The sequence below is a fragment of the Saccopteryx leptura genome, chromosome 7, assembly GCF_036850995.1.
Source record: "Saccopteryx leptura isolate mSacLep1 chromosome 7, mSacLep1_pri_phased_curated, whole genome shotgun sequence".
NCBI classification, from domain to species: domain Eukaryota; kingdom Metazoa; phylum Chordata; class Mammalia; order Chiroptera; family Emballonuridae; genus Saccopteryx; species Saccopteryx leptura.
In genome coordinates, this window is record NC_089509.1 from 8,560,074 (window position 1) to 8,683,005 (window position 122,932).

General features: G+C 42.9%; 2 protein-coding genes across 4 annotated transcripts; both read right to left on the bottom strand.

The window, feature by feature from the left end:
• Window positions 1-18,791: 18,791 nt before the first annotated feature.
• On the bottom strand, window positions 18,792-21,280 carry TMEM177 (transmembrane protein 177). Its single transcript, XM_066346292.1, is given in 4 exon segments — window positions 18,792-19,185; window positions 19,187-19,395; window positions 19,397-19,748; window positions 21,223-21,280. Coding segments are annotated over 3 exon segments (933 nt in total). The 5' UTR covers window positions 19,727-19,748; window positions 21,223-21,280.
• Window positions 21,281-24,318: 3,038 nt separating this feature from the next.
• CFAP221 (cilia and flagella associated protein 221) lies at window positions 24,319-121,385 on the bottom strand. 3 transcript variants are annotated; one of them, XM_066346666.1, is made up of 24 exons: window positions 121,247-121,385; window positions 119,356-119,541; window positions 116,671-116,771; window positions 108,094-108,180; window positions 107,834-107,932; window positions 105,342-105,442; window positions 85,152-85,255; window positions 65,331-65,490; window positions 61,178-61,298; window positions 60,983-61,094; window positions 60,682-60,790; window positions 58,876-58,963; window positions 54,516-54,605; window positions 53,127-53,225; window positions 50,070-50,175; window positions 48,889-49,022; window positions 46,996-47,076; window positions 46,259-46,366; window positions 46,035-46,169; window positions 37,909-38,067; window positions 36,454-36,545; window positions 32,150-32,269; window positions 31,318-31,413; window positions 24,319-24,521 (listed from the first exon to the last, which is right to left on the bottom strand). In XM_066346666.1, exons 2-24 carry the CDS (start codon window positions 119,492-119,494, stop codon window positions 24,413-24,415), a joined length of 2,550 nt encoding a protein of 849 aa, XP_066202763.1. In that variant the 5' UTR covers window positions 119,495-119,541; window positions 121,247-121,385; the 3' UTR covers window positions 24,319-24,412. The 3 variants fall into 3 exon arrangements, with proteins under 3 accessions (XP_066202763.1, XP_066202765.1, XP_066202764.1); XM_066346668.1 differs by having other exon boundaries at window positions 32,177-32,269; window positions 121,223-121,385; XM_066346667.1 differs by having other exon boundaries at window positions 121,275-121,364.
• Window positions 121,386-122,932: the final 1,547 nt, after the last annotated feature.

The window sequence follows — 122,932 nt, forward strand, 5'->3', positions numbered from 1 at the left end:
AACAAATGCTTAAAGGTCAATTGTAAATAATAAAAAAAGGGAGAGTCATATCCGGGAACTCCTGCAAGTTTATTTTTATCATGCTTTTTTGCTTAAAATTTCTTTTGAATATTAATGTACTGAGTTATTCAGCAGCAGAGAGACTTTGGAATCCTACAGGAGATGCCAAACCTGTTTTTCCTGCAAACTTCTACCCTCTTTTATTTGATCCAGCTACTAATGCTGTTTTTGTCTTTTTCCAATCAGTTCCAGATATATGGCAAAAGTTTATATAGGCAGATGTGGGTCCTCAAACCCCTCAGTGAGATCTTCTGAGCATGGATTTTAAGATCTATAATGACCAAGAGAAGAACAGAAAAGGCAAATAGAGCCCAAAAGAGATCAGGCAAAATACCAGCTCTTGGCATACGCCCTTAAAGGCTCCAACGCCCTGAAGGGGCTTCATAGGACTCCATCAGGGCCCTGCTTCTCAAGAGTGGAAAAAAAGGTAATTGAAGTAAGGCCTGCCAGGCTTCTCGGCCCCCACCAGGGACATGCCTTTGCTATGGGAAAAAGGGACACTGGAAGGTAAGCTGCCTCCTTGCTCCTCTAAGGGAGGGTTCAATCTCTTCCAGCCCTGCTCCAGCCACCTGTGACCTAGCCTTGCCCAGCCTGCTGGGATTTGCCACTGAAGGCTAAAGGTGCCCAGGGCCATAAGTCCCATCTTGCGACACCGTGGATGAGCCTAGGGTATTTCTTCCAAGTAGCTGTTAAACTGATCTTGTTTCTTATGAACATGAGGGAACTTACTATACCTTGTCTAAGTATTCGGGTTTTATTTATCCCTCAAAGATCTCTGTTGTGGGTATTGTTAGTCTTATTTTCTGCTGCTTTGTTTAATATATAGTGTCTCCTTTATTCCTCTTGTCTTAATGTATCATGCCTATTTTAGGCTGGGACTTGCTCCTAATTTAGACAAATTTACCTCTGCCACACAGCATAGTGTATCCCAAGGTTCTCTTCACCATGCCACGGTTGCAGTGCCCCAGGGGAAGCCCCCCCCCCCCCGGGTTCATCTCTTCAGTTTAGAGAAAACAAAAGCTCTGTCTCCATACCTGCTACAGATGGCTTTTCTAGTCTACCTGAATCATTGCCAGCTAGAAGCAGTGGTCATTGGGACCTGGACTCTAGCTGCAAAGTGTGGAAGTGTGACCACAACTCCAGTGCCTTGTGGACTTTTCCTGAATATGTGTGACTCCTACTCCTTGGGACAGTTCTCAGACTGAAGTGGGGATTAGGTTACATTTGCAAATAACATGAAGTGGTGATGGTGTCAACATGGACTTAGTGAAATTACATAACATGTTAAGGACATTTAAGATGGTAAGGATTTTATTTTAGATCCTGTTGTATTAGTTAAGACTGTTTAATAATCTAATTGGCTTTAATTACTTCATTGTATTAGAACACTTGTTATAGTATTTGTTAGCATTAGCTGTTTTAATTTTGTTGTTTATTTTATATTTTTCCAGTCTGCCTCAAAATCAGAACATGGGAATTCAAATGGGTATGAAGATGTTACTCAAAACCAGTGGGGTTTTTAGGAAATTTTAATAACTTCATTAAAACCCTTGTTACTAAAAGTTTATTAGCAACCAATTGGAAAAAGATTTTGCCAATGGGAAAGGGATAATTAGAAAAGCCAGTTAATTTTATATAAATTACAAAAGGTCTGTACAGTTTATAAGAAATAATCAGTAATATTTGTTTCTTTAATGAACTGCATTGCTATTAATGCTGTCTGTTAAATATCTGTTACATGTTATAAGCTAATATTCCTACTCAACAGCCTCATGCTCCACCATTAAATTAAGTCAATGATTTGACTTAGGATATAAAACCAGTGGGGAATGTGGTAAGATACAAAAAGCTGCAAAATTAATATTGATATTTTAGGAAGAAAGGTCAGGCTTTCTGTCCCATCCTTTCCTTGGAGGAGAGGAGGGAGAAGAATGTAGAAGCTTCCTGACTTACAAGGACAATGGGTCATTTAGTTTTAACTATAGAATAAGGATTGTCTGAGGAACTTCTTTTCTCTTACAATAAGAGACAGAATTTACATACCACCCGACATTGATTTTGGCTCTTCCTCCATTCCTGGAATCCTGAGAGTAACATACCTCTAGGCAAAGGAGGGGAGATAGACACTGAAAGATTTGTAAATGTCTTTGATTGTGTTACCTTAAAAGTTTTAATGTTTCTATGGATTCCCTAAACAAATGTTATAAGCTTGTGCCATAATGTCATGCTCCCCCCAGCCTGTATGTGATCAAAGGTATATAACCAGCCTCTGAGATGTATTTGGCATGCACGATTTGGGACTGCAATGCCCTGTGTTAGCCATACGCAGCCAGCATATTTAATAAATCTCTTCCTTTAATAAAACCCTTCAAAATTCATCTGGACTTGGTGTCTCTACGTAAACCTGTGGAAGTGAGGTACGAGTACTTTACAACAGAAGAAGTGAGCCATAGAACAAATGGGGGTAGGAAACAAGTTATGAAGCAAAGGAAGGTTCCTTGGAGCTTAGAAAGAGAAAGGTAAAGGTAATGAGCCTGGTGGGGGAAGAACAGGGGAACAGGAAAGGCAAAGGTGTGCTCCCAAGAGGGAGAGCCACACTGGGTCCTCTATCTTGAGGGTATTTTTTTGGAGGTCTCAGGGGAGAATCCCAATAGAATATCATCCACTTTCCAAGTGTGTCTTCAGGCTCATGGTCTCTTCTAATTGGTTGGTGCCAGGGCAGGGGGTCACTGGTCAATGTAGCTGGTCCTAAGGTCAGGCATGGAGTTGCTATATGGTTTTGCTGATTCTCTGGTCCTGGAGCTGAAACACACTGAGGCCTAGATGTTATTCCTAGGGGATAATGCTTAAGGGCTATTCTCTGGCCCTTGTCTCTGTTCCCCCTTTACAGAGGTCTAACCCACATGACTAGCAACATGTCAGGAGAGGAAAGGTCAGGGGAGGATCCAAGCCACATGATCAGAGAGATGCTGGGGGAGGAAAGGGGGTGAGGTCCTAGTTTTGCCCATTGTTAGGCACCTAGGGCTTTCTATCTTGGTGACCTTCTGTCCCTGGCCCAGCCTCCTTGCCATGCTCATGCCTGTCTAACTGCTTACCACAAAAGGACTTGCCTGGCATGAGCATTCTCCCAAGGTGGACAAGTCATGGTGGAAATGTCCAGGAGAACCAGAGACAGCACCCAGCACAGGTAAATGAAAGACTTAGTGATGGATTGCCTGGCAAGCCTGCAGGCTTCCACCACATTTAGCTCTCTCTCGTCCCACCCTCCTTCTATGGCCTGGGCGCACTGGCCTCCTGTCCCCATCTCCTGTTTCACTTCTACCCCTGGTTCCTCCCCACCTTGAAGTCCAGTCACCAGATCCAGGGAGCCAACAATCAGCTTCCTTTCTCCTTGCTGTTCAACCAGAATTTCTTGAGACCTCATGCAGTGGGGAATGAAATAGACAAAGCAGGAGGAGAAAGAAACCTGGCAATCACCCAGAACAGCAGTTCAGCATGAGGACAGAGGAAGAGGAGGGAGCTTCACAGATGGGAGAGGAAGGTTTCCTGGAAGCAAAGCCTGACGGAGCCAAACAAAGAAGGCTGTGGGTGGTTTGGGAATGTGCAAATATTGGGAGGTGAAGAAGAAGAGCCTGTAGTTCCATACAGCTGGATGCTAAAGTGAAGCTTGTGGGATGACATGTAGCAGAGGCAGAGGCATACCCTGACCTCTCAGTTCTGTAAGGGCGTTGGGTCCATGTTCTGTGGCAGCATCACTCAAAGGCATATTGGGTGTGACCTGCACCTCTGAGGGCTGTGTCTTTGGGTCCCCTGGGAAGGGCAGGGTACACCTGAGTTGTCTCTACGCCTGCGGGTGGTCAGTGCTGACCTGTGACTGCCATAGGCAGCCATGAGAAATGATCTTCAGGCGGGTTCCCTCCCACGATGGTAAGACAACGGATTCCAATGACAGAGGGAAGTTAAACAAAGGTTTCATGGTGAAGGCAGTCCTTCCTTCACAAGACCCTTATAACCAACATTAATTTTAGATTGCAATAAAGAATAAAAAGTATTTATTTGAGCAAAAAGGAGCTGCAGCCCGGGAGACACCGATTCAGGTAGCAACCTAGTTGTGTTCCCCCAAGACAAAGAGGAGGCCACCTTTACAAAGTTCCCACCCAGGTTCACAATTAGGTCTGTTTGAAGTGAGTAAGGTACCAAATTGAGCATTTCTGATTGGATGGAGCAGGTCTCAGTCCTGTGGTAGGAAGATGAAACGAGGGTGTCCCTGCAGTGGCTGACCAGTTGGCTTAAACAAGTCATGCGGGGGGGGGGGGGGGGGTCAAGCTTAAACAAGCACAGGAAGCCAAGAGTTTAGTCCGAGGTTCTCCCAAGTAGACAGAGTGTGTGAGGAGGCCCCGTGGGCAAAAGGCCACAAGGCTCTTATTATTCATAAAATGTGTGTCTTTAGTTGACCATGGAGAGTCCATCACAGCAGATAAATTCTTTCTCAGGGTTCACATCAGAGGAATCTTCTCAGGTCCACACCCTACATAATCTGGCCCCTTCCCTCACCTCTCTTGTCTCCAGCTTCTCCCCATTTCCTCTCCTGCTCTAGTCTCTAACCCCAGGCATGGCTCCTGCCCCACAGCCTTTGCCTTTGTCCTTAGCCTGGAATGCTCTTTCCCCAGATTTCCACTTGGCTCACTCCCTCCCTTTGCTCAAGTCTTTGCTCCAAGGTCACCTTCTCAGCATAGGCCTTCCTTGGCCACCCAACTCAGGAAAGCACCTGTGTTCCCACCCAGCACAGCTAACCCTTTGTCCCTCTGCAGCCCTTATGGAAATCTTATTTTCTCTGTAACTACTTATTCCTTGTTTACTGTCAAGAATATAAAGGCAGGGGTTTTCATCCATTGCTGTTTCCAGAGTCTAGAACAGAGCCTGATACATAGCAGGTGCTCAATAATTGTGTGCTGATGAATAAAGGGTGGAGGTAGCGGTATGGTAGATATATGTCAAGATGACCCCCTACCCCCAATGTGGTGGTTACCACGAGGTCAGTGATCATATCAGTCCAGTCTTCTTGGGATTTGCAGGTTCTCAACAGGGACCTTAACAACTCTTCGCCCAGGCACACCCTCCCAGGACATGGACCCTTGGGTCAGATTTATTCTCTGAGCACCAATCTCTGCCCATGGGCTCAAACAGCTGGGATTGCTGGCCACTGCCCCATCAGGCTATCCATTTCTCGAGTGTGCATTTAAGTGCACACTACAGAATTGTCACATCAAGCCACTTTGTATCTATATATAACTTCACACACACTAACAGGGCCCTGAGCAAAAGGCATAGTCTGCCTATCATATCTGTACACAATAGATTAGTTCCCACCCAGAGGGCATAGCCTTATTCACTTGCCTTAATGGCTTTTAATATTATATCCTAACTTATTTCTATATATCTTCCATATTGTTTATGTTTCTATATATTTCATTACTATAACATTATATTACTGTAACACGTCCTCTCAGGGCACTGCCTCCTGGCCTCTCTGCTCTTGCCCTGCCCTCCCCTCTCACCTACAGCACCCGGTGCTCAGCCAGGAGGCCGAGTTGCAGGAAGGAAGGCCCCACTCTGCTTGCAAGACATTCATAGCTCAGTTGGGAGAGACTGACAAGGTACCAGACAAAATGCAGTATGAAAAGTGCAGGCTGAGCATGCCTGGCTGCCATGGGAACTGAGGGGGGCTAAGAACCACGAGAGTGAACACAGCTCCTTACATCTGTGCATCACTTTCAGCTTTTCAAAGAAATGGGTGTGAAGGGCAGGAGTCAGTGTGCTGGGGGACCTGTTTTGTTCTCCTTCCAGGACCATCACCTCAGTTGAACTCTTTAAATGGAGGAAAAAAGAAGAAAAACATAGACACTCTCCCCACCCATAAACAATGCATATTTAGCAGCTCTGTGTCACACATCATTTCTTGGTGTTTGTTTTTCAGCAAGGCTTTGCAGCATCAACTGACAATGACTGTAAAGGCCTGGGAATTAAGAATCTGCTTGATTGTTTTTAGTGAGCAGAATTCTCACCTCCTGTTAATGCGCCCCTCCACAACCCACTACTAGTTCAGTGCCCACATTGCAGGAATTGTCCCAGCAGAGTGAGTTTAATCTTTGTGGTGGTATGGCTCTTAAGTGTGGTATTGCAGCAGGAGGGGGTAGATAATTAGGTGGTCACAAGTGACTCCAAATATGTGCCTGAATACCACAAAGATTTTGCTTTCACCACATGTCCATTCATAGGGTGGCAGGTCTCTGCCCAGGTCATTCCCACTTGGGGAACCAGCATCCTGAGGCCCACTGGGGAAAAGGAAGATGGAGACACCCTGGCTCTCGAAGGCTTTCATGTAGATATGACCCCACCATTTATCCCCTAGCTAGAGTAGGTCACGTGGCCATGCCTACCCTCAAAAAGGGGTAGGGAGTAGTTGGGGACAAAGAACATTGCCCACTTATAGCATGGACTCCATCCCTTAGTCAATTAGAGTCACAAGGCTCTTCAGGCCCCCTTTGGATAACCAACTGTCCCCACATCTCTGATTTAACTACTTAAGAGAGAATGTGATAAGGCCAGGGAATTAATATCACTTTATTTGGGCTGGATTTCCAAATGCTGCCTGGAACATTGTGTGTGTGTGTGTGTGTGTGTGTGTGTGTGTGTGTGTGTGTGTGTGTGTTGTATGGTGTGCATTTGTGTGTGTGTGTTCTTCAAGGCTCCCACTGGTGTACAGAGATCACGTGGATGGGCCACGTGGTTCCTGGAAGAGACCTTTGTTTCAGGGGTGCCTGAGGCCTTCTCCCTCAGAAGGGGCTGCATGGATTTGAGAGGCTCAACTTCTCAGGTGTTTAAAGGACATTGAACTAAGTGCTGTCTTATCCAAAAGCAGTGATTCTCAAACTTTGGGTTCACATGAATCACCTTAGGTACAAGCTTGTGAACAGTGCAGCGTCCTGTGTCTGGCCTATGTGCGGTCTGATTCAGTAGTTCTCAGGTGGGCCTGGTAGTTCAAAAACCTCCTTTTCTGAAAGCTGATCAAATTTCCCTCCCCATCTTTCTCTCCTTAGAGGAAGGTTTATGAAGAACCCAACTTTTAGAAGAGAGACCTCAGGCCAGCATCATATCCCTATATGACAAATTAGTGACTCAGTGACCGAAATGCTCCAACTGGGGTTCCTGGGGTCCCACGTGCTGCTACTTCAAATCTGTTCAACTAGAATGACCCAGCAGGGAAGTGGGCTCCCGGGGTCTCTAGGAGGCTTTGTCATTTCACAAAAGGGTGCTGCTGTCTCAGCTGTGGAAACCCTACCTAGGTGATCCCTACTTCCCCAGTGAGGCAGCGGTCTTGCTAGTAGAAACAGCACTGGCTTTGCTTTAGGACTCCAGGAGTCTCAAATAGTTGTGTGTTCACGGGCAAGTTACTTAACCTCTTTGAGCTGTTACTTCCCATGTGGACCAGGGAACTAATACCTGCTTTTAATGGTTTTTTGGTCATTAAACCAGATAATGTGAGGAAACAGCCTGGCACAGAGCAGCTGCTCCCTGCACGGGAGCCACTAAACCATGAAGGAAGTTCCCTGTGGGACCTTGCAGGACAGGCCCAGGGTGACACTCCCTGCAAGGGCCTGGGGAAATATGAAAGCTCTGCCCACCCTACTAAGCACCAAAAGCCACCTCTTGCTGAGGACCAGCTCAGCATCATCCCAGTTAGGGGGACATGGGCTTAGCCTTGTTATGAGGGGTCACAAGCCTGTGGCTACACCACCACAGTGACTTCTTAGGCCACACAGCATTCCACTTTTGGGGCCTCGTTGGTTGTTGTTAGGCTTTTAGCTTCTGCCCTTCCCCTGGGCATCAGATACACCTTCCTCAGGTTAATGTAACTTCTGAATAATTTAGCAAATCTCCCTTGCTCAATTGAAGATCTTATCATGAGGCAAAACAGAATTGATTCATATGTACGCAAGCACTTTCCCAACAGCTGTCCCTGGCTTCTGCAACAGATGGCTGCTGATATTCATTTGCCCGGCAAGGAGAGCCTTAGGTGTGGGATCCATAATGGAGCACACGGGAGTTAGGCAGTGAAGAGCACTCTGGGTCTGCAGTGAGGAGGCTGGCCAGGGCCAGGCCAGGGCGGCTGTGGCCCAGCTTCTGAGGGGCCCCGAAGAGCCTGTGTCTCTGTAGCCCTGATGTCTGCACATGCTTCCTCTGCAAGGGCTTCGTCCAGACCTCAAGGCTGGGACAACTTCTGCCCCAGGGACTAGCACAGGATGATCAGTGTGCCGTCAGGCCAGTGTGGTCCTGGAGACTGCTGCTGGAGGGCATCTCCCAGCGGCTGCTGGGAGCGATGTCAGAAGATGCTGGCAGCCCCTTTTAAGGTACCTTTTCCAGAAGGGACGAGACAGATTCAGAGGCCTTGCTGCAGCAGTGGGATAAATATGCGCCAGGCTGACCATTGCAGGCCAACGCCTCTGGGGTCTCCCCCCAGTCACGTTCCTTCACTCCCAGTGCAGCTCACTCCTGGATTCCACACCCACTTCCTGAACACAGACTTTGTCACGTGCTGGGAATAAGAGGGTGTGGACAGCCCTATCGCTGCCCTTAGAAAAGTCCCAAGCTGGGGGAGGAGTCAGACACGTGACTAAGACTCTGCCAGGAAGATGGAGAATGCTGTGGAGGGCAGTACTGCCAGCCCTGGCTTACATCACGCTCAGCTGAGCCATTTCCAAAGGCACTGGTGTACCGTGCTGAATCAACACTTCTTCAAGTGGCCGCTCTGTGCAGACACTGTTCAAAGTGCTTTACAAATATCAACTTACTAAATTCTTTAAAAATCACCCCGGAATGTGCATTGTCGTCATTCCCATTCACAGATGGGGAAACTGAGTAACAGTGAGGGTAAGTAACGTGCCCAGGGTAGTGAGTTGCAGAGCCGATCTTAACCCAGGTGTGCGGTGCTGAGACCAAAGGTAGCCTGGACTGGCAGACTGGCCCCCAGCCAGCAGCACCCTGGTGGACCCAGTCTCCTGGAGCCTGATTCTCTTCTTTCAGGTCTCAGCAAATTGACAAAAGATACGTTTTTCAGGCCCGCAGGACTGCTCACAACACGGAACCAGCAGGGGGCTCCCGTGTTTAGCTCTGAGACCAGTTCAGGGGAATTAAGCTCAGGAAAGTGAGGTAGTCCACCTGTTGGGAAAAGGGCTAGGACCTTCATCTTTTCACATTTGGAGGACATTAGGGAAAATTCAACACTGACATTGACTTAAGGTTTTGGAAAATGGAGCCAGCGGGCAGACAGTGTCCACCTGACTGCTGTGTGAAAGCAAGCAGAGCTACAGCCAGGCTGTGAAGTGTCCTTGCTTGACTAGCCGGTCAGTGTCAAGGTGCTAGGCTCTGGATGGTCTTGTTTGATGACATCAATAAAATCTGTAACATAGTCAGAGGGTCTGATTATGAAGTAGTGACACTGCTGTACGTGTGTTGTGTGGATGCCTGTCCCCCTCCCTCTTTCCACATGGGCTCTGGCTCTGGTCTGTTCGTTAGGCCGGGAAGCAGCTGAGAGCCCTCCAGTTCTTCACCATGTCGGCAGTGCTTGCAACCATCCTGTGCAAGAGGTGGGGTGAGCGGGTGGGTAGAGGTGGTGAGAACAGGAGTCTGGGTCCGTCAATATGGTTTACCCTGACTTGTAGCAGGGAGCAGGGCCCTTTGGGGAACAAAGGCAGGGATTAGACTGGAAGAACTCCAGATCAGAAGCTTTGAGTCCGAGTGGTTCAGGCAGTGCTCCTAGGCCTGCTAGAGTTCAGCAGGGCTGAGTTATAGGGTACCAGGAGGAGAGGAATGGGAGAGGCACACATGAAGAAGGAGCGGGCAGCATCTACCCCACAGACACCAGTCCTCACCTCTGAATAACCTGTGGATGCCTTAAAGACCATTTTCCTATTCTTCTTACCCATGTTGCCTCAGTCAGGGAGCACTGTGGTGGGTTGAAAGGCTTCAACCATCATCATCATCATCATCAATAAGAACAACACTGTTTTTCCAAGAAGTCATAATCAATAAGGGAGGAGGGATGTTCCAGGAGACAGAAAGAATGAGACTAAGTATCTGTGAGCTCTGCAGCAGGGAGAGACGGCAGGGGGTGCACCCCAGATGCCCAGCTACCAAGCCTGAACCCAGGAGACATTCCTGACCGTTGGCCGCGGACATTCCTCACCCACACCTGAGACCTAGTCCACTACCAAATTTCACCAATATTTTCTCTTAGATGCAGCCTTTCCATCTCCACTGCCACTGCCAAGTTCAGGTCACCATCTTTTCCTGTGTTACTACAATGGCCCCCTCCTCCACCAAATTGGTCACTCTGCCCTCTCTCAACCAATTGTTCGCACTGGAGTCACTTTCTAAAACTCAAGCACAACCATGGCTTCGCTTGCTGTAAGTCTCAAAGGCCCCCCTGCAGTTACAGCACACCCTGACTCTCTCACGGGGCCTGCACACTCTGGTCCCTCAGGCCCCAGACTCATCTCGCCCACACATTCCTTGCGCTCTGTGCCAGCATGCTGCGTTTTATTCTTTGATAACTGCATGAGTTATTAATTTATTGCCTCTCAACTGTAGATCCATCCTTCATTGCCTGCTGTGAGAAAATGGAGACAGACACTAGACACTTCTCCCCCGTTGGCACAATGTTGAATTTGGTAGTAGATGGTGCTGGGGGGACCCTAGGGCAGGACCGGGTTTTTCTCCTCCTGGTTCCAATGTGCTCCTCTTGCCAGGCTCTCGAACGGCAGTTTCTCCAACAGCGGGCTCCTCCAGGCTGTTGGGGGGCTGGGAGTCGGCATGCTGCAGCTGCCCTCATATCCCTTTAGTGCAGCGGTTCTCAACCTGTGGGTCGCAACCCTGGCGGGGGTCGAACGACCAAAACACAGGGGTCACCTAAAGCCATGGTAAATACATATTTTATTTAAAAATGTATTGTATAATAAATATGTATTTTCCGATGGCTTTAGGCGACCCCTGTGTTTTGGTCGTTCGACCCCCGCCGGGGTCGCGACCCACAGGTTGAGAACCGCTGCTTCAGTGGCTTCACACCCGAGTGCAATGGTGAGGCCCCTCCCCATGGACCCCAGCATCCCCTCAGATGGCTTTATATTGAGCTCCACAGTGGGGTACCTGCTGTGGATGTCCTCCCTGTTACTGAAGGGGTAGACCCCCAGCAAGTCCTGGGTCTCAGCCAGGGTAGGCCAGGGGCTGCCCTCATGTACTCCTAGAGTTTTCTCGATGTCTTACAAGCTAATCCCTCATCACTCCAATCCCGTTATAACAGTAATAAAGACTTCTTAGAAAATAATAATTCTCCATATTGAACTTTCCTTGTTCAAATTACTGTGTGGTTTTAGTCTCTTGGTTGGACCCTGACATAAAACCACACAAACTAATTTCTGGCTTTTGTACAGGCTATGCACACAGCCTGTTTCAACTGGCTAACACAGTATAGTGTCTAAGAGTGTGAATATTAGAGCAAACTACCTTTTTTCAGATCACAGACCCAGCAATGGTGGTGTGAACCACTTAATCTCCCTATGCCTTGATATTCCCTTCTGTAAAATAGGGATAATATAATTATTGTGGGGATTACATAATTGAATATATGTAAAGGGTATGGCGCATCACTGTTCTATATCTTTAATATTATTAGCATTAGCTTCTTTCAACTCACACTTAGGGGTTTCAGCACCAGGGTCCCTTCTTCTGGGAAGCTGTCCTACCCACCTCCCATCCCAGGTCAGCAGGTGCCCCTCCCCTGTGCTCCCACACCCCTTCACTGCACTGATTCCACTGTGTGGTCACTGCAGGTTTACCTGTCAGTCTCTTCTGCAGGACTGCAAGCTCCGTGAGAGCAGGGTGTCCTCAGAACCTCACTGCACTTGAGGGAGGGAGTGACCTGTCAGTTCAAGTACTCTGAGAAGTAGACACCAAGACAGGATTAGCCGTGTAGGAAATGTACTGGGGGAAATGCCTGAGCACAAAGGGGGAGGGAACAGGAGAAGGTAGGAAGAGCCTTCATACTGCCTGTGCAGGTCTGACACCTGTGCAGGAGAGAAGGAAGGAAGGAGGGGAGGGTAGGAAAGGTCTCAGATTTCAGAGCCGTTCTAAGAAAGACCTGCCCAGGACACTGGGGTGTCCTTGAGCCTTAGTCACTCACTGGAGGACTCCTCTAGTTCCCTGGTTGGGCCTGCATAGGTACTGCCACAGTGACCAGTCCTTGCTGAAAGCAGCCTGAGGGAAGCAAGGCCTCAGTGGAAATGTGGTGCTGAATCTAGAGAAACAACTGTTGGGGCTGTCAGTCAGGTCTGGTCCCACAGCAGACCTGTGCAGCACATTTTCATGACAGACATGGTGACTAACAGAAGGCTGGTCACATGCAAGGATACAAGGCCAAAACCAGTGATGCCAGAACCTGTCACCTTGATGTAGAGATAGGGAGTGGGTCCATGGCCCTCCCGGAGTAAGCCTTTGTACTTATATATAAATACAATCAAAATTTCACTATAACAAAATTACTTTTAATTTTAATGTGTGAATTTCCTTCAGGTCTTATCATGCTTACATTATTGCAATCATCGTGCAAGTAGTAATTCATATTTCTTAAAGATATATTTATAACTAATATTTCCATATTTCTACTATAATCTCCATCATTATACTTTTTAGTGACTGAACAATATTCAACAAATGGATGTAGCACAATTTCCTAAGTCATTACTGTTCAATATTTCCATTATTCCTATTTTTTTGTATTACAGCTCTTATATAGAAACATCTTTGGGCATATGTATACTATTTAGTTTCTGTTGGATTATAATTCTAGGATAAACTACAAGGTTTGAAGTTACTAGATCAAAAATGCAATTTTACGATTGTATCAAGTTTTGGCAAATTACTTTCTAAAAACATTATGTCAATTAACAATGTGTATTATTTGTGTATTGCTGCATAAGAAAATACTAACATACTCTAAGTGGTGTAATATAACCCACACTTATTGTTCCACTGTTCCTATGGATCAGGGATCCAGATGTGCCTTAGCTGTGCCCCTGCTTCAGGGTCTGTCACAGGCTGAGATGAAGGTGTCACAGCATCTGGGGCACCATCTGAAGACCCAACTGGGGCAGGGTTCTCCTTCACGTTCCCATGGTTGTTGGGGGCTGCCAGACTGATGACCTCAGTTTTAGCCGGCTGTTGGCCAGAGGTTGCCCTTCATTCCTTTCCAGGCAGGCCTCTTCAATATGGCAACTTGCTCATTCAAAGCAAGCATCCGAGAAGGTAACATCCTGCTAGCAAGACAAAAGTCACATCTTTTGTAACTTAATTACAGAAGCAACATCTTTTTAATGTTGCTGTAGTCTATTTTTTTTTAAAAAACAAAGGGGAGCAAAGGAAAGATGACACTAGACCAAGAATACAGAACAGGGATTGGTGGGGGCCCTCGTGGAAGCTGCTTACTGTAAACATCAACAAGTGCGTATGCTTGTGCGAATTTTACCACAATCTTACTAACACCAAACGCTCTCGTATTTAAAAATTACCAGTACAGTAGGTGTAAAAGAGTATCTCCTATCTTAATGCCCTCTTCTCCAGTCTGGTCTCTCTCCCTATGGCCACCTAATCCTTTGCATTCAGTTGCTGCCAAGTAATTTCTCAAAAGGTGTCAGCTAATAGTAACCTAAAGAACAGTCCTGAGATTTGAAAAGCTGTAAGCGCAGAGTTGTACTAGGCAGCAGTGAGTTCCCTGAGAGGTTCAAGTCTCAAGGAATAGCTGGTATTTGGGTAGCAACTCCAAGACCTGAACACTCTGGTACTTGTACCACTTAAAAATAATAAAATGTAGGAAACTAATCTTCTTTTAAAGCTTACTACATACCCTCACTGGGCTTCATGTTTTACAAACTTTATTTCATTTTTATTGTGAAAACAACGCTGTTAAGATACATACTAATATACCAATTTTATAGATAGAAAACTGAAGATCAAAGATGTGAAATCACTTGTTTAAGGTTATTCTGCTAAAGTGACAGGACCAGAATTTGAACCCACAGCTGGCTGCCCAGAATGTGCTCTTTCTCTGCCTCCTAACACGCCCTTGTCCTCAGCTGGGCCTCTGAGAGTTCCATAACACTGCCCTTCCACCCCACTCTCACCTCAACACTAAACATATCTATCTGGTGGCCCCTTTCTCTTCAATTTAGCTGAAAGGGTCTGCCCTGGAAACTCCAGAGGCTCTGCTCAGTGACCAAACTTCTTCCTGATAAAAGAGGTGAGACTGGAAGGTCACCTCTAACCAGCCTGGAGAGAAAGAGTGGGGAGTCCACAGTGTATGGAAGGTCACCTCTAACCAGCCTGGAGAGAAAGAGCGGGGAGTCCACAGTGTATGGAAGGTCACCTCTACCAGCCTGGAGAGAAAGAGTGGGGAGTCCACAGTGTATGGAAGGTCACCTCTAACCAGCCTGGAGAGAAAGAGTGGGGAGTCCACAGTGTATGGAAGGTCACCTCTAACCAGCCTGGAGAGAAAGAGTGGGGAGTCCACAGTGTATCATGAAACCCTCTGGACAAACAGGACAGTATAAATGTAGTTTCAAGAATGGGAGCTGGAGCCAGATGACTAGCTTCAAATCCTGGTTCTGCCACTTCCAAAGCTTTATGATTTGGGGCAAATTTCTTCACCTTTCTGTGCTGTCTGCTTGCCTGTAAAATTGAAATAATCTTACCAACTACATGTTCCAATTTGGTGATTAAACTTTTAAACATGCCTTTAAGAACCCAGCACAGTGTCTAGGACACAATAAAAAGCCCCATTAACATTACAATGTGGGCAGGAGGTCGCCCTCACTGGGTGAGGACTCACATCCATCTGGAACCCTGCTTGTGATCTAGCTCAGTGTTTTTCAACCAGTGTGCCGCGCACACTAGTGTGCCGTGAGACATGGTCAGGTGAGCCATGGGGAAATTAAACATGGGTCCCCAAACTACAGCCGGCGTGCCGGATACGGCCGGCAGAGGCTATTTATCTGGCCGCCGCCTGCCACCTCCATCCTAACATAAACATTCCCCTCACAATCCCTCCAGCTATCAGCGACAGGAAGAGTGAAGGCACAGGGAACGCTCACTGACCAATCACCTTCTAGGATTCATCCCGACCACTAGCGATGAACCAATAGTAGGCCGCCTCTCATCCACACCCAGGAAGGTCCCCGCTCGGGCTGCAGCACACTTGTCATTGTGTGGCCGCAGTGAGTAGTTGAAGCTGCTACTCCTCCCCATGGTCCCGATTTCTAATCCTGGTCAGGACTGGAGGTAAATGTTGCCACCACTAGATGAAGCCTCAGCCTCAGCTGGTTATGTCTATCCTGATGGAGTATATAGATATTTGACCTTTTTCTTTTTAAAAGAGGCCCCCGCAGAGGGTGATATACAATGCATCACAATGCATCACAATGTTATCTAACTTTAAAGCTAAAGTTTGCTGATCTTCCTTTGGACAGTTTTTGGTTATCTGTTGCCAAGGAGTTTCCCCATTCTGGCCAACAAAGCTATTTGACATTGCTCCCATTTTCGACCATATATCTATGTGAGCTGAGCTTCTCAAGCTTGACTGCGATAAAAACTAAAAACAGAGAGAGACTGAGAACTGTTGAGGAAGAGCTTCGTGTGTGTCTTTCTACCATTCCCGCCAGGATATCCATTTTGTGTTCATCGAAACAGGCCCAGGTTTCACACTAAGTGAGTATAAATACATTTAGAAACTATATTATTAACTATATGTATAATATGTACTGTGTTAGAGTGTCATTTTGTGTCATTTTGGTAGGTGGTGTGCCCCAGGATTTTGTAAATGTAAAAAATGTGCCACGGCTCAAAAAAGGTGGGGATTGCAGTCCATGTGCATGCGCACAACACTAGCATGGCTGCACGGGCCCAGCACTGTGGACACTGGCTGGAGGGGACAGAAGCAATACAGTAGGATTAGCGCTGGGCAGAGCCGATGCCAGCACCAGGACTTGGGGACTACCCTCCCTGTATTCTGGCTATGTTCGGATGTGGTGGGGTTGTATCTGTGTATTGGGGTAGCTCTGAGAACCATGAACATGTGGGCAGCATGACTCAATAGAACAACATTGCCTAGGGATCCAGGGCAAAGTGCTGATGACTGAGGCACACAGCAGGCATCTGAGAAGGAAGACGCGAGGCAATGCTCACAGGGTAACTTCTTGTCACTTGGCCCATCTGCAAAGCCCTAGACCATGTTTTTTCATCTTTCTAGGATCAACCCCCAAACTGTGCAGGACCCAATACATCACACAATTTTGGAGGTCCCTGAAGCCTCTTGGGGTCCCTGGTTCCCTGAGTAGTCATCTGTGTAGGAAGTGACCCAAAAGTGTCCTGGTTTCCCCACTGAAATCAGTAATCATGGGAGATCAGGGTCAGGTCCTATCCTTGGAAAGTCCCAAGTTGGGAAGACAGGGCTGGGATCACATACCATTTTTACATCAAGCCAGCCTTACTGTAATGGCTCAGACTCTGAGGTGCCAGGACTGTCTGTTGTAGCCAAGAGCCTCATTCTTGTATTAAAAAATATTGAGAACCTCAGTCCAGAGCTGTAAACAAGACACACAACCCTGCCCTTGCAGATAGTACATTTTGGCAGGAAATGTTAAGCCACTAACTCCACAACAGCTTATTTAATTACAGTAGCAGTGAGGGTTAGGGAGAGGCATAAGGTGTGCCACATGGCATGAATGGGGATGGTGACTGCAGTCAGGTCCCTGAGTCATCCTCTAGGGGAGAGCGAGCACCTCAGGTGAAGAACAGCTGTGGTAAAGGCCGGCGTGGGGAAGGAAGGGAGGCACCTAAGGAACCACAATTCTGACGAGGTTACCAATCACAGAGCTGGGGCAATGGGATGCAGGGAAGGCCAGTAGGCCTCGGCTCAGAGATGAAACTTTAGCCAGAGAGCAAGGAAGTGCCAGGGGAGGGCTGCAGTGGCTGGGTTTCTGATGCTCATGCTGCTTAGGCTTGAGCCAGGATGGGTGGTGTGTGGAATGCAGTAAGGAGCAGGGACAGCTCGCAGGGTGGAGGCTGTGAGCCAAGGTTTGGAGGTGGGACTGGAACAACCCTGGAGTGCAGACAATATTTGATATAAAGTAGAGGAAGCCTAGTAAGCAGCCATTTTAGGGACCCCTCCCCCATGCACAACGGGGCTCCCTTATCTTACCATTTGGGCAGGAATGCCTGATGACACCATCCTGGCTCTCGCAGAATTGACAGTAGCTGGGTTGTGGGTCAGGAGTGGTGAGAAAGTGGAGTGCACCAATTCCAGACTCCAAACAACACATCTCCAGCCAAGACAGTCCCACGTGGTGGCAGCAGCTGCTGGTGACATGCTGAGTGTCCGCTGAATGTGGTATTTCCGAGTGGGGACTTGTTCACCCATTCACTAACTCATCCATTCTTCTATGCACATATTGAGCCTATGCCCAACACTGTACCAGGGACCTGAGAGATAGGTACAGTCTGCCTAGGCCTGATATGGGAGCTGCAGACTGGAACAGAATGGAGCCAGAGTACATACCAGACCACAGAATAGGAACCAGTAGGAAGGCATGCTTCCCCATCACTCACTCTCCATTCAGTCCCCTGCAGGAACTGCCTGTCCCCAGCACTGCTCATTCCTTTCCTAGTTACACTGGCAACCAGGCCTGAATTCTTTAGCTCTTCCAGGGAAAACATAATTGCCAACAAAAACAATACAGGAAGCCTAGCTTGCTGATCACAACTCTCCTTATCATCCCCACCATATGTGACACTGGGTTGGTCCACTGTCCATCCCCATCCTCCTCTCATTACTGGGCTGTAAGCCAAGGTCATCCCTTCTCCATTGTCCCTTAAGCCCCCCTCACTCCCTCTCCTCTGCAAGCCCTGCCCATGTTCTACACCGCATCAGTGGGCTCTGTCCCTGCAAGGCCAGTTTAGCCAAGGCTTTTTCCTTCCCTGTCCTTTGGCCAGAGCTCCAACCAGGTCTCCCTTGCCACAGGTCTTGCCAGGTTCCAGCAACACCTCTCCCCTTCAGGCCCAGGGGCTCTCCTGCCCAGCTCTCTGAGCATGCCAGCTATATTGGGTACACCACCCTTAAAGCCCTATTGCAAGCTCCTATTTCCAGCCTCACAGGCACACAATAGCTTATGTTGGCTACTGAAAGCTTTTAATCGCTACTGAATTAGAAGGAAATTGGGATCTGACCAACAGGTAAAATACAGGGTTGTTCTTCACTATAGGAAAATGTTCACATGGTGCTTGCACCTATGATGGTGAGATGTGTTCACAGCCCACTGGTAACTGAAGATGAACAAGGAGGCACATCCTGTTTATTTATGGCACACTTCTTCTGTCAGGAGACCCCACAATTCTGCTATTTTACATGACTCCATTTTACAGTAGAGGAAACCAAGGCTCAGATTCAGAGAGGGAAGTGCCCAAGGTTGCCGAGATCATTAAAGATGGGTTGGGGTAGAATCTAGGCTGTTTTGACTTAAAACCCCTGATTTTTCTGTTGTTAGGCTGTGGGAGGCACCAAGAGAGCCCCCAAGATCAATGCTAGGGCAGGGTCTGCACGTGCTAAAACTGTCTGTGAGATGAGCCCTTCAGGAGTGGCCTGGGTTGACTGTGGCCCTCCACATCTGCAGCATGGAGTCCCGGTGGGTTGTGAAGGGTAAATGTTTGATGCAGAACCAATGTCTGGGAACAATGTTCCTGCTGGGTGTATACTGCTTCTCTCCAGGCCTGCCCAAGAGACTGCGTAGGGCCAGGTTGCCAGACAGAACCTTCTCATAGAATTCCATTCCACCGTGAGTATAGGCTACAGACAGGAAGGCTGCGTGGTGGTTCAGCCAGACTTCCAGGGCATGAGTGAGAGAATCTGTGGAGAAGGTGTAAGCCACAAAGCCCATCACTGCTGCCACCAGGTTGAAGGCAGCCCATAATTTCATGGGGCCTCCATAGAGCCCCAGGGCACGCGTGGCACCCATGCTCAGTGCAGATTCCTGCCAGGCAAGCTGGGGTCGGCAGGGCCTGCAGAGCAGCCGCACCGCTCTCCAGATACACTGCCTCCCTGGCCAAGGTGGACTTCCGGGCGTCATGGAGCACGGCCAGGGCATCTCTCAGCCGGGTACCTCCTGGGCTCTTCCAGTCCATTCTTTGCCTATGTACAACCACAGGGTGGTAAGTGTTGGTCACTGGAGCACCCAAGGAAGCTGGCGGGGATGCCCACCATTGCCCCAGCAGGGAGTCTCAGAAAGCCAGCACTCACAGGCTGGAAGGTGAAGGTGGTGAAGGCCTTGTAGCAATGGCTTGACGAGATTCCCAGGTCCTGCAACACCTCTTGGAAGAATCTCTGCAGCTCTGGGGAGAGGGGAGCTGGCAGGCCCTGAGGCCAGTACTGATATAGCCATTGAAACACAGGCTCTGGGAAAAGGTAGTGCAAGATCTGGGCTCCAAACAGGCCTGCACAGGAACCCACCAACGGGCCTGTCCTGTGTCTCTGCACAAACGCTGTGGCCCACCACAGGGGGCCTGCCATGTATGCTGCCGCCACTATACACCTGGGCCAAGAAAAAGAGAAGTCAGCCAACAGTTAGTTCCCTCCGTCTGCCTTCAGGACTGGACACCCTCCCAGGGCCACATCCTTGTGACAATGGCCCACTACTAGGGTGGCTGTGATGAAGAATGAATGAACACAAATAAAACAAATAGTATCTGACACAGTAGTGGACACCCCTTGTGATAATATCTGTGATTACTATTTTTATTCCCACAATACTAAGTATCCCACTGCCTTACTCCGCTTGTTCATTCCCTAGTAAGGCGCTATGGACTGCTAACTTACAGGTGAAGCGTGTGTTCAACTTACTGAGTACAACTCTATGCTAGACAGTCCTGACAGCTTTACATTTATTGTCTCACAACCAAATGCTCACAACTCCATGACCTAACTACTGCTATTGCCCCCTATTTAAAGCAGTGAAAACTGAGGCAGAGACAAGCTAAGTAAATTGGTCAAACTTCCAAACTATTAAAGTGGCATTTAACAGCTGAACTGGGTCCACCCAAATGTGTATGCTTAAGTCTTAACCCCTAGGAAGTCAGAATGTGATGGTATTTAGAGATGGGGCCTCTCAAGAGGTAATGAAGTTAAATGAGGTCATTAGTACAGGCTCTATTCCAATATGATGTCCTTATGAAAACAGGACACAGACACAACCACTGGAAAGATCATGAGAAAAAGTGATCATCTACAAGCCAATGAGAAACCAACATCTTGATCTTAAACTTTCAGCCTCCGGAATGCTGAGAAAAATCAATTTCTGCCACCCAGTAATGCCATGGCAGCCCTAGCAGACCAATACAAGCACAGTATTTAAACAGAGAGAGGTTATCAGGCGTTCACAGAAAACTTCACTTTAGAAAAAAACTTTAATACTAAATTGCAAACATACACAAAAGTATACAAAATAGTACATGAACGTCAATCATCAGATCACGGCCAATCTCGCTTCATCTCTACTCCCAACCACATGCCCCCGCCAACTGGTTTTCTTGGAAATACATCCCGAGCATCCCCTTATTTCATCCCTAAACATTTCAGAAAAATTCACAATTACTTAACTTTGGTTGAAGCTGTCTTCCTGCCTGTGAAAAGTGTATAATTAACAAATAAGCTGCTGCAAATAAGAACGTGGGGTATTTATTTTTGATAAAAAACCCTAGAGAGTAACAAAATTTGGCCCCTTTCCAAAGAGGAAACTGAGGGTAGGAACGAAAGGGTCCTTTGTTAGGGGCCCAGTGCCCCCCAGGGCCACCAGCGCCAAACCCGCGCTCCAGGTGGGCCTCGAGGGCAGCGCCTCGCATTACTCAGGCAGCTGTGAGAAGAGGACCTCCCCTGACCCCCGGCTTCCATCCGGGCCCCCTAGGCTACGCCTGGGACTCGAAAACACTACCCCCAAGGAACCTGGAGAGGAGGCTCAGTCCCTAGTTGCCCTCACCAGCCCAACCTTCCCCAAACACTCTCCTCCTCACGGTAGCTCACGCCCTCACGCCGCCGCAACGAGTGCGCAGGGCGTGCCCAGGTGCACAGCATCCCCCGGCCAGGCCCTGGGGGCGTGTCTAGGGCATGTCCAGGCGCACAGCACCCAGGCCAGGCCCTGGGGCCGTGCCTAGGGCGTGTCCAGGCGCACAGCTTCCAGGCCAGGCCCTGGGGGCGTGTCTAGGGCGTGTCCAGGCGCACAGCACCCAGGCCAGGCCCTGGGGCCGTGCCTAGGGCGTGTCCAGGCGCACAGCTTCCAGGCCAGGCCCTGGGGGCGTGTCTAGGGCGTGTCTAGGCGTACAGCTCCCAGGCCAGGCCCTGGGGGCGTGCCTAGGGCGTGTCTAGGCGTACAGCTCCCAGGCCAGGCCCTGGGGGCGTGTCTAGGGCGTGTCTAGGCGCACAGCACCCCGGCCAGGCCCTGGGGGCGTGCCTAGGGCGTGTCTAGGCGCACAGCACTGCAGACATTTGGGAGGCCCCTTCTTGATTCAGCTCCTTAAGTGGGTCTGCAACCTACAAAGTGCTGGCAGTGGCTTAGTCGCTCGGTTTAACGCTGGAGAAAACGGCGTTTCCGCGTGGGTAGGAGGCGGCTGATAGCAGAGCGATCATGGGAATCCATGTGCGCCTTACTGCCAGGTCCGTGACCTTTCCTGTGTGGAAGCGCTCACCGCCGAGGGGCGCTCTGGGCTTTATATAAATTACCACGTGCAGTGCCCCGCCCCCCAGTTCCTCTCAAGTGATTTACGCTGTACAGTCAGGCCATAGAGCATCGTCACAGCTGTCACTTCACCTTCCCAGGTCAGGGATGCGCTTGCCTCTGCACCAAACCCAGCTTGCCACCTATTTTTGTAAATAAAGGTTTTTTGGAATAGAGCCAGGACTATGTCTTTACAAGTTGTCTATGGCTGCTTTCCCGAGAAGAGCAGAGTTGAGTAGTGAGGGCAGAGAAAGCCTGGCCCAGGAAACCTAATTTTTACTACCAGTCCATTCCAGAAAAAGTCTATGGACCCTTACAGCAGATTAGTCCTATTTTATAGACGAAGAAACAGGCATTTGGCCTGGCCTGTGGTGGCGCAGTGAATAAATAGAGCTTTGACCTGGAACACTGAGGTCACTAGTTTGAAACCCTGGGCTTGCTAGGTCAAGGCATATATATATGAGAAACAATCAAGGAACATAAAGTGATGCGCAACCACAAGTTGATGCTTCTATCTCTCCCTTCCTGTCTGTCACTTTCTCTAAAGCAAAAACAAACACCAATGAGGATGTGGGGGAACCCAAGATGGGATACAATCACAAGTTACATTTCTTTTTTTGAAAACTTTTTAATTGAATTTATGGGGGTCTTTAATTAACTCTTAATGTGATGATTTGTCAGCATCTTTCCCTGATCTTTCAGCCCTGGGAAAATTTCCCAGCAATCTGCATGTGTGCACATGTGATGTGTGTTGTCTCCCAAGTCGGCATGGGCATGAGGGGCTGCTCCTCCTGTCTGCTCCTGACCAGCAAACTGCAGAGACCCCGATGCTGGGGCGGCCAAGGCTCAGGGTCCCGAGTGATCATCAGGACCTGCCTCATGGGCACTGTATGGCACCCTGGGCTGGTTGGAATTATCTTGGGAAGAAAATTAACCCCTGAAAGGCAAGTATGTCATTTTTTTAAGGTGGATGGGAGATACAAATATTGAACTTTGAGTAGTAAAAGTAATGTGACTTCATTTTATCCCTTAAGCCAGCAATTTTCAACCAATGTGTGATACCTGACTATTTAGTCAGAGGCACTGACCTCTTTTCCCTTACATTTTCAAATAAAAAAATGACAACAGCCAGCACAACCATAGCCATCATGTCAATGAATCAAAATTATACCTATTTTTTTTGTCAGGTCAGAAAAAAATATAGCTTTGGGTGTGCCAGATGGTCTTGGTCTTGGTTTTGGTTTCATAATGGAAAAAGAACTCCCAGAAAAATGTTGGAATCAATGAATTAATGAAGAGCCCTTTCAAAATTGTATACACAGTCTGATAGCTGCTATTTAAATATATGCATGAAAATAATGGAGGAAATACATCCAAATATATTTGGATAATATTAGGTTGTTATAATATAGCCCAAATGCCATCACCCTTACCAGCTCATGCAAATGAATGAAGCCATATTAACAAACACAGCCAAAGGTCTGGTTTTTACTAACTCCTGGCCCCTTGGCAATAATCTACCCCAGGTAGTTCTGAGAGTTCCCAGAGGGGTCGTTTTTCCCATTGCTCCCAAAGCAGTCTGCAAGCTCTAGTTGTCCCTCCATTTCTAATCCCCTCTTGCTAGTGTCTGCCATCACATAGCTACTGGGAGAGCCTGTGTCCTCGCCAGGGCTGATCTTTATGGGAATGGCCGCCAAAGCCAGAGTCAGTGATGATTAGGGGGAAGAGGGGGTTGGTTCTGTGCAGAGGTGGGAAAGAACTCCTTCCCCAAACGCATGCTCCCCCCCCCCCTCCACAGGGTACCACCCCTCCAAAAGACTCCCAGCTCCTGGCCTTTAGCCTTTCATCACAGAGGCCTTGCTTGGAAAGTCTCATCATGAACTCTTGAAACAAAAACTCTTTTTTTCTTTTTTCTTTTGTATTTTTCAGAAGTGAGAAGCGGGGAGGCAGAGAGAGAGACTCCCGCATGTTCCTGACTGGTATGTCCACTAGGGGGCAATGCTTTGCCCATCTGGAGCATTGCTCTGTTGCAACCAGAGCTGTTCTAGCGCCTGAGGTGGAAGCCATGGAACAATCCTCAGGGCCCAGGCCAACTTTGCTCCAATGGAATCTTGACTGCAGGAGGGAAGAGACAAATAGAGAGAAAGGAGAGGGGGAAGGGTGGAAAAGCAGATGGGTGCTTCTCCTCTGTGCCCTGGCCAGGAGTTGAATCTGGGACTTCTACATGCCGGGTTGACACTCTATCACTGAGCCAACAGGCTAGGGCTAAAACAAGGACTATTGAAACAAGAAGCTTTAAACATTGCCATCCTACTAATAACATTTTATTTTTAGAAAGAAAAATTACAACTTAAAAATATATACATCATCCACATTTCAATTTTTTTTTTTTTACTAGAAACTTTATTCCAAATGGCTGGAATATAAGTGGACACAAAGGACCACAGTGACTTGCAGAAAGCAAACGAGAAGAACTGACCTAGTGACTTTTATTCCAGAATCACATAGGAGTTGAGAGCTTTGGCCCTCAAATTCTTCATCTCCTCCAGCACCTTTTCTCCTGCCTTTTCCATGGGCTGTGCTGGGTCTCTCACCTCCCTAGAGATCAAAGAACCAGACAAGGATACATCAGGGTGCTTCATACAACAATCAAGTTACTACTAATGCCTCCAGTGAAGGGTTAAGGAGTTGTTTTATGTATATATAATAATGATATATATTATGTAATATATATTACATATTAGGATACACATTATGCATATGTAATACATATGTATTCTATATATAGTTCATGTTATATATATATATGTATATATATATATATATGTAATATTAGTGAAAATTTAGTTGCCAGCAAAAACTTGGCTAAATGATTCAAATCTGGCTTCCAATCTCAGCTGCACCGATTTCTTAGCATGGTCAATTTACCTAAATTCTCAGTCTCCTTTCCCAGATGTGGAAATGGTGGTAATTCCCATATCCCAGTACTATTGTGAAGGTGAAATGAGACATTATTCTAGCATGATGTCTTTCAAATGCTCAGTTGACTATAGCTGATTTTTCATGTTTGTGTGTGTCTCTGACTCTGACGAAGGCTCCAGAAGAGGGAGGGTTAAGCACCTGATGAGTACAGTGGCTGACGTGGAGCCCAGACCTTTGCTGGGTATGGGGAGGGAGTACTGGGTAGAGCTTTCTCAATATTTAGAAGGAAATGATGAATGCCTTTGGTTCAAAGGACAGTGGTATAAAGATTGTGAGCTCAGTCATATGATCAACCTAGATAGAAGTAGTGAAATCTAGTGATTCTGAAACATTTTCTAAAGTGGGCAAAATGGAAAGTTCTTTAAATGCTGGGTAGTTTTGAAAAGGCAGAAAAACTGAAAGTCGAAAATTAAAATGTTTACACATATACTTAAAAAATTAATTAGCATCATTATATGAAATCATTAAAAATATATAGGTTGTGTCTTTTTAAAAAAGATATTAATTATTGAGTGCTATTGTGAAACTCTAAGGAGTGTTGAATGATGTATCAGCAACCAGAGTTAGTCTCTCATTTCTTGGAGGTTTTATGTAATTCCCTTAGTGGGTCTCGAGAGGGCTGAGACCACCACCAGGGCAGCAAAGGGTCTTTCGGGTTAATCACAGCCATCGTGGGAGAGCAGAAGTGTCTCTCTTTGTATCCATGAAAACATTATTTGCCAGAAACCAAATAGATAGCAGTCTTCCAGGGGAAATTAAACACCAGCGACGTGTTTCTCTTATTCTGTCCTGGTCTGTCCAAGCTCTGGTTGTGTGTATGCCTGGCAGTGAGGACTGTCAGCTTCTGGCTGAGGTGAAGGAGGTGAGAAAGAGGAACAAGAAAGGGCAGAAAAGAAAACTGAGCATCGGATAATACTTGATAAGAGCTGGAGAGAATTTCTGAACCAAGAACTTCTGAAAATCTTCTTTGGGATATCTATCAACCTGTTGAAATACTAATCAGCTAATAAAATGATAATTATGTTGAAAATTTTGGCATATGGAAAAAATGTACATAAAATAATTTAAAGGGTAAAATATGTGAATTCTAAATGCATGGCTATGTTTACTAAATGGCTGAAATATATGTGTATTTTGAAAAAATTAAAAACTAATTTGGCATGCAAAAAAATGTTTAGAGTTTATTGTTAGTTCACTTGGTTTGATAAAGTAGCTGAAACAGATTTAAAAAGGACAAAAAAGAAAAAGCACTGGCTGGGTGACTCCATGGATAAAGTGTCATCCAGGCCCACCTAGGTCTCGGGTTTGATCCTCGGTCAGGGCAAGTACGAGAAGCAATCAGAGAGTGCACAACTAAATGGAACAACTTAGGTGAAACAATGAGTGGATGTTTCTCTCTCTCTCTTTCTCCCTTCCTCTCTCTCTCTCTCAAATCAATGGAAACTTTAAAAAACACTTTTATTTAATACTCCTAGTCAACTGTCTGAAACCCGAAACAGAAGGCACCGCAGAGAGCACCTCCTTGTTGAGGTGGAAGAGGTTTTATGTGCTATGTAGTATAACATGATAGTTATTGCTAATTAACTGATCAAAACAGGTGCTCACTGAAATGCTATTTAAAATTTTTGCTTCCTAAATTTCTTTTATCACACACTGCCAAACTATTTTCTGATGAGTGCTGGTTGCAGTAGGCCTCTGAAACTATCACAAACACACCCAGGGGACCCCAGACTACTCTAAGACATGTGGGCATTCCTTTCAAAAAAGGCAGGGCCTCCCAAAACAGCCCAAACTTAGTTAGAAGACAAACTGAAAACTGACAACACATATAAGTAAGGGTAGTTATCCTTAATATATGAGGGATTCTTACAAATATATAAGAAAAAAATAAAAATTTCTTATAAAATGGGCGAAACAAGGCCCTCAGAACAATACAATAGTTTCTAAGCATCAGAAAATCTTAGTATCACTTGAAAAGAAAAATAAGTTAAAATTAAAACAAGAAGATGGACATTTGAATGTGGGCAGTCTTGGTCTCTGTTGGTAGGAGGTAGGTTAATGCATTTTCTGGATGGCAATGAAACAATATATATTAAAACTTTATGGCCCTGGCAGGTTGGCTCAATGGTAGAGCATCGGTCTGGTGTGTGGATGTCCCAGGTTTGCTTCCTCATAAGGGCGTACAGGAGAAGCTTTTTTTTCTGCTTCTCTCTCTCTCCCTCTTCCCCTCCAGCAGCCATGGCTCGATTGATTGATTTGAGCACACTGGCCCCAAGTGCTGAGGATGGCTCTCTGGAGCCTCTGCTTCAGGCACTAAAAATAACCCGGTTGTGAGCATGGCCCCAGATGGGCAGAGCATTGGCCCTATATAGAGGTTGCTGGGTGGATCCTGGTCAGGGTGCATGTGGGAGTCTGTTTCTCTATCTCCCTTCCTCTAACTTGGAAAAAGAAGGAAAAAAAAAAAACCTTTACAGTACACATTGATCTAGCACATACATTTCTAAGGACTTATCTTAAGAAAACAGTCTGATAAGTTTGCAAGAAATTATGGCACAAGGATGTTTATTGAAGCATACTGGTAACAGCAAAACATTGAAAGGAACTTACATGACCATCAGAAGAGGGTTGCCTAACTGAATTACGGTACACTTCCCAGTGAAATATAATGATGCATATCTGTATTTGTAAATATATGTTTATGATAAATTGCTAAATAAAAGTGTAAAAGACAAAATAATATGAACAATATGATTGAATTTTGTTAAAACACATATCTGTACACTTAATTAAATAAGTATTTGGAGGACCATATGTCAAAATGTATAAGTTACTGTCTCCGGGTTGTAGAATTGTTGTTTTCATTCTATTCTTCATATTTTTCTGTATTTTTCTGTATTTTTATTTTTTATTTATTATTTTATTTTGTGGCAGAGACAGAGAGAGTCAGAGAGAGGCACAGATAGGGACAGACAGACAGAAAGGGAGAGAGATGAGAAACATCAATTCTTCATTGCGGCTCCTTAGTTGTTCATTGATTGATTTCTCATATGTGCCTTGACTGGGGGGCTACAGCAGACCGAGTGACCCCTTGCTCAAGCCAGCGACCTTGGGCTCAAGCTGGTGAGCCTTGCTCAAACCAGATGAGCCCTCGCTCAAGCTGGCGACCTCGGGGTTTTGAACCTGGGTCCTCCACATCCCAGTCCGACACTCTATCCACTGTGCCACTGCCTGGTCAGGCTGTATTTTTATTTTTTAATAATAAAAAGCATTTATAAAATAAAAAGAAAATTTAAAATAAAAGGAATATGTAAAAATTTAAACTTATAAACCATATGAACTGTGTGTAGTCATTTCTAGCATATGTGGTTACTGTATCTTTCCATGTATAAGATACACCATTTTTTGAAAAATGTGGGGTCTAAAAATTGGGTGTGTCTTATATAGTGGTTATACATTTTTTTACTTTCATTTTCCACTTTTTCACACTTGTTTTTGTGCTCATTGTTATAGATTTTTTACTTGCATTTCTCACTTGTCTTTTGCTCATTGTTTCGAACTTGTTACTGGTATATTACAGTAGGTTATGTTTTGCCATGTTCTGCCCAGAAATGGCTCAGAAAAGATTTTTGTACAGTGCTGGATTAAAGTTAAAAGTGACCCAGTTTGCAAAAGTGAATGGAAATCGTGCTGCTGACATAAGTTTGGTCCTCCTCATAATGAGAAATCAATCCGAGACTGGCTACAGGAAGTAGAAACCCTACTGAAAACACCGTGGCAGAAGAAGACCATGAGAGGCAGGTCAGCAAAATGGCCTGATTTAGAGGGGGAATTGAAGATATGGATGAAGAGCAGAGGGCAATTGGAATTCCTGTGTCCACGAAGATGGTTCAGCATGAGGCAAGAAGAACTGCTGATGAAAAAGAAGTTACTGATTTCTTTTTTTTTTTTTTTAATTAATTAATTAATTAATTTTTATTTTTTTTCTGAAGCTGGAAACGGGGAGAGACAGTCAGACAGACTCCCGCATGTGCCCGACCGGGATCCACCTGGCACGCCCACCAGGGGGCGACGCTCTGCCCCTCCGGGGTGTCGCTCTGCTGCGACCAGAGCCACTCTAGCGCCTGGGGCAGAGGCCAAGGAGCCATCCCCAGCGCCTGGGCCATCTTTGCTCCAATGGAGCCTTGGCTGTGGGAGGGGAAGAGAGAGACAGAGAGGAAGGAGGGGGGGGGTGGAGAAGCAAATGGGCGCCTCTCCTATGTGCCCTGGCCGGGAATCGAACCCGGCCCCCCCGCACGCCAGGCCGACGCTCTACCGCTGAGCCAACCGGCCAGGGCCAGAAGTTACTGATTTCAAAGGAGGACACAATTGGTGCTTCAGGTTCATGAAATGGAATGGACTAAGCATGCGTACATGCACCAGACTTGCCCAAAAGATGCCTGAAAGCTATGAGCAAAAGGTCCTTGAATTTCATCATTTTGTCATTCAATGTTGGAAGACACATCAGTTTGAGAAGGGACAGATTGCAAATATGGATGAAGTCTCCCTGCAATTTGATGTCCCAAGTAACAGAACTGTTGATAAGAAGGGGGTGAAAACTGTAACTGTGAAGACAAGTGGACATGAAAAGAGCCATTATAAAGTTGTTCTAGCTTGTTGTGCCAACGGAACCAAGCTGTCTTTTATGTTGATTTTCAAACACAAAACAATGCCAAAAGAAGGCATTCCTCAAGGAATGATTGTCCACGTTCATGACAAGGGTTGGACAAATCAGATTGGGATGAAGATCTGGTTTGAGAAAGTCTGGAGAAGGAGACCAGGTGGGCTCTTATACAAACCTGCCCTATTGGTGCTTGATCAGTTCAGGGCACACAAAACAAAAAACACAAAAAAGATTGCTGCAAAGCAGAAAACAAAACTTGCTGTCATACCTGGAGGCTTGACATCCCAGCTCCAAACTCTTGATGTCAGCATTAACAAACCCTTCAAAGCTGCCATGAGAGATGAATGGAACCAATGGATGAAGTCTGGGGACAATTTGACACCAGCAGGAAGAGTGAAGAAACCAACTATAGGAGAAGTTTATACCTGGGTGAAAAGATCCTGGGATAATATCAAGATTGAGATCACTGTCAAGTCATTTAAGAAATGTGGCATTTCAAATGTCATAGATGGAACTGAGGACGAGGCAATATATGAAGACAGTGATTCGTCATTAGACACAGATGAAGACAAGCTAATGGATGGCAGTATTGATAGTGATAAGGAGTGTATGAATTTTATGATGAATAAAATTTGAGTTCAATAACTTTATGTAATACATTTTTTTTTTCAAATATTGGGACCCAAAATAAAGGTGCGTCTTATACATGGAGAAATATGGTATATATACAAGTATTTATCAGCACCAGTTTCTTTCAAGGTGATGATGATGTTTGCTTAGCTAGTTGGCCCCAGATATAGATGCAAAGGGAGAAATTCACATTTTCTGAGCATCTAGGTCACATCAAGCAACTAGTTAGAAGTCTTTGCATTTGTGTCTCATTTAATCTTTACAACTGCCTGTGAACAGAGTCTATATTCTTCATGCTACAAATGAGGAAACTGAAGCCAGGTTACAGAAGATAAGTAACCTGGCTGGAGATATCACATGCAATCAGTGGTGTAGCTGGGATTCAGCCACAGAAATCATTTGGCTCCAGAGCCTGGGTTCTTTATACTGAATGAAACTCATTTAGCTATCAGTAAGAAAAAATACATCTCTGAAATTAAGTGATGAGCAACTGGAAAAATTGAATTCAGCTTTTTCTTCTTTTTTTCTTTTCTTTTTCTGTTTTATTAAGTGAGAAGTGGGGAGGCAGAGAGACAGACTCCCGCCTGTGCCCCAACTGGGATCCACCTGGTAAGCCCCCTATGGGGCGATGCTCTGCCCATCTGAGGCCGTTGCCCCGTTGTTCAGCAACCGAGCTATTTTAGCACCTGTGGCAAGGCTATGGAGCTGCCCTTAGTACCCAGGGCCAACTTGCTCCAACCAAGCCATGGCTGCAGGAGGGGAAGAGAGAGATAGAGAGAAGCGAGAGGAGGAAGGGTGGAGAAGCAGATGGACACTTCTCCTGTGTGCCCTCACTGGGAATTGAACCTAGGACATCTGCATGCCAGGTCAACGCTCTACCACTGAGCCCATCAGCCAGGGCCTGGATTCAGTTTTTTAAAGGCTTACTTGGCCAACAATGTTTAAGGGAATACAACCATGACTAAACCCAAATACACATCTAAATATTGAAAGCACTGGAAACCTCTCTATCTCTCTTGAAACCTGAGACACTTAGATTCAGACAATGTGACTTTCTGGGCTTTGTGGTGGACCAATTTTACCCAAGGCTACCTCTTATTAGGCATGAAAGAGTCCCCTTACTTCTCCTTTTTGGTGTCTTTCTGGTCCAACATAGTAAATTCCACTTCAATCATTTCTGGAGTCAACATAACTTCCATATTTTGTTCACAAAGCTCGCTGAAAAAAATAAAAGGTTTAGCTGGAACAGTTTTTTCATCCCAGAATAAAATAGAGAACTATTGTGATCATTTAAGAGCTATGTAATTCTTGTGGCCTTCAATGTCAGTTCTGCCTAATTGTGTTAAGTCCGTGTTAAGAAAAGCATAAGGCTGATAAATTGCTTTCCACCAATGAACAACAGTAGGAGTGGTTATTTATAACTGGAGAATAAAAAGCAATTTTTAAAAAAAGGGTTACAGAATTCATATTCTTTTTCAGGTGCACATGGAACATTTATCAATATTGACCATATCCGGGCTGGTAAAAAAAGCCTGAATGATTTCAAAGGATTGAAATCACTCAAAGTACATTCTCTGGCCAGTGGAATTCAAATAGAAATCAACTGCAAAGAAGATAACTAAATAAATCCACAACTGTGCCTTGGTTTGGGGCCTATATTTCTTTATGCCTCTCCAAGTTCTACCTATCCATCAAGGATTGACCCAAGTCCATATGACCACTGAAACCTTCTAAACCTACTTAGCACCGCCTCTGTTCTCCCCTCCCTTGCTCTCCTGGAGTACCTGAAGACCAGCAAATTTGAAGCCGTATATTTCCTACCATGCACTTAGCATCTCATCTGCTTGGGGTAAGGCTAGGTGTAGCCTTATCTCATTTGGGTTGCAAGGTCAGGCACTATGTGCTCTTTTGAAATTTCTCAGAGCATCCACATTTTTTTTAAAAAATAGACTACCTTAGAGACCAAAGGTGAAAACTGTACCGTTCAACTGTTTCCAGTCTGTCTTCTTCTGGTAATGCATTGTGAACGGCAGGGACATTTAGAGGAAGCATAACTGAATTGAGAGGATCACAGCTGTGGAAAAATCACACACGCAGCCAAAGATAAATGATCATGTTAGCAGGCTTGGGGGTCTTTGTATAATTTTCTAGAGCCCTTTTATTTTGCCCCAGCTGAGACCTTGCCCTTCTGTCTTCCTGTACTCCTGAAAGCCCACTCAGGGTTCCCTAGAGGCAAAGGCAAGGGGTGGGTAGGTACCAGTCAATCTCCAGGGTTTAGAAACATATAATTTTTGTATAAGAAAGAAGGGACTGTAAGAAAAATTGGAACATTCTGCTTAGCATTATAGAGAAACAAAGGACGGTTAAGTGAGAAGACAAAGCAGGTTACCCACAAGGTGGGAGGGAGACGGGAGGGAGCAGCACTTCCCTGAGCACGCCTTCCTGTGGTTCTGGGGTTTGAGAAAGGAAAGAGAAAAGCCCAAACAAGGCAAACTGAAACATTTCACATGAATTCCATAATCACAGTAGAAGGAAAGAAAGAGGAAGAAAGGGAGGAAGAGAAAGAAAAAGGAAAAAATAAAGAAGGAAGGAAGGAAGGAAGGTCAAGTGCTATATATAAATATAGTACCTGACTGTATATTTCCAGCTTTAAATGAGATCAGGGTAGGGAGAAACTACAAATAAATCTGGACCCTAGTATGCTTGCTTACTAAAGTGGTTATAGGCACAGTAATTCTGAAACTGTTTTAGATGCACCATAAAATTGAGTGAGTAAATGTGTTAGGAGCCAGGGTTCTCCAACGGAAAGAAGGAACATAAAAATATGGAATGGGGGAAAGCGAGCAGTAATTCTTTAGGTATGGATTGAAATGATAAGCATTGGTGTGAATGAACGATTTCTGAAATAAACACTGTATATGCATGTGTTCATATGTTTATGTTCACGTATATATGTATATGTGCATATACTATGTGTGTGCATGCATGCATATGTATATCTATATATATTTATATGTATTTCTCTACATACACACCCTGGTTTATCTGCTGAGGCCAAGAAACAACCCCACCCATTTTGGTCTTTACTATCATTCCTCACTAAAAGGAATCCGGGCTCCACCATCCAGTCATCTGTTGACTGACTTCTGACAAAGAATCAGGTTCTACTGGACAACCCCATCATGGCCTCACAGGTGCACTTGGAGGGACCCTGCCCAGAAGAGGGAGGGAAACCCAGGCTGCTTGCCAGAAACGGCTGGCCTGGAAAAGGCGGAATGGCAGCAGCGAAGTGCTTTTCATGAGGCAAAACTTTTTCAATTTTAAAGTTCTCAGACCATGTTCCTCTTACTTCTTCCTTTTAAGTGTGGTTCTTCTGAAACTGAAGTAGTGGCAACAACAGATGGTGGTTGGGTGTTCTGTTTTGCTTTGTTTTAACACCTTACTTGGCAGAGGATAACTCTGAGAATGTTAAATCAGTCCCAAAATTCTTCTGGCAATTTCATGTATCTATAAAACCCCACAGTCTGGAAACAACTTCTTCAGTTGCTGTCAACTTTCAGATTTTTTGAAAATCCCAGAGACTAAACAAATTCTCTCTAAATTTATTAAAGAGTAAAGAAGCCAACTGAGCTGTATTATTATGAATACAAAAATGACTTGGAAGAAATAAACACTAAATAACTATATCACATGGTTATAGCAAACAGATAACTCTTTTTTTTAAAAAAGATTTTATTTATTCATTATAGAGAGGGGGGAGAGAGAGAGATAGAAGGGGGGAGGAGCAGGAAGCATCAACTCCCATATGTGCCTCGACCAGGCAAGCCTAGGGTTTTGAACCGGCAACCTCAGCGTTTCCAGGTTGACGCTTTATCCACTGCGCCACCACAGGTCAGGCCAAACATAACTCTTAGGGGGAAAAGACACAAAGGAAACATCTCATAAATAATAGGTAATTTATTCAGGCAAAATGATTGCAAAGTTGAAGTATCATTAATGGATTTATAGGAACTTAAAAAGAATGCCACCTTTTAGAAATAAAAACATGATCTAGAGTCTTACATCATAAAAGCCTACAATAAGGAAGTATAGAATCCTCTTGATTTTATAATCTGTTGTACAATTATGGTTTATTTTGAAACAAATTGGTCCAACAGAACACTGAGACACAGAAGCTGAAAGTGACAACTTGTGGTGGGGAATTTTCTTTAATTCATGTAGAATTCATGTTTAATTCAAGCCCAAGGAATTGCTTTCTGACTGCTTTTTGAAAGAACAACTTTGGGAAATTTTTCCAAAGGCATCGCTTTAGAGGGAAAAAGGGATTTTCTCCCTTTAATTCTGGAGACCTGTGCGGGAGTAGGGGCGGACAGCTGGTGGCCATAGACAGGCTCCACCTCTCACCATTCCCCATTTTGCTTAGTCAGTGACAGTACCCTACACCCAGCTATGTTTACAGATTACATAAGTCAATTTGGAAGTGTCCTTACCCTACAGCAAAAGGAGGCAGTGTGGCAAGGTCGTGGCAGACCATCGCCATCTGGTGGCAGCAGAGTGATTGCCAGGTTTAGTGGGCAGGTAAGAAGAGCAGAAAATGATTAAAGCAGCTGCTAGATGCTTCACATCATCGTGTTACTCTAATCCTAGCAACAGCGGGGTGAGGACGCCATTACCTTTCCTGTCTCACAGGTGGGAAAATTGTTGCAGAAAGGGCTTCAGTAATAAGCTACTTGCCCAAGGACACTGAGCTGGGACACAGCTAACAAGGAATGGTGGCAGGTTTCTCAGACGCTAAGCCATCTTTCTCTACCCTGTCACTGTCTTGCTCTGGTTCTGGAGACTTCAGGCTTTAGAGATATGCTAAAATGAGGAACAAAGATGTTTAGTTTATTCTGAGATGGCAGTGGGGTGGATGAGGTGTGAATAAACTCATAGAAAAGAAACTAATATTTTTAAGCTCCTACCATGTCCTAAATCCTATGCTTGGTCTCCTGTTAATCTCCAGGCAAAGGAGAGCAGTAGAGAAGAACTAGTGAGTAACCCAAAAGGGACAGCACATAGAAAAGCCTCCGGGAGCAAGGCTGAGTTTTACTTAATTCAGGAAAAGCTTTTCTGCTGGCAAAGAAGGAAGAAGTAAACGATGTGTTCTGGAGTCACAAACTGGATTTCAACTATCTCTTCAAATGCTGGGGAGGGGCTGGTGGAGAGTACTATGCACGGGGCTATGCATATTGGGTAAGCTCTCCTCCTCCTCCTAAATAAAAATGTCAAGACTGAGAAGGGTCTTCTCGGGTTCAATCCCCTTGTCTTCTGGGCGGGAGGACTAGGTTCAGAGGTGGCTGAGGTGCACAGCTCCTCGAGGTGGTGTGGCATTCTGCTGAGGGGGAGGAGCTTGAGTTTTCTGCCAGGGGATCCACGACACACTGGCGGGAGCTGGGAGGACAGGTCACCTGTTGATCTTGGTTGGTGGAAGAGCTTTGGTTTCCTGACCACCCCTGGCACCATGACAGGGCTCTTACCTTGGGGCAGGCTTCATTCTGAATCAAGGATTTGAACATAGGTGATAATAATGATTTTGGGACACTAGTCCAATTTGCTCACCAGTAACTTATTAACTGTGTATATAAGGACAAGCAACTAAAGAAGCAAATTCAAGGATTCAGAAGTGAGTGATTGACTAGGCAGAGTCATAAAGGAAAGACCCCAGGTTCCTTGTTTGATACCTTAGGGCTTTGAAGAAGTGTGGTATAAGCAGATTAGAAGGTGTGGTTACTCTAAATTTCTTCTTTCTTTGGTTCAATAGCATTCTCATCTACCCATTCTGTTTCTGGAGCTGAGCCACTGGCCAAATCTGGATTTGAACTATGTCTCCCTGTGGTGACCAGGGGACCTCAGTGTGGGTGTCTCTCAGGCTGGGGCATGAGAGACAGGTGGACCCTTTGGAATTGGACATGGAGGGTGTTGAAGGCTCACCTTGGCAATCTTAAAATGTTAAAAATGGACCATGAATGTTTCAGCTGAATTATATGGACTGTTGTCCACTTTTATTGCGATATGGCCAACTAGCCTCCTGTGACAATAATTGTTTTTAAAGTGTATCTTGAGATCAAGTCAAAATATGAAGAGCCATTATACATCACCATGTTTCCATGACTAGCAAACTTTCCCCACGCACTAACAGCGTGCTCTGACACCTGACTGGCATTCCACGTTTGGGAATCACAGTTTCTGTGAGACAGACAACTGAGCTGAGCTTACCTCTGTGTCGTCTCTGTCTTGGAGGTCTTGGGCAGAGATGAAAGATCCAGTGACTTGAACCTCTTCCAGTGCATCACTCCGCGTATAATGTCCTGGAATGAAGGTCAGTACAGAGCAATGACATGTAAAGGGACTGTTTGGTAAGGAGAAGTCAAGGACGGGCTTCCATTTCAGCCAATTGACCATTCACTCTGTTTACAAGTTTAGCTCCAAAATTCATAATTTCATTCAGTCTGACTGAATTTTTTATGAAACTAAAAGACAACTGCTCTAGCAAAAGGCATTAAGCAATGCAACACAGAATTAAAATAGGGCCAAAGGAGTGTTTTCCTTCCCCTCGATTCAGGAGGCACATAAACACCGGGCCCTGGTGAGAGAGGCAGACTCAACCTCACAGTCTGTTTGGTTATTGTGAATATGGTCAAAGAGGCTGGTGATTCATCAGATGGCATCCGGGCAGGCGCAGCGCCTGCAAGTGTGTGAGGATCAGAGGAGGGACCTGTCAGAAGGGCACCAGCTGAGCTGAGTGTGGGATGGAAGTATGCCCAGACTGCAGGAAATGGGTCTGGAGCAGCCGGCTGGGCATGAAGGGCCTATGGTCCAAGCTGATGAGCTTGGAGCTTCTCCCCCTGGGCAGCAGGACCACAGAGCGTCTTCAAACTGGAAAACAACATGATTAGATGGGTGTGTGTCTAAGGCAGATCTCTGGAGAGGGCTGATTGCAGAGTGGTGGCCCTGGGGGAGTGGAGGGATATTCGCATGCTATCTGAGGCAGACTGGTGCAATCCAGTCAAGGTTAGAGATGGGGATGGGGAGGAGGCAGGGATCAAGGATCACATGGCAATTGCACAAATCATAGAACAAAAAGGTAGGCAGGAAGGGGAGCAGTCTGAGGTGTGGTTGGCAGCAGTAGGGCATAGATGATGATGAGTTAGGAATTTACTGAATTTGAAGGTTCTGAGTGCAACTCCCAAAAGATGTCTCTGGATGTTCAGGTCAGGTTGATTATCCAGGGAAAGAAAGAATTCTTTGAAGCCTCTTCCTTACTGTGCACTTATCATATCACCACCTTGTCTATTCTGGTGTTTCCACACAGAGAAAGAGAAGGCCAACTGTGGGGTTATGCCTGCCATGTGACCATTTTTACGTGGTTGGAATAGGAATAAAATGAATATGAGGCATAATCCTCAAGGGAAAAAGAGAGTGAGAATGTCAAAAAAGTGCAGCTGGCAGCCTGAGAGGTGGGTGTGGACAGGACAAGGTGGCATGGAGTCTCACCTGTGCTGCTGGGGCTGATGGCACGACAGTGTGCACAGCCCCCGGGGTTACCGTTCCTGTTCTGCAGCCGCAGCCGCAAACCTTTTGTCTTATTTCCATCTGTGACCCCCCATTCTTGTTCCCTGCCCTTCCCTGTAGCCCAGTCAGCTCTGCCAGTGAGCATGGTGATGGCATTACCGTGGGATGGAGAAACTGCTTCTGGGTGAGAGGAATGCTGGACCCACTGTGGGACTCCTTAGTGAACTTGTACTTGGGGTGAGAGCACAGGTGGTAATCTATCAGAGTTTCTGCATAGGTCAGAGGATGCTTCACAGCAAATAGTCCCGGGTTGGGGTACTGCAGAAGAGAGAGAGAGAAAAGGTTCCCATTTGTTTACTAGTTTCTAAGTCAGGCAGAGGACAGGAGTCCATTAATGCTTCCAGCCTCCCACTGACATGGCACTCTGACTGCATGTCCCTGCCCCTGAGGAAGGGAAGCAGGAGAGCAGAGGTACCTGCAAATTGGCAGTGTCTTAAATGTCACAGTCATTCACAAATGTCACTTTTCTGGCTTGAGGGTTTCATTACATGCCACATGAATTTGCTAAGCTCACATGGAAACAAGCAGAGTTGAAATCACAGCTTAAAACAGCTTAAAGTATTTGTTTCTTAATTGATGAATTAGAGGGATTTATTAAATAAGCAAACTGGTTTGAAAAAGCAAGTAAGCTTGCAGGTTTAAAAAAAAGTAGTCTTTTAAAAAACTACTTTAAAAAGAAGACAAAGAGGGTGACATTTGCTGTATTAGGAAATGTCAACATTCAACATTGTTTGGGTGATGTTTTTAATTGAGGAAGGCTCCATTTGGACGTTGTATCTGGTTTTAAGGAAGATCCTGTTTGTTATTAGTTTTCCAGCAGAACTAATGGAGGCACAGAGCAATTATACCAAAATATGAGCATAGAGGACCTTTTAATGATCTTTCCAGGACATGTCCAACAAAAATTCCATTCTTGTCCCAAACAACAACAGAGCTTTTGCCCTTTCAGTTGTTTAATGTCAGATGTTTAAGAACTACTAGGCTGAGATTTTGTTCTATTTATTTGTTTGTATAATTTTTTAAAAAAACAAACAAAAGAACAATACAATTCCACATGACTTGTATAGAAACCCAATCTCATTGCCAAGAAACAAATGTCTCCCACAGCTTAAGAGAAATGTGGCAAGACCAGGGAGGCCCAGAGGCCAGGGGTGAGCGAGCACAGTGTGGTGCTGGCGTTAACCCAGGACAGGACGACTGTAGGAGTTGGGCAGAGAAGTTGACTGACCCTCAGGGCCAGGGAGACAGTCTGGGAGAGGGCCCTTGCCTGAGCTCATGACTCAGAGGAAGGAGGAGCACCAGGAGGCGGAGATGTCCACTGAGGGGTTCCGCAGTGGCCACAGTAATGCAGAAACAAGCCAACACTCCCAGAAGCCATTAAGGGAAGGGTTAGGGTACATATACATTTTTTTTTCTTTTTTTACAACAGCAGGTTCTCTTCCAGTTCCTCATAGCACTGTATGGGGTGGTGGCAGAGACAGAAGAGAATGTCAACATTGGTTTTCAGCCCCTGGGGGCTGGAGGGTTGGAAGGGAGCAAGGTGAAAGGTGGGGGCCCTGGTGAGGCAAAGCAGGGGAGGCCTGAGACTACAGAGAAAGGGGGGTGAAAAGGAAGGAGTGTCAGGAGGTGGTGGGTGGAAAAGCGGGAGACATTTCCTGTTCCAGTGCATGTCACCTTAAATAGTTCTGAGTGCAGGACAGTTGTGGAAGGAGAACGAAAGGACAGAAGACAGAGCAAGCGCTCCCACCCTGGGCTGACCAGGTCCTCTGAACATAATTACAGAGCTGTGCAGACGTAGAGTGAGGAGAACCTTGGCCATCCCCGGCCAGGAAGTGGGGCAGCAGGCAGGACTGAAGAATGGGGAGAGGACATCAGCTCTACTTCATGGGTAAGGGGAGTGACTGGAGTGTAAGGATCTGAAAATAGCTGGCTCTCATTGCCAGAGTCACCTCTGTGCTGAGAAGGGACCGCAAAAGGAACTGGGGGAGGAGGGACAGAGATCCCAGCTGACCAGGAGGCAGTGTGATAGAGGAGAGGGCTGGCCATACCATGTGGTGGTGGTGGAAAGCGCCAGGGAGTGGACATTAGCCGTGTGGCCTTTGGGAGTGTCTTCACTACTGGTTCCCTGAGGGCATGGGGAATTGCTGTGTGGCCAGCTCTCTGGATCTGCCTTAGGCCAAATGTAATGAGTGACATATTTTCAAAATGGTAATATCATTGTCTCTAATAGCTGTTCATACTTCAGATTCCCCTGAGTGGCCACTGGAGTAAGTGATCTGAGTGGTTGCCCAATTTTAATTTTAATTTTCTGCAAAGTAATGGATGCATACAATGGCAACTCACCCCAGCTGGAAGGGTTTGCGAGGAGAAGGAACTGTTTCTGGGGCCCTTCCGGTCTCCAGACCCACATCACAGATGATTTTCTTTCCGTTATTTCTGGTCCCCACCCCCACCCCCACCCCCACCCTACTGATGGTCAGTATTCTAACTCAAAACATGACTCTAATTCTTCAATTTCTTGGTTATCAACCTCAGACAGCATCTGTTGACTCATTACTATGCAAGATATAAGGATTTGCTCATGTACACAAATGCTCCTTCCCAACATCTTCCTTTGAATTTAGAAAATTACAATGTTATTTTTAGTTTAGTTGAGTGTTGGTTATCTTTGCAACTTTCTTGTTTCCTTTTCTTTAGTTATTTTAACTTCCCCTCTGGTGAAATTAAAACATTGCCCTCGGATAAATCCCTGTCCCTTTCCTCCTCTCCTCCACAGTATTATTAAGGTTGTTTACATTCAGGCTTCGGAGCAACACCCCAGGCTTTCGTGCTTTGTTCATCGGTTATCTCTCAAAGTTGAAAACTAGCAAATAGCATTTATTTTGTCTCAACTGTGTAAATATGTTTTTCTGCCAAGGCCAAGCAGAGCCTTGGACTAGTTCTTTTGTGAAGGTTCAGTGCCATGACCTCTGATGGAGATGAGTTCTGGTGTCAAGGCCAAGTGGATTCTGTTTGTATTTGCCATCAACTCCTAAAAATCACAACAAATTTTAGTTGGGTTTTCTGTAAGGTCAGTGGATAATGGGGAAAGCTCAGGCCCATGAACTTTGGCTAGGACCACCCACAAGCGCGCCAAAAGAAACTTCCCAGGAGTCCTTTGGAGAAAAGCAACCGTCTGCTAGCCGGTGAGATTTCACCACATCATATTAGCTTGACCACCCTAGGGACCCTTTAAATATCTCCCACATGGGTCACCACTTGCGACTTCCTTGCCTCCATCTTTCCTTGGGGCCAGGGAACCTCATTGGGCGGGATGTGCACTCTGTACTCAATAAAGCCTTTTACTATTCTACACTTCGAGGCTCCGGCCCCCTTCCTTCTTGGTGGGGAAAAATACCTTACCTTTTCTATGTATTGATTTTTAGTTGACACTCCCCCTCCCCGGAGTTTATAATGGCTTTTTTCTTTTTTTTTTTTTTTTGCTTGAATGTCGTGCCTTTATAAAATCCTGGGTGTTTCTATCCCCCCAGCAGCACTGGGAGGGCATAGCCTCTTCCTTTCCCCTGGCTCCGCCCTCCCAGACAGAGCCCCACCTCCCAGACAGAGTTTAGGCCAACTCGCAGAAATCATCCCAGAATTGCATTATAATGCTTTACTGGTTATAAGTGGTATTACTTTTCTTTTCTTTTCCTTTTCTTTTCTTTGGGTTTGAAATTCTTTCTTTTATAGCTACACTGGTATATAATTGATATACAATAAACTTCACATATAAAAGGTATAGTATATAATTTCATCTGTTTCATCATATTACATCTGAAAAACCATCACTCCTATACAAATAATGAACATCACCATCACCCTCAAATCTTTCCATCCCTCCTTCCTGCCCCTGCTGACCCATTCACTAAATTCATTCTCAGTAAGCCACTAATCTGCTTTCTGTCTTTATATGTAGATTACTTTAGATGTTCTATTTTTGTTTTATAGAAATGGAATCATACAGTGCATACATTTTTTGTCTCATTTCTTTTAACCAGCATAATTATTCTGAGAACCATTCATGTTGTTATGTTTATCAAGAGTTACTGAAGAGTATTCCACTGTATAATAAATAATAGCCAATTTGCTTGTCCATTAACCTGTTGATGGACACTTTTTTTCAGTTTAGAGAATATATACAGCCGCTATAGATATTCCTGCACAAGTCTTATGCTTCCATCTATGTTGGGTAAATACCTAGGAGCAGAAAGCTGGATCAATGGTAGGCGTATATTTACTATTAACTTTTTAAGGAACTGCCAAGCTGTTTCCAAACTAGTTGTACCACTTTACATTCTCACTAGCAGTCTTTTAAATTTTAAATAGTCTAACAGAGATACTGCATTGATTTTAATTTGCACTTTGCTGATGATGCATATTTTGAGCATGTTTTCATGTGCATACTTGCCATCTGTGTATCTTCTTTAGTGAATGAAGTATTTTGCCCATTTTAAAGTTGGGTTGTTTGTTTTCTGACAGTTAAGTTTTTTGTTTGTTTTTGACAGAGATAGAGAGAGGGACAAACAAACATGAAAGGAGATGAGAAGCATCAGTTTTTCGTTGCAGCTCCTTAGTTGTTCATTGATTGGTTTCTTATATGTGCCTTGATGGGGGGGGGGAGACTACAGCAATGTGAGTGACCCCTTGTTCAGGCCAGCAACCTTGGACTTCAAGCCAGTGACCTTGGGTTTCAAGCCAGCAACCTTTGGGCTCAAACCAGTGACCCTGCACTCAAGCTGGTGAGCTGGTGCTCAAGCCAGATGAGTCCGCACTCAAGTCAGTGACCTCAGGGTTTTGAACCCGGGTTCTCTGAGTCCGATGCTCTATCCACAGTGCCACCATCTGGTCAGGCTCTGACAGTTAAGTTTTAAGAATTCTTTTTTTCTGCGTACAAGTCTTTTATTAGATATGTGATTTCCAAATATTTTCTAAGTCTGCTTTACCTTTTCATTTTCTTAAAAGTATCTTTAGAAAATAAGAAATTCTTAATTTGGAGAAAGTTCAATTAATCATTTTTTTCCATTTATGGATTATAGTTTTGATGTTATATCTAAGAAATCTTTGTTTAACCCAAGGTCACAAAGATGTTCTCCTATGTATTTCATAAAAGCTTTCTTTCTTTTTATTTTAATTTTTAAAATTTATTGATTGATTTTAGAGAGAAAGAGAGAGAGAGAGAGAGAGGAGAAAGAGAGAGAGGAACATCAGTTTGTTGTTCCACTTAGCTGTACATTCATTGGTTGCTTCTTGTCTGTGCCCTGACAGGAGACTGAACCTGCAACCTTGGTGTGTCGGGACAATGCTCCAACCAACTGAGCTACCTGGCCAGACAGCATAGAAGTTTTCTAGTTTTAGATGTTATTTGTAGTTCTATGTTTGTTAATGATGGGAGGTACAGATTAAAGTCCTTTATTTTTATTTTTGGTAAAAGAATATCTAAATTCTCCAGCACTATTTCTTGATAAACTACGTTTCCTTCCTCCAATGAATTGTCTTTGACCTTTGTCAACAATCAACTGATTACAATTGTATGACTGTATCTGTTTCTGGATTCTCTATTCTGTTTCAATGGTCTGTTTGTCTATTTTATGTGAATACTGTACTTCCTTGATCACTGTAGCTTTACAATAAGCTTTGAAGTCAGGTCATGTAAGTCCTTCAACTTTGTTCTTCAAAGTTGTTTTGTATATATTTGCATTCCGTATCAATTTTACAATAAGTCTGTTGAATTATACTGAAAAAGGAAAAAGGCCTGCTGGTTTTTGATTGGGAATTGTTGAATTTTTAGATCAGTTTGAAAAGAACTGGCATCTTAATGTTATATCTCTGAATCTACTGCACAGTGTATTTACCTCTTATTTAAGTCTTGGATTTCTCTCATCAATGTTCCTTAATTTTCAGGTTATCCGTCTTATATACTTTTGTCAGATTTATCCCTAAGTGTTTTTTCTTTTTTGATGCTGTTATGTGGGACAGCTTTTTAAAATATTAATTTTGGATAGTTTGTTGCTAGTATACATGGTGGGGCAAAAGTAGGTTTACTGTTGTGAGGACATGAAACACTATGTTTATTCTTGTATTATTATTAATTTCCATATGAACCACTGTACACCAACTTTTGCCCCAGCATGTACAGTAATATAACTGAATGTTATATATTGATCCTGTAGTCTTAGCAAGTTCACTTACTAATTTTAGTAAATTTTTGGGTAGGTTCTATTATATTTCCTATGAAGGCAGTAATTTTGTTTGTGAAGAAAGACAGTTTTCCTTTTTCTTTTTAAATCAGCGTGCCTTTAATTTCATTTTCCTGCCTAGTTGCACTACTGTTATTACAATCTTGAATAGTCAGTAAGAGCAGATGTTCTTGCCTTATTCCTGATCTTAGGGGGAAAATATTTAATTACTTACCATTCAGTATGATTTTAGCAAAAATTTTTTGTTTTTTTTTTGTATTTTTCTGAAGTTGGAAACGGGGAGGCAGTCAGACAGACTCCCGCATGCGCCCGACCGGGATCCACCCGGCATGCCCATCAGGGGGCGATGCTCTGCCCATCCTGGGCATTGCTCTGTTGCATCCAGAACCATTCTAGCACCTGAGGCAGAGGCCATGGAGCCATCCTCAGCGCCCGGGCCAACTTTGCTCCAATGGAGTCTTGGCTGCGGGAGGGGAAGAGAGAGACAGAGAGGAAGGAGAGGGGGAAGGGTGGAGAAGCAGATGGGTGCTTCTCCTGTGTGCCCTGGCCGGGAATCAAACCCGGGACTCCTGCACGCCAGGCCGACGCTCTACCACTGAGCCAACCGGCCAGGGCCAGCAACAAGTCTTAACAGATGCCCTTTATCAAGTTGAGAAAATTCCCTTCTGTTCTTCATTTGCAGAGTGTTTATCAGGAATGATGTCAGATAATTTTTTCTGTACCTACTGAGATAATCATATTGTGGTTTTTTTTTAGTCTGTTAATATGGTGAAGTATATTGAGTTTTGAATGTTAAACTAATCTTGTATTCCTGGAATATACCTCTATTTGCTCATGATACATCCCTTTTATATAATGATGAATTTGATTTGGTTTGACTATATTTTGCATTTATATTTATGAAGGATGCTCTAACCTCTTCTTTTCCTGTAAAGTCTCTGTCTGGCTTTGATATCCAAGTAACACTGACTTCTAGAATGAGTTGGGAGGTAATACCTTCTCTTCCACTTTTCTGGAAGACTGTCTGTAGACTTGGCATTGTTTCTGTCTAAAATGTTTGGCAGAATTCCCCAGTGAAGGCATCTGGGCCTGGAGCTTTCTTTGTGGGAAGGTTTTTAATCACAAATTCAACTTCTTTAATATGTAAAGAACTAGTAGAAATTATCTATCTCTTCTTGAATAAGATTTAAATATTTTATACATTTTAAGAAATGTGTTCATTTAACTTGGTAACTTACTGGCATGAAGTTTTTCATGATATTAACTTATCTTTTTAATGTTCTGTAGAATCTGTGGTGATGCCACCTCTCTCGGTCACTTATGTCTTTTACCCTTTTATTTTCTTGATCAGTTAGGTTTATCCATTTTATTCATCTTCTCAGAGAACCAGTTTTTCTCTATTTTTCTGTTTTTTATTTCATTGATTTTCAATCTGATCTTTATTATTTCTCTTCTCTTAGTTTGAGTTTTATCTGCTCTTCTTTTTTGAGTTTCTGAAAGGGGTGGCTGAGGACAGTAATTTGAGACCTACATTATTTTCTTTTTTTTTTTTTTTTCCTTTCCTAAGTGAGAGGAGGGGAGTTAGTGAGATGACTCCCACATGAGCCCCAACTGGGATCCTCCCAGCAACCCCCGTCCAGGGCTGATGTTTGAATCAGCTGAGCTATCCTCAGCTTTCATTTTTTATTGTTTTTTTAATTTCTCTTTTTTAAACATTGTGCGTGTGTGTACATGTATTATATAATATATATTATATAATATATAATTAGAAAAGATCACAAAGCTATTTCATAAAAATAAATGCTGGAATTATTAAAAGACAGAAACATTGATATTCTCTAAGCAAGCTATTTCAAAGATGCAATATTGTATAAAACTTGAAAGTCCAAAGAGGTAAAAATATTCACAGTTAATGTATCTGTTTTCTTATAAAGTAATTGATAAGATAAAGGAACATGGAACACAAAACTTCTGTCAATTGTCACTTACAAAAATGTAAAGTGGGTCATAATCCAGAGACTTGGCTAAGGCCTCAGGTGGTTTCATGCTCAAGACTGAGGTCTGGCCAGGGAACTGCAGGGTGATGTCCTGCTTTGGCAGGGCTGTAATGGCAGTGGCTTCATCCTGTGCAAGGACCAAGAGCTGTGCATTAGTCTTGATGCCAGAACAAGAGGGGACAGGAGAGGGCACTTCCTAAGTTGGGTATGTGTTACCTCCGCTCCTTGCTTCAGGGCCTGAGCAAGATTTTGAGGTCTGTAACTTGTTGAAGACCTCTGAACAAAGAATGGCTGATACCCCTTAATTTTGTACAGTTGAGGAACCTGGGGGTGAAAGAGGATGACTGAATAAAAACTCGAGACCATTTAGTGGGACCTGCTCTCAACAACAGCACTTCTGAGACACGTCTGCTGGTGCACCCCTTGTAGCCATCAGATGTGGCTGCTGTTGGTTTGACTAGCACCAGGGAGAACAGTGCTGGCCCTGAGCCCTGGTCTGCAGCCAGTACATGGGAACTTTCATGGTTACTCTCCGGCACCCTATGGCTGAACTGCAGAATATATCAAGTACTGGTTTGTCAATTTAAAATATTTATATATTTTTTCAAAACCAGAAGTGGTTATAGATACTCAAGGAGGACTAATGGTTTTACTACATGTGTGGCTTTTCTTAAAGTTTCTAACATATGTAGTTCAGGTAGCTTTGTGCATGCATAGTATATGATATTTTCATAGAAAAAGTAAGGATTCTGGTTCCTGTAAGCCACATTAGGAAAACAGGATCTGTTATATCTCACACATGCCATAAAATAATAGCAGAAAAATATACACAGTGTGCTACACAATATAACCCATCATAGAACAAACTAATAACATAATGCAATTCAAATTCAAGAATATTTTGTTTCCTTCACAAGAAACCTAATTAACTAACACCATATGACAGGTCTGACCTGCAGACGGAAGAAGGAATGACTATGCTTGACTTGAACTTCTGAAGATTTAATTGGAACTGGTCCAAGGCCATCAGGAGCCTAAAATGTGAAAATTCAAGAAATTGAAACATGAGCAACAGTGAGCAGAAGCATCTATGCTTCTTTTCCTATACATTTTGAACATTAAATGAACAGTTCTAGTCTTAAAGTAGTCCTTCCCGCAACCACAGTTGCTGTGGGCTGTGCGGGTCCTCCTGGTCTTATAGTGTATGTGATTGTTGTTTTTCATTTTTTGCTGTTGTGTATGCTACATGTGTCACCCAGAATCCCCTTTAAGCTCGAAGGTTTTAGTCCCCCAGCTGCTAGGAGTCCTGTTCACACAAACAATTCTCAGACATCGCCCTCCTCAGGAGATGCCTTGGCGGAAGGGGGCTGTGGCAGTCAAGGCCACGTTGTGCCCTTCTGAAGGCAGCCCCCCTCCCATGACAGGCTGAGGCAGGTGTAAGTGCCGGGTCCTCTCACCCTGTCATGAGGATGAATTCAGCTGAGGTCTTTGTCAAAGAAGGTCAGCCACCCTGCTTCTCTGTCCACTCCTGCTCCTGCCACCTCCCTTCCACAGCTGCTAAGCCCCAAATCACCACCTAGTAAACTTCCTGCAGGCCAGTGTGCCTCAGATACCTACAGAACCCGGAAGAACACCTGCCACATTATGGGCCCTCAATAAACGCTGTATTCTGACTAATCTAAGACACCATTTGAACTAGTATGATGCAATGTTAATATGCCAACACTTATGACCCTTCCCAATTTCAAAGATGCTAAATATTTAAAAAAGTGATCTTAGAATTGATAAAATATAGCATTCATGTTATAAATTAGAAAATTCTTTAAAGGCAAGAATGTTGAGAAGCCTGCTTTCCATCACCCTGAGCCACAGAGAAGGCTCTGCAGAACTAGCAGAAGCACCAAGTGAAAAGCGTACGCTTTGAACTATCAGAACAGAGTGACACAAGCTCCTCAGTGCAGTGGCGATCCCTTCCACCAACTAATTACTCCATGTCAGACTTTTCCTGTGGCTGGGAAATCACAGATTTAGGAACTAAGTATTCTAATCTTTTAAGTCACTTAATTATCTAATGCAGACAAAGCATGGGTTTCTAAAGTCAGTCCTGTAATTCTTGAGTAGATCAACCTGCAATGCTTAACATATATTAGGATGTGAATGGCAAGTTTATTCTTTGAAACTAATAAAACATTCTGCATATGCATTTTCAATCTCAAACACATGTTTTATTGTCAACTCCATGAGCATGGACAGCATTTCTTTACTGGCCATGTGCCCTGGTCTCAGTTCTCTCCTCATCTCTAAGAGGATTGTAGCACATATGGAAGAATTGGTACAACTGGAGCACTTAAGACACTGTCCCCATTAGACAAGAGGGATGAACTATCACACCTCTTGTAGCAGCGAAGAGAGGGAGAGAGAGGGAATTGTGGGTCTCGTGGGTTGACTATTGGGTTCTGGGCCATCCTTCTCTGGCCTTGCCACTTGCTCACACAGCAGAAGGGCTCAGCTGGACAAGGCCTGGCCCTCACCCCCTCGCCAGATCCTCGGGCTCTCCTCTGCTCCTTTGCTCTTGGGCTCGTCCCCAGGCTGTCAAGCCAGGCTCATGCTCTTGCCATTCCAGGCTGGAAAGGACCCAGCCCAGGCTGTCAGGAAGCTCTGCACAGGTATGTCAGATGCCAGGCAGGTGGCTGTAGATGATCCCTGGTTTCCTATTGGTCACAATTCTCTGGTGACATGGGAGCTTCTCAGGAGGCACAGGGACCGAGACTGAGATCGGGCCTGCTGTGGTGTCTGCCTGACCACCATCTAATCATGCCCGCCCCATCCCAGCCTGGAGCACCCACCAGCTCGTCGGAGCCCTGGGCAGGACTGTGGGACGGGAAGGCGAAGGGCAGCACTTGCTTGGGCGACACAGAGATCTGGCTGGAGTGATCATCTTGACTGATCCACTGCAGAAAGTATTTGGAAGCATTCTTGTCTATGAGGGAAAAACAAAACAGCATGTTCTGGGGCTCCTTAAGGTATTTTTATATGAAACCACCATCTTCAGGTGCACATTCGTGTCACACATCATTAGTAGATACCTGCCACGTGCCATTTCAAAAACAGTATGTATGTATCTATGTATGTAGTCCCATTTTTAGTGTCTCCTTTGTTCTTTACCTCAACCCCTTTTCCAATTAAAAAAATTATTTTATTTTATTTTTACTTCCAAAATGTTGCTCCTTGGTGGTGGTGGGGGGGCAAGGGGTGGGGGTAGGGAAGCCTGAACAAGTTCAGGGTCTTGGGCTCAGGAAGGGAGGAAGACTCTGGAAAGCTCAGGATCTGCCTGTGGAACTGTGTATCAGCCAAAAATTGGAAATATGTATTTTGGGAAAACATGGTGACATGGCTTTTGGGCTTCCAGAAGCTACTAATATAAGACAAAAAGCTTTATGTATAAATGCTAGATTGAGATAAAACCAGATCCAGCTAATCAATCAACAAGTGTAAGTGCCTACTACCCTAGTCTCTGGTGACCTCACATGGTCAAAAGGACTTGACCATGTGATTAAGTTAAGGATCTTGATTGAGATGGGGAGACGGTGCTGGGTTATCTAGGTGGGCCCAAAGTAATCACAGGATCCATAAAAGAGGGAAGCAGGAGGGTCAGAATCAGAGAAGGAAACATGGTCACAGAAGCAAGAGGTCAGAGGGATGGGAGGAATTGGCCACGAGCCAAGGGATGCAAGCAGCCTCCAGAAGCTGGAAGAGGCCAGGAACACATTCTCCCCTGGAGCCTCTAGAAGGAACCAGCCCTGCTGACATCTTTATTTTAGGTTTCTGACCACCAGAATTATGAGATAATAAATCTGTGTTGTTTTAAGCCACAAAGTGTGGTGATATGTTATAGCAGCCCTAGAAAACCAATACATGTGATTTATGAAAATGTTGTATTTCTACACAGCTAAGTTCATTACAAAGAAACCTCGTGCTCAGCCCACTCCTGGTTGAAGCATCGCTGTGCTTCCTGGCTGTACCTCACCTTGTGTTACCGATTGTCTGCCGTAACTGAGCCTTCTTGTTATGGTCTCTCTGTCCATGTCACGAATAGCGTCCAGCATGTTAAGTAATCGTCGATGAATCATGATCTAGAATTAGAAAGAATAATGATTTCAAATGATTAATTGGCACATGCTCATTTTGTCTTTTAACTTAATTAATTTTTCCCAACCACAGCTAAGGGGTGAGGCCACTACTCTAGGTCAGAATTCCCAAGGAGAGTGGCTGCTTCAAGGTCAGGGTGATGTTGACTTTCCTGAATAAAAAAAAAAAAAAAGACCAGGTTGTCATCTGGCCTTGTCTCACCCAATTTATGACAACCAGTTTTTGCATATTTCCAGAGTAAAAAAATGACTATTTCTACATTCTTTACAGTATAACTGACCAGTAATGCCCCCACCCTGCTGCTGTCGGAGTTGGTGACAGACTGAATGGACAGCTCTGTGGAAACAGGGCTGTGGACTATGGGCAGGGTGACTGTATGCCACGGAGCTCTGCTTTCAGAGCAGCTGCTACCAAACGTGAGCACCACCTGGGTGGAGAGCTGCAGCGACAGGGACCCCTGCTCCACAGGTAGCCCTCCTGCCATCATGTAAAAGACCTTTCATCTAGCAGGTGTTATGAAGTGGCTACTCTGTGGCCGATTCTGTGCAAGGTTCTGGAGATACAGTGGGAACAAACAGATGTCAGCCTGGACAGGAGTGATGGTCCAAGTGTGTGTATGTGGGGGAAGGGGTGTGTGTAGAGTAAATAGTAGCAAACACTTAAACAAATAAACCAAGTAATCACCACGAAGGAGATAAAAGAGAGTAAATGCAGGAGGGCAGGGCTGAGGGGCTAGGAAGGGCGTGCTCTGGCCATTTATGTGAGGATAATTAGGGAAGGCCTCTCTGAGGGGGTGAGGGTTGATCTGGGGCTTGAATGACGAAGGGACAATGATCTTGGGAAGGGAGTTCTGAGCAGCAGGCACAAAGATCCTGATTCAGAAACAAAGGAGACATGTTGAAGGGGCTGAGAGAAATTGAGTATGGCCTTGTCACCTCGGTAAAATTATAATTGGGTTCTACTTGCAGCAGGAAGACTTTGGAGGGTCTCACCACGAAGAGATGGCCTCTCTCAGCTGTGGGACACTACTCTGGCTGCTGCCTGGAGACGGGAGGCAGGGGGCTCTGCCTCTGGGGTCCAGGCGGGAGATGACTGGGCTGTGACTGAGCGGGGGGACGGCTGGAAGTCGTCAGACTGGGAACATATCTGCACTGAACTGACAGTGCTTGCTGGGGAGTGTGGCAAAAGGAATGAGCCATCGCTCAGAACCAAACACATAACTGCTGACAATAGTGTTTTCACCCTAGCAGATTTGTTCCAAAAGGGCTGAGGGGTCCCACCAGTGGGAAGCCAGCCAGCCTGTCTCTTGTGATTGTCTGTCCACCCACTGGCCACAGCTGTGCTCCCCTCCTTCCACCCCTTATTTTCCCCATGCTGAGAACCCTGTGGCCACCTCTGTTCTGCACCCTTACAGAGCGCACCCAAACAAAGCCTCGGTGGTGACCCTAGTCTCAAGGGCCTTGAAGGCGGGGCTCTGTTGCTCTCCTCCTACACTGTCATCAATCCAGTCAGAGAGCACTGTTTGAAAGATACCTGTACCAGAAACTTAGAGTCCTCTGTGTACATTTACTCATTTACTCTTCAGACCAACTCTACAAGACAAGCCTTATTGTTGTCCTCAGTTGTAGATGAGGAAACCAAGGCATGGACATTCTGTAACTTGTCCCAGATTAGAAAGCCATAAGAAGTGGCACCAAGCACGAAGGGCAGGCACCCGGCTCCAGGGACCAAGTCTTTATTTACCACTGCTCTCTTGGCCTGAGGAGTGGCTTTGTCTCCTGCCCCCTTCCAGGCAGCCACAGTTTAGAGGCAAGAGATCTATCTGCCGGCAGGGTGAGATGCAAGAGGCACCACACAGATTGCTAAGTGCTACAGCTCACAGGGACTCTTTCTCAGAGGAAGCGTAGACTTGAGTTGGCCCAAAGGACAGTTGTGAACAGGTGGAAGGGAGGGAGAATGGCACGTCAGGGGGAGGAAGGGGGAGGCGCAGAAACACAGCTCAGTGTCAGGGAACAAGCTGATGTTGGAAGAAGATGAGGGCTGGAACACAGAACAAGGGACAGCTGGAGAGGTGTGGCTGCAGCCTGACCAAGGAGCCACCTTATACCCGTTACTGGCATTAGAGGCTAAGAAATCTTCATTTTATTCTTGTCCCAAGAAGCCGCTGAGGGCGAGCAGTGATAGATGACAGAGCAGGGTGAGCTGGCTGCCATGAAGGGGAAGCCGTAGCCAGAATGAAAGAGACAAGCTCCCACAGCAATGCTCAGTTATTCTCTCTAGAAAGTGCTGATCAACATCCTACTAGTCCAGAGTTACCGCATGACCCAGAAACACTCCTCTTAGGTATAGACTCCCAAGAGAATTGAAAACATATGTCCACAAAGTCATACACAAACGTTCACAGCACCATTATTTATAGTAGCCAAAAAGTGAGAACAGCCCCAACGGTCCAGCTGGCAAAAGATAAACAAAATGTGGACTCTCTGTGTCATAGGACAGAATTCCCCCATAAAGAGGAATGAAGTACTGATTTGTGCTGCCACATGGAGGAACCTTGAAAACACCTTAAGGGAAAAAAGCCAGTCACAAAAGGTCATGTATTATATAATTCCATTTTTATGAAATGCCCAGGGTAGGAGATCCATAGAGACAGAGAGCAGATCAGTGGTTGCCAGGCCCTGGGGGGACGGAGAGTGACTGCTGATGGGAACCAGTTCCTTTTTGTGGTGATAAAAGTGTTCTAAAATTACATAGTGGCGATAGCTGTATAACTGTGAATACACTAAAATGTACTGAATCGCACACTTTACAAGAGTAAATTTTATGGTATGTGAATTATATCTCAATAAAGCTGTTATAAAAAAAACCTGACTGTTTGATTTCCTTGTGCTGCTAACTAAACAAATTAAGTTTTCAATCTGGTGGTAAGTCTTACCTTACGTGCTGCTTGCTGAAACCGTCTTTGTGCCCTGAACCTGCTGACCCAAGGAGTATTAGTAAGTGGATCAAATTTGGGATGAAATTCCTTGATTTTCTGTGAACACAAAATATAGGCCCAGCTTAGATTTGAATTTTAACCCTTGGTATAAACATTTAATAAAAACATTTTAGAGTCTGATCTCTAATCTAGTTATTATTTATTTGTCCTGATGCATAATAAGCATTTATTAAACACTTTGAGTATGAACAGCATCATAGGAGTTATTTCTTGGGTTGAGGGCCAAAGTGGAAGCTTTGGGCTTTAAAAATTTAAAGTCCAGGAGGCTGAATCCAACACACGCGGCCCTGAGGAATAAGAATAATGTAGTACAGAACTCAGCCGCAGTGGTGGGGCGGGCACCCCATCAGAATGGGGAGGAGCAGACCTGCGATGCCCGTGGAGGCGGGGACTGCTGTGCTCAGCCTGCGCCCAGGACCAGCATGGTGTCTGCATGTCTGGGCACCTGTGTGTGCTGATGGGTAAGTAAATGCAGAGGAAAAAGTGCCAGGCAGTGGACTGAGGCCTGCCAAAGCCTCTGGCTATAGCTTCTTGAACATAGAAGTAATATGAAAAAAAAAGGCATCAGAAACAAATTAGTCTCACGTGGGCACATGCAGCTGGAGAGGGCAGGTGGTAACACATGAAGGTTGACCTGGGTATGGCCTTGTGGAAGAGCTATACTGGTAAGACTTGGTGGCCAGATTAAATGTGAGGGGAAAGAAAAGAGGTTAAAATAATTCAGATGTAGCAAACTCAGAAAAGGAAAGTGAGAACAATGGAGGCAGTGAGATTAGGAAGAGTTTTTCATTGTTCAAATTAAAAATTGGGGTTCAATCAGAAACTATCACATGATAGCGGAGACTCAGGCCTTTGTTCCTATTCTGCATCTGAGGAGACTAAGGCCCAAAGGCCCAAAGGGCTTTTCCCGGGTCTCAGATCTGGGCAGAGCTGGGACGAGAACACTAGTTTCTGACTTCCTGTCTGTACCCTTTATAGCAATGGGAGAGTCAATGAACAGAGACCCAAGGACCTGCCCTGAGGACCTCCAGACAGGGGCCTGGAGAGCAAAGGAAAACAGAAAAGGAGACCAAGAAGGAGAAAGTAGAGGAGTGGGAAGGAGAAACCAAATTATGTAATGCTATTAACTTCAAGAAAAACATGAATTAGGAGTTTTGATGCTTTCTTTGTGAATATGTACTAAAAAGCACTCTGAAGTCATAAGCATACTAAAAATTGTTAAATATCTCTTGCAAAAAGGGTTTCTTTAAAATTGTTTAGCATTTTAAAAGCAAGCACATAAAGAGCTGCCAATAGTTACATTCCAAATAAGGGAAAGTTACTCACTTCTTCTAGATTGTGAACAACCCGTTTGTGGATAACTTCTGTCTTCAGTCGCTGAAATTCCTCATCCAAAACTGGGTCTCCTCTATCTAGCTGGGTTTTGTAGTCATCAAAAATATTAAAATTGAACACAAATGCACACAACCTCATTTCTCTTTAAAACAGCTAGAAACCCAATATACAGTGGTCAAATCTACCCAAGAAGTTCTTGTTGGAAGGGGTGGTGACATAATTAGGTTAAAATGATCATTATAATTATACTTACTGTTTAAACATAGGGAGTTTTTATATAAGCACAAACCCAATACATTCTTTTTGTAACTAGAGGAGAGTGTCTGGAAATTATTTCTAAGACATTTAAAAGTCACAGAAAGAATTTTAGGGAACTGTGTAACCATGGGAGTATAGAGATTTGATTTAAAAGAAATTTAATGTCCCAGTGAAGTGTTAAGCTCTTCAGAGCTGATTATCCAAATAGCAGGTTTTAATTAAGACAAACTCCGCCTTTCCTGCGTGGTGGAGGTTGATGGAGTCGGCCTCTTGCCTGGAGCAAGTGCCCCCAGGCTGCTCCCCTTCCCCTCCCTGCTTCCACAGTGGCCCCTGAGCTCTCTTTCCTACTCTCAGGAGCCATGGGCACTGTCAGGGGAGGCTGGCTGGGCTTGGATTGGTGTCTGCACGTGCTGGCCTCCATGGAGAAGAGGACTTCGCCTCTCTGGTTTTTAACTTCCAAAACTAGCGTGGCTCATAGGTACACTGTTCATAATCTTTTTTGTGTGTGGCAGAGACAGAGAGAGTCAGAGAGAGGGACAGATAGGGACAGACAGACAGGAAGGGAGAAAGATGAGAAGCATCAATTCTTCGTTGCGGTTCCTTAGTTGTTCATTGATTGATTTCTCATATGTGCCTTGACCAGGGGGCTACAGCAGACCGAGTGACCCCTTGCTTGAGCCAGCGACCTTGGGTGCAAGCTGGTGAGCCTTGCTCAAATCCAATGAGCCCGCGCTCAAGCTGGCGACCTTGTGGTCTCAAACTTGGGTCCTCCGCATCCCAGTCCAATACTCTATCCACTGCGCCACTGCCTGGTCAGGCTGTTCATAATCATTTTTAAAGACTGAACTAGAAGAAACCTCTTCTGATCACCACATTTCCACCCTATTCAGATGTAAGAGAGTTATGGTACTGTCTTCCACATTATTCAGAGGTAAGAGAGAAAAGTACTGTCTTCCACATTCTCACCCATTCAGATGTAAGAGAGTTATAGCACTGTCTCCAGGGTGGTGAGCTGTTGAGTTCTGATTTGTACATACCAGGAAGTTGAATTTGAGATTGTGGATCTTAGGGTTCAAAATATAGATTTTGTGGAGAAAGACCCAGATCCCCACAACCACTAAGAGTAAAATAAAACAGGTAGCTTAAAGAATGGCAAATAGGTTCTTAGCTAGAAAAAATGAGGAATATTTCTTATGTCTTGGTTAGGACTCTGCTTATTTATGGCAAACATTTCAGAATTTAGTATGATTGCTCTCCCCACAGGCTCATCATGCAGCTATTGTACTGATTCCCTCTACATTCTTCAGCCCTCCCCCTCCTTCTTTTTGCCATAAGCCTTGGGTTTCCAGGTGTTCTTTGCCACTGGGTCGCCTGCCAGGATTCAGTTGCCAGATGAAATCCGGCCACACAGAACAGGGTCCTGCAACACTTGCTCCTCCACTGCCTTGGGGTCTCAGGGTGGCCTGCTCTTCCTTCTGCTTGTTCTGGTGATCGATGGTGAGGATGTGACAGGTCCTTTCCTGCTCCTCTCCATATCTTTTGCAAGTCTCTCTCCAGACCCTGTCCCCACAGTCTCTGCAGCTGGCCTTTCTTCCGGGATCAGTAGCTCCCTCTCTGTGTGTAAACCTGACTATACCCACAGTCCATCCTTTCTCTGCTTCTCCAGTCCCTTCTCCTGTTCAAAGACAATCTTTCCCCCTGTGATGGCCCTTTGCCCTCAGCCTCTAGATACGCTCAAGTTCTTCCAATTAAAACACCCCTTCCTTGAACACTCCCTCTCGCTCAGGGTTCACTTGCTCCTGCTCATCTCAACTTCTCCAGAAACTACTCGCTTCTACACATTCCTTGAGAATTATAGTGTGGCTTTTTCCCTCCTCAGGTTTACTGGAGTTGCTATCCCTTGAGGCACACAGGGACCTCCACATGGCCATGTCCACTGCATACTCTGCAGGCCTTATTACTCTGGAATGCTCTCTCCACTTGACTGATGACTGCACATCTGCTCTCTCTGTTCTCCAGGCTCCTTGATTTCCCAACCATTTCTCCTCCATCTCCTTAGTCTCCACTGCTCTCTCCTTACATCATGAAATTTTCTAGAATTCCTGCCTTGACCATCTTTCTCAAAATACTTTCTCCAGGTCACCACATTTGTTACATGATCTCCGTTTCCACTCTATGTGGATCACTCCCTAGCTTCTGTCTCCAGCTCAGACTCGCTCCTTCAGCGACTAGCTGGATGCCCTCCATTCATCCCAGATGTAACATGTCCCAAATTAAACTTTCCATCTTTGACTAAGCCATATTTTCCTCCATATTTGAGATCTTATTTAAAACCACACAGGCACACGCAAGCTGGAAACCTAGGAACCGTTCTCCCTTTCCTTAGTCCCCATTTCCAATTTATCTACAGGTTCTACCTTCATTGCTGCCCCGGCACACTGTGTATCACGTGTGGCCTTTCTATATTGTGATCTTGAGGGCAGGTACTATGGCTCATTTTCTGGCACAGAATCTACATACAATGGGCATTCAGTCAATACATGTGTCAAGTGAATCAACAGTTGGGTTTGTTCAAATGCGGTGATTCCAGCCTTAGCTCTCACACTGACTGGGTGTGGCATGTCTGTATCCTTTCATCTTTAAACAGAAAATATTCCATTGTATGGTTCACAGAAAACACTTGGTATTTTGTTTTTAAAATAGTGTGCAAAGGATCTGAACAACACACTAAATTTAAAAGCTAATCTAATATGTCCCTTTCCTAAACGCTGAGATTTATCAATGTAGTGATTTTACATCCTTTTAAAAAAATAAAAAAAGAACTACTTTATTTAAATATCTGATTTGGACTCCAAATCTAGGAAGAAAATGTGTTCTCTAGGGGAATTATATTCATACCTGACAAGATACATGGTTTTGCCCATCCCTCCTACCCAACACTGCCCCTGTGGGCAGCACTGAGTGTGGGGAGCTCATACTCCAAAGCTTAAATATATGTGTATGACTGAGTTGTGTCCTTCCAAACCTTATTGGTTCAAATCCTAACTCTAGTCAGGAGATACGATATTTAAGGAGGTAAACAAGTTACAATGAGATTAGCAGAATGGGCCCACATCCAACGTGATTGATGTTCTTAGAAGAGAAGGAAATTTGGACGCACAAGAAGAACAGTGTGAAGGTACAGGGGAAAAATGGTCATCTACAAGCCAAGGAGAGAGGCCTCGGGTGGAACCAATCTTGCCAACATTAATCTTGGTGTTCCAGCCTCCAGAGCTGTGAAAAATAAATTTCTGTTCTTTAAGCCACCCAGTTTGTTGTATTTTGTATGACTGCCCTAGCTGACTACACAAAGTGATGATTCTGCAAGTTCTACCAATAAAGTCTAAACCCCTGTGACACGAAGCCCCAGCTATGTCCTATCACTTTTGGCTGCTGTGCGTCCTGTGCTTTAGCCATTATGGACTTGCCCTTACTGTTCTCTGCACCTGCCCAGCACATACCAATGTCTAACATCCATGGTGAGCCCAGGGGTGTTGCACAGTCCCATGGCTGCCTTCCCTGTACCTAAGGTGAGGCTCTGGTGACTCAGATGTGTCCTCCTCCCCCACCCAGTTTTCTCCTCTCTGCTCAGCTGTTTTGGATGTCTCTCACTTGGAACTTCTGTTTGGATCTGGCTCTGGCTCTGGGTCTGGCATGGCTCCTGGTTATTGTCTTTGGGTTTCTCTCACCTTCATGCTCTGCAGATCACAGATCACTGCACACCTGGAATTCCAGTCCAAACTGGAAGCGTTCCCTCCTCAATTGAATGCCTTTGTCATCTTTATGACTTTACAAAATTATACTGTGTCTCAAAGAAGATTTCCAATGAGATGAGTTCTCTCTCTTCTCTGGCATTTGGATCCCCCTAATACTTTGGAGAGGTCTCTTGTGACATTTACAGCCAGTCTTGATTTATAGTTAACAATTAACTTGCCATCAGTCTCCTTCCCTCCAACTTAATACTGTTTTCTTTCCCTTGAAATGGCATCTTGCCTACAGCAGGAATTCAAACAGCTAGTGAAATAAATGATATCCAGTTAGCAGTGATTCTAACCTTGTATTTGGTGTTTACTCTTTGCCACTCTTCAGTAATGTCTTTTCTAAATTTAAAAGACATACTATCTTTACCAAGGTGCACCTGCCTGCGGAGAAAAAAAAAACAACTTCCAGAACCCATCAGAATACAGTAGGCAATTTTAGAATGGAGTGTCTTAGCTATAGTCTCTGACTGAAAGGGATGCTAGGATATTAAAGGAGACACCATGGAAAAGAGAAGTTGTAAACTTCAGCATAATTAAGATGAATAAAATATTCCATAAAATTAAGCTTATCTTTTAGTGATACATGCTGAAATATTTATGAATTAAATAAATCTGGGCCTTGGCTGGTTGGCTCAGTGAATAGAGCATAGGCCCAGCATAGAGATGTCCCAGGTTTAATCCCTGGTCAGGGCACACACGAGAAGTGACCATCTGCTTCTCTTTCTCTCCCTCTCTCCCTTCTCTCTCTCTTCTCCTCCCTCAGCCAGTGACTTGATTGGTTCAAGTGTTGGCCTGGGTGCTGAGGATAGCTTGGTTGATTTGAGCATCGACCCCAGGCAGGGGTTACGGGGTGAATCCCTGTCTGGGTGCAGGCGAGAGTCTGTCTCACTATCTCTTCTCCTCTTACTTAAAATGATATCTGGATGTTCGATATCATTAGTCATCAAAGAAATGTAAATCAAACTATAATGATATACCACTTCACACCCACTAGGATGATGACAATGATGATAATGATGACAATGGTAAGAATAACAAAGAAAAATAACAGGTATTTCCAAGGATGTAAAGAAATTGGAACACTTAAACATTTCTGATTGAAATATAAAATGATTCAGCCATTGTGGAAAACTTTGGCAGCTCTGCAAAAAGTTACACACAGCATTACCACATGACCAAGCAATCCACTCTTCGGTATATGCCCATAAAAACAAAAAAGATATGTTCATACAAAAACCTGTACATTAATGTTCATAATAGTATTATTTACAATCACACACACAAAAAAGAAAAACACCCAGATGTTCATCAGTTGATGAATAGATAAACAAAATGTAGTATGTCTGTACAGTGGGATATGGGATATTATTCAGCCATAAAAGGGATGAAGTCCTGATAGATGTTATGACATGGATGAACCTTGAAAACATGTTAAATGAAAGAAGCCAGTTACAAAAGGCCATAGATTGTATGATTCCATTTGCATGCAATGTCCAGAACAGGAGAGTCTATAGAAAGTAGACCGGCGGTTGCCAGGGCCTGGGCGAGAGAGGAATGGAAATGACTGCTTAATGGGTGTGGGGTTTCTTTCTGGAGTGATAGAATTGTTCTGGGATTGATTAATGGTGATAGCTACACAACACTGTGAATACATTTAAAACCTCTGCATTGTACATTTTAAAATTATTAAAATGGTGAATTTTATGTTTTGTGAATTTTATCACATTTTAAAAAACTCTGGTGTATACTGTATCTCATGAAGCCTGGCACATGTTCAAAATAAGTAGTAGCTGTGGTTTTAAAATGGAAGGGGGTGTCTAGAGAACTGTTTTAGATAAAGGAGACTAGAGAGACATGAAAACTAAATACAAATTGTATGGTCTTTGATTGGACCCTGGACTCCTCTCCAAAAACAAAACCCACAACTAAAGGACAGTAACAGGACAACTAGGCACATTTGTGCACGGGCTGATGATTACAGTATTATTGTATCAGCATTAATTTTCTCAAAAGTTATGACATTTCATTGTTTCATATAGAAAAGCCATTACCAAAAATAAAGCACTGTCACCTGATAGAAATAATTGCTCAGTATTTACCACTTAAGGTGATTTTCAGTCTCTTCACAAGTCTCCTGTCTGACTTTCTGTTCAAACAGTGCTTCCTTCATCTGTCTTGTTTTTGAAATCTCATTTCCTTGGTCCAAAACTGAGGGTGGGAGCAAACAATGATTACACCAGTAATCAAATAAAAGTCATTTGCCGAGAGAAACACGCCGTTCTAATGGCAAAACTTAGCCATCTGAGTTCTGTAGGTATTGTGCATAAATAGTAAATGCCACAAGCAGTAATCCTTTCATATTCTGCCCAGGTGCTGATTTACGGTGGATTAGCTAGTTACCTTCTCTTAATTCTTTAATCTTTAATTTTCCTGGTTCTTGGTTTAAAACAGTTGCCACAGCAAATGGATTTGATAAATCCACTGGAAATCGTAAGTTCTGATACTCAATTTCCTGGGGCCAAATAAGAAGGAAAAAATTCACTATTTTGTTTCTCTCTCACTCCTCCCATTATGGTCAGCATGATGTCCATTTACCTTAATCTTCGGAGGTGTTAACTTTGCTGGCAGTTGGTGAAACTTTATCCGTGTCATTGACTTTTCTGGAGGAATCTCTACCTTCTTAGAAAGAGTGTTTAATCTTTCAAATTCTTCTAATCTATAGTTTAAAACAGACATTAAATTAGTATATAATCCAACAACTCAGGATCCCTATTTTCACCATGCTTCTGATAATACCATGATGTATAGTCCATTAATTTGTAATTGAAAATCAACCGGTGTGCTGAAACATTGGTTTACTAAAAAAAATGCAATGCCAGCATACCAAAGGATAGCAATTTACATCAAAATAGCTTACCAATGGCTGTTTTTCCTTACATTCTCAAAGAACATAACAAGTGGAAAACATGACATGCTGAAAATTGCTCTCATGGTCTATCATAATTTATTTCTAGACTATTGGTTTTCAATAGCTAAATTTACTATATTTAAAAAATCTTACATTGATTTATCTTCCTAGTAAAAGAATGATTATGCCCACTGTCTGTAATAAGATCTTCAAAAGGTGATTCAGACCAAGGTTTGAGATCTTTTTTGTAACTGCAAACTGCCTTTGGACATATGTAGGCACAGATAGTGCTGCTAATAGGCCTACAAAAGCTATTCGAGTCATTTATTATGACATGTAGTAGAACTACATTATGTTCATAAATGCTACCTAGGAAGTATTTCTTTAAGTAAGAATACCTGAACACTTGTGTTTTACAGGATACATGTTTCCATGATATTACAGATATTGATATAAGAATATGCTGATGTTCATTCATTCTGACAGCCAATATGCACTTGCTGAGCACTTAGTGCACAGGACCCACCACTCAACATGAGCAACATGCCAATCTCAAATGTAACATCATCTAAGTAAGAGTATCCTGAAAGGTCCCTGGCATGGGAGAACCTGTCCTCTGGTGAGACGCACACTGATGGATGTGCTGTGACTGGTGTGCAGGGATGAGGTGCTTGGTTAGGGAGGGAGCAGTGGCTCAGCACCCACATTTCAACAGAGCTCTGACATCACTTCTGCTGTAAAATTGAGAAACAACAACGCGAGGGTGCTATAAAACAATCTCCTTAAGAAATCTAATTGCTAGTGTTAACAATAAAAATGGAGTGGTCTAAGACAGTGATAAACTAAAGACTGACACATGATATTTGGCTGTGCCAAGTTCAGGACATGAGTAAATCCATCATAGACCCTATTCTGAAACAGAAAAATCAACCTATGAGACTTTTTGAGAACACTGGAGCCAGAATCATAATTTTTTCCTTCAGGGTAAAATTTCTATGTTATAGGACTATTTGCAGTTTGGGGAGATGTGCAGGTCTTGAGACATAGTCCTTTGAAATGTCAAGACTGTGCTAAATAAGACATTAAATTAGTTGGGAAACCAAAACAATAGTTCTGACATAGTATATGTCAGCGCTCGTATAGTGTTCCTCCCTTCCAGTGCTTTCATGTAGTTAAGAACATATCTGTAGAAAGACATATAAGCAAAAATCCTGCTCAAGTAATATCTTTTGGAAGAAAATCATGACATACATATGCAATAATAAATCAGGAAGTTACACTTAATATGTGTTATAATGTAAATGTGTAATGCATATCCGGGCATGATAAGAAGAGAAAAATAAAAGCTATTTCTTTATCACTTTCAAAATATTCATAAGGATTTTTCAAGATTAATATATATAGCATTACAAATTTACCTTTTAACTTTCATAAAAATTATACATATTAGTATAAAACTTATCATATTAACTAGATACATTGGGATATAAAAATAGAAGCTCACATTCAAATGAAAGTAGAGTTTCAGAAAGTATTTGTTATGAAGAAAAACAACCCCATTTCATATCTTCTTCTTTTTTTTTTTTTTTTGAGAAGATGAGAGATAGTGAGACAGATTCCCTCATGTGCTCTGACTGGGATCCATTGGACAACACCCCGTCTGGGGCCAATGCTCATATCAACAGAGCTGTCCTCAGCGCTCAGGTCAATGCTTGAACCAATCAAGCCACTGGCTGTGAGAGGAGAAGTGGAAGAGAAGGGGAAGAGGGAGGGGAAGAGAAGCAGATGGTTCTGTGTGCCCTGACTAAAAATTGAACCTGGGACGTCGACACACTGGGCCAACGCTTGATTACTGAGCCAAATGGCCAGGGCCCATATCTTTTTCTTTTTAAAGATTTTATTTTAATTAATTAATTTTTAGCAAGAAAGAGACAGAGATAGAGACAGAGACAGACTGGAAGGGAGAGAGATGAGAGGCATTAACTCTTAGTTGGGGTTACTTTAGTTGTTCATTGATTGCTTTCTCATATCAAGCCAGTGACCTTGGGCTTCAAGCCAGCAACCTTTGGGCTCAAGCCAGAGACCATGGGGTCATGTCTATGATCCCACGCTCAAGCCTGCAACCCCATGCTGAAGCTGGTGAACCCACGATTAAGACAGATGAGTCTACACTCAAGCTGGAGACCTCAGGGTTTTGAACCTGGGACCTCAGCATCCTAGGTTGACTTTCTATCCACTGCACCACCACCTGGTTAGGCATTGAAGATTTTATTTATTGATTTTAAAGAGAGGATAGAGAAAGAAAGGAGAGGAGAGGAACAGGAAGCATCAACTCATAGTAATTGCTCTTATATGTGCCTTGACCAGGCAAGCGACCAGTGACCTCAACATTCCAAGTTGACGTTTTATCTACTGTGCCACCACAGGTCAGGCCAAGTTCACATCTTTACTCTGACTTGAGCACTGATGGTGTTTTAAAAAATCCTCTCATGTGGCACATTTCCCTTTCTGCCTATGCCAAAGTCACTTGATATACATGACTTATTTCAACTCCTCTGTTGTAGATGTCTTCAGTGTACCATTTCTCATGAGGCTTTGCAATGGAGACTTCCCAGAGCAGGCACTCAATTAATTATAATATTATATTGAAACTTTGAAAAGAATCATATTATTCTGGCCCTGTGATTTAAATTTTTGAGTAAACAATAATACATACATAAGGTCAACAATTCTAACAGCACACCAGTAGTCTCAGAGAAAGTTTGTATCCCCTGAAAATACCTTCTCATCAGTCAACGCTTCCCCTCTTGGCAGAAGCAATTACTGCTACAAACATAGAAATATTCTATGTGCTACCATTATATTTTATTTTATTTTACTTTATTTTTTATTTTTTAATTAAGTGAGAGCAGGGGAGCCACAGAGACAGACTCCTGCATGTGCCCTGACTGGGATCCACCTGGAAAGCCCCCTGTGGGGTGATGCTTTGCCCATCTGGCATGCTCCATTGCTCAGCAGCTGAGCTAGTTTTTTGCCTGAGGTGGAGGCCATGGAGCCATCCTCAGCACCTGGGGCTAACTCGCTCGAGCCAATTGAGCCATGGTTGTGGGAGAGAGAAAGACAGAGAGAGAAAGAGAGGAGGCAAAGGAGTGGAGAAGCAGATGGGCACTTCTCCTGTGTGTCCTGACCAGCAATTAAACCTGGGACATCCACACACCAGGCAGATGCCCGACCACTGAGCCAACCGGCCAGAGCCATCTACTATATATATGTAATTTTTTTTTTTTTTTAGAGAGACAGAGAGAGAGTCAGAAAGAGGGATAGACAGGGTCAGACAGACAGAAATGGAGAGATAAGAAGCATCAATCATTAGTTTTTTGTTGCGCGTTGCAACACCTTAGTTGTTCATTGATTGCTTTCTCATATGTGCCTTGACGCAGGCCTTCAGCAGACCGAGTAACCCCTTGCTGGAGCCAGTGACCTTGGGTCCAAGCTGGTGAGCTTTTGCTCAAACCAGATGAGCCCGCGCTCAAGCTGGTGACCTCAGGGTCTCGAACTTGGGTCCTCTGCATCCCAGTCCGACGCTCTATCCACTGCACCACCGCCTGGTCAGGCCTATTATATTTTAAAGTGTATTTTAAGTAAGTTTTTTTTTTGTTTTAGATTTTATTTATTCATTTTTATTAGAGAGAGAGAGGAGAGAGAAAGAGAGAGAGAGAGAGAGGGAGAGAAGCGAGAGAACAATTTGGTTACAAGAAAGAAAAATAGAATAGAAGGAGGACTTGGCTTTTTTAAAACAAAGTTTTAAGAATAAACAAAGACATTCCAAAGCCACAGTACTTTAAAGCCATGCTGGGGTAGCATGTCCCCGTGAAGACGCATTCATAGGGCTGAGAGTTGAACTGGGAGACCCACAGCTGCATTTTCATCTGTGCCATCCCATACTGCAGGGGTGTGAACTCTACTGTCACGTTCATTTTCCCATTTGCTGGGATTATTCCTGAGAGGGGAGAAATGAGAAAAATAATGATACCTTTTCTTTGCAAAGTCCCATCAAAGAATCTTATACACCCCCCCACCACATGCACATGTGTGCATTCTTTCCATATAAGCACAAGTATTTCTATCATTTTTATATAGTTTTTTTTTTTTCCTAAAATACACATGAATCAACTTCTGGTGTTTACATTGATTTTATCTACCAATTACTACATTAATCCTTTATAATAATTATTTGATTGTGACAGTTATATAAACATAGACATATCAATCAGAAATCACGTTAAATTCCCAGAACTGTCATCTTTAAACTAATTACCAGAGGTCAATGTTAGTGCTGTGAACAACAATGAAAAGCTAAGAGAGCACATAACAGTTTTTTTCCAGATAATTCTGTTCCCTACATTTTGGTATAATTTGATTCTTTCCTTTAAAATCTTCAGGATGGACAACTGTCCTCTTCAAAGGCAAATATCCCACCATGTCTTATTCCTCCCTTGAATCTCTGTTGTTTTCTATCTGGGACATAGTATGTGCTCAGTAAAAGTAGACAGAAAAAGTAAAAGGGAGAACGGGAGAGAGGAAGGAGGAGGGAGGACCAATGTGCTAAGTTTGAGAGCGGTTAATGTTCTGACCTCCACAGAAGGTTCTCTAGATGATTCCTTATGCCCCTGGGCATTTGTCCTTTCCTGTCCCTGCAGAGGTCTTGCACATCCTCTCATAAATTCCCAGCATACCCCCTTCCCATATAACCCTCCTCTGAACCCTGGACCATCCTTGCTCTCTATGCTTCACCACAGGGCTGCTCACTCTGCCAGCTAAGTATTCCTTGAGCACTTACTGTGTGCCAGGCACCATTTTAGGCACTTGAGAACCAATAATAAACAAAGCATTGTCACAGATCCAAGTTCTAATTGAAGATAACAAACAAAAATAAAATATTACATCATGAATACCAAGAAGAAAATAAAACAGGGTATGGGGAGGCAAGCAAAATCTGACATGCTCCCTGAGACAGGATGAACAGAAAGGCCTCTCTGGGGAGAAAAAGCTGCAGCTGAGATTTGGGGGAAAAGGGGCCTTTGCTCTAATCCTTAGATGATGGGCTTCTGCTGCCTTCAGGCTTGCCACTGCTGTTCCTTTAGCCTGGGGAGCCCCTTCCTCAGATCTTTTAGTTTTTCCATCCTGTTCTTTGAAATTACCTCTCTACTGTCTGCATTTCTCTGGCTTTGAGTGTAAATTTTTTTTTTTTTTTGGTATTTTTCTGAAGCTGGAAACGGGGAGGCAGTCAGACAGACTCCCGCATGCGCCCGACCTGGGTCCACCCTGCATGCCCACCAGGGGGCAATGCTCTGCCCATCTGGGGCGTCGCTCTGTTGAGACCAGAGCCACTCTTGCGCCTGAGGCAGAGGCCACAGAGCCATCCTCAGCGCCCAGGCCATCTTTTGCTCCAGTGGAGCCTTGGCTGCGAGAGGGGAATAGAGAGACAGAGAGGAAGGAGAGGGGGAGGGGTGGAGAAGCAGATGGGCGCTTCTCCTGTGTGCCCTGGCCGGGAATCGAACCCGGGACTTCCGCACTCCAGGCCGACGCTCTACCACTGAGCCAACCGGCCAGGGGCATTGAGTGTAAATTTTACAAAAGCAGAAGCCTCCTCATAACAGTGCTCTCACCTCAATAAATACTTGCTGAAGGAGCAAATGAACCCAAACTTCAAAGCCTATGTCATCCTACATATTGCATGAAACTCCTGACTCTTCCCCAAATTCTGTCAGCTCTCCAGGATTCAGGTGCTGCCTGAACTGTCACCTTTCAAAGTTTATGAAGCCCTCACTAGACTGCACACCCGGAAGACAGACAACAGACCCAAAGTGCTTTCATCCTCCAGGATCCCAAGCACAGTGTGTCAGAAATAAGTATTTGTTGATTTCCTGAGAACAGAAGCAAAAATCTTTACATAACACTCACTAGTGATTCAAGGGACCAGACAGGGAAGAGTAGTCCACAGAAGTACTCCACTGTAGCTGTCAACCTAAGATCAGCAGAACAGAAATGCCACGAAGGACTGGAGTTCAATACCTTGACCACCCACTTGGTCAGAAAATACACCGGTTCGACCTGCAATTCATTGGGGGGTTTTAGACTAAGGACATTTTAGTGCTTCTAGCTTATTAAAAAAAATAAGAACAAGTTCTAGAGTAGGGATTAATGTTTGCCTTGACCTGGCTGATTTACTTTTAAATGCTCCCAGCGCAGACCTCATGCATAGCACACACTGGGCCTGTAGCCTAGGCAACCACAGTACGCTGCTTTTTCCATGAGCAGGGACAATGGCTAACAGCTCTGTTAGCAGAACTTGGCTGCATCTGACTGTCAGATGTCAACAGCCACAAGAACTGTGCCAGGCCGTCATTGCTTCCTGGTTGGCAAAAATGAATGGTGAAAGAAACGAGAGTTCGTTTCACATTTTAAAAGTGAGAAAAGCACCCCAAATTTTACTACTTCATTAAAAAAAAACCCAAACCATGATTTTATGGCTTCAATTTAGTTCAGATTTTTACCCTTAATACAACCAAGGATAATGTTACATCACAGGGCTGGGAGGGTGAAGAGGCAGAGAGAAAGAGAAGAGAGAACGAAACAGAGGAATAAACTAAAGGCTAAGAAAACCCCAGTTTATCAATAAAATGAGTACTATGAAGAAAATGTAACAACACTTAAAAATGAAGTCACCAGAAAATACAACTATTATCTTCTTGATTACAATGATGTAAAACGTGCCCCAATATGGGCAACTGCTGAACAGAGATGGAAATATGAACACACCTTAGTTGTTAGGATATAAGGCCCATGATGGGGATAATTTAAAAAATTTTTTCCTTTACATGTCCATACACTGTTATTACAATGTTGTTTTATATATATATATATATATATAATTTATTTTTTTTTACAGAGACAGAGAGGGAGTCAGAGTGAGGGATAGATAGGGACAGATAGATAGGAACAGAGAGAGATGAGAAGAATCAATCATTAGTTTTTGGTTGTGACACTTTAGTTGTTCATTGATCGCTTTCTCATATGTGCCTTGACCATGGGGCTACAGCAGACTGAGTAACCCCTTGCTCAAGCCAGTGACCTTGGGTCCAAGCTGATGAGCTTTGCTCAAACCAGAGGAGCCCTCGCTCAAGCTGGTGACCTCAGGGTCTCGAACCTGGGTCCTCTGCGTCCTAGTCCGATGCTCAATTCACTGCGCCACCGCCTGGTCAGGCCAAATTAGAAATAATGTTGTTATAATTTTTAAGTAACTTTTTTCTTCAAAAATCTCAGAAAGTACAGACCATTCTCCTGTATGCTTGAAGTGTTAGTAAGTATTAATCTTAACCTTCCAAATTTAGGATTTCACTAGCTATGAATTTTGGAAAACTTCTTAATTTCTTTAGGTCTCAGCTCGGAAATGAATAGCTGCATAGTTTAAAAATTGCCCATAAACAAGCCGCTGAAAAACTCTAAGTTTTTTTTAATTAATTTTAATGGGGTGACATTAATAAATCAGGATACATTTGTTTAGAGCAGGGGTCCCCAAACTTTTTACACAGGGGGCCAGTTCACTGTCCCTCAGACCGTTGGAGGGCCGGACTATAAAAAAACAACTATGAACAAATCCCTATGCACACTGCACATATCTTATTTTAAAGTAAAAAAACAAAACGGGAACAAATACAATATTTAAAATAAAGAACAAGTAAATTTAAATCAACAAACTGACCAGTATTTCAATGGGAACTATGGGCCTGCTTTTGGCTAATGAGATGGTCAATGTGCTTCTCTCACTGACCACCAATGAAAGAGGTGCCCCTTCCGGAAGTGTGGCGGGGCCGGATAAATGGCCTCAGGGGGCCGCATGCGGCCCACGGGCCGTAGTTTGGGGACCCCTGGTTTAGAGAAAACATCTCTAGGTTATTTTGACATTTGATTATGCTGCATTCTTATCACCCAAAGTCCACTTGTATTCATCCCCATCTAACTGGTTTTCTTTGTGCCCCTCCCCTCCCCCACCCACTCCCTCTTCTCCCCCTCACCCCATAACCCCCACACTCTTGTCCATGTCTCTGAGTCTCATTTTTATGCCCCACCTATGTATGAAATCATACAGTTCTTAGTTCTCTCTGATTTACCTATTTTGCTCAGAACAACGTTATCAAGGTCCATCCATGTTGCTGTAAATCAGCGGTTCTCAACCTGTGGGTCGCGACCCTGGCGGGGGTCGAACGACCAAAACACAGGGGTCGCCTAAAGCCATCAGAAAATACATGTTTATTATACAATACATTTTTAAATAAAATGTGTATTTCCTATGGCTTTAGGCAACCCCTGTGTTTTGGTCGTTCGGCCCCCGCAGGGGTCGCGACCCACAGGTTGAGAACCACTGCTGTAAATGATCTGATGTCATCATTTCTTATGGCTGAGTAGTATTCCATAGTATATATGTACCAAAGTTTTTTAATCCACTTGTCCACTGACGGACACTTGGGCTGTTTCCAGATCTTCGCGATTGTGAACAATGCTGCCATAAACATGTGGGTGCATTTCTTTTTTTGAAACAGTGCTATGGTGTTCTTGGGGTATATTCCTATAAGTGGTATAGCTGGGTCAAAAGCCAGTTCGATTTTTAATTTCTTGAGGAATCTCCATACTGTTTTCCACAGTGGCTGCTCCAATCTGCATTCCCACCAGTAGTGCAGGAGGGTTCCCTTTTCTCCACTTCCTCACCAGCACTTATTCTGTGTTCTTTTGTTGATAAGCGCCATTCTGACTGGTGTGAGGTGATATCTCATTGTGGTTTTAATATGCGTTTCTCTAATGATTAGTGATGTTGAGCATGTTTTCATATGCCTATAGGCCATCTGTATGTCCTCTTTGGAGAAGTGTATATTCATTTCTTTCGCCCATTTTTTTGATTAGATTGTTTGTCTTCCTGGTATTGAGTTTTACAAGTTCTTTATAAATTTTGGTTATTAAACCCTTATCAGATGTATTGTCAAATATATTCTCCCATTGTGTAGTTTGTCTTTTATTCTGTTCTTATTGTCTTTAGCTGTACAGAGCTTTTTAGTTTGATAATAGTCCCATTTGTTTATCCTGTCTTTTATTTCACTTGCCCGTGGAGATAAATCGGTAAATATATTGTTGCGAGAGATGTTGGAGAGCTTACTGCGTATGTTTTCTTCTAAGATGCTTATGGTGTCACGGCTTACATTTAAATCTTTTATCCATTTTGAGTTTATTTTTGTGAATGGTGTAAGTTAGTGGTCTAGTTTCATTTTTTTGCAGATAGCTGTCCAATTTTCCCAACACCATTTATTAAAGAGGCTGTCTTTACTTCATTGTATGCTCTTACCTCCTTTGTCAAATATCAGTTGTCCATAGAGCTGTGGGTTTATTTCTGGGTTCTCTGTTCTGTTCCATTGATCTATATGCCTGTTCTTATGCCAGTACCAGGCTGTTTTGAGTACAATGGCCTTGTAGTATAACTTGATATCCGGAAGTGTGATACCTCCCACTTAATTCTTCCTTTTCAAGATTGCTGAGGCTATTCGTGTTCTCTTTTGGTTCCATATAAAGTTTTGGAATATGTGTTCTATATCTTTTAAGTAAGTCATTCGTATTTTAATTGGTATTGTATTGAATTTATAAATTACTTTGGGTAATATAGACATTTTAATGATGTTTATTCTTCCTAACCATGAGCATGGTATATGCTTTCACTTGTTTGTATCTTCCCTGATTTCTTTTATCAATGCTTTATAATTTTACGAGTACAAGTCTTTGTTAGATTTATTCTTAGGTACTTTACTTTTTGGTTGCAATGGTGAAGGGGATTGCTTCCTTAATTTCTCTTTCTGACAGTTCATTGTTAGTGTACAGAAATGCCTCTGATTTCTGAGTATTAATTTTATATTCTGCCACCTTGCAGAATTCATTTATTAGGTCAAGTAGTTTTTTGACTGAGACTTTAGGGTTTTTTATATACAATACCATATCATCTGCAAATAATGATAGTTTTACTTCTTCTTTTCCAATTTGGATGCCTTTTATTTCTTTTTCTTGTATGATTGCTGTGGCTAGGACTTCCAGAACTATGTTGAATAAGAGTGGTGAAAGGGGGCACCCCTGCCTTGTACTTGATCTTAAGGGGATTGCTTTTAATTTTTGCCCATTGAGTATGAAGTTGACTGTGGGTTTGTCATAAATGGTCTTTACCATGTTGAGGTATGTTCCCTGTATTCTCACTTTGCTGAGAGTTTTGATCAGGAATAGGCATTGGATTTTATCAAATGCTTTTTCTGCATCTATTGAAATTATCATATGTTTTTTCTCCTTCCTTTTGTTTATGTGATGAATAATATTGATTGATTTGCGAATATTGTACCAGCCTTGTCTCCCAAGAATAAATCCCACTTGATCATGGTGTATGATTTTTTTCATATATTGCTGGATCTGATTTGCTAATATTTTGTTGAGGATTTTAGCATCTAAATTCATCAGGGATATTGGCCTATAATTTTCTTTCTTTGTGTCGTCTTTGCCTGGTTTTGGAATCAGAATTATGCTCGCCTCATAAAAGGTGCTTGGAAGTCTTCCTTCCTCTTGAATTTTTGAAATAGCTTGAGAAGGATAGGAGTTAGTTCTTCTTTAAATATTTGGTAGAATTCACTTGTGAAGCCATCAGGCCCAGGACTTTTCTTTATTGGAAGTTTTTTGATAACTGTTTTAATCTCATTTGTTGTAATTGGTCTATATAGGTTTTCTGATTCTTCCAGATTAATTTTTGGAAGACTACATGTCTCAAGGAATTTGTCCATTTCATCTAGGTTGTCTAGTTTTTTGGCGTACAGTTCTTCATAGTATTTTCTTACAATATTTTGTATTTCTGTTATGTCAGTTCTTATTTCTCCACTCTCATTTCTAATTTTAATTATTTGAGTCCTCTCTCTTTTTTTCTTGGTGAGTCTGGTTAAAGGTTCATCGATCTTGTTTACCTTTTCAAAGAACCAGCTCCTGGTTTCATTGATCCTCTGTATTGTTTCCTTAGCCTTTATGTCATTTATTTCTGCTCTGATCTTTATTATTTCCTTTCTTCTACTAGCTCTGGGCTTTACTTGCTGTTCTTTTTCTAGTTCTTTTAGATGCAGGGTCAAGTTGTTTATTTGAGCTTTTTCTAGCTTCTTGAGGTATGCCTGTAATGCTATGAACTTCCCTCTCAGGACTGCTTTTGCTCTGTCCCATAAATTTTGAGTAGATGTATGCTACTTATTGTTCATGTCTAGGAATTTTTAAATTTCTTCTTTGATCTCATTGTTAACACATCTGTTATTTAATAACATGCTATTTAGTTTCCAAGTGTTTGAGTATTTTTCAGTTTTTCTGTTGTGGTTGATTTCTAGTTTCATGCCATTGTGATCAGAGAAAGTGCTCAATATGATTTCAATCTTCTTAAATTTGTTGAGACCACTTTTGTGCCCTAACATGTGGTCTATCCTAGAAAATGTACCATGAGCACTTGAAAAGAATGTATATTCTGCTGATTTAGGATGAAAGGTTCTGAAGATATCTATAAATCGAGTTGATCTAGTATGTCCTTTAAGTCTGCTGTTTCTTTGTTAATGTTCTTTCTTGAGGACCTATCTAGTGATAATAGTGGGGTATTGAAATCCCCTACTATTATAGTATTGCTGTTGATCTCGCCCTTTAAATCCATCAAAGTCTGCTTTATATATTTAGGTGCTCCCATATTAGGTGCATAGATATTTATAATGGTTATATCTTCCTGTTGAATTGCTCCCTTTATCATTATGTAGTGACCTTCTTTATCTCTTACTATAGCCTTTGTTTTAACGTCCATTTTGTCTGATATAAGTATTGGTATCCCAGCTTTTTTTTCATTTCCATTTGCGTGAAATATTTTTTTCTATCCTTTTATCTTCAGTCTATGTGCATCTTTTGTTTTACGGTGTCTCTTGTAGACAGCATATGTATGGGTTTTCTTATCCATGCAGCTACCCTATGTCTTTTGATCAGATCATTTAATCCATTTACATTTAAGGTTATTATTGATATGTGTTTGTTTATTGCCATTTTATTCTTTAAAACTGTATTCCTCTTTTGCTATATTCTTTTTCTCCTTTGATCTGTTTACAACAGGCCTCTTAGCATTTCTTGCAGCATTGGTTTGGTTGTAGTAAATTCCTTGAGTTTTTTTTTTTGTCTGGAAAGCTTTTTATTTCTCCTTCAATTTTAAATGATAGCCTTGCTGGATAAAGTAGTCTTGGTTGTAGGCTCTTGTTCTGCATTACTTTGAATATGTCTTGCCATTCCCTTCTGGCCTCAAGTGTTTCTGTTGAGAAGTCGTATGTCATCCTTATGGGGGCTCCTTTGTAGGTGATAGTCTACAGCTTTTAATATTCCTCTTTATCACTTAGCTTTGGCATTTTAATTATGATGTGTCTTGGTGTAGATTTCTTTGGGTTTCTCTTTAATGGAGTTCTCTGTGCTTCTTGAACTTGTGAGACGTTTCCTGTCTTAATTTAGGGAAGTTTTCAGCTATGATATGTTTGAACAAAGTCTCTATCCCTTGTTCTTTCTCTTCTTATTCAGGATCCCCTATGATGCAGATGTTATTTCTCTTCATGTTGTCACAGAGCTCTCTTAGAGTTTCCTCAGACTTTTTGAGTCTCTTTTCTTTTTCTGCTCTGCTTCTGTGCCTTTATTTATCTTGTCCTCTAAATCACTGATTCGATTCTCAACTTCATCCATCCTGCTTTTAATTCCTTTCCATTGTGTTCTTCATTTCTGATATTGTATTTGTCATTTCTGACTGATTCTTTTTCTTATTTCAATGTCCTTTTTTATATTTGCTATCTCTTTATTTAGATGTTCGTAATGACCATCTATTGTTGTTCTAGTATCTTTGAACATCCTAATAATCATTATTTTAAACTCTGCATCTGGTAATTTGGTTATATCTGACTCATTCAGGTTCTTTTCTGGGGATTTCTCTTGATTTATTTATGTTGCATTTCTCTGCTTTCTCATTTTGTCTGTGTAAAAGAAAGTTTTGGCCCCTGAGTCCACTGGGTGTGGCCTCTGTGTTCCCTAGGTGTGGTCTGTCTGCAGGCCCGCCACCCCCTCTGCTGTTGCTGCCTAGGGCATTCAGGTATGGACATTGCTGGTGCCTCCCCACTGGGACTTTTATTGTGGTTTCTGCCTCTCCTTCACGGGTTGTGGCTATGATCACGTGCTCAGGTGCACAAGCCTGTTGGCCTTTGCCTTTGCCCTGCCCCTGCTGGTGGCATTATGCTAGGCCCTGAGGGCAAGGGTGTGCACCTTTGCTCAGCTGCGGGTCTCCGCCTGATTCTGGGCTTTCACCCACCCCTGCAGGAGGAGCCCCTTGGTGGGACGGCTGCAAGCCTTGTCTCCACACGCTGGGTGGAACTGCATGCCCATGCTCAGTAGCGGGACTCCACCTGTTCTGGGCTTTTGGCTCCACCCCTGCCGGAGGAGCTGGTTCCCAAGTCAGGCCTCAAGCCTTCGTTTTGCAGGCGGGGCAAGGGTGTGCTCCTGTGCCCTTGCTCAAGGGCAGGTCTCCACCCCTTCCAGGGCTCCTGCCCTTTCCCTGAAGGCTGTGGATTACAAACTAATTTTAAGAACCATCATCTGAAAAAACCAACTTTGTACTAAACTAAGAGGACTCTTCAACCAAGGAACACTGAAGAAACCCACCAAAACTGGTAGGAAAAGCAGAAATGCAGAGAGGGCTGCCCAGCTCCCTGGAGCAAACAGCAGCTGGGAGAGACTCATGTGGAAGGAAGTGAGTTTGCACACTTCCTGGATTGCAGGCGGTCTGCAGCTGGGCTTGACCACTTTCGCACGTCCCCTCCTTCCCAGCTGGGCAAGACTGAGCTCACACCAGGGTCTCATGGTGGCCAGCTGGCTTCCGCCCTTGCCGACAGAACCACGCTACCACGTCCCGCGGTCGCCCGCCCTCCTGCGAGCCCTCAGCCATGTGGGTGGGGGCGCTGCAGCTCAGACCCTAAGACTTACTACTGTAGTCCCGAAAGCTCCCTCCTTCTAAGCGACTCTGCTCTGAGTGCTGTGGGAGAGCTTGTTTGGCTGGTTTCCTGCTTCCTTTCGCTGGTATTTCTTTTTCCAGGGGAAATATTCACTTCAGATTTGGGGAGTGACTCGTCCCAGAGATTAGGGTGGCTGTCTATCAAAATGTTTCTCCCTGTGCCTCTTAGATTACACTCTCTTCCTGCTACTCCAGTCCTTTCCTCTCTCCCTGTCTCCCGGGTGAGTGGTTGTGAGAGAGGTATTCTGAGTGGTCCCTTTAAGAAGAATCCTGGGTCTGAGAAATCAGTCTCTTTCTCATAAACAGTATCCTGACTTGTTTCCAGCTAAATACTGTCCATATGCCTCTTCTAGGTTCTGGGGCTGCAGGCTGGGGCTTTGTTCCTGGGACTCAGGATCCTCCCCTCTCTGCTAAACTCACTTCCTTCCACATGAGTCTCTCCCAGCTGCTGTTTGCTCCAGGGAGCTGGGCAGCCCTCTCTGCATTTCTGCTTTTCCTACCAGTTTTGGTGGGTTTCTTCAGTGTTCCTTGGTTGAAGAGTCCTCTTAGTTTAGTACAAAGTTGGTTTTTTCAGATGATGGTTTTTAAAATTAGTTTGTAATCCACTTTGGTTCTGAGAGGTAGAAATTGGTACGTCCGCCTACTCCATCGCCATCTTGTCTCTCCAGTTTTTTTTTTAAATTTAATTAAATTTATGGGGTGACATTGGTTCACAAAATGATACAGGTTTTGGAGGCAAAATTCCATAGCACATCTCTGTACACTGTATTGTAAACTCTAAAAGTTTTTGATTTACTGGATTACAGAAGAGATGTCTTCAAGGTGTCCCTTCCCTCTGCCTCACCCTGTGAGGCACTTGCTCCCTAGTGGGACCACTGTAGGCCGTCACCGATGTCCAGGGAGTATGGACTAGGAAAGGCCCCTGAGACCACACAGCCCCTGACTCATGCCCTTGTCAGACTTCCACAAGCTCTGTAACTTGGCTTGCCTACTTTACCTGATGCTCATTTTCCTCACCTGTGAAATGGGAGGAGGGGAAAATAATGTATGGGTCTTGGATAATGCTTGGCATATAGTGTGTGTCCTTCCCAATGTCTGAACCAAGTAAATGAGTTATAATTTCTTGTATATGAAATTATCATTAAAATGTCAAGAAGAGGAAAGGTTTCTTGGAAAAACTAAAACATGACCCATTGGAGTTCTTAATAGTTTCCAATCCTTTTCTAATCTTTAATCCCTTCTCCCTCCAGTGAGCTTTTGTGACTGGAGACAGAAATACGTAGTATTGGAATCTTCCCCCTCCTCCCTGTCCATTAAACACCCAAAATGCAGTCATTGGAGTAGGATAAGAACACCCCAGGGCGTTGCTTGTAAAATGGAAAGCTGAGGAGAAGTAATTTGAGTGAAGGATGCTGGGAAAACTAGCTAGCTCAGAAGCTGATGTCTGTTGAGCCTCAGACCTGCTGGCTGGGAGCCAAGTGTGGCACGCGTGTACTGCATGCCCCTTGTCCTGGGCACTGTATCTTGAACCACATCACAGCCCCTGTGAGGGCAGTGTGACTGTATAGCCATGCTTACTACTGAGCTCAAGGAACAGCTCGCAGCATGGCAAAGAGCCCCTGTACCTGTCCATTGCTCAAACTAAAATCAGGAGCCACATCCTGACCTCACCAGCCTCACCAGCCCTCAGTGAGGCTCATCCACTCCACCATTGACCCTTCACCATCTCCATGGCCAGTACTCATCCAAACCCACCTCATCCTCCTTCCTAAGGGGGTTGTTTGCTCCTTATACTATTTTAGTTCATTCTCCCCTTGGAGCCTAAGGGACCTTTTTTTAAAAGATATATTTAATTAATTAATTTATTTTAAAAAAAATTTTTTTTTAGAGAGGAGAGAGAGAGAGAGAGAGAGAGAGAGAGAGAGAGAAGGGGAGGAGCAGAAAGCATCAACTCCCATATGTGCCTTGACCAGGCAAGCTCAGGGTTTCGAATCAGTGACTTCAGCATTCCCAGGTCAACGCTTTATCCACTGTGCCACCACAGGTCAGGCTCTAAGGGACCTTTTTAAACATAAATTAAGCCATGCCACCACGCTGCTTGGAAACCTTCAATTGGACTCACACGTAGCTCAGAACCAAACTGCAGCTCCTACCTGATGAAGTCCCTGTCAGCCTCTTCAATTTGGTCTCACAACCCCACCCCTTTGCTCACACCCTCCAGATATGCTGGGCTTCCTTGTCTCCTGCAATGTGACTGTGCCAAACCTCTTCCACCCATGCCCTTCGCGTTGACAGCCTCCTCCACTTGCACTCCTCTCCCCAGCTCTAACCAGGCCTGGCACCTGTTTCTCCATCAGGCCTAAGCTGACACCACCTTTCCTTGGAGACACCTTTTCTGATCATCTAGTTGGGAGCCGTGAGCTGGTCACATAATCATGTTTCATTTTTCTTCACAACCATTTCTACTCTAAGCAAGGCTATTCTCTGTGTGCTTGTCTCTGTCCCCCACTAGAATGTCAGCCCCAGCAGGGCAGGCAGTGTGTCTGTCCTGTTCCCTGTGGTATCGCAGCCCGTCACGGTGCTGGGGAATTCTGGAATGAATGCCTGGATGAATAAATTGGGAAGGGAGCACACTCCACAGAAACAAACCCAGCAGCACTTCTCGTGAAAGATGATGAACTAGAGCTATTTTAACCTGACTACCCTCCTGAGAAACTCACCAAAACAACAAGGGAAAACAAACATGTCAAACGAAAGAGAAGAGAAATCCACTAAACAAGGGAAATGACACTGCAAAGCACAGGTGAGCAGCATGCCAGCCAAATATGAGAAACAGAGGTATGTGGCATGCTGAGCCCTGGGGGGACAGTGGGTCCCCCTCAGGCAAGAGTCCCAGCCCTGAGAACATATCCAACAACTCTGTGATTAACAGAACAAAGTGCAGGAATGTGGCAGGGCCCTGGAGAAGTGGGTATCATGACAAAGAAGGGAGCTGATAAGCCACTGTCATTGGTCCTTAGACCCAGAGCCTGCTTCCAAGGTGGCTGGAGGTGACATGGTAGGAGAGTGGAGAGTGAGTGACCACAGAAGGGCAGTTCGCAGAACAGATGGTGTAGGGACTCTCGTGAGCACAGAGCAGTTTGGGGAGATATTCTCCTAGGGTGCCTGAGCTCAGAGAGTAGTGCCAGATTCCCTGGGTTCCGATCCCAGCTCTGCCCTTGGGTGACATACCTAAACGCTCCGTGTGGCCCTTCCTCATCTATAACATCTATAAAGTGGATGGTCTAAGAAAATCTACTCATAAGAGTTGTTGGGAGTATTAAATAAGTTGTACATTCAGAGTGGTGTCTGGCACATGGTAAGCACTATGTAAATATACTGCTCACAAAAATGAGGGGATATTTCAAAATGAATATGAAGCGATAAAAAAAGAGGCCTTTGATTTTTTTTTATTAAACAAGAACATCAGAAAAGCAAACGACAAGTCAAAGAAAGTTATTCGATTCTGCAAATGAGATGCAAACTCAATTATCGTGATTGAGTAGCAAGTGATATATTGCAGAAGCATGTCAAATGTTTTGAAATATCCCCTAATTTTTGTGAGCAGTGTATTAGCTGTTATTACTACATCATCATCATTATTATCATCATCATCATCTTCATCATCCCTTCTTCCACGTGATTACTCTGACTTTTATACCCTGTCAAGTTGTCCTTTGAGATTACAGGCAGCAGAGAGACATTCTCAAACATGCAAGCACTCTGGGTATGCAGCCCCGGGAACCTATGTTAACAAGCCACCAGGTAACAATCAGATGCCAGAAAAACAATTGAAGTAAAGAGAAGTGAGAAAACATGGAGCAAAGAATGGAGGTGAAACCTTAGTTCTATTTAAATAGAAACGAAGTAACTGTGGCATTTATGGCCATCAGACAGAATATAAATGCTGTAAGTCCAGATGACATCAAATAATACAACCGAACTGGGAGTCGCAAGGACAGGAGGGGAAAGGGTGCATGTGCTCACTCCACCTTCTTTCACAGTCAACATATTGGCTGAAGTTAAAGCCTGCTGTTGAAAAAGATAGTGGCTCTAACTTTTTCTTCTTCTTCTTTTTTTTAAGATTTTACTTATTGGTTTTACAGAGTGGGACAGGCAGGAGTAGTTGTTTCAGTCTAGCTTTTTATTGGTTGCTTGTTGCATGTGCCTTGACTAGGTGAGCCCAGGGTTTTGAACCGGTGACCTCAGCATTCCAGGTTGGTGCTCTATCCACTGCGCCACCACAGGTCAGGCAGCTCCAGCCTCTTAATGTTTTCATAATCTGTATTAATTTTAGTCAGAACTTTTAGGAATGAATATTATTTATAGTAAGAAAGTTCATCAGTTTCTTTGGTTTCATCTGTTTTTCTTCAATCAATAGCAAATGACAAAACCAGTATTTTTATGTATAATAGGTCTCATTTTCTAATATTTTTACCCATCTCTGTATCATTGTATGTGTCTGGAATCCCGTTTCTTCCTCTGTGCGTAAGCAATGTTCAACAGATGTTCACGATGGCTTTTTCTGGGATGGTGGTATTTTGGGTAATATTTTTCATATTAGATTTTTACTTTTTGCAGTGTTGGAATTTTTTATAACAATCATATTTCACTTTTAAAAGGCCACTTTTAAAGGAAATATATTTATGTTTGTTTAAGTTACTATCTCCTATACTTATTTACACCTAGAGCTTTCCTGGCTTTTCCTCTGTGGTTGTTGCTGCCTGCTCTCTGGTGGAAGGCAGACTTTCTCTGTGGGAGAGAGGGCTGCCTCATGCCATCCCTTGCCCCTTCTCAGTGGAACTGGCACCTCTGAATGGAAAGTGGAAGTGCAGAGTGTGGTCATGGTACAGGCATTGTTCTGTGGGTGAAGTTCATTGACCACGACTGTGGTCAACTGAGTGTAACCAGCCCAAACTGACATGTCATTGTAAACAGGGGATACCAAGGGCTCTTGAAGGTAAGAAGTATCTGAAAGACTTGGTTGGGAGCTATTACTAATTTCTTTAACTTCTCTCTCACAAAAATAGACTGTTTCTAAACTTTAGTCTATGATTTAATTCTATTTGCATATCCACCCCACCCCCCACTTCAAGGCATCTTGGGGGTAATTATTCTTCTAGCTTAGGATGGCCAGTGAAAGCTCGGGTCTGGAGTTGAGTCAGCTGACTTCCTTGCACTCACTGTCCTAGGCTGTGGAAAGGTGAGGGTAACAGTACTTTCTCTTGGTGTTGCGGGGTGAAATGGGGCAGTGCACGTTATAGGCTTAGTGCAGTACTGGCATGCGGTTTACTATTAGTAAATGGGAGCAACTGTGAACATTGTGACAGCCACACAGTGTGCAGGCATTGCCACCCATTGAGGATACATTGAATGCCAGGCATGTGACAGAGCTGCTTCATGGTTCATGCATAAAGAAGTGCTACTTGCTTATTTAGCTTTTCTGGCTTTCTTTAGTACACTACATCAATTAGTTACATAAGGAACATAGGAAAAACATTTGCATTTGATATATTAATTGTCCCTAAATGTTCTTCCTCAACATTAGGTTTGGTGCTTTAGAAACTGGAGAAAAAATTTGATCTCTTGATTTTCCTTTTTTTTCCTCAGCATTCTTTTCCAAACTCGCATATGGCACCTGGTTAGTCTCTCATTTGCTTAACTGGAAGATTGTCATAAGAACTTGGCTGGTATGTCTTACTCCTTTTTGTCACTTGCCAAAGATATACTGTGTGTCTTCCTTTCTCTGTATAGCCATATAATCAGTATATATTTTCTGCGATGAGGCCATTTATGATCATCCTAACCACCAATAAGAAACACTTTATGGGAACTTCCTTTATGTGCTGGAGATCCAAAGGTTTTACCATATCCTTGACAATTCTGTTCTTCCCCCTGAAGTTTGTGCAGGATTTGAGAGTTACCCATCTGCAAGTGTATGGTGAGGCAGGGAGTACAAGCAGGGGTGACCTTCTTATCACATCCCTGTCTGGAAGGAATGTCTTCGTCTATGGACTCCCAAAGGCTTCTGGACCTTGCAGGCAAGGCTTGTTATGCAATAAAATACCTTAGTCAGGCCAAATACCGGTTGGCTCAGTGGTAGAGCGTCAGCCTGGCATGCAGGAGTCCTGGGTTCGATTCCCGGCCAGGGCACACAGGAGAAGCGCCCATCTGCTTCTCCACTCCTCCCCCTCTCCTTCCTCTCTGTCTCTCTCTTCCCCTCCTGCAGCCAAGGCTCCATTGGAGCAAAGTTGGCCCGGGCGCTGAGGATGGCTCTGTGGCCTCTGCCTCAGGAGCTAGAATGGCTCTGGTTGCAACAGAGCGAAGCCCCAGATAGGCAGAGCATCGCCCCCTGGTGGGTGTGCCGGATGGATCCCGGTCTGGCGCATGTGGGAGTCTGTCTGACTGCCTCCCCAGTTTCCAACTTCAGAAAAATACAACAACAATAAAAAAACCTTAGTCAAGGGGCCTTTGGGGAGAAAAAAGGCAAACAGGGCTTAAAACTCACTTCTTTTTGAAATCTAAATGCTGGGATGTGGACAGCATGATGGCAAATATTGTAGAAGTATGAATGAATTTGACAGAGGTGATGTAACTGGACTAGGGGCTAAGTCTGGATGGGCCACCCAGGTCAGGAGGTATACAGGGGTACCTTGGACCTCTACAGCAGGTGCAGTGTCCATGTGGTCCTAGTGCTCATCCTGGGGGAAGGGAATTTGCTCTTTGCCAGATGTGCTGCCTGCTGGGAGGGTTGCCTGGGGCCTGTGGGTAATGTCTATGACCAAAACGTAGCCTGAGGCCAAAGCAAGAGCAGAGGCTCTGGGATTATTCCCAAATCAACATAAAGTTGTAAAAATGTATATTTTGGAAGAAAATTAAAATAGAAAATTACTTGTAAATGCCTGTAATGCTCATCATAGTTGAAAAAGAAAAGGAGAATGAAAGTATTGAAGTAAGAACTCCGGGCAGTAACCCCCAGGAACTCTTGCGAAACTAGTCATTTGATGCTACAAGTCACCATTTGTATAAATTGGATACATTCTTACTGAGTGTGTGACATCAAATGAACGTCCAGAATCTCAAAGTCATTGAAAGTAAATAAGTTCAACAACTTTTTGTGGAATTTGGCTGGTCTCCAACACTAATAAGATCTTGGCCAAACTTGTGTATCATTGGCTCTTCCAAAATTATCAATAGAGCATCCTAATGTTTTGTGTATGATTTCTTGTTAACAGTACAAGGTAGGCCACAAAATCCTTCACTTCTTTTCCTCAATCTCAGGAAAGTTTAGAGTCATTGTTAGATTCAGCATCTAAGAGCCACGGTCTAGACTTGTGCCTCAAGGATGCCCAGTGGGCAAATGGCTAGTTGAGTTAAAGTTGAGGTCACTATGTTAGGTTCATATCTTGTAAATGGAATTAGCTTCATTCAAATGTTTTCATTTAGCAAGCCTGAGCACAAAATGCCTGCAAGACATGGATACATGATGCTTTTAGTTAACAGAGAAAATGTTGCTTTACAACCAAATAATAGATTACAGAGATCTCCACAAGCCTTAGACAGTCAGTTACCAAAGATGTGTATAGAACAGTGTCTACAAAATACACATGTTGACTGTGTAAAATTGGCCTACGGTTCTTAGTTTATCTGTGAAATGGAGGCAAAATGACTCACTAGCCAAAAAAAGTGACCCACAAATGCCCAACTATAAGCCTGACAAGTGAGAAAAGCCCAGAGCTTGTCAGGGCTGAGTGCTGCCCTTCACTGTTCATGCAGCTGAGGTGTTTTACTGCAGGTGGAGAAAAGTCATCACTAAATTCTATAGCCTCAAAAGTACAACAGCTACATCAACAAAGCAGGATAGCAACAAAGTGGGAAGCCAAAGTAAGAAAATGCCTGAGAGACCAGTGGAGCAGTGGATGGCCTAAGCCTCATCAAATAGCTACTGAGAAGGCTGAGTGGTCCAGCCTAGGAGGCCAGTTTGTGAAGCCATGCTGGCAATACCATTACATATGATGCAGATCATTCAAAATCATAGAAGCAGAATCCGAAAGTCAATAGTCTAGCCTGACCAGGCGGTGGCACAGTGGATAGAGCAATGGCCTGGGATGCTGAGGACTCAGGTTCGAAACTCCAAGGTTGCTGGCTTAAGTGCTGGCTCACCGGCTTGAGCATGGGGTCACCGGCTTGATTTTGGGATCATAAACATGACCCCATGATCGCTGGCTTGAGCCCAAGGTCGTTGGCTTGAGGAAGGGGTCACTGGCTCGGTTGTAGGCCCCTCGGTCAAGGCACATATGAGAAAGAAATCAGTGAGCAACTAAGATGCTGCAACTATGAGCTGATGCTTCTCATCACTCTCCCTTCCTGTCTGTCAATCCCTGTCTGTCCCTCTCTCTTTCTCTCTCTCATTCATTAAAAGAAAAGAAGTGATTCAAGGTTTCTGCTTTGAACCCTCATTTTGGACAAAATAGGCACCTATAATGATGAAATATCAGGCAACATATGGATAACTTCCCTGACATTTATTTAAAAACAAAATTTTAGTGTTCACATCAGACCACTGTGGGCAGATATTTAAACCTCAAACCGAAACATCAAGAGACAGAAACAGGCCTGACCAGGAGGTGGCACAGTGGATAGAGCGTTGGACTGGGATGCGGAAGGACCCAGGTTCGAGACCTCGAGGTCGCCAGCTTGAGTGCAGACTCATCTGGTTTGAGCAAAGCTCACCAGCTTAGACCCAAGGTCGCTGGCTCCAGCAAGGGGTCACTCGGTCTGCTGAAGGCCCGTGGTCAAGGCACATATGAGAAAGCAATCAATGAACAACTAAGGTGTTGCAACGCGCAATGAAAAACTAATGATTGATGCTTCTCATCTCTCTCCATTCCTGTCTGTCTGTCCCTGTCTATCCCTCTCTCTCTGACTCACTCTCTGTCTCTGTAAAAAATAAATAAATAAATAAAAATTAAAAAAAAAAAAAAAAAGACAGAAACAGGAGCAGAATCACTTCAGTGGAGACTTCACTTTTAAAGGCCCTGAGCAGCACTGGGATCTGTGTCCTTTGTGGCATGCAAAGGCACACTTCCACAATTCATTTGAAATTTCACTGAGATTCTGAAAGCCTGGGAAGAAATGATACTCCCATTTTATTTCAAATAAGGTGAAATAAAAAACCAAGGAGGTACAAAGAGCCAAAATTAGAATTAGAATGGATTAACTTCCAATTTCAAGTTTTGATCTTAGAAGAAATGTACCCAGACATTATTATAAATTATCTGGATGTCACAATGATCCCAAGTGTCCTTATTCTCAAGTATCCAATTCCAACTTACATTATGTCAGACAAGTAAAATCTGTTACTGCTATACATTTGAAAATAACATATTTCAATATGGATGATTCTCTTTTGTAACTTGACACCCACTCTACAAACCCTCTGTGATCTAAGAACTCTAAGGAAATTGAGAACCTGGAATCTTGAATCTCCTTACCTGATGTTGGCTCAATAGTAAAGGCTTGATGAGACTGAATCAAAGTGATATGAAACTCAAAATCCACAGGGCAGCTGCACTGCAAAGGAATAATGTATTTTTTGCTGCAAAAAGGGAAAAATAGAATATATCATTTTTCTTTGCAACTAGCTCTTCTGATACCAAAGAGTCGATACTCAACTTATGTAATGAACAACTAGTAATGACAATAGTCAAAACCAATACAATAATTTCTAGGTGCCAGCTCTTCTACACACTTCCCAGATAGGAACTATTCTAATCCTATGTGGTAACACTATAATCTCCCTATTTACAGAAGAGGAAACTGAGGCACAAGAGACAATAAGTATCCAGCCCAATGTGACATGGCTAGGGAGTGGCAGAACCAGAACTTAATGGTGGTCTACTGTTCTGAGTGCCCACACTTCAAATGCCTCTGTCCTTGCAGCCTCTCAGGTACTGCAGCTTTATCCTGTTGGTTATTCACCATCACAGGGGAAAGACATTCCCCCACAAACCAGGCCCCAGGGCACCAGGGAACCACTGGACAAACAGACCTCACAGAAGCTGGGAAGTCCCTGCCCTTACAGAGCTTGGAACCAGACCAAACAACACTATGGGCTATTTGATGGAAATACACTAGAGCCTGATTGGTTAGAAGTCCAACAACCAGTATTGGACCTGGAGTAGGTCTGTGTATTCAGAAATGTTTTCTCGCCCAAAATGTGTGTTCTTTTTGGAGACGTCTCTATTTAGGTCTTTTGGCCATTTCTTAATTGGATTGTTTGATTTTTGGTATTTTTATAATTTCCTTATGAATTTGAATATCAAGTCCTTATTAGATGTTTTGGTAAATATGTTCTCCCATTTGGTGGGTTGTCTTTTCATTTTGTTGATGGTTTCCTTTGGTATATAAAAACTTTGTAGTTTGATGTAGTCCTATTTGTTTATTTTTTCTTTTGTCTACCTTGCCTGAGGTGATATATCAGAAAAAATATTGCTATGAGAAATATCCAAGATTTTACTGCCTCTATTTTTTTCTAGGATTTTTATGGTTTCGAGTCTAACATTTAAATCTTTAATGCATTTTGAGTTTATTCTTGTTTATGGTGTAAGAAGGTTGTCCAGTTTGTGAAATTAAAGACATGCTGGCAATGTGGGAGAAGCTTTCAAGTTTCATTGAAAAGAAACAGCCAGAAAAAGTTTCAACTGTTTGTGTTTCAGCACTTTTTAATGACACTTGTTTGTCACATTTCCATAACATTTTAAAAGGCAGGCAAAAGCAAACCTCTTTGGATAGATTTTTATTCAAAAGTCCTGCAAGTGAAAGTGCCGAAAGTGCAGAAACAGGTAATGATTGAAAGAAAAATACGTAATGTTAAGCTTAGGTTAAGTTTAAAGTTAAGAAAGTGCATTTTTTTACAATTAAGTTTTTGTGGCTTCGTTTTAAGTAAAGAAAGTGCAGTTGTAGTTTTGTTTAAAGAAAATGCAATTTTAGTTTACATTTAGTGTTAAGAAAGTGCAGTTTTACTTTACGTGTCTACAGTGCCTGCATCCCTTCCTCCCTCCCTCCTCCTCTGCCATTTACCTCCATTAGCCACACTCGTCTGTCTCCAAGGTAAGAACACAGTACTAAATAACACTTTTTTCTTTTATTTCATATATTTTGTTATGCATTGGTAAAGTATATATGTGTGTTTCTTAATTAAAAATGTCTTTTTTTCATAATTTAGAATGGTTTGGGAATGTTTCACAGGGCTGGAACAGATTAAGTCTATTTCAATTATTTTAAATGGGAGAAATTTGTTTGATATTCTAGTTGAGTGACTTACGAGCTCAGTCACAGAACGAATTAAACTTGTATCTCAAGGTACCACTGTAACTCCTATCCTTCTCAAGCTATTTCAAAAAATTCAAGAGGAGGAAAAACTTCCAAACTCCTTTTACAAGGTGAACATAATCCTTATTCAAAAACCAGGCAAAGACACTACAAAGAAAGAAAACAATAGGCCAATATCCCTAATAAACTTAGATGCTAAAATTCTCAACAAAATATTAGCAAATCAGATCCAGCAATACATGAAAAAAGTCATACATCATGATCAAGTGGGATTTATTCTGGGGAGGCAAGGCTGGTACAGTATTTGCAAATCTATCAATGTAATTCATCAGATAAACAAAGGGAAGGAAAAAACCACATGATAATATCAAGAGATGCAGAAAAAGCATTTGATAAAATCCAGCACCCATTCATGATCAAAACTCTGAACAAAGTGGGAATACAGGAAATATACCTCAACATGATAAAGGCCATCTATGACAAACCAACATCATATTCAATGGGCAAAAATTAAAAGCAATCCCCTTAAGAACAGGAACAAGGCAGGGGTGGCCCCTTTCACCACTCTTATTCAACATAGTTCTGGAAGTCCTAGCCACAGCAATAAGACAAGAAGAAGAAACAAAAGGCATCCAATTTGGAAAAAAAGAAGTAAAACTTTCATTATTTGCTGATGACTTGATACTGTACATAGAAAACCCTAAAGTCTCAGTCAAAAAAACTACTGTAACTGATAAATGAATTCAGCAAAGTGGAAGGATATAAAATCAATATTCAGAAATCAGTGGCATTTATATACACCCACAATGAACTGTCTGAAAGAGAAATTAAGGAAACAATTCCCTTTACTATTGCAACCAAAAAAATAAAGTATCTAGGAATAGATTTAACCAAGGAGGTTAAAGACCTGTACTCAGAAAATTATAAAACATTGATAAAAGAAATCAAGGAAGATACAAACAAGTGAAAACATATAACATGTTCATGGATAGGAAGAATAAACATCATTAAAATGTCTATACTACCCAAAGCAATCTATAAATTCAATGCAATTTCTATTAAAATATCAATATCATACTTCAAAGATATAGAGAAAATATTCCAAAAATTTATATGGAACCCAAAAAGAACACGAATAACCTCAGCAATCTTGGAAAAGAAAAATAAAGCAGGGGTGTCACACTTCCTGATATCAAGTTATACTACAAGGCCATTGTACTCAAAACAGCTTGGTACTGGCATAAGAACAGGCATATAGATCAATGGAACAGAATGGAGAACCCAGAAATACACCCACAACTTTATGGCCAACTGATATTTGACAAAGGAGGTAAGAGCCTACAATGGAGTAAAGACAGTCTCTTTAACAAATGATGCTGGGAAAATTGGACAAGTACATGCAAAAAAATAAAAATAGATCACCAACTTTCACCATTCACAAAAATAAACTCAAAATGGATAAAGGACTTGAATGTGAGTCATGAAACCATGGTCATCTTGAAAGAAAACATAGGCAGTAAGCTCTCTGACATTTCTTGCAGCAATATATTTGCTGATTTATCTCCACAGGCAAGTGAAATAAAAAACAGGATGAATAAATGACACTATATCAAACTAAAAAGCTTTTGCACAGCAAAAGACAACGTAAAAAAAAAAAGACAACCCACACAATGGGAGAACATAATTGCCAAAATGTCTGATAAGAAGTTATTAACCAAAATCTACAAAGAACTTGTTAAACTCAACACCAGGAAAGCAAACAATCCATTCAAAAATTGGGGAAAAGAACTGAATAGACATTTCTCCAAAGAGGACATACAGTTGGCCAATGGGAATATGAAAAAATGTTTAACATCACTAATCATTAGAGAAATGCAAATTAAAACCACAATGAGATATCACCTCACACCAGTCAGAATGGCAGCCATCAACAAAACAACACATAACAAATGCTGGTGAGGGGGTGAAGAAAAGGGAACCCTCCTGCACTGCTGATGGGAATACAGAGTGTTGCAGTCACTGTGGAAAACAGTACGGAGATTCCTCAAAAAATTAAAAATCAGGGACTGAAAAGATGGCAGTGGAGTAGGCGGACACACAGACGCCCAGCTCTCACCACCAAACTGGAATACAAATCAATTTAGGAAAAATCAGCATGAAAAACCAACTCTGAACTACAAGAACAGCTCTCAGAAACCAAGGAGCAAAGAAGAAGCCACAACAAACCTGGTAGGGAGCGCCCGAATCTCCCCTGCTTACAGGAACGGAAGGGGGGGTGAGGCTGAGAGCCCAGAGGGGATCTCACACAAGGGAAAAGAGCCAAAACTACTGCTCACAGCCACTTGCCTGGCGACCAGGGATTGAGGTGTGTTGAAAAGACCAGCTTATCTCCCAAGTGGAAAGGAAAGAGAGAGGGACAGACTGTGAGGGGCTAAGGAATGAAGGAGACAACCTAAAAAAGCTGACTCATCTGTGCTGGAGGCAGCCATAGCTTGGGGAGGGACTGAACCTTTCACAAAACAGAGCTGAAGTGCTTCCAGATCAGAGATCTCCGGACATCTATCCAGCTCCAATCAGCGCAACAAGACAGAGCTGAAAACAAGAAGTGGGGAGGAGGGGCAGTAACTCAGGTCTCCATGGAGATCTGAGATACACCTCCCCCTACTGAAGCTGAGAAAACACCCTGCCCCCAGAGAGATTAGTTGGCTAAAGAGGCCTTCAGAGACTCAGGTTACACCCATCGCATTCCTGGATACAGTTTCAAGGAAGCCCCCTGCTAAGATCAGTAAACAAGACTATCATCTGTTAAGAAAACAAACAAATCAAGACTTCAAAGCTGCCCAAATCCGAAAATGGATTACAGATAACAGCTGATATCAATCCAAGAAGACCTAGAAATAACACATCTGAAAACTGGAGGCAGACAACACCAAGCCTAGACTCAACCAACTCTACAAATAAAACACCCCAAAACAGACAATGAGAAGACAAAGAAGTGCAATCCAAATGAAACCACAAGAGACACCTTCAGGAGATGAACTGAGTGATATGGAAATAATCAACTGCCAGATGCGGAGTTCAAAATAATGATTGTAAGGATGCTTAGGGATCTTAGAACAACAATGGATGGTCATTATGAACACCAAAATAAAGAAATAGCAAGTATAAAAAATAATCAGTCAGAGATGACAAATACAATATCAGAAATAAAGACCGCAATGGAAGGAATTAAAAACAGGATAACAGAGCTGAGGATCGAATCAGCGAGTTGGAGGACAACTGGAATGAAGGCATGAAAGCAGAGAAGAAAAGAGAAAAGAGACTCAAAAAGTCAGAGGAAACTCTTAGAGAGCTCTGTGACAACATGAAGAGAAATAACATCCGCATCATAGGGGTTCCTGAAGAAGAAGAAAAAGAACAAGGGATAGAGACTTTGTTCAATCATATCATAGCTGAAAACTTCCCTAAATTAATGCAAGAGAAACTCTCACAAGTCCAAGAAGCACAGAGGACTCCATTAAAGAGAAACCCAAAGAAACCTACACCAAGACACATCATAATTAAAATACCAAAGCTAAGTGATAAAGAGAAAATATTAAAAGCTACGAGAGAAAAAAAAGTTATCACCTACAAAGGAGGCCCCATAAGGATGACATCCGACTTCTCAACAGAAACACTTGAGGCCAGAAGGGAATGGCAAGAAATATTCAAAGTAATGCAGAACAAGAACCTACAACCAAGACTACTTTATCCAGCAAGGCTATCGTTTAAAATTGAAGGAGAAATAAAAAACTTCCCAGACAAAAAACAACTCAAGGAATTCATTACAACCAAACCAATGCTGCAGGAATTGATAAGGGGCCTGTTGTAAACAGATCAAAGTGGGAAAAGGATATAGCAAAAAAGGAATACACCTTTAAAGAATAAAATGGCAATAAACAACTACATATCAATAATAACCTAAAGACAACAAGAACAGAATAAAAAGACAAACTACACAATGGGAGAACATATTTGACAATATGTCTGATAAGGGGTTAATAAACAAAATTTATAAAGAACTTGTAAATCTCAACACCAGGAAGACAAACAATCCAATCCAAAAATGGGCAAAAGAGATGAATAGACACTTCTCCAAAGAGGACATACAGATGGCCAATAGGCATATGAAAAAATGCTCAACATCACTAATCATTAGAGAAATGCAAATTAAAACCACAATGAGATATCACCTCACACCAGCCAGAATGGCGTTCAACAACAAAACAACACAGAATAAGTGCTTGGGAGGATGTGGAGAAAAGGGAACCTTCCTGCACTGCTGGTGGGAATGCAGACTGGTGCAGCCACTGTGGAAAACAGTATGGAGATTCCTCAAAAAACTGAAAATCGAACTGCCTTTTGACCCAGCTATCCCACTTTTAGGAATATACCCCAAGGACACCATAGAACGGCTCCAAAAGAGAAATGTACCCCCATGTTTGTGGCAGCATTGTTCACAATAGCGAAGATCTGGAAACAGCCCAAGTGTCCGTCAGAGGACGAGTGGATTAAAAAGCTTTGGTACATATATACTATGGAATACTACTCAGCCATAAGAAATGATGACATCGGATCATTTACAACAACATGGATGGACCTTGATAACATTATACGAAGTGAAATAAGTAAATCAGAAAAAAACTAAGAACTATATAAATCCATACATAGAAGGGACATAAAAATGAGACTCAGAGACATGAACAAGAATGTGATCGCAATAGGGGTGGGGGGTGAGGGGAGGGGGGATGGGGCGAAGAAGGAGAGAGGGGTTGGGGGAGGGAAGGGGCACAAAGAAAACCAGATAGAAGGTGACAGAAGACAATTTACCTTTGGGGGAGGGGTATACAGCACAATCAAATGTCAAAATAATCTAGAGATGTTTTCTCTCAACATATGTACCCTGATTTATCCATGTCACTGCATTAAATTTAATAAATAAGTAAATAAATAAAAAAAGAGAAAAAAAATTAAAAATCAAACTGCCTTTTGACCCAGCTATCCCACTTCTAAGAATATATCCTAAGAATAAGAAATCACTGACTCAAAAGAAGAAATGCACTCCCATGTTTATTGCAGCATTGTTTGCAATAGCCAAGATCTGGAAACAGCCCAAGTGTCCGTCAGTAGGCTAGTGGATTAAAAAGCAGTGGTACATATACACAATGGAATACTATGCAGCCGTGAAAAAGAAGGAAATCTTACCCTTTGTGATAATATGGATGGACCTGGAGTCTGTTATGCTAAGTAAAATAAGCCAGGCAGAGAAGGAAAAATGTCATATGACCTCACTCATATGAGGAATCCAATGAACAAGGTGAACTGAGGAATGAAAGAGAGGCAGAGAAGGGGTCAAAGAGTCCAGAGGGAAAGCAGTCAGAAGGAAAGGGGATGAGAGGAGAGGATCAAAGAAAGGAAAGACAGTAATGAAAATATATACACTTAACACAGAGAGATAGAGGGCAAGATAGTAAGTCATGGAGGGAAGGGGGGAAGGTGGTGGGGGAGGGCAAAGGGGTATCAAGTAGAACATGGGGGGAGGGAGGGAGATATATTCGGGAACATTTGTAACTATGTAAACACAACAAATTAAAATCAATAAAAAACAAACAAAAAAATCAAGAAGTATGAAATGGGGGCCAGTAGGCCAAAATCAGGATGGATGAATGGATGGATGGATGGATGGATGGATAGATGAATGGATGGGTAAATGGTGAAGCAATGACAAGTTGAGATTATAAAATCGTCTTCAACAGACAAGATTTGAGAATTGATGGGTCACTTCTTTGTTTCGTTCCAACAATCTAGAAATACCTTGTAAAACCATCCTGGGCTTTCAACTTTCCATTAAGGAGGTACAAATGGAAAGGCTGAAGTTGAGGAGCTAAGAGGGGAGTAGAATGAGCCAGGGGAAAAACTGGAAGCAATCAGGCATTTCATCTATTGAAGACAATGACAGGTAGATGGTAGAGCTGAGGGAGGTGCTGACTGGAGCTCCCCTCTGGTTTGGTAGCACAAAGAAGAGAAATGGGTGAGGTTGGGCTCAGAAGCTGTCAAACATCTGGCACAGGCTTAGAGAGGCAGCAATTCAGAGGCACATCTGTTTCTGGTCCCACAGCCTGATCTCACAAGCAGCCTCTGAAGAAGGCATTCCTCCATACAGTATATGGGGTAGGAGATTCAAACTAAGGCAGAGGAAGAGCAGGAGCTGATGGTCGTCAAGCACTGAGGAAGAGGGCCTGATGGGCCACACAGGCAAGGAGACACAGATAAGAGCAAACATGAGAGCAGTGACCTTGGAGGCCACAGTGAGACAGAGATCACAGACAAGGTGATCACTTCTCCTTATGCTTCTTAACAGTGGCTTGTAAGGAGTATTTTATCACTGACAATATTTAGAATTGTTGGTACATAAAAATATTCAAAACCAGAATAATATCTAGTAAGTTTTGTTGTCTTTTAATTTTTTTCTACAATGAACTCTCATTATTGCTCTCATGTGGGCAGGACCACTCTACCACCCACTTCTAGCCCCAATGTGAGTCCTGGAGGCTGCCCAGACCACTGCCCCTGTCCTGGGGAGGGAAGGCATCCTGATGATAGTTCATCAGCCCTGCACTATCCAATTCTGATACAATCCATTGGGAAATTATCACCTGTGCCAAGCAACAGCTTGTAACTGTTCAACTGTTCATGGAATCCATACCATTGCTCCATGTAAGTATAATTCCAGAGATACATGAAGTCACATGGAGCACTGACAAGTGGATGTGTAAATCCAAGACCATCCTGCTTGCTATAGATTTGTAGTGAACGCTGACAGCATTCTCTCTCATCAGCTGGTGCACCCATCACTCATATTTGGGAGTGCTATGGCTGATGACTTTCACCTTGAACTTCTTTTTGGCTGGGTTGCTGGGCATCCCATCCCTAACCTTCACTACTTTATGGGTTATGCCTTAATATATCATAAATCATGTGGAAAGAACCCTTGTTTCTAATTCTAAGGAACCTGACCTAAGGTCCTATGGCTACATTTAAATATTTGCAATCATTGCTTTTTTTTAACTTTAAATAATAATTACATTTTTCAATTCCAGTTGACATACAGTATTATATTAGTTTTAGGTATATAACCCGGTGATTAGACATTATAGAACTTACAAAGTGATCACCACAACAAATCCAGTACCCATCTGACACCATGCATAGTTATTACAGTATTATTGACTATATTCTCCATGCTGTACTTTACATCCCATGAATATTCTGTAACTACTGAATTGTATTTCTCAATCCTTTCACCTTTTTCACCCATTTGCTTATCCCCCTCCCATCTGGCAACCATCAAAATGTTCTCTGTATCTATGAATATGTTTCTGCTTTGCTTGCTCATTTGTTTTTTAGATCTACTTTGTCTGGTGTAAGTACTGCTACCCCAGCATTTTGGTTTGTTTGTTTCCATTTTCATAAACATCTTTTTCTATTCCATTACTTTTAGTTGGTATGTGTCTTTCAATCTGAACAGTCTCTTGTTGACAATATATGTAGAGTCTTGTTTTGTTACCCATTCAGTCACCATGTATCTTTTGATTGGAGCATTTAATCCATTTTATTTAAAGTAATTATTGATAGATAGATATATTTATTGCCATTTTAATATTCATATTTTTATCTTTTCTTCTTCTACTTCTTAAAGAAGTCACTAACATTTCATGTAATACTAGTTTGGTGGTGATGAACTCTAGCTTTTTCTTGTCTGGGAAGCTCTTTATCTGTCCTTTGATTCTAAATGATAGCTTTGCTGGGTAGAATAATCTTGGTTTTCATCATTTTGAATATTTCTTGTCATTCCCTATGGTCTGCAAAGTTTCTGTTGAGAAATCAGCTGACAGTCTTATGGGAGTTTCCTGGTAGGTAACTAACTGCTTTTCTCTTGTGGTTCTTTTCTTTTTCTTCTTTTTCCAAGTGAGAGGAGGGAAGATAGAGTGGCAGACCCCCGCATGTGCCCCAACCAGGATCCACCCCACAACCCCTGTCTGGGGTGGATGCTCTGCCCTTCTGGGGCCATGCTTGCAACTGAGCTATTTTTAGCACCTGAGGCAGAGGCTCCATGAAGCCATCCTCAGCATCTGGGTTCCATGTGCTCAAACCAATCAAGTCATGGCTGTGGGAGAGAAAAGAAAGAGAGAACTAGAGAGATAGAGAATGGGACGGGGTGGAGAAGCAGATGGTCACTTTTCTTGTGTGCCCTGACTGGGAATCGAACCCAGAACTTACACACACTGGGCCAATGCTCTACCACTGAGCCAACCAGCCAGGGTCATTGAGTACACAAAGTCTTAGGAAGACACTGCTGGCTGCCAGACTGTTGGCAGGAAAAAAAGCAGCATGGTTGTGTTTTGAAAGATTTAAAACATGTATATATCATTATACATAATAGCTCAGTTTAATAAACTATTTAACTGAAATATTCTTTCTGATTACAAATGAAGGAAATTATATACAAAATAGCTCCAAAAACCTGTAGGGAAGTTGATAGATTTGTGTTTTAACCAAGACTGATGTTTGAATTTTAAGGCATATAATTTTTGCCAGTTTAGTAAACCACTGTTCTCATAAGCCTGGTTTATGGTCCAAACAAAAAGTAATTTGTGGATGGAAAGAAACAGACAAAAGAGAGAAATAAATAAATAAAGAAAGAAAGAAAGAAAGAGGAGAGGGAAGGAAAATAAAGGAAAGAGAGATGTGTGGGAGAGTAGAGAGAAGGAGGAAAGAAGAAGGAAGGAAGGAAGGAAGGAAGGAAGGAAGGAAGGAAGGAAGGAAGGAAGGAAGGAAGGAAGGAAGGAAGGAAGGAAGGAAAGAAGGAAGAAAAGAAGGAAGGAAGGAAGGGAGGGAGGAAAAAGAAAGAATGAATTACAAAGTTACTTGTTTTCTGCCACTACGATTTTGGTAAAAATTGCTATATTCACTTGTTTAAAGGAAATAACTATTTGGCCTCAAAATGCATAGTGTGAGTGGATCTTACCAGGAGGGATTCATCTCTGTCAGGTGAATCTTGGGGTCCCTGTACAGACCACTTAATACTGAGAAGGACCAGGTGAAGACAAGAAGGGCTGAAGAGGGGTAGTGAGGAAGTAATGGGATAGAGTTCTGGCAGAATTTGGGGGACAATAAACAGAAAATGAAAGAACAAAGAGCCAAGAATATATGTCACCCAAAATGTAAAAGTCTGATAATACCCACTGTTGGCAGTGATGTAGAAAAACAAATTTTCATGCACTGCAGGTGGGTGTATGAATAGTACAACCATTTTGGAAAATAATTTGACATTAGATAGTAACAATGAATTTGTGCTAAATCTGCAATTTCATTTCTAGGTATATACCCATGAGAAACTCTAGAACATGTGCTCCATGCCATGTTCAAAGATACACAATAGCAGTGTTGGACAAAGGAAAAAACAAACAAACAAACAAACAAATGTGAAAACAACACATAAGTAAATTAGGAATAGAACGGAGAAAAATAACTGTGGTAACTCCATGCATCAGACATTATAGCCATGAACTATGGCTGTAATCGTTAACATGGCTGAACTACAAAGAGATAATATTGAATGGAAAAAGCAAGTTACAAAAGAGCTTACAGACACCATTATCATGTTCCTAGAAAGATAAAGCACTGGCAAAGCTAACAACATATTATTTAAGGATAATACATATGTGTGTGTCAAAATTATTACAATCAATCAGAAAAGAATGGTCACAAAATTCAAAATAGTAGTTGCAAATTTATGGTAATGTTTTATGTCTTAATATTATTATTCATTATACTATTTTTATTATTCATTAATTTTCACAGATCATTATGTATTCTTTTGTATGTTTTATTTATTAACAATTGTTAAAGAGTTGTTAAAAAAAAGATCACATGAGATATGAGTCAGAAGCTCATGGAAATGCCTGGGGGAGAGAAGAGGGCCACTAACCAGCTGAACAAAAGCCATGGGACCAGAGCTAAATTTGGGAGTTCTATTCAAGGAAAACAGATAGTACTAAAATGGAAGGGTCCTGAGATTCATATATGCTAATCCCCTCACCATCTCCAAAAGCTACACCTCTCTAATTCCAGCAACCTGTAACCCCCTCCCTACTCAGCACTGCCTGCACATACTGGAATGTGCTGAATCCCAAGGTCTTTGCTCACCCTCTGGGCCTGTATCAAGAGGCAGCTAGTATATGCCAGCTTCTGGGTGGATTAAAATCCTCCAGTGGCCCACCCGCGGGGGTGGGGCAAAGACCAAGGCCACCAAGGCTTGTACACCGAGCACATGATCACAGCCACTCCTGTGAAGGAGAGGCGGAAACCACAGCAACAGCCCTAGTGGGCTGGCCCCGGCAACACCCATACTCATATGCCCTAGGCAGCAGCAGCAGAGGGGGTGGTGGGCCTGCAGACAGACCACACCTAGGGAACACAAAGGCCACACCCAGTGGACTCCAGTGGCCAAACTGAGAAGGCAGAGAAATGCAACACAAATGAATCAAGAGAAATCCCCAGAAAATGACCTGAATGAGTAAGATATAACCAAATTACCAGATGCAGAGTTTAAAATAACGATTGTTGGGATGCTCACAGATCTTAGAACAACAATAGATGGTCATTCCGAACATCTAAATAAAGAGATAGCAAATATAAAAAAGGACATTGAAATAAGAAAAAGAATCAGTCAGAAATGACAAATACAATATCAGAAATGAAGAACACAATGGAAAGAATTAAAAGCAGGTGGGATGTAGCTGAGAATCAAATCAGCGAGTTAGAGGACAAGATAAATGAAGGCATAGAAGCAGAGCAGAAAAAAGAAAAGAGACTCAGAAAGTCTGAGGAAATTCTAAAAGAGCTCTGTGACAACATGAAGAGAAATAACATCTGCATCATAGGGGTTCCTGAAGAAGAAGAGAAAGAACAAGGGATAGAGACTTTGTTCAAACATATCATAGCTGAAAACTTCCCTAAATTAAGTCAGGAAAATGTCTCACAAGTTCAAGAAGCACAGAGAACTCCATTAAAGAGACACTCAAAAAAATCTACACCGAGACACATCATAATTAAAATACCAAAGCTAAGTGATAAAGAGAAAATATTAAAAGCTGCTAGAGAAAAAAAACTATCACCTACAAAGGAGCCCCCATAAGGATGACATACGACTTCTCAACAGAAACACTTGAGGCCAGAAGGGAATGGCAAGAAATATTCAAAGTAATGCAGAACATGATCCTACACCCAAGACTACTTTATCCAGCAAGGCTATCATTTAAAATTAAAGGAGAAATAAAAAGCTTTCCAGACAAAACAAACAAACAAACAAAAAAAAACCTAAAGGAATTCACTACCACCAAACCAATGCTGCAAGAAATGCTAAGAGGCCTGTTGTACACAGATCAAAGGAGAAAAAGAATATAGCAAAAGAGGAATACATTTTAAAGAATAAAATGGCAATAAACAACTACATATCAATAATAACTTTAAATGTAAATGGATTAAATGATCAGATAAAAGACATAGGGTAGCTGCATGGATAAGAAAACAGGACCCATACATATGCTGTCTACAAGGGACACACCTTAAAACAAATGATGCACATAGACTGAAGATAAAAAGATGGAAAAAAATATTTCATGCAAATGGAAATGAAAAAAAAGCTAGGGTAGCAATACTTATATCAGACAAAATGGACTTTAAAACAAAGGCTATAGTAAGAGATAAAGAAAGCCACTACATAATGATAAAGGGAGCAATCCAAAAGGAAGATATAACAGTTATAAATATCTACGTACCTAATATAGGAGCACCTAAATATATAAAGCAGACTTTGATGGATATAAAGGGCAAGATCAACAGCAATACTATAATAGTAGGAGATTTCAATACCCCACTAACATCACTAGATAGATCCTCAAGAAAGAAAATTAACAAAAAAAAAAGCAGACTTAAAGGACACACTAGATCAACTCGATTTAATAGATATCTTCAGAATCTTTCAACCCAAAGCAGCAGAATATACATTCTTTTCAAGTGCTCATGGTACATTTTCTAGGATAGACCACATGTTAGGGCACAAAAGCAGTCTCAACAAATTGAAGAAGATTGAAATCATATCGAGCACTTTCTCTGATCACAATGGCATGAAACTAGAAATCAACCACAACAGAAAAACTGAAAAATACACAAACACTTGGAAACTAAATAGCATGTTATTAAATAACAGATGTGTTAACAATGAGATCAAAGAAGAAATAAAAAAATTCCTAGAAACGAACGATAATAAGCATACATCAACTCAAAATTTATGGGACAGAGCAAAAGCAGTCCTGAGAGGGAAGTTCATAGCATTACAGGCAAACCTTAAGAAGCTAGAAAAAGCTCAAATAAACAACTTGACCCTGCATCTAAAAGAACTAGAAAAAGAACAGCAAGTAAAGCCCAGAGCTAGTAGAAGAAAGGAAATAATAAAGATCAGAGCAGAAATAAATGACATAAAGGCTAAGGAAACAATACAGAGGATCAATGAAACCAGGAGCTGGTTCTTTGAAAAGGTAAACAAGATCGATGAACCTTTAACCAGACTCACCAAGAAAAAAAGAGAGAGGACTCAAATAATTAAAATTAGAAATGAGAGTGGAGAAATAACAACTGACATAACAGAAATACAAAATATTGTAAGAAAATACTATGAAGAACTGTACGCCAAAAAACTAGACAACCTAGATGAAATGGACAAATTCCTTGAAACGTATAATCTTCCAAAAATCTGGAAGAATCAGAAAACCCAAACAGACCGATTACAACAAATGAGATCAAAACAGTTATCAAAAAACTCCCAAAAAAGAAAAGTCCTGGGCCTGATGGCTTCACAAGTGAATTCTACCAAATATTCAAAGAAGAACTAACTCCTATCCTTCTCAAGCTATTTCAAAAAATTCAGGAAGAAGGAAGACTCTCAAGCTCCTTTTATGAGGCGAGCATAATTCTGATTCCAAAACCAGGCAAAGACGACACAAAGAAAGAAAATTATAGGCTAATATCTGTGATGAATTTAGATGCTAAAATCCTCAACAAAATATTAGCAAATCAGATCCAGCAATATATGAACAAAATCATACACCATGATCACGTGGGATTTATTCTTGGGAGGCAAGGCTGGTACAATATTTACAAATCAATCAATGTGATTCATCACATAAACAAAAGGAAGGAGAAAAACCACATGATAATTTCAATAGATGCAGAAAAAAAAACATTTGATAAAATCCAACACCCATTCATGATCAAAACTCTCAGCAAAGTGGGAATACAGGGAACATACCTCAACATGATAATGGCCATCTATGACAAACCCACAGCCAACATCATACTCAATGGGCAAAAATTAAAAGCAATGCTCTTAAGATCTGTAATGAAGCAGGGGTGCCCCTTTTCACCACTCTTATTCAACATAGTTCTGGAAGTCCTAGCCACAGTACTCAGGCAAGAAAAAGAAATAAAAGGTATCCAAATTGGAAAAGAAGAAGTAAAACTATCATTATTTGCAGATGATATGATATTGTATATAGAAAACCCTAAAGTCTCAGTCAAAAAACTACTGGACCTTATAAATGAATTCAGCAAGGTGGCAGGATATAAAATTAATACTCAGAAATCGGAGGCATTTTTATACACTAACAATGAACTGTCAGAAAGAGAAATTAAGGAAGCAATTCCCTTCACCATTGCAATCAAAAAAATAAAGGACCTAGGAATAAATTTAACCAGGGAGATTAAAGACTTGTACTCGGAAAATTATAAAACATTGATAAAAGAAATCAGGGAAGATACAAACAAGTGGAAGCATATACCGTGCTTTATGGTTAGGATGAATAAACATCATTAAAATCTTTATATTACCCAAAGCAATTTATAAATTCAATGCAATACTGATTAAAATACTAATGACTTACTTAAAAGATATAGAACATATATTCCAAAACTTTATATGGAACCAAAAGAAAACACAAATAGCCTCAGCAATCTTGAAAAGGAAGAATTAAGTGGGAGGTATCACACTTCTGGATATCAAGTTCTACTACAAGGCCATTGTACTCAAAACAGCCTGATACTGGCATAAGAACAGGTGTATAGATCAATGGAACAGAGCAGAGAACCCAGAAATAAACCCATACCTTTAGGGACAACTGATATTTGGCAAAGGAGGTAAGAGCATACAATGGAGTAAAGATAGTCTCTTTAACAAATGGTGTTGGGAAAATTGGACAGCTACCTGCAAAAAAATGAAACTAGACCACCAACTTACACCAGTCACAAAAATAAACTCAAAATGGATAAAAGACTTAAATGTAAGCCATAAAACCATAAGCATCTTAGAAGAAAAATAGGCAGTACGCTCTTTGACATCTCTCGCAGCAATATACTTGCTGATTTATCTCCAAGGGCAAGTGAAATAAAAGACAGAATAAACAAATGGGACTATATCAAACTAAAAAGCTTTTGCTCAGCTAAAGACAATTAGAACAGAATAAAAAGACAAACTACACAATGGGAGAATATATTTGACAATACGTCTGATAATGGGTTAATAACCAAAATTTATAAAGAACTTGTAAAACTCAATACCAGGAAGACAATCCAATCAAAAAATGGGCGAAAGAGGCCCAGAGCGTCAGCCTGGCATGCGGGGGACCTGGGTTCGATTCCTGGCCAGGGCACATAGGAGAAGCGCCCATTTGCTTCTCCACCCCCCCCCTCCTTCCTCTCTGTCTCTCTCTTCCCCTCCCGCAGCCAAGGCTCCATTGGAGCAAAGATGGCCCGGGCGCTGGGAATGGCTCCTTGGCCTCTGCCCCAGGCGCTAGAGTGGCTCTGGTCGCGACGCCCCCTGGTGGGAGAGCATCGCCCCCTGTTGGGCAGAGCGTCGCCCTTGGTGGGCGTGCTGGGTGGATCCCGGTTGGGCGCATGCGGGAGTCTGTCTGACTGTCTCTCCCTGTTTCCAGCTTCAGAAAAATACAAAAAAAAAAAAAAAATGGGCGAAAGAAATGAATAGACACTTCTCCAAAGATACAGATGGCCAATAGGCAAATGAAAAAATGCTCAACATCACTAATCATTAGAGAAATGTAAATTAAAACCACAATGAGATATCACCTCAAACCAGTCAGAATGGCACTCATCAAAAAAACAACATAGAATAAGTGCTGGCGAGGATGTGGAGAAAAGGGAACCCTCCTGCACTGCTGGTGGGAATGCAGACTGGTGCAGCCACTGTGGAAAACAGTATGGAGATTCCTCAAAAAACTGAAAATCGAACTGCCTTTTGACCCAGCTATCCCACTTTTAGGAATATTCCCCAAGAACACCATAGCACTGTTTCAAATGAAGAAATGCACCCCCATGTTTATGGCAGCATTGTTCACAATAGTGAAGATCTGGAAACAGCCCAAGTGTCCGTCAGTGGACGAGTGGATTAAAAAACTTTGGTACATATATACTATGGAATACTACTCAACCATAAGAAATGATGACATCGGATCATTTACAACAACATGGATGGACCTTGATAACATTATACGGAGTGAAATAAGTAAATCAGAAAAAACTAAGAACTATATGATTTCATACATAGGTGGGGCATAAAAATGAGACTCAGAGACAGGTACAAGAGTGTGGGGTTATGGGGTGAGGGAGAGAAGAGGGAGTGGGTGGGGGAGGGGAGGGGCTCAAAGAAAAGCAGTTAGAAGATGACAGAAGACAATTGGACTTTGGGTGATGGGAATGCAGCATAATCAAATGTCAAAATAACCTGGAGATGTTTTCTCTAAACATATGTACCCTGATTTATCAATGTCATCCCATTAAAATTAATTTTAAAAAAAGAAAAAAAAGGAAAAAAATAAAGAGCAATGCATGGTTGCAAAGTAACTTTTTAAGAACACAGAAAAAAAATTAGTAATTTTTTTGTATTGGTATTTATGTTTGTTTTGGTTAGTTTAATTTTTTTTTAAATAAAATGATATCAAAAGTAAAGACCCTCAAAGTCATATATACATTCTGTTAGCTCATGGTACTTTGCTTACAATCATACTGCAAAGTAAATAAATGTAAACAAAACTGCATTAACGTGTACCTTTTTTTTAAGCCAAAGTTAAAATATAAATTGATCCTGCCACAGCTATTTAACAACTATATCTTTAGTTCTCAGTTCAAACTAAACATAAACTATTATATGCTGTGGCCACCAAGGAGCATTGAGAAATAATACAAATGGTACTTCCCCATACAAGCTTATTTTGAGCATATATTAAACTGCAACTTTTATTGTTTTAATAATTAGAATCTAATTATTTCCAAGTGTAACTTATTTTATAACATTTAGGGAAGCAAATATCTGAATAATTTAGGCTAATTGAAAGTATAGAGAATGTTTCTAGAATATTTCAGCTATTCACGTAAGTGCTATGCTTCTCCTTTTCAGTCTATCTTTGTAGTCTCAGGGTAAAATTTAGAACAGAGTCACTGCATTTGTAAGGGAAAAAATGGTAAGCTGGTTTTGGTTGATCTAGCTAATTATATGTGGTGGAAAATATTCAGAACTTCCTTGTATTCTTATAATTGGTAGCCTAAAGGTGAGAAATATATGACTATAACCAAATATTTTATTCTTTACTAAAATAATATAGCACCTAATGACAATGTAGTGTATGCTAAAGTGAAATATAAATGTGATAATTTCACTTTTCTTTATCAGTATTTTTTCTTTTTTGGACATCTGATTTGATATTTCCATGTATAAATGTACAAACTAATGCTATATAATTGCAAATAATCGTTAACTATGTTTTAATAATATAAAAAAGTTTACATGCTCAAATAAATTTGGAAAGCACTGTGTTGAATACAAATAAACAGTTTTCTTTAAAAACAAAAACAAAAACAAAAAACAAACAAGAAAGAAATATCCTCCAGTTGCCCTTCAGCACCTACAAGCTATAGCCCATGCTCTCCACTGCTGCCATGCCTTTGTGCATGCCATTTCCCTGCCTGGAGTGTCCTCCTCACACCCCAGCCCACGGGGTCCTCCTCTTAGTATAACCACATGTCATCTCCATGTTAGTGAGGACCATCCCCATGTCTCCAGTCAGTTTTGTGCTTCTCTGGGACCACAAAGGAGCCTGTGTGAGCCTCTATTACCATGCTTGGTAATTAGTGTAATTGATTGATGACAGGGTTCTATTCCTATTAGACTGCAAGACCTTCAGAATTGAAACCTTTGCTCTTCAGTCAGGACTTCCCAGTATGCAATTAGAATGGATAAAAGGCTGGAGCCACATTCTGCAGGTGCCTCCCCTACCCCACACATTGCTAGATATTAACAACTTAGTTGCTGAATCATTGGGAGGCGATTGGATGGCAGGAGAGAGGGGTCAGGCAGTGGTGATGGAGGGATGGAGGGTGAAACTCGGGACAGTATGTATTTCTGAACTAGAAGAGAAGTACTGTATTTCAGTATTTTAACAGCTGGCATGGCCATTATATCTCAATATCTAACAGCTCAATAGCCATCCTTTTTATATCCTTGAGGACAGACAGCACTGTGCCTGGTAGTAGATGTTTAATAAATATTTACTGAAAAAACAAAACATATATTAAATTACAACTGAAATTATCAAATATTTTCCCAAGAATAAGGAGGAGAAATCTGAAATTTGGCTTCTATAGTGACAGTCTATTGTGTTTGTCATCCCTGCATTCATTTCCCCCTTCATTTAAAAATAAAGATTGGTTAGTGGATGGGCGGGAGCTCCAAGTTGGTCTAATAAAACTTGGTCCTGAGAGTTTTGCTTAAATGTCCAATCCCTCCAGCCCTTCCAACCACCCATGCTACAAATAGTGTTTGGAGCTTCTGGCTGCTGTCTCAGCCCCGTGAAGAGGGGCCTGAAAAGGAAGCCTGCAGAAAACCAAGACATGGCAGAGTCAGGGTCCTGCAACCGGAGTTAAACTCCTAGACGCAGGCATGCCTGAAGGTCCATCTTGCATCTTTCAGTTAAATGACCCAATTAATTCCTTCTCTTGCTTATAGTATTTTGACTTTGTGTGTGTGTGTGTTTTCTTTTTCTTTTCAGTCACAGTCCAGTATAACTCAGCTAGAAAGATAACCTTCCATTAGAAAAAATACAAATATGAGTTTTTATGTATGTGAATATCTCTTAGCTTTTCACATCCTATGGCCTTTTGGTAGTTTATTTTGATAAACTCACCTTTCACCAAGTAGCACATTAGATAGATTTATAAATGAGGGGAAATCCAGTGTGTTCATGACAGGATAGGCATGGATGGGAATAAGCAAAGTTTCATCACCCTAGAAGTAATGGGGAAAATGTCAAGTTTACCACACTGAAGACTACAAGTTTTAAAGATGACTTGTAGCTATTTTATTTTGTTTTCTATCATTAAAAAATATTTCTTAAAAAAATATTTCCTTAAGAAACTTAAGTGTTTAAATACAGCATTTAAAATGTTGATTTTTCTTAGCTACAAACAAAGCATAAATAACTTTAAACATGTCTCATTGAAATGATATTCATTATTATTCAGGAAAGCTAAAGACAAAGATGACTTCACATAGACATAAAGATAGTAGTTTGTTTCTATTTCAGAGAGTAAGAGGGAGCCTGACCAGGGGGTGGTGCAATGGATAGAGCATCAAATTGGGACGCGGTGGACCCAGGTTCAAAACCCCGAGGTCGTCAGCTTGAGCACAGGCTCACCAGCTTGAGCGTGGGGTCACTGGCTTGAGTGTGGGATCATAGACATGACCTCATGGTCACTGGCTTGAGCCCAAAGGTTGCTGGCTTGAAGCCCAAGGTCACTGGCTTGAGCAAGGGGTCACTCACTCTGCTGTAGCCTGCCACCCTCAAAGCACATATGAGAAAGCAGTCAATAACAACTAAGGTGGTGCAATGAAGAACTGATGTTTCTCATCTCTCTCCCTTCCTGTCTGTCTGTCCCTATCTGTCCCTCTCTCTCTGTCTCTGTCACAAAAAAAAAAAAAAGAAAAGAAAAGAAAGAGGGAAACACAGCCCTTGGTAGCCTGAGAGAAAGAGAAACTAGCACAGAACAGCTGCTCCCGGGCCCAATAGCGAACAGAGGCTGGAAGAGGATGGATGCTGCTTCTAGTCCCGCACCATGGTGGACCTTAAACGTGACCATTAACCTCTACAGCCTGTTTCTTCCTGTGCAAAATAGGGATATCTGCATTTTGTTAAAGGTATTTTTGAGAATTAAAGTAGCTGATGGCCTTAAGAAGTTAAAAGTACTGTAACAATGCAAGGTATTATTAGTACTACTACTGCTCACAAAAATTAGGGGATCAGGGAACGTGCAAATACTCCAGTACTTTCAGCCTTTGGTATAGTGCATTTTCACCAATGAAATAAAAGTTCATTTTGCGCCTGATCAGGCCATGGTGCAGTGGATAGAGCGTCGGACTGGGATGCAGAGGACCCAGGTTCAAGACCCCCGAGGTTGCCAGCTTGAGAGCGGGCTCATCTGGTTTGAGCAAAAGCCCACCAGCTTGAACCCAAGGTCGCTGGCTCCAACAAGGGGTTACTCGATATGCTGAAGGCCCGCGGTCAAGGCACATATGAGAAAGCAATCAATGAACAACTAAGGTGTTGCAACGTGCAATGAAAAACTAATGATTGATGCTTCTCATCTCTCTTTGTTCCTGTCTGTCTGTCCCTGTCTATCCCTCTCTCTGACTTGCTCTCTGTCTCTGTAAAAAATAAATAAATAAATAAATAAATAAAAAGTTCATTTTGCATCTCAATTGCATAATCAAACAACTTTCTTTGACTTGCTTTCCTGATGTTCTTGTTTAATAATAAAAAATCAAATGCTTTTTTTTATTGCTTCATATTTATTTTGAAATATCCCCTAATTTTTGTGAGCAGCATATTAGGAGCAGGAGAGGTATGGGGCACTCTATACAATGCCCAGCCTAGGGATTTGTGTTCTTGGTATGAAAATTTTTTCCAGAAAACAATATTCCAGTTTCAGTTTTAGGTTTTCTTTTTCTTTTTAAAAATTGATAATTGTTAGTTACTAAAGCAAACTCTTCTATTTTAGTTTTGAAATTTTGAATTTAATTAACCTTAAGGCTTCTTAGCTTACAAGAGCTGGGGCTGGACATTAGAGCAGAGAGAAGTGTGGAAATGACTGGTGTCAGAGGAGGATTAACAGCAGGGCGCTGGCCCTGACTGGAGGCCAAAGGATGAATTGGGTGACCTAGAAAAGGCTCATGTGAAGTCACACAGCACAGACAGCCATCTGGGGCCAGGCCACACAGGCTCCCACATCCTGTACACCCCGAGACATTCCCACACAAAGGCCAGTCCCAGTGTTTATAAACATAACTCGGGGGTCTAGCACTTAAAGGAGTGAGGCTGAGTTATTTGAAAATGTCGTCATCAGCCACCGGCTCCAGATGATGAATGAGGTTTCGAGGCCAGGGCAGGTGGGAAACCAGCTGCAGACTGCATCTGCGTTCTGCCCCACTTCTCAGCAGCCTAAGGCAGCCCACCTGGGACCCCCTGGGTGGGAGCCTCATGCCACTCAGACTGGCTGAATAAGGAGCTCCAGGTAACAGGCTGAGAAACATCACACCTATCCTTCCAGCTCTCTTCTTCCCTTGAGGATATTAGTTTTGACACTTTTCCCACCCTCAAAAACCTGATTTTAAGAAACTTACCTTACAGTGGACATGGATGCAATCGTAATAGTATCGCCACTCGTCTGGAGAAAATGTAATGGTGACCGTGAGGGACAAGCCAGGGACAAGGCGGTGTTCCTAGAAGACAAGGGACACCTGTTGGCACAAGCCCTAGAGCACTCAGAGAACAGGACTCTGCTAACAACACGCTACACCCCTATCGCAAGGTGACTGGGACACAGAAAACCGCAACCCAACAGAGAGCACCGCGAAAGAGCAGGCCATCCCAAGGTGTTTACCTTTTTCACGTATTTGATCTGAAAATATTTGGTTTGTGGTGGTAAAATATGAACGTGTGTGTCCTCATTGGAAACATTGACCAGATGCTGGGAGAGAAAAAGAAGCATTCAGAATGAACATATTGTTTTAATATTTGCATATTCATTTCCTCATTTATTTATCCCTCATCTTATTCCTAAAGGGATTTGAGAAGATACAATGTATTTTTTTCTTTTTAAATATTTTATTTTTAACTTTATTCAGTTTTTTTAGAGAGAGAGAGAGAGAGAGAGAGAAGGGAGAGGAGCAGAAAGCATCAACTCCCATATGTGCCTTGACCAGGCAAGCCCAGGGTTTTGAACCGGCGACCTCAGCATTCCCAGGTCAACACTTTATCCACTGTGCCACCACAGGTCAGGTGATCCAATGTATTTTTTAATTTTTTAAAAGTTTCTAGCCTGACCAGGCGGTGGCACAGTGGATAGAGCTTTGGACTGGGACACAAAGGACCCAGGTTTGAAACCCTGAGGTTGCCAGTTTGAGCACAGGCTCACCAGCTTGAGTGCAGGGTTGCTGGCTTGAGCATGGGATCATAGACATGATCCCATGGTCGCTGGTTTGAGCCCAAAGGTCGCTGGCTTCAAGCCACAAGTTGTTGAGCCAGCAACTGACTCTCTCTGTCTTTGTAAAATAATAAAATAAAAATAAATAAATAAAAAGTTTCTAAATCTATCAAATGCCATTTAAAGAGTAATGAAATAAACACAGCAAACATCATTTATTGAATAATAAAATGTGCCTATGTGCCTCCTGCTCAGCTTAAGAACTTGAACCAGAGGCTGTACCCCTTGCCCCCGCCAGGACCCCCAGTCCTGACAGGTTACTGTGTGGATCTTCTTGTTGGAATTAATGTAGCCCTGTGATTTAACTGAGCTAAGAAGCCAGCCACCCACCAACTCTGTTTCTCTAATTACATGCCACTGGTCCTGGGGACCCCAAATCACTTAGGCAGTCAAAAAATCAGAAGGAAAAAAAAAGAGTGTGGCAGTGTGGGTAGGATAGCCTCCTATCCATCCCGGGGGAATTTTGTTTTTCTGAGAGAGGTAGAGAGAGAGAGAGAGAGAGACAGGAACATCAAGCTGTTTCTGTATGTGCCCTGACCAGGGAATTGAACTGGCAACCTCCACACTCCAGGAGGATGCTCCAACCAACCAAGCTATCTAGCCTGGGCTTAAGTCTTTATGTATTTATTTATTTATTTGAGAGACAGATAAAAGAAGGGAGAGAGAAGGAAGAGATAAGGAAAGTATTCGTTTGTTGTTCCACTCAGTCCTGCGTTCTCTGGCTGCTTCCCAAGTGTGCCCTGATCAGTCTCAATCCCACAGCGTCATCATTTCAGATGATGCTCTTAACCAACTGAGCCCACTGGCTAGGGCCATGGAAATGTAAAAGAACTCAAGTTAGGGAGTTCTTTGATGGTGACAGGAGGCCAGTCCTGTGAAGCAGGACAACCTGCTGGATAAATCAACTGAGTCTCTGAATAGAGGTGTTTTTCCTTCCTCTTGAGAGGGGAGCAGGAGTTGGTCTCTGGGGATCTGGGCTTCTCTGCCTGGGCCAAGGGACAGTTAAGAGATCTTTGGTTTCCAAAGTCTAGGGCAGAGGCTGGGACTGTCACTGAGCCCATTGCCTAAAGCCTCACATTTATCAAAGCCCTAAATTAGACTTCAGGCATTATTTCTTGGTGAGGTTACACTGGTGTTTGCATTTGTTGAAAGTTCTCATTTGTCACCTGTGAACATTCTCAAAATACCACAATTTTTGTGACTTTGTTTTGACACATCATATATATATGTTAAAAACTTTTTTAAAAAGTTGCTAAGACATCTCTTGACCTTCAAGGGGCCCTTTTAGTTACCTACTTGCAACTAAAACTGGAGAGAAAAGTAATAATCAAGGAAAGATGAGCCTTGAGAAGGTGAAGGAAGTGTTGAGAAAGTGTATTTTAAATTAATAATAACAGTTTATTTGAAAACATAAGAAAGCATGAATGATTACCCCTGTTACCCTTGAGATTTGCCTAAAATATTACCCTGTCTTCCCATTTTGGGGGTCAGTAGATGTCCCCAAACCGTCTAAGATAGTGGTCCCCAACCCCTGGGCCGCGGACCGGTACTGGTCTGTGAATCATTTGGTACTGGTCCACAGAGAAAGAATAAATAACTTACATTATTTCCATTTTATTTATATTTAAGTCTGAACGATGTTTTATTTTTAAAAAATGACCATATTGCCTCTGTTACATCCATCTAAGACTCACTCTTGATGCGTGTCTCGGTCACGTGATACATTTATCCGTCCCACCGTAAAGGCTGGTCTGTGAAAATATTTTCTGACATTAAACCAGTCCGTGGCACCAAATGGCTGGGGACCACTGGTCTAAGATACCTGGTCCACCACGGGCTGACTTTCTCCTGGCCCTCAAGATACCTGGTCCACCACGGGCTGACTTTCTCCTGGCCCTCAAGATACCTGGTCCACCACGGGCTGACTTTCTCCTGGCCCTCAAGATACCTGGTCCACCACGGGCTGACTTTCTCCTGGCCCTCAAGATACCCGGTCCACCACGGGCTGACTTTCTCCTGGCCCTCATGATACCTGGTCCACCACGGGCTGACTTTCTCCTGGCCCTCATGATACCCGGTCCACCACGGGCTGACTTTCTCCTGGCCCTCATGACCAGGGAATCCCCTCATCAGGGAATCACATGAAATTCAGCCCCAGCTTCAGTTTTTCAGAACTGATCCTCACAACACACAAACAAAAACCCACTCAGCCAGTGGGTTTAATAGCTTTTACTTAAGAGTCACAGCGATTTCCCCCATATTGCCCACAGCACTCTTCATTTCCCCTCCCATCACTGCCCCTCTGGGTCTCCTCAGGAGAGTCCACTCATCCCTGACAGGACAGAGCAAAACCCACCCTCCAGAGAAGTCCTGGCTTCGGGTGGACAGGGGCTCACCTTTAATCCCAAGCACTTCTCATCGTATTGCCCCAAACAAATTTCAGACAGGAGGTTAGCATCTTTTAATACTTCCCTTCAGTGGCACAGCTTCTCAGAGAAGGTTAATACTTAACCCCAGGCATCTGGGGACAAAATTTAAGCAGCCTTAAAAGAGCTTTTTAATCTTAAAATGCACATTGGTCATGCATTTTGCTCTAAAATTTTGCTCTCTAATGCATTTCTCTAAAACAAGAGAGCAAAGTGGAAGCCCCAGAAATGCTCTGAGCTCACCCCCAGGCTTCGCCTCCCACCCTTGCACACTGAGGAGAGGCTGCTGGGATTGGGGGGGGGGGTTCTAATGGCTGCACTACGAAATTGAAGACAAACACTATTATTTCAGAAAGCCTGAAGGAACTGTGAATTCATGAAAGGCAAGGTTGAGGCTGACAACTTTCTTTTGGGCTGACAACATTAACACCGGCTGTCTCATGGGGAAATTATTATTTAACTAATAAATATAGTTTCCCAGACAAAACCTTAACACAGAGGGGAAAAAGAACTTAAGAATTTTTGGTTTTTGAGAACACTGGACATCACTGTTTCAAATTTTAAAGTAAATGAAAGCATTGTTTTAAATATAAATCCAAGCAAAATGCTTTCATTTCTTTTAACAGGTCTGGATCAATCTCAAATGTTAGTGAACAGTTCATTGTGGTTTTAAACCCACATTCAGTCATTCCATTCTTGGGCAATTTGCATAGTTTCCTGTAGCAAAACCAAGATAAAAGCAGTTGGATGTCCCCCCTTGTTTGGCAAGAACCTCAAGGTAATTGCCCTAAGCTTTTGCTTTACTTTACCGATGGAAACAGGAGGCTGGCTCTCCAAGATCTCCTAGTATGTTATTAAGATGAAATCATTTTGTGTTTTTATTTATTTCTGTGTTTGTTTGTTTGTTTTGTGACAGAGGCAGAGCGAGACAGAGGGAGGGACAGATAGGGACAGACAGACAGGAAGGGAGAGAGATGAGAAGCATCAATTTTTCATTGTGGCACTTTAGTTGTTCATTGATTGCTTTCTCATATGTGCCTTGACTGGTGGGGGGGGGGGGGGAGCTACAGCAGAGTGAGTGTCCCCATGCTCAAGCCAGTGACCTTGGGTTCAAGCTGGTGAGCCTTGCTCAAACCAGATGAGCCCGCGCTCAAGCTGGTGACCTCGGGTTCTGAACCTGGGTCTTTCCACGTCCCAGTCTGATGTTCTATCCACTGTGCCATGCCTGGTCAGGCTATTTTTGTGTGTTTTAAAGTCCAAAAGAAGCAGTATGATAATTTAGACTTTAATCTGCATTTACTTGGAATTACTGAGTCTCTGCCAAGTCACTCACTTCCAATTGTGGACCCCGAGAAAGAAGATACCTACCAAGAAGGGCTCCTGGTGGATGACTGGGGTCAACTTTAAAAAAAAGTACCTAGCAGCTCTTGTTAAACATCAACACAAACCATACTTCAGCGATAAGCCTGCACTAAGCTGCCTACTTCCCACACTGAACTGCCTGTCCGCACTGTCTCCTGCCATCTGAGTCAGTCCTGATTAAGGAGTTCCTGCAATTGTATTTCAACCAACAGGACTGAAGCTTACTCTGTCTAATTGGAACTGCACAGCTATAACCCCAGTATCTTCATTAACCAATCAGAGTGACTCCATTTTGACCAATCAGGAGATTGCCTTTGGGACCAATCAAATTTTGAAGACTTGGAGATTTTATTTGTATGAGTATGAACCAATCAGGGAAAAGGGACAGGGCCTTTTCTCTGTATAAGCCAGCATCCCTCTGGCTCAGAGGAAGCACTTTCCCTTTTTACTGAAGACAGAAGATTGCTTTCCTGGCTGGAGCTGAAGAAACCAAAGTTGAATGAAGCAGACTGAAACAGAACACAGCAAGTGGAGCAGACCAAAGCAGAGCAGTGCAACCTCACCCTAGGGCCATCTTGGCCCGGGCCACCTTCACGGCTGTGCTGCTTCATAACTGAGCTCCACAGTCAGTCTGTAGCACAATTGAGCTGTTTGCATGGAATAAAGTTTCCTTCTTCACTATACCCCAATTTAGGGATTCCTGTTGACATTGAATTGGCACCAAGAATCATTAGTTGACACTATAAAGTGGTGTTCAATATCTTCACAAGTGTTTATTGGGTGCCTTCTGTGTGGAAGGCACTGTGTTATACAAAAGACAGAAGCAGCTCTGTCTTTCAGCAGAATGAAGCTTTGCCTCCCTTGAAAAATCCTCAGCCCATGTAAACAAGACTGCATACAGGTCTCCAAATGTGCTGCATGCTGGCTTACCCTCGCCTCTCTCCACCACCTCCTCCAGGCCCAGAATGTCATCTCCACTCCTCACTTAGTTTACAGATTATCCCAAATAGCTTACCCTGCACAACCTCTTTACATCATGACCAGGAAGCTAATGAGAAGATGCTTGACATCATCAGTCATTAAGGAAATGCAAATAAAAAAAAGTAAGTTGAATGGTGGCCTCAAAAAATATGTGCACACCCCAATACCTGGAACCTAAGAATGTGACCTTATTTGGGAAAAGGGTCATTGCAGATATTATTAAGCTGGACCTTGAGAAGAGAACATCCTGATTACCCAAATAGGTCCTACATCCAATAAAAAGTCCTTTTAAGTACCAGAGGAAAAGATATAGGGAATCAATCCATGTGAAGATGCAAGTAGAGACTAGAGTTATGTAGCCACAGGACAAAGAACCCCTGGAGCCCCAGAAGCTGGAAGAAGCAAGGAAAGAGTCTTCTCAAGAGTTCTCAAGAGAACATGGCCCTACTGACTCCTTGGTTTTAGACTCTGGTATCCAGAATAATTTTCTGGTTTTTCTTTTTAAGCCCTAAAATGGTGGTAATTTGTTATGGCAGCCACAGAAAACTAATGTTCTACTCCTTAATATATATCCAAGAGACTATGTTCATACAAAAGCATGTACACATGCCCTGGTTGGATGGCCCAGTGAATAAAGCATTGTGTGGTGCACCGAGGTCGTGGGTTCAATCCCCGATCAGGGCACATATGAGAAGCAATCAATGAGTGCACAACTAAATGGAACAACTGAGTGGAACAATGAGTTAATGCTTCTCTCTGTCTCTCTCTCTCTTTCTAAAAGCAATCAATAGTAATAAAAAAGATAGTATTCCCTCAGAAAAATGTTCCTTTAAAAATAAAATAAAAGAGTAAATACAAATAATTGCAAGGAGTACGAGGTGGGGAATGGGGTGGAAAGAGACTTGGCATGGGGCATGGGGGCACAATGTGGTGTGTAGAGGGTGTTATATTGAGTGGGGCACTTGAAACCATGTCCACACAATAAATTAAAAATAAAAATTTTTAAAAAGAATACGAAAAACAAACATGTGCATGAATGCTCATAACAGCATTCATTATTCAAAATAGTCCCAAAGTATAAGCCCAAATGTCCATCAATAGATAAATGAATGCATAAACAAAGTGATATACATCTGTACAATTGAGTATTATTCAGCCATTAAAAGAAATGAAGTACTGATATATACTATAAGCTGAATAAGCCTGGAAAACATGCTAAATGAAAAAAGCTAGTCACAAAAGACCATATGTCCATAACTTTCTTTTATATGGAATGTCTAGAAGAGGCAAATCTATATATAGCAACAGAAAGTAGATTGTAGCTGCCTAGGATGGGGGGTTGAGGAGAGTGAGGGGGCTAGGGATGGGTGGTGAATTGTTTATTCATTATAAACAATGAATATTTATGAATGCTAATTATTTAAAATCTATCTACTATAATTTAGACAGGAGACCTAATAACCAGGAAAAGCAAGCTCCAGAATGTATTACTAGCCTTGGTCTTTAATGCAATGTTCTAAGAATTGTGTCCCTGTAGGTTAATGGGTGAAGTTCCTAGTCAGTTTTAAATCCTAACCCTTTTCCTGAGTGGAAACACATGGCACCTACCAGGTTTCTCTCCTGGTCTGTCCTCTCTCTACCTACTGCGAGGTGCAAGAACTCATGAAAACTGAGCACTCTGTTCACTGAGGACAGCTTGAGAAAGCCTGCCCTCTCTTCCCGAGAAGCTTTGCCACTTGTCAGTTTCTTTCAGCAATTCTCCTCTGAGAAGTCTAACACAACAGTCAGAATTCTCTCTTAAAGTTACCTGATTTAAGACATGGCTTTTAAGAACGTAGTACATTTAAAAGTGGAGACTCTCTTGGTGGGGAGACAGGGGACAGAAGGTGATATCACATACAAAGCTAGATCCCAGAGGGCCCACGTGGAGAGAGCCCACCTCTGCCTTCCTAACACATGCTCAGAAGACAGTCCGGCTTTGTTCTCAGGTCCAGCTGGAGTAGTTCTGATGTCCTGCTTGGTATGAGCTCAGTGCTGAGGCCACCGAGGTTTGCAGTGTAGACTTAAACATGCAGGTCCCTTTTGGCATGGAAGTTAGCAATGCTGCAGTCACCCATAACCCACTCCAGCTGAATGTCCTGGTCAATGGAAGGGACCCAGCAAGGACTGGGCCTCCGTGTGGCTCTGTGGGAGATGGCAGTCGCTGTAGGCTTCATCTGTCCCTTCTGCAGCTCATTCAATGGAGCTGATCCCTGCCATCCAAGACCTGGCCAGAATCTCTTTGGCCAGGATGATTGATTTAGGCATGGCCTCTGACTTGGGCAAGTGAAACAAAACCCTCGCTGGGGCCTCTTAGGAAGGGGCCTGGATCAGTAGTGCGTTGGCTTGGAGGAAGGCAGCCTGAGTCCGTCTGTCTCCATCACTTAGTAGCTCTGTGTTTTTGAGCCAACTATTTAACCTTTTGGAATTTTGTTTTCCACATCTGTATAATTAGAGGAAGATGACAACTTCCACAGAGCTAGCATAGCACTAAATTGAATTATGTGAGACACAAGCACAGTTCCTTGCCTCGAACAGTCACACAGCAAGGACACCCATTTGTTAAGAGAGCTGAGAAGAGCCTCTGGCCTGAGGGAAGTAACTTGTCCAAGGACATTGATGTGACTTGAAAATTTCTCACCCTTGAACTATCTTTCTGGCCCAATTTATACCTGCACTTCTGTTGCTCTTTAGATGAATGAGTAGTTTAAATGAGGAAAATCCATATCTCTCATTATTATGATTAATGATTTTTTTTTCCTTAAGTGAGAAGTGAGGAGGCAGAGAGACAGACTTTTCCATGCCCCTCAACCCGGATCTATGGGGCAAGCCCCCTCCTGGGAGATGCTCTGCCCATCTGGAACCATTGCTCTGTTGCTTGGCAACTGAGCTATTTTAAGCACCTGAGGTGAGGCCATGGAGCCAGCCTGAGTGTCCTGGGGCCAACTTGCTCCAACTGGCTGCTGGAGAAAAAGAGAGAGAGAGAGAGAGAGAGGGAGAGAGAGAGAATGGAGAGGGGAGGTGTGGAGAAACAGGTGGTCGCTTCTCCTGTGTGCCCTGACCAAGAATTGAACCTGGGACATCCATGCACCAGGTCAATGCTCTACCACTGAGCCAACTGGCCAGGGCCTATTATGATTAATTAATCCACTTACAAAGTACCTACCAGAAACTGTTGGTGTTGTTTTTCTACTTGATAGCCTCCAAAGTGCACTATCCCAGGCTTGGCTTGTATGACCTTATTATTCAGAAGTTTTGCATAAATTTCTATAAAAAAAATGTAAATAAATACATGATGAGATGAGACATAAAAGAAAATGTTAAGTAAAAGAAAATTCTATTAACATGGGCTCTTTTTAAATTAGAATATTTTAAGCAAATGAAAGTTTCAGAAGATATAGCTGTCAACAAGATTAATGATCTGTTCCAAAAACTGTAAGGCCTTTCCTTCTACTTTTACACATTACTTGGGAGAGATCATCATAATAGAAATTCATCTTCATTGTTAATTACCTATTAAAATAATTTGCCCTTTACATATTGTGCAAGTATTTTTAGAAAAACACAAGCTCATAAAATGCGCAGGCCTGTCTTTGCTCTGCACAGCACAGTGCCTACTTATTACGTACTGAATGCCCAGTTCAAAGAATATGAACACTAAGTGTTTAACTGTATATTTAACTCTTATTATTTGATTTCCTCTGTGTAGAATTATAATGTGATATATAGTAATCTTTTAAAATGGATATTATGTAATATCTATTATTTGATATAGAGCAATCTTAAAACTCTGAATAATTATAGCTCTGGAGAGTAAGTCTCAAACTGTTATTGTAATATGAGTGTCTTTTTTTTTTCTTTCTAGTTTTGAGTACAAGGTTAAAACAGCTGAGCTCACAAAAGGGCCCAGGTCTACCAAACTTTCCCCTGCTCTTCATACAGACATGAGCCAAGATGTATGGAGAAGGCACCGAGAACCCACTGCACAATTGTTTCCGTGCCTCCAGTGCGTTATGCCACACGTGCATTTGTAATCCTCACTCCAACCCTGTGTATCTCCATTTTGTAGATAAGAGAGCTGAGTGAGACTCACCAAGATTAAGCAACTTGCCCACAGCTGGTAGTTAAAAATCAAGCCCAGGTCTGCATCATTCTAACCACTGAACTGCCTCCCTCAATTTAAAGGCATTATCCAGTTTCTTATAAAGGATCATTTTCAACTTTGACTATATCCCAGTCTCATGAGCCACAGACACCCTCACCCACCCTGAGCTCACTGTGATTCTAGAATACACCTGAAGGGGGTGTGAAACATTTGTGTTTTTGCTTCTCACCAGGTGAGCTGCTGCTGTCATCAGCTTTGGGCCAAACTGAAGGGCTGGAATGGGGATAAGGATGGGTTTCAGGGGGACTGACGGTCTCTGTGGGTAATCTGGTAATTATTTAAGTATTAAAATTAACATTATTTGATGATTTTTTTAATGTTTTGTTTTTGTTTTTAGGGGCATAAAATATATGCAAATAAACATTTTCTCTTAATGCCCAGAAATAGTCAAGTATACTAATTTTCACTCAACAGGTTCTACAATGACAAAAGAGCCACACCAAATATTACATTTCCAGCTTTTGCACTGCACTTTGAAAGAAGACAGGAAGCCACCTAGTATGACAAGAGGAAGCTGGACACTAACTCTTCATTCAGTTGTGCCACTTAGGGGAACTCATTTGACCTCTCTGGGTATCAGCTTCCCTGACAGTAACATGGAAATAAGATGTTGATGTCATTTGAATTAAATGAAAATAACGTAGGTAAAATGATTGGCTTTTTACATAATAGCTATAGAATTTACCAGGCTTTTCAGGCTAAGGAACATGCATGGGGAAAGGCAAGCAGGTATAGATGCCCAAGGTGTTGGCAGAGCAGGAGTAAAATGGAGGGGCTGGAGCCAGGAGTGACAGGGGCATGGCATGGCGGTGATGCTGGGTAGGCAGGTCAAGATCAGCAACAAAGAGGGCCAAACGTCAATGGAAGGAATTGCAACTTTTTCTGTATGCAAGGGGAACCTCTCAGAATATTCCAGTAGGACAGGGACAGAAACCAGTTGGGATTCCTTTTTTTCCCCCTGTATTTTTCTGAAGTGAGAAGCGGGAAGGCAGAGAGATAGACTCCCATCTGCGCCCGACCGGGATCCACCCGGCAAGCCCACCAGAGGCGATACTCTGCCCATCTGGGCCATTGCACCATTGCAACTGGAGCCACTCTAGTGCCTGAGGTGGAGGCCATGGAGCCATCCTCAGCACCCGGGTCAACTTTGCTCCAATGGAGCCTTGGCTGTGGGAGGGGAAGAGATAGATAGAGAGAAAGGAGAGGGGAAAGGTGGAGAAGCAGATGGTCACTTCTCCTATGTGCCCTGGCCAGGAATTGAACCAGGGACTTACACACGCCAGGTGGATGCTCTACCACTGAGCCAACCAGCCAGGGCCCCAGCTGGGATTCTACAAAGGAAACTGACTGGGGTATGAATGGTGGTCTGGAGGAGAGTATGGTCAGGGTGAAGAGCATTGCAATGGCCCTGGTGACCTACTGAGGATGAGGGACAAGGCAGTGGGGACAGATAGAAAAGATATTTGAGGAAGTGGAAACAATAGAACTTGGTGACTAATTCACACCTCAAAAAAATCTATCAGTTAAGTGGATGGATCTAAATAGAACCATTGTTCTTAATAAAAAACCACTGAGCCTAAAACACCATGTAGACAAATCAGCACCCAAAATTCCACTCTGCTTTATGGACTTTGGAGCCTCTGGGAAGCTGTGAGTTGTTCAGTAAATCTGTTCCTAAGCACTCACTTGATTCTAGGAGGTGATTAGGCACTTCCCTTCTTTTCTTGGGATCTTCAACTAGGCTCTTCAAAAGAAAGGGTGATATGTTATTAAATGGTTCCTCAGCATTCTTCAGTTCTCTGTTGGGGGTTTTCACGGCTGACATTTTATCATGAAAAATGGAATCTTCTTTTTAGAGCCAAAGGTCAATTCCTGGGCAGAAAACAGTAGCAGTATAATTAATTATCCATGAGAAACCCTACACATATGTTTGTTTGTTTTCAATCCTTGACAAATGTACCTCTTGTTATTGCACAGTTTACTGTGGTTCAGGCCTGCCCCGCCTCTAGTCTCTCTGCTGGCAAGTCTGTCCTGACACACGGCTGTCCCACGAATTTTTCTGCATCACACATCAGAACCCAATATCGTGCCATTGGTTAAAGCCCTTCTGTGGTCCTGATTCTCAAGAGTTTTTCCCAAAATGTAGTTCTCACATGCTTCTTGAGCTATTAGTTGAGGCATGTGAAGGAAAAAATAAAGGCTCTCACACAGCCGAATACGTTTGGAAAATGTTGAAGAAACAGGCCTCTTCTTTTTTGAGATTTCTCCTAATCAGTTTCTCAGATGTGACTGTGAAACTCTTTAACATTTGGAGACACTGTACAGGACACTGGCATTTATGAGCCATCTTCCTGGGTCCCTCTCTGGGGCAATGAGGAGGTAGACACCACAGGCATCCTCCATCTCCACTGGGTCTTTCCTAGCTCTGTCTGAGGACCTAGGGTCCCAGATCATGTCATACCCTTCATCAGCCTTGCCTGAACAGTCATTTTAAGTTCTACCTTCTTCATAAAGTCCACATTGGTCCCAATACTTTAACATTCCTTAACAATTACTGCCTCTACTTCTCATCTGGCACTAACAATTTATTGCCTTGTAACGGCACTTTACAAACCCCACAGATTTTTAATTTTCCCCAGCTAAAGATCTTAACCTGGGGCATTTGCACAGACTGGGGACTGCTCTGTGAAGACCCTGACATTGAACGTGAAATCATGAGTGGAGCTCTATGTGCTTTTTTTTTTTTTTTTTTTCCAGAGAGAGGGATAGTCAGGGACAGACAGACAGGAACGGAGAGAGATGAGAAGCATCAATCATTAGTTTTTCGTTGCAACACCTTAGTTGTTCATTGATAGCTTTCTCATATGTCCCTTGACTGCGGGTCTTCAGCAGACCAAGTAACCCCTTGCTGGAGCCAGTGACCTTGGGTTCAAGCTGGTGGGCTTTTGCTCAAACCAGATGAGCCCGCGCTCAAGCTGGCGACCTTGGGGTCTCGAACCTTGGTCCTCCCGCATCCCAGTCCGACGCTCTATCCACTGCGCCACCGCCTGGTCAGGCTCTATGTGCTTTTTTAAAATTTATTTTTAGATGGTTCATAGCTTTAGATTCCCAAAAGGTCTGTGGCATTGAGCAAAATGTAGTTGACTATACTGAAGAAGGTGCTCAATAAACGGTTTCTGCAATAAGTTTCTCTCCTCGCCCCCATCCTTCTCCCTAGCATCGCTGAAGCTTCCCCACACTTCACCGCAGCCTCCACCTCACTTGCTTCATCCCTGCCCCCAAGCTCATTTTCCAGCCCCTTCGACGCCGCAGCCGCTGATTCCCTCGCATTCCCTGCCCTTCTTCAAGCAGGTGCAAGAGCAAAACCGTCACCAATGCACTGACCCCCAAGGGTGAACCTGTCTCCCTTTTACACCCACCACGTCCTGGATCCCCTGCCCCAACCTCTCTATCCCGCAAACGCCTGCCCCTTCAGTCCCCCTTTACTCCCTTCCCTGCTAGGGTCAGGAGCAGGGGTCGACCTAGACCCACGTGCCACCGCATCCCCATTAACCCGCGTGGCCCAACCCCTCCTGACCCCAGCCCAGATGGACTTGCGCTCGGACCCTTCCCAGGGGTTCAGGTTGCTAGGGCAGCTCAGGGGCGGCCAAGGGGGCCACCCCGCCCCCGGTCGCAGGACTGCTCCTACTACAGAAGATCGCCAGACCTGACTTGGCCCTCTCCCGCCCACAACTCAGAGCGTTGCCATGACGACGCGGAAGGGCTCCCAGGGTAGGCCCCGGCGCGACCAAGTTCCCTAGGGAGGTGGGGGAAGCCGCGCTGTGGCAGCGCGGGGTCTGGGGCCTGTGAGCCTCTTCTGAGGACTCTGAGCCCTCTTTGAGGTTTAAAGAGAACACTGAAAGCGACTTAGGGGGTGTGAGGAGAATGGATTCCTGTGGAGAAAGGAGAAAGTCAGAAGAGACTATATCCTGGACACCAGCAAGAGCAGATCGCAGGAGAGGCCTGGGCCCAAAGGGGCGGGGCCTCAGGCACAGCGGGTGGAGCTTCCTAAAATATTAATAATTCATTCAGTGTCGCCCTAGGACCTAGGGCGGTTCTGAAAGTGTGCGCCAGGGCGCACTTGTGTGCCCCAGAAGATTTCTATGTGCTCCCTATGGTATTCCAGAGAAATATGTGCCTGTTGGGGACCATTAAACCAACATGGTTTTTGGAGTCTAGATATTTGGGGGACAGAGGTGTGGGGAATTGGCTGAAAGCTGGCAGTCTGCCCAACCCCCCCCCACACACACACACACACTCACTTGCCTGATTAGGTTGCCAGAGGCTGTTAAACTGTGGTGCTGAATTGTTTACACCACCTGCCATGTTCCCTGGAAAGACTGGAGGCAAGTTTCTTCTATCCTTTGTTCCGTGTAAAGTTAAGATGATATGTATGGTGGGGGTTTTTTGCGCTTGGTAAAATTCTTGGGTTGCCTTGGAAACAATCAAAGATCTCATTGATCTGCTAATGGACCACTTTGCCCTATAAATAAAGCAAGATGTGGTTTTTGGGCACGCTTTGTTCTTGTTGGCAGTAATTACAGGGCCCTCCCAACCCAGTATTTTCTTAATTCTGCACCCAGTTTCTACTGGGTACCTGGAATTACTAGCTGCGCTGGTTCGTGGCATGTGCCCAGATATAAAAATAAATATAGTTACTCTATTATACCATTTTAATACAGAAATACCGTTCATTTTGTTAACACATCATTTTTATATTTATTATTAACACATCATTATATTATTTTTAGATAAACACACCCAAATAAAATGGATAGATTTCTCAGAAAGAAGCGTGATATTGAAGAATCTGATTCTGGAAGTGAGCAAAAGTTAAGTGTAAATAAAATAGAACTTCAGGGCTGATGGGCAGAATTTAACATAGCATTTTTCATCCCTTAACACTGAACAATACGACTGGATTAGAAACCCATTCATGGAAGCTTCAAGTGATTTTGATTTAACATTAACAGAAGAAGAAGAACTGGCAGCTATATCCACCTATCGTAGGTTGATAATTAAACATAAGGAATGGTCTCTTGAAGCCTTTTGGGTTTCTATAAAAAAAGAATATGTGGCAATATCTAAAAAAGCTTTGAACATTTTACTATAATTTTCAACATCCTGTTTATGTGAATTAGGATTTTCTACCCTCAACACAATTAAGAGTAAAAAGAGAAAAATTCTTCAATGTATTGACAAGGAAATGAGAGTTTGCCTTTCA

Coding starts and splice junctions, on each gene's coding strand:
- CFAP221 (XM_066346666.1), bottom strand. CDS start 119,494: ATGTCAGCCGTGAAAACCCCCAACAGAGAACTGAAGAATGCTGAGGAA. Junction 116,772..119,355: donor TAATCACCTCCTAGAATCAA/GTGAGTGCTTAG, acceptor TTTTTTTTATAG/AAATTTATGCAAAACTTCTG. Junction 58,964..60,681: donor ACTGAAAATCACCTTAAGTG/GTAAATACTGAG, acceptor TTTTCTCCGCAG/GCAGGTGCACCTTGGTAAAG.